The sequence below is a fragment of the Drosophila persimilis genome, unplaced genomic scaffold (genome assembly GCF_003286085.1).
Source record: "Drosophila persimilis strain 14011-0111.01,24,50 unplaced genomic scaffold, DperRS2 tig00000686-arrow-arrow-pilon, whole genome shotgun sequence".
NCBI classification, from domain to species: domain Eukaryota; kingdom Metazoa; phylum Arthropoda; class Insecta; order Diptera; family Drosophilidae; genus Drosophila; species Drosophila persimilis.
This window is the reverse complement of record NW_020825336.1, coordinates 1137638-1273934: the sequence shown is the minus strand read 5'-3', so window position 1 is coordinate 1273934 and position 136297 is coordinate 1137638. Positions and strand designations below refer to the sequence as shown.

The 136297-nt window shown below is 46.1% G+C and overlaps 19 protein-coding genes across 28 annotated transcripts; 9 read left to right on the top strand and 10 right to left on the bottom strand.

Annotated features, from left to right (window-relative positions):
- Positions 1–2003: 2003 nt before the first annotated feature.
- LOC113566396 (amidophosphoribosyltransferase) lies at positions 2004–4625 on the bottom strand. Its single transcript, XM_026991801.1, has 3 exons — positions 4444–4625; positions 4225–4388; positions 2004–3501 (listed from the first exon to the last, which is right to left on the bottom strand). The coding sequence occupies exons 1-3, from the start codon at positions 4487–4489 to the stop codon at positions 2074–2076; spliced, it is 1638 nt and encodes a 545-aa protein (XP_026847602.1). The 5' UTR covers positions 4490–4625; the 3' UTR covers positions 2004–2073.
- Positions 4626–21873: 17248 nt separating this feature from the next.
- Positions 21874–41720, top strand: LOC6601650 (alpha-protein kinase 1). Of its 5 annotated transcripts, none has more exons than XM_026991816.1 (6): positions 36038–36097; positions 37622–38348; positions 39669–39852; positions 39920–39977; positions 40033–40965; positions 41034–41719. In XM_026991816.1, the coding sequence occupies exons 2-6, from the start codon at positions 38270–38272 to the stop codon at positions 41262–41264; spliced, it is 1485 nt and encodes a 494-aa protein (XP_026847617.1). In that variant the 5' UTR covers positions 36038–36097; positions 37622–38269; the 3' UTR covers positions 41265–41719. The 5 variants fall into 5 exon arrangements, with proteins under 5 accessions (XP_026847620.1, XP_026847617.1, XP_026847616.1 ...); XM_026991815.1 differs by having other exon boundaries at positions 36044–36197; XM_026991819.1 differs by lacking the exons at positions 36038–36097; positions 37622–38348 and adding an exon at positions 21874–21970 and having other exon boundaries at positions 41034–41720.
- Positions 24667–26281, top strand: LOC6601649 (zinc carboxypeptidase). Its single transcript, XM_026991820.1, has 5 exons — positions 24667–24837; positions 24891–25406; positions 25543–25636; positions 25699–25995; positions 26055–26281. The coding sequence occupies exons 1-5, from the start codon at positions 24688–24690 to the stop codon at positions 26246–26248; spliced, it is 1251 nt and encodes a 416-aa protein (XP_026847621.1). The 5' UTR covers positions 24667–24687; the 3' UTR covers positions 26249–26281.
- A 2948-nt stretch (positions 41721–44668) lies between the features above and the next one.
- On the bottom strand, positions 44669–50712 carry LOC6604534 (ATP-dependent RNA helicase p62). Of its 2 annotated transcripts, XM_026991812.1 has the most exons (4): positions 50628–50711; positions 49055–50406; positions 46268–46446; positions 44669–46178 (listed from the first exon to the last, which is right to left on the bottom strand). In XM_026991812.1, exons 1-4 carry the CDS (start codon positions 50633–50635, stop codon positions 45318–45320), a joined length of 2400 nt encoding a protein of 799 aa, XP_026847613.1. In that variant the 5' UTR covers positions 50636–50711; the 3' UTR covers positions 44669–45317. The 2 variants fall into 2 exon arrangements, with proteins under 2 accessions (XP_026847613.1, XP_026847614.1); XM_026991813.1 differs by lacking the exons at positions 44669–46178; positions 46268–46446 and adding an exon at positions 47696–47739 and having other exon boundaries at positions 50628–50712.
- Positions 50713–51467: 755 nt separating this feature from the next.
- Positions 51468–52688, top strand: LOC6601652 (cyclic GMP-AMP synthase). The gene is made up of 2 exons (XM_002026711.2): positions 51468–51667; positions 51738–52688. Exons 1-2 carry the CDS (start codon positions 51499–51501, stop codon positions 52622–52624), a joined length of 1056 nt encoding a protein of 351 aa, XP_002026747.1. The 5' UTR covers positions 51468–51498; the 3' UTR covers positions 52625–52688.
- A 1049-nt stretch (positions 52689–53737) lies between these two features.
- LOC6601653 (guanine nucleotide-binding protein G(f) subunit alpha) lies at positions 53738–58804 on the bottom strand. Of its 2 annotated transcripts, none has more exons than XM_026991748.1 (5): positions 56731–56822; positions 55836–56045; positions 55595–55763; positions 54824–54921; positions 53738–54749 (listed from the first exon to the last, which is right to left on the bottom strand). In XM_026991748.1, exons 1-5 carry the CDS (start codon positions 56763–56765, stop codon positions 54050–54052), a joined length of 1212 nt encoding a protein of 403 aa, XP_026847549.1. In that variant the 5' UTR covers positions 56766–56822; the 3' UTR covers positions 53738–54049. The 2 variants fall into 2 exon arrangements, with proteins under 2 accessions (XP_026847549.1, XP_026847550.1); XM_026991749.1 differs by lacking the exon at positions 56731–56822 and adding an exon at positions 58483–58804 and having other exon boundaries at positions 53740–54749.
- A 3991-nt stretch (positions 58805–62795) lies between these two features.
- On the bottom strand, positions 62796–63993 carry LOC6601654 (coatomer subunit zeta-1). The gene is made up of 4 exons (XM_026991747.1): positions 63957–63993; positions 63531–63898; positions 63373–63463; positions 62796–62985 (listed from the first exon to the last, which is right to left on the bottom strand). Exons 1-4 carry the CDS (start codon positions 63972–63974, stop codon positions 62938–62940), a joined length of 525 nt encoding a protein of 174 aa, XP_026847548.1. The 5' UTR covers positions 63975–63993; the 3' UTR covers positions 62796–62937.
- A 676-nt stretch (positions 63994–64669) lies between these two features.
- Positions 64670–66958, top strand: LOC6601656 (coiled-coil domain-containing protein 13). The gene is made up of 3 exons (XM_002026715.2): positions 64670–66134; positions 66207–66583; positions 66646–66958. The coding sequence occupies exons 1-3, from the start codon at positions 64764–64766 to the stop codon at positions 66875–66877; spliced, it is 1980 nt and encodes a 659-aa protein (XP_002026751.2). The 5' UTR covers positions 64670–64763; the 3' UTR covers positions 66878–66958.
- A 1493-nt stretch (positions 66959–68451) lies between these two features.
- On the bottom strand, positions 68452–69104 carry LOC6601657 (POU domain, class 3, transcription factor 2). The gene has a single exon (XM_002026716.2). The coding sequence runs from the start codon at positions 69098–69100 to the stop codon at positions 68702–68704; it is 399 nt and encodes a 132-aa protein (XP_002026752.2). The 5' UTR covers positions 69101–69104; the 3' UTR covers positions 68452–68701.
- On the bottom strand, positions 69094–96510 carry LOC6601658 (LIM and SH3 domain protein Lasp). Of its 3 annotated transcripts, XM_026991725.1 has the most exons (8): positions 95841–96510; positions 81307–81401; positions 72504–72636; positions 72248–72383; positions 70776–71109; positions 69772–70712; positions 69349–69611; positions 69094–69286 (listed from the first exon to the last, which is right to left on the bottom strand). In XM_026991725.1, exons 1-8 carry the CDS (start codon positions 95907–95909, stop codon positions 69107–69109), a joined length of 2151 nt encoding a protein of 716 aa, XP_026847526.1. In that variant the 5' UTR covers positions 95910–96510; the 3' UTR covers positions 69094–69106. The 3 variants fall into 3 exon arrangements, with proteins under 3 accessions (XP_026847526.1, XP_026847524.1, XP_026847525.1); XM_026991723.1 differs by lacking the exon at positions 70776–71109 and having other exon boundaries at positions 69772–70536; positions 95841–96508; XM_026991724.1 differs by lacking the exons at positions 69772–70712; positions 70776–71109 and having other exon boundaries at positions 95841–96504.
- Positions 96511–98477: 1967 nt separating this feature from the next.
- LOC6601659 (protein disabled) lies at positions 98478–108713 on the top strand. Of its 2 annotated transcripts, none has more exons than XM_026991686.1 (8): positions 98478–99160; positions 100178–100824; positions 100876–101503; positions 103200–106146; positions 106227–106324; positions 106398–107210; positions 107277–107406; positions 107480–108704. In XM_026991686.1, the coding sequence occupies exons 1-8, from the start codon at positions 99124–99126 to the stop codon at positions 108702–108704; spliced, it is 6525 nt and encodes a 2174-aa protein (XP_026847487.1). In that variant the 5' UTR covers positions 98478–99123. The 2 variants fall into 2 exon arrangements, with proteins under 2 accessions (XP_026847487.1, XP_026847486.1); XM_026991685.1 differs by lacking the exon at positions 98478–99160 and adding an exon at positions 99952–100072 and having other exon boundaries at positions 107480–108713.
- LOC6601661 lies at positions 108673–109941 on the top strand. Its single transcript, XM_026991687.1, has one exon. It carries the CDS (start codon positions 108741–108743, stop codon positions 109155–109157), a length of 417 nt encoding a protein of 138 aa, XP_026847488.1. The 5' UTR covers positions 108673–108740; the 3' UTR covers positions 109158–109941.
- Positions 109942–110462: 521 nt separating this feature from the next.
- On the top strand, positions 110463–111881 carry LOC113566410. The gene is made up of 3 exons (XM_026991854.1): positions 110463–110512; positions 111407–111582; positions 111619–111881. Exons 1-3 carry the CDS (start codon positions 110463–110465, stop codon positions 111879–111881), a joined length of 489 nt encoding a protein of 162 aa, XP_026847655.1.
- Positions 111882–112143: 262 nt separating this feature from the next.
- Positions 112144–112586, bottom strand: LOC113566409. Its single transcript, XM_026991852.1, has 2 exons — positions 112578–112586; positions 112144–112512 (listed from the first exon to the last, which is right to left on the bottom strand). Exons 1-2 carry the CDS (start codon positions 112584–112586, stop codon positions 112144–112146), a joined length of 378 nt encoding a protein of 125 aa, XP_026847653.1.
- Positions 112587–112977: 391 nt separating this feature from the next.
- Positions 112978–113669, top strand: LOC6601662 (peptidoglycan-recognition protein SB2). Its single transcript, XM_002026721.2, has 2 exons — positions 112978–113399; positions 113471–113669. The coding sequence occupies exons 1-2, from the start codon at positions 113036–113038 to the stop codon at positions 113653–113655; spliced, it is 549 nt and encodes a 182-aa protein (XP_002026757.2). The 5' UTR covers positions 112978–113035; the 3' UTR covers positions 113656–113669.
- A 5-nt stretch (positions 113670–113674) lies between these two features.
- On the bottom strand, positions 113675–114538 carry LOC6601644 (peptidoglycan-recognition protein SB1). The gene is made up of 3 exons (XM_002026722.2): positions 114535–114538; positions 114333–114440; positions 113675–114260 (listed from the first exon to the last, which is right to left on the bottom strand). Exons 1-3 carry the CDS (start codon positions 114536–114538, stop codon positions 113743–113745), a joined length of 630 nt encoding a protein of 209 aa, XP_002026758.2. The 3' UTR covers positions 113675–113742.
- A 403-nt stretch (positions 114539–114941) lies between these two features.
- LOC6601645 (probable ATP-dependent RNA helicase Dbp73D) lies at positions 114942–117328 on the bottom strand. The gene is made up of 3 exons (XM_002026723.2): positions 117125–117328; positions 116236–117071; positions 114942–116176 (listed from the first exon to the last, which is right to left on the bottom strand). Exons 1-3 carry the CDS (start codon positions 117145–117147, stop codon positions 114942–114944), a joined length of 2094 nt encoding a protein of 697 aa, XP_002026759.2. The 5' UTR covers positions 117148–117328.
- A 2738-nt stretch (positions 117329–120066) lies between these two features.
- On the top strand, positions 120067–125625 carry LOC6601646 (myrosinase 1). Its single transcript, XM_002026724.2, has 4 exons — positions 120067–120252; positions 120911–121112; positions 123316–124209; positions 124893–125625. Exons 1-4 carry the CDS (start codon positions 120212–120214, stop codon positions 125385–125387), a joined length of 1632 nt encoding a protein of 543 aa, XP_002026760.1. The 5' UTR covers positions 120067–120211; the 3' UTR covers positions 125388–125625.
- A 1474-nt stretch (positions 125626–127099) lies between these two features.
- LOC113566408 (mucin-2) lies at positions 127100–134593 on the bottom strand. The gene is made up of 3 exons (XM_026991851.1): positions 134590–134593; positions 127772–134130; positions 127100–127693 (listed from the first exon to the last, which is right to left on the bottom strand). The coding sequence occupies exons 1-3, from the start codon at positions 134591–134593 to the stop codon at positions 127100–127102; spliced, it is 6957 nt and encodes a 2318-aa protein (XP_026847652.1).
- Between the last annotated feature and the right edge of the window lie 1704 nt (positions 134594–136297).

Genomic DNA, 136297 nt, shown 5'->3' with positions numbered 1-136297 from the left:
GATACCTCCATCTTCTTTCGTATTTCTTCCTATTTCTACTTCTAGTCTGTCCTCTCTCCCCCTCTCTCCCGCAGAATGCTTTTTATTAAATTGCAGAAGCGGCTCGCAAATTTATTGCAATTTTTTCTACTCTCATTTGGGGGCTGGCGCTGTCGGGCGGTAACCTTCAACACAGCACCAGAACCAGAACCAGAGATAGAACCCACCTCTAGAGCCCGCCATCATGGACCCGCCGCTGTCTGCTTTTGTTTTTGAAGTAGGAAACATTCGGAAAGTGCAAGGCGAAAAACAACAAAAAAAAAATGCCAAGAAGGAATAACATGGGGAACTTAAGTAAACATTAATTTACATAACTTCTGTGCAAATGACGACGGAACAGAGCAGGAGGCAGGAGGCAATAGGCAAGGGCGGGGCCAGGGCACGAAAGCCGGATCCCCGGTCCGGAGTCCGTAGTCCGGGGTCCGGACGTGGGCGTCAGCGCTCTTGTAGCCTGGCGTTATTAAAAAATTTAAAGCATGTTTTGCGGCGCAGCGAAGGAGAGGACAGCAGGGTTTGAGCGAATGGAATGGAGCCCTGGATGGGGGGGTGGGCGAGGAGGGGCGCGCTGCTTAGTTGTCACTGTCTGTGGCAGTGGCAGTGGCAGTGTGCCCAGGCTGTGTGTTTGTGCTCGTGATCGACGGCGCACATAAGCAAACTGTTCCTTATATAAGCATTATTTCTTGTTTTTTTTTGTAGCTGTTGTGTGTGGGTGGGGAGGTGGGTGGACGTGGACCCTTCTTGGTCCTTCTTTCATATCCTTGTGGCAAGAGGCAGGCGGCAGGCGGCAGGCGGCAAGGCGACAGGCGGTGATGGTGTGTTAGAGAAGTGCCAGCGTCTGTTTTCAATGTTGCCAGAAGTCGTTTCTTTTATGTAGCCACTTCGGGATGGGGCATGGAATGGGATCCACGAGGGATTGTTGTCATGGGAGAGATTTCCATGCGGTTGGGGCCGAGGGGACAACGATGATGCGCTGCTGGGTGGAGGGAAAGTAGTGAAAACGAGTGCCGGAAGAAGGTAGAACTATCCCTAAGAAGATCCCACTTTTGTACCGAAGAAAGTTGAGTACTTTAGACGAATACCTGTATATTCTACTTCCCAAATGAATAGCTCCCTTCGATCATTTCTTCGTATAAGCATTTCATGATGAAATGCATACCAAAAGTCTCATATAACCACTCCTCTTCGATGGATACCCTACACGAAGAATTAATCAAGCGAGTTACAATGACGTCGCATATTATTTTCTTCTCTTGTGTCCTCGACGCTGCCCCATGCCACACTTCCGGGCCGTGCCATCCTCTAATGCTGCCACCCCTCATCTCTGGCCCCTTTCCATACTTTCGCCATACTTCCGCGCAGCTTAGCGAAATTGTTTGCGAAAATACAACACAATATTCAAGAATAATGATGACATTGTTGACTCCAGTACCCGGCGAGTCATAAAAAAAAGCACAGAAAGAAAAAGTCTTATATACCAGGGAGGGAGGGAGGGTAGGAGGAGGAGCGGAAGAGGAACTCCCCCGTATAACCGCAAGGACATCTTCCGCAGGATTAAACGCCCTAAACGCCCCGCTTTAGACATTGCAACGCCCCAATGGAGAAGCCAGAGAGACACAAGACTGGGTGGCCGGGGGGGCCGGGGGGCCGGTGCCAGAGCCCCAGTCCGGAAAGAGAGACATGGCGAAAAAAGCAAACACGATTACCATATTGTATGATATGAGGGCTATATCCGTGGAGAGCCTGGCTATGGCCGGAACCGGGAGTCCGGGAGACCGGGAGACGTTCCCCCAATGGCAAACAGAGAGCTTGGAAATATAAATTGAAATGAATTGAAGTTATGGCATTAGACAGTTTTTGGAAATAATCAGACGTTGATGACGGGGTCGCCATTAGCATTTAGAATGTGTGTGTCCTTTGGCGGCGGGTGGCGGGTGGCGGTTGGTGGGTGGAGGGAAGGCCCGAAATTAAAAAAAAATATATATTTATTATATTTAAACTTGAGCTAAGAACTACGATTAAGGCTATGTGTCGCATCTACCAGCTAAGCTCCTCGGGCAGTCCGCCGGGATACTCGCCCGTGAGACAGGCCGTGCAGTAGCCGGCCTTGATGGGGTTCACATGGGTCTTGTTCATCTGCACGGCCCGCACGAGACCCTCGACGCTGAGGTAGGCCAGACTGTCGGCCCCCACATGATCCGCCAGCTGATCGGCGTTCAGTTTGTTGGCAATGAGCTCCTCCCTTGTGGGTATGTTGATGCCCATGTAGCAGGGATACTGCAGCGGGGGACTGGCGATGCGAATGTGCACCTCCGTGGCCCCCGCATCGCGCAGCAGCTTGATGATGGGTCCGATGGTGTTGCCCCTCACAATGGAGTCATCCACGAGTGTTATGCGCTTCCCCTCCACATTCTGGGCGAGGGCTCCGAACTTCTTGGCGACTCCCAGCTGCCGCAACCGATTCGATGGCTGGATGAAGGTGCGTCCCACGTAGCGATTCTTGCAGAGCACCTCGCCAAAGGGCAGACCCGACTCCCGGGCATAGCCATGGGCCGCCGCGGTGCCCGACTCGGGCACAGAGCTGACCAGATCCGCGTCCACCGGTGCCTCGCGCGCCAACTGGCGGCCGCACTGCAGGCGGGCAGAGTAGACCATCTGGCCCTCGAACATGGAGTCGCTGCGGGCAAAGTACACGTACTCGAAGATGCAGAAGGCCATGCGCTTGTAGTCGGGCCGCTCCACGATGTCCACAGTGCGGTAGCCGTTCCGCGAGAGCTCGATGATCTCGCCGGGCTCCACCTCGCGCACATAGCGCGCTCCGATGGAGAGGAAGCCACAGCTCTCGCTCGACACCACCCAGCCCTCCGCCAGCTTGTCCTCGATGTTCGCATGTCCCGCGTCCACGGGCACGATCTTGCCCAGGCAAAGCGGCCGATTGCCGTACGAGTCGCGCACCGCGTAGATCTTGTCCTTGTGCATCACCACCAGGGAGTAGGAGAGCGGGGCCAGGGTCATGAAGTGGCGGATGCGCGCCGGCCAGTTGGGGCCATCGTGCTCGGACACATCCTCGGGGGCACAGCACAGGGACTGGGCGATCAGCTCGCTGTCGCTGTGGGTGGACAGGCCAACGCCCCGCTCAAGTACCTCCCTGCGCAGCGACTCGCAGTTGACGAGCTCCCCGTTGTGGGCAATGGCCAGGGCGCCGTGGGCCGTGTGCACCACAAAGGGCTGACAGTTGACCACCTCCGAGGCGGCACTGGTGGAGTAGCGGGTGTGGCCGATGCCCAGGTTGCCCTTCAGCTTCCGGATCGCCTCGTCGTTGAACAGATTATTGATCATGCCCATGCCCTTGTGCACCGTGAAGTTCTTCGTCAGCTTGCCCTGGCTGGTGACGATGCCCGCCGACTCCTGGCCACGATGCTGCAGGGCCACCAATCCCAAACAAATCATCTGGGCAATGTCCAGCTAAAAATACACCAAGAATACGGAATTGAGAAATTGGCAAACATTTGAGCGATCGATGATCGATGGATGATCGGTGATTATCGGAAGGGAGAATAACCGATAATGTGATCCCGATTCCCGATTTGGAGTGTTCTAGTATTTTCCTGTTATTTTCCATTTGTTTACCATCAACAGAAACAACAACAACAACAGCAATAACGATGACATCGACATCGACAACTGATTAAAACCGCAAAAACGTGTGGATGCGATTTCATTGACGTCACCTACAGACACTAGGCGTTGGCCATAGCCTCGTTAGAAACTCAGATTTCAGGGCAGATCAGAGAATGGATGGGGAGTGAATGGTGGAGGAGAGCAAGAGGAGGTTCACTATTGACCTACTTGCAGGCGATTTGCATACAGACAGACGTCTGGCGATTTCTGTAACATGAGATCTGCATATGACAGCGGAGATAGCGATATTTAGTGATCCATAGATCATGTGTGGAATCGAAAACTAAGGTGGTGATCGTCGATCGTTTGCTTTCATTATCTTGAACTGTCTTGAATGTAATCTCTTTGATAATCTGAACTCTTACGAGTACGAGTATTACGATCATTTTATAACTAACCGGGGGCAGTCAGTGATAGTCTGAAGACTATTCAAGAACAGTTTGATGCAGTAATAGATTATGAAAAACATCTTCGAATGGTCACTATCGAGAATGGTTTTGTCCGCACCTGTGTTGGATAATCCCCGCAGGCGATGGCACCGAACACTCCACACTCGCAGGTCATGCCCGTGGCATCCACGCCCTTCGGCTGCACAGACTTGTAGATCTTGTCGGGGAACGTCTTTGCAGGCATTTTCTTTGCCACTTGACAGCAGCTTTCGTCTAATTCGTCTGGAATTCGCAAAATATTAAACCTTTGGATAAATTAAATAAATCATATGCTTACCTTTCTTCAAATCGGCACAGCAATTTCTATCATCACTTTGCGCCATGTTTGGACTTGATCTTTTGATTATTTATTTGGCTTTTTGTTGGGTGTATTTTTTGTACTGAGAATTGAGACACTTGATCGATCGATGGGGGATCACTCGGGTTTATTCACGACTGCATTGATTGACTGCCAGTGGAATTATGAATGTTCATGTTACAGCCGCGCCTAATTAAACCTCCGATCATCATATTTACAGATACATATACCTATACAGATGCAGATACAGATGTGTGTACCAGTCAGCTGATACACTTATCAGTCGTAACTCGCAACGATGGAAATTGCTGGGAGGGAGAGGGAGAGGGAGACCTGCTGCTGCTGTTGCTGCTGCTGCTGCTGGTAATGCAATCGGGAGATACGCATTCGATACGCTGTGAGAACACTCGAAATTTGCCAAATAAACACAAAATATTCTCACGTTTCTCCGATGATTCAATGACCGCTTGATGACTGTGTCCAGCCTTTGGCGAATCTCAAATTACTTGCGTAGTACGGCTTCTAGCATCTATTCGGGGATTGATCACGAGTCATGTGCCTTAATCGGACCGACTAGCGGCGCTTATCAGGACGGTGTACATGCATTTCAAGATCAAAGTTGAAGTCCCCCCTGGAGACAGAGCTCTGTCTGGATCTTCGACGCCACACTAGATCTTATGTAAGTGTATCTATCTTTCTATGCTTGATTATGTAGAGTGCTGTTATCAGCAATGGCCAAGAAGAAAATGCGTTCATTGACGCATTTTAGAAACGTTTTTCCATATACGAGTACGAATACGAATACGAATACGAGTACGAGTATATTTCACGTAAACAATAACAGATTAATGTATGTTTTTCTTTTGCAATTTAAATGGAACTGCGCTATCGCTACCCCCAATGGAGTGGACCGAGGGTTGATCGATCCAATGGATCGATGGATCGATGGATCTTGGATCACAAGATCGCACGATTCCAGTCACCAACTAGACCCCTGCCTGAACCTCTATCAATGTTCTAATAATAGTCGTTCCACGCTCTATACTCTAGACTATACATTATTTATAAACAACATGCTTAAAGGCCTGGAAAAGTTGAGAACTTAGAACTTTTGTGGGGATCAACTGATTTTCGATTAAGATTTCGATTCCCATCTGATGCAATTTACTCGACCGCAGGCATAAGCGTTTGTTGCGGTCTGGTCCATCTATCTGATAATTTCTCAGTCTATATAGAGCGCCCGAGCAAGTGTTGAGCCGAACTGAGGCATCCAGACAAATCACCGCCGTATTTATGTATGATGGTATTGTATAAGATCAGACCTATGGTTAGGAAAGTTTTCACTGCCCCGACGACTAGACATGCGAATTATTTGCAATTACAGGGCGAAATGTATCCCAGTTTCCCCGTTTCCTAGGGAATTATTTATATTTGGGCTATAATATGGGTTCGCTTTCATTGGGACTGGGTAGATAACCCACATACGTGCATATGTAGGTTTCTATATAGGCTTCATTACCTTTTATTATCAGGAAAACAACAACAAGGGAACTAAGCAAACAAACAACCGAAAAACAGAGATAATCAGATGCGGCATACACTCCTCACATTCGTACTCGCACTCGCACCCGTACTCGTAATGTGGAAATGAGAATGACTGAGGCATGAGGCTAGGAGTAGACTTGGAAGTAGAGTGAGTATTTCGAGGGGGGTTGTCCAAGAAAAATGACCAACCGAAAAGAGAAAATCGCTGCCTTAGGCGGCGGTTGGGTTGGGACATGTGTAACCACTTGAATTTCATTTGGCGAAAAGCTTTATCGAAAATTATGCGAATGTTGGCTGACTTTTGGCAAGCGCCACCAAACAGTCCGGGGGCTCCAGGTCCAGCTCCGCGGGAGAGATACCCCAACTCCAGCGCCGAACTCCTTTTATCCACCTCCCAAAAAAAACCAGCAATCGAGCTTCAGTTGCGACTTGGACTAAAAGATGCCCTTTACTGAGAGAGTATCCAAAGAAATTCCTTATAATTTGAGTGGGAATTGTGGAATTTCTAGGAACAACAGCACTCTACAGCTTTTTTTACTTCATTTGTTCCTTAATCAACATGCGATCAAAATGATTGTGTGAGGATCATCATATATGTTGAAGGCTAAGCTTCCTTTCATATCTCGTAAATTGTATAAGCCACATAATATATCTGCCAGATCTAGGCAAAGAAGATGCTTCATTTGGCCCGTCGCATACGTTGCCACGGGAACAATAAACCCTGTTTTTTCCTACAAATACCAGGGTATAGAAAGTGGAATTCTGTTCTAACTGCTAACTGCTTAGAAGGCTGATAAAAATCCAGCACACACCCATACTGCCCGTACACCCAACTAAACAAACAGATAATAAAGAGGAAAATGATGCTTCTGAGAGGAAGATGTGGAATGGTAGGAGGTTTTTCGCATATGTGAGTGCCACACCCCCCGCTGATGGTGCGGCTGCTGCCTCCTTGTGGAGTGGCGTCCAGTATGCTGCCGGTGCCGCTGCCGCTGCTGCTGCTGCTGCTGCTGCTCCTGGACCATGGACCATGGACGATGGACCATGGACCACGGACCACGGACCGTCTGCCTCATGCATAATTCAGCAGAATTCTGAATGATTATTCTTTATGGGACTGTTTATTTCTTTTGACCATTTATTTCAAGTTGGTTTCGTTTCGTATCGCTCTCTCTCTCTCTTTCTCTATCCCTATCTGTCTTTTTCCCTTTCTCTCTCCCTCTCTCTTTCTGCCTTTTTCCAACATCTCTCCTTCCTTCATTTCATTATTTTTATACAGTTTCCAGTTGCTTGCGCTCGAAATGATTTTGACCAACGGTGACGCAAAAATCATCAAATGGCCCTGGACCCTGGACCCAGGACCTCTGCGAGTGTGTGTGTGTGTGTGTGTGTGCGTTGTCTATTGAACCAAAAACGTTATCCCATCCCCCACCCACTGATGCAGCACCCACCACCACCCTCGAAGCACCACTGTAGTGTCCATCCTTTGGCCAACCACACACATGGCCCGAACCCCGCCCCGTTCTGCTTTTTTTTTTTGGTTCTTTTTTTGGGGAAAAGTAGCTGCGGGCCTCGGCTTTCAACGCATCATTTCATTTTATTTTATGCTTTATCCGCAAAGTGTCCAAAAAATACAGAAAAAATACATTTTATTTGTTTTCCTCGGTTGGCCGCAATTGAATAAAATGCTCTTTTAATGCCAGCTGAAGGATGGGCGCCAATATCCCCCATCTATAGATAGATATGGCAGGCAACTGGTTTGCCGGGCAGGGTTCCCAATAACTTGGGAATTACTTAATCAAACTGAAAAGAAAGTGGTATTTTTATAGAAAAAATACACAAGGACTGCAGACTGCCACAATTTCCCACTGGAAGCTAAAGAACATTAGACCCAAGGAAGCTCTTAGTCCTAACCCTAAATGATCTGCTGCATACAAAATATTATAAAAAGTGTTACCTTCCTTTAGTGATCCTATTGATCAGGCTTTCTCTAACTCCATATAATACTATAAATATCTCTGACTGTACAAGCTGGATCGGCATAGATTTAATATATTTCTTAGAGTATTTTCTTAAGTTTAACATGTTCCATCTTTCCCCGTTTTGTAATAGCTTTGGGCGCTTTAGAAGACAGACGAAAGCGGCACGGTAGACCTCATCGTGAACTTCGTCTCCAATTTTCTGCGATTCTCGGTTCAATCGGGTTTTCTAGGGGCTTGAATATTCACAGGATATGCAGAAGTTCAATGGATTCTGATCCGATAGAGGATAGAGGACAGTTCATCCAGCGGAAGGGAGATGGGTGAGAAAAGCATGAAAATTGAGTCCTGCAAATAGCGGCTGTGGCTGCCAAAAACATAAAATATGTACCATGCTTTTCGCATATAACTTATGATTATGATCTGATCATATTCTGCCCTCCTAAGTGGGATATTTCCACTCTTTCCGTTACTTTGAACCGAGCTTTAGTTAATTGCACAATCCTAGCGTGTACATTTTTTGGTGAATTAAAAATAACGATATTTTTCCATCGCTTAAAAGTTTTCAATATCAAATAGTCGAAATATAGTGCGACAGCTATTGTCTCTAAACTTCCTTTCAAAGAGCATCCTCATATAGACACAGATCTCATAAATACAAATGTATCTTCTCAAAAACTCTTTATAAATTCTGAAAAAATCATGTTTGAAAAGGGTCAATGGGATTGCTTTCTGAATCGCATTTTTCTTAACTTCTTCATCCGCTCAAAACTTCATTCTCCGATCAACTTAATCAAAATTTCCCAATCTGCCTCCATTCAATGGTTGGAAAAACTTTAATTAAAGACAAAAATCAAATTGCTTTTAGTTGAGCAAATCGGAATTTCAATTAAAACTAATTGAAAGCCGCATCAACTTGGTTTAAGTAAACAAAAACCAGAGGACGAGAGGACCACAGCAGCAGCAACAGCCACAGCCGCAATCCGGGAGGAACTACCAAGAGATATCGAAGGGACATCTCCTTGAGCTCCTTCATCCTGCCATCCCCCGTTCCATGCGGCATCGGGGACGGGCATCGGAGGATGGACCACAGTTCGTTTGGGCAACGTTTTTAATTCGTTTACGTTTATTATTTATTCCATTCCGAAAAGAGAGAAGAAGACGGGGAAAAAAACAAAGACGAAGAAATCCGCGACGTTCGCTTAAATTTGTTCTGTTATTTGTCTTTTTCGGGCATTTCTTTATATACAATTTGCATTTTCTATATGCTATATTTACTATATAGCTCAAAATTTTCATTTCTGTCTTTTGTTTTGTCGTCGGTTACTTTTTTTCTCCCTGACACAAATTTGCATAACGAAGCAGCCACAACAAAGTCGCCCCCCTGCCTCCCCCCCTCGAAAAGTGGGCGTGTAGACCTGGCCCGGACCGTACCGGACCCGCTCCGCAGTCAGCCTTCAAGTTTACTTAGTTGCCAATTTGAAGAACGTTGAAATTGTCCACCGATGTGTACCCGCCACCACCACCAGCAGCGGCTCCAGCGGCACCACGCCCCGTCACTGAGTTTGCCTCTAATTAGTTTTCCAATACGTAGGTGAGAGGCGAGGCCCCACAGAGCTACAGATGTCTCTTCGGCTGGATCTTTAAGAACTAGACCAACACAATCTGTTTAAAGTCAACTTGTGCATTCGTAATGAGAGATTTCCAACCATCCAGCCATCCATCCACTGATTGATGTATGTCAAAGTCTCCCTCTCTCTCACTGTCCCTCTGTGAGAACGTGCCCCCCGTGTATGTCCCCCATAAAATCTTAATGACTTTCAATTTGTGGCACTTTAGGCAGATACAAAACAAGACCAGAACATGTGTAAGCCCCACAGAAAACACCCAAAAATAACAGCCAAAAGGAGAAGCCCCAACCCCTCCAGCACGGTGGAGACGAGAACTTTTTGAGTTAATTAACATTTCAGAAACGTAAATTGAATTAGCAACACAAATGGTAGGTAACCGACTCCAAGACTCCAATGGGATACAGATACAGCGAGATACAGATACAGATACAGATACAGCCACCAAATGCTCCAGTTACGCGTGAGAATTTCAGGCCATTTCTAGACATTTCTATCCCATTCTTTGATGGAATGGCTCTTGTGCGCATAAAATTTCAATTTCACAATCGAAACGCAGTCCGGAACCAGGGAATGGGACTGGGACTGGCACTGGGAATGGGACTGGGACTGAGACCCAGCGACACATTCCCAAGGCGAGCAGCTCAATTGCAGGCCAATAATCATAAAATTTAATAAACACATTTTCTGGTCGCCGTCCAACGATGACCGTTACCGCTCTAGTCGTGCGGTGAGACGGGGGCGCGGGAAGGGGAGGGGGGCGGGAGCCCAATGGTCACCCCTAGGGGCTACGACGATGGCCACCACAGTGGGTTAATGTATGCAAAACGCATTCAAATTTTATGTATCGCCCCGCAACGATCTCTCGGACCTTACCCCCCCACACTCGTACAACATAATTCGCTCGCCATTTGGCCCTGCCTCTTCTTACCTGGGACTCGTTTTCGGTCGCCAGTGTCTAGTGGTGTCTCTGGTGTCTCTGGTGTCTGTTGTCTGGCGGCCTCTGTTCCGCTGTTATCTTCCATGGTCTATTGGGTTTCGTGGGTTCTATCGCGGAGGGGCTTCTGTGCATGTAAATTGCATAGTTTTCGGACACTTTGGGTCACCTAATGAGGGCGACTCGTCGTCGTCAGAGTCGTCTCTGGCTCTGGCTGTGGCTGTAGCTGTGTCTGGCATGGGAAATGAGAATAGGTATCTCTTGAAAGAACAGAAATGTATCAGCATTTTGCACTGTTCCATTTCGACTTGGAGAAGGGAGATCTGATCTAGTTTAGGCACATGTACATTGAACTCCTGTTAGTAGATCATCTTTTGGGGCCAGCTTTGAGGTTGGTTAAATAGATGGCATCTCAAGGAAGGGGCAAAGAAATATCTACCCATATGGGTGAGAACATTTGTCTTTCTTTACTTTTGTCAACTTTACAGGCAATTGCACTTTATGAACCGCAAATCGCATCAATTATATGATGAACTCCACTCCACTCCACTCCTCTCCTATCCTATGGCAAAAGTTTTTACAACTTTGCGGACAACTCAACGCTTAAGTTCTGCCAATAAATCAAATTTGCTGCAAGCCATAAAAACGCCAAACATTAGCACAACAAAAAAGACACCATCCCATCCCATCGCATCGCATCGCATCCCATCCCCGAAAAACAGGCCAAAGAAGTCGTAAATCTGGGAATCACTTGTCGCGATTGAGGAGAGAGCAAAACCTTCGGAATGGTGCATTAAATTTTACGCATTATTAGGAGACATCCAGTCAGTCGAACGGCCAGACAGACAGACCGAGAGACAGGACTAAGGACCAAGGATGGCACTAACAAAGGATAACAACGAAAAATTAGGCACATTTGCGGCTAAGAGGGTGAGGGACCCCCATAGACCACGGCGGGGAGGGTTGGACGCGCATCATTCCACTTCATTGGCGACTTTTCGTAACATTTGTTTGTGACGTTAATTTATACAATAATCGTGACAAGGACCAAAAAGAGAAGCGACCACAAATGCGACTGACACCGGGACGGGGAAAGCGAAGCACTGCTTAGGATTTTAAGAGTAAATGCCAAGGACTTTCCACAACACACACACACACACACACACACACACACACACACACACACACACACACACACACACACACACACACACACACACACACACACACACTCGTATCCTGCCTCTCATATGTGAAGAGTGGAGTGTCGCCTTTTTAATGGAATTTTAATGTATTTGGTTTGGTTCTTTTTCCTGGCCTTTTCGCTTCAAACTGGACGCAGTTCTGGAAAATATTTTTATGAAATTTATTCTAAATTATATTCATACAAATGTTGAAAGTTTCACAGCCACATTTACATCTCCCGCCCACACACACAGCGGCACATGAATATTGAAAATGTTCCCAACAGCAGCAGCAGCACAACTTTCATTACAAAACGCATCCTCATATGGAAAAAGTTTTGAGGCGCCTCCCACCATTCAGACACCTCCCACCTTTTCCCCCCGCTCTTTAGATGGGGCATGAGTGTGTTAAAAGCCAGGCCCTGCATATATTAATATTCCAAAGTGTGAATGTGAATGTGAATGGGAATGGCAGGTATGGTATGGAAAATCCTAAGCAGAAACCGTGGCCCGGCAGGCGGAAAAAAAGTACAAAAACACATTAAAATTTTCATGAAAAATGTCATCAACAAAAGTTGGAAATGCAAATAATTTTTGCAAGTTGCTGTTGAGTGCTCGCAGAGACCCTTACAGGACATGCAGGACACATGACACATGGCAGACCATTTGATATGCCTTTCAGACGAGACGAGACGGGACAGGACTCACTCCTTTCCATAGCTCGCTTTTTGGGGACCCGTCCCGCATTAGAATGCATTTAAAAAGGCATTTATCATGCGGGATGCGGCTTGTAGCATGCGACATGCGGCATGCCGCATGCCTGAGGATTTGTGGGCACAATCATCATCAGGCAAATCCCCGCTGATCGATCATGATTGATGGGTGTCGTGCGGGTCGTGCACCGCACACGAGAGATGAAAGGACATCGGGGCAAAAGCATATTTGTATGCAATTAAAATTCAAATTGAAATATATTTGGGGTAATATCAAACACAAATATATATTCAGGGCGTGGCCGGAATGGCAGCTGGACGTGATTTCATTAGCAAACGAAATCAAAGCCCGAATGGTGCTCCACGGCCGGATGTCTGCTCCTTGCGTTATCCTCAGCCCATACATATCCTTATGGCTGTCAGCTCTCAGCTCTCAGGCCCTGGTTTGTCGAGCAGCAGGCAGGACTGCACTCGAGTGTCGCGACGTTCGCCATTAAAACATTTGCCACGCTCACTTGGCAACATGGACAGCAGGACCAGGACCCCAAAAAGGAAAACAGGATAAGGGCCAAGAAGTGCTCAGAAAGCAAAGGACAATTGTTATAAAGATGGCGTCCTAAGTCGCCCCCAACGGCGCATGGAAGTCATTAACTCAAGTCGAGTGCTCTTTTATCTCGCCACTTGAGCGCATCTCAGCTTCTCAGCCTCTCCAATCCGCCGTCCCCCTGCGATTCCTTTGCTGTCGTTTCCAGCGCCATTTTGTTTCAGCTCTTGTTAATTTCTATACGACAATTACACGCTACTGATAAGCGGAAAAGCAAGGAATGGCACTGAGCAAAGCACTCTCCTCTCGGCAGGAGCCAGAGATTAAAAAGCAGAGCTGGAAAAAGTTTTATGGCTCCGCCTCAGTGGAGCCGACATAAAACTGAAATTACTTACTGGAGAGCACAAATTATCAAAGATTTATCCAGCCAGTCCCAAGTCGAAAGGGTATTATGGATGAGTCTTTCATTTTGTGTTTAAAGGAAATGTGAAGGGGTGCGACACCATGTTTTTAGTGCAAGAAATCTAGAGAAATAAACCTAAACGATATACCTGTTTGATGGTAGCATATATGATACATTGAAACTTGCCTGAACTGAATCTCTCTTCTGCAAGTGCATTCATAAGTCGACACTTGTTAGTGCCAATCCGCGGACACAAGACAACTCTCTGTTATCCCATTTATCTGGCAATTAATTGCTGACTTGTCAACAAATTTGGCAAGCATTTTACGAGCGTCCATAAACCACAACCAACCCTCGAAGGAATTTTACAGAGACCCCAGTCAGAAAAATCATAATGGAAAAGAGAAAGGCGAAATCTATTAACTAATTAAGAGGGACAAAACGGGGGACCAATAAAATTAAATCACGCACATACACACGCTCAATGAACGGACAGGGAACAGGGAACAGGGGACAGGGGACATCGAACAGCTATCAATTAAATTGGTGTAAAGGCGTTGTTCGAACAAGCGTATCAATTATTTTAATGAGTCGCATTGACCTGCGTATCGGGGGGAGTGCGAGTATCGATGGTCACTGGCCAGTGGACACACATTAGAATGCACCCCTCGGGCAGTCAGTGGTCAGTGGAGGGAGGGTCAGTCGATCGGGGTGTGCAATGAGGCGTTGAGGTGGTGCTTTAGATATATGATGTGATGAGAGTCGACATGCCGACAGGCCGACCGTCGACAGTCGACAGACGATGCAGTTTTAAACAATTTGAACAATTTGTTGGGCAATTTGCGGTTGATTTTCTGGGGCACACGACAAATGAAAACAATAAATTAACTGCTGTTAACAGCAGTAATGAATGGCCCATATGTGGGTGATTTAAAGAGCAATTAAGATAGGGGATGGAGGATGGCTGATGTCGGGTGGAGGATGGAGGATGCACTTCATTGCTTATTAAAACTGCAAAAGAGAAAAAGTGTTCTTTGCCGGTTTTTTGGGAACGTTTTGCTTAGCATATAAATTGAAAATTTGCAGCCAAAGGAAAGCATTTTGCAACAATGCAAATTTTCATGTACATAGTTTTCCTCGTTTTCCGTCTTTTTTTGGCCAAGAACGAGAATGAAAAACTTTAAGTTCCTGAGTATCCCACGAGAATGAGAGAGGTAGAGCTTAAGACCTGGACAAAGGCAAACCACACAGAAATTAATGCAGTTTTATCTCCGGCTCAAACGATTTGCATAATCGCTGTCAACTCCGCACAACACAAAGCCCGGGGAAACCCAGACGTGATGGAGGAGCAGTGGTTTGAGGGGCAGAGGCAGAGGCAGGGGCAGGGGCAGGGCACATTCATGCAATTGACACACATCATTTCACGCACTGACGCCTTTCAATAAACCAAATTTATCACACAATCTAAGCGGCAGGCAGAGAGCAGGCGACAGGCGACAGGCGACTGCCGACAGTCGACAGTCGACATTCAGGGATCAAGGGAGTCCACAACAATTTAAAATCCTTCAGCATATTGAGCCCAGGACACAAACAGATACAAGTGTAATCAGTCAAGCGTTTTGTCAGCCACCGAATGACATCATCATCGTCGTGATGCTCGCCCCGAATCTGCATATCAAAAAAAAGAAAAAGAACTGGCAAACCAACCCAATTTCAGGGCGCCCTCTTGCACAAAAGGGTTGCTGATTAGAGCCCTGGTTCACGGTTTCGTGAACCATGAATGAATGGCTTCGTTTTGCGGTTGCTGCGGCTGTGCGCTGTGGGCTGTGGGCCATCGTTTATCAAGCCATCAGCGGCAAGGTGTGACACCCACAAGAGAGACAAGAGTTAAGCCCGCACCCAGAACCGAGAACCCATTCCCAGAACCCACTCCCTGCCGCATCCATGGGCATGGAAATCATCCCAACTAATTCCAACAGGAGCCAGAGGAACGCCGGAGGAACGACATTTGTAAATCTCGACGCGTTCTGTTGATGTTTTTAATTAATTTTTGTTTTTCCAGGGGTTGTGGCTTTTGCCTCTGTAAAAGAGGGTTTCACTTTTGAGGGTCTTCCTCCGTTTGCGCCTTTTTTTTGATATGATAAACTTGTTGAGGTGTTGATTTGTGATCCGCATTAATTTGTCAATCACAAGTCGTGCGTTAGCTCTGGAATCTAAGATGGAAATCTAAAAATTTGCAAAAATACTATGAATATATTATGGAGTCCTCCATTTCATCTTGGGGAGGCACTGCACTCCATGGTGTACTTTTAATTAGTAGAAAATATTTTCTCAAACCATAACTGGAGCGCTTTCAGGGGCTTGTAGTAATATCCATTGAGATCTGCTAATAAGGGAAACGCATCGGCAGCTGCACTTGCCGCAGAGTCAAGTCTGGGCCTCAATCAACATTGCATTGATTCATAAGTCTCTCATTACAACACCCAGCAGCACAGCACAGCTCCGATACGATACTCGTAGCAATGTAGATACTCTGCTCCTTCGTTTCCTGGGCCCATGCTCCTTGGAGATGTTTTCATCATGTGGTGGCATTGTTTTTGCCATTCTGCACATACACAAAATTGATTTCATTCACAACATGCCACGTTTGCCTCATTAAATCATCACTCAGTAACTATCAATGTTCGATTGGGTCTGCCACAGATGCTTTGCTGCCTGCTGCCTGCTGCCTGCAGCCCTCCGTCCCGCAGCTCATGTAAAAATCAGTGCTCGAGTGCTCAGAAAAATGCAAGTTGAGGCCAGCAGCATACTCGCCGGACAACCGGGCAGCCGGGCAACCGGGCAACCGGGCAGCCCGGAGAACAGATCAAATTAATTATGAATCAGAAAACAATGTAATTACATGAAATCCGATCGATGAACATGGGGCCACTGGCACAAACCAGAAACCCACTGAAAAACCAATGGAAAAAAATGCGAGAAAATAAACGAAAAAATAAACGAAAAAGGTAGAAAACGCAATTGACATTTTTACAACGTTGTAGCCAAGGAACGTCGCTTCGTTCGGGGCCAAGCGAGAACAGCAGGGAAAGTTCAGTTCAGCCGCAGAAACATGACAAATATCTGTGACAATCGACTGATTGTTGTTGGGTGCTCGCTCCTCTCAGCTGGCATCGGATCGTGATCCTCAGGCTCCTCCGGCTCCTCTGGCATCTCTGATTCGATTCCTGTGGAACCCGTTTGCGCACGCGTGAATGCCGCTGAGCCAGCGGGAATTGTTTGATGGCGCTAAACGGCCTGTTGGGCCTTCGAATGCTGCCGCTGGCCCACAGCCGCCTGACTGCTGTGCTAATAGTCGGAGATATATATCACAGCGGGAAGTGCTAGCCAAACGACAGCCAAACTTGGCTACATGTTCTACGAGGACGAGGACTATGATGCCTTGGGGTGCCCCAAAGAGGAGGAGGCGGAGGAAAGCGGAAGCCCAACCAAATGACAAGCAAAGCGATCCGCCTTTTGCGCATTAAATGGAAAAAAGGTTGACTAAACAAAGAAAGGGTTCGCCGAATTTCACATTGGATGAAACTGCTTTAAATTCGATATTGGAAAAAAGTTGACACGTATTGAAAGCGGTCTGTTCAAAATGCTCTAAAAGAACATTGGTTTTTACAGTTTTTGCAAACAAGATAGTTTATTTCAAAATAAATTTAAAAGATTAAAGGTTACAGTCGTCCGATTTTGTAGAATAAATTATAAAACTAAAATTATTGATGATTTCTTAGTTAGATACAAGGATTTTCCTCTGGCTAGATGGTGAAGGTTTTGCGTTCCTAGAGTTTCCGACTTATTCTTCCTTCTCTTTGCTGCAAATCATTTTAAATGAGAATTTTCGTAACTTTGATATCCTTAAAATGTTATAATTTATTCTTTAAGGAATTTAATTCATAGAATTCAACAATTTTAAGCTAAATTATAAACTATTTTAAAGGCATTTTGCGCATATATTTTGCACCAATTTTTATCTATTTTTTTGCACTTTGAACTGCGCATGGAAAGTTTTTCTCAGCTCCTCCTATTTTCAACGCGCGAATGGCAAAGCGCAACACACACACCCACAATCATACACACACACACACATCTACAGACACACATTCGTAGGCGCCACTCACATACGGAGGCAGCCGCAGTGGGAGCAGCAGCGGAAGAAGCAGCGCAGCAGCAGCTTCGACTATTTTCGTAGCATACTTTTAGGTGGTGGCTGCATCTTCGTATATAGACGAGGATTCGGTCTCCTCTGTATGCTTATGTGTGTGTGTGTGTGTGTGTGCTGGGCTATGTATATTTATTTACTCAACTGTCACTGCAGTACCACGCCCCTACGAACCATCCACAGCCCCAAACCACCGCCCAACTAGCCGCTCGTTCCCACCCACCTGCACCTTACATATATTTTCAATTTGTCTGCAGCTTGAAATTGCTTTTTTGTGCATTTTGTCAAATGAATTTTCCACGTCGCTCACAGGAATTATTTGGAATTTGTTTGCAGCTGCTGGTGCTGCTTTTGCTGCTTTCTCATCCTTAGACTTCCATATATTTCGTTGATTTATACGCATTATACTTATACTTGGGCCATACCAGCATACCAGTCTGCGAGTGTATGTGTGTGTGTCTCTTTATTTGTGAGCACTAAAATTCTTATCTCGTCGTCAACTAATTTTGTGATTGCATGCTGCGTCTGCGAAGCTGCAAGCGAGAAGGGAAAATGCTCTGAATTTAAATTGGATTTTTGCGCACATTAAAATGCATTTTCCGTCGTGTTAGTTATGAATGCATATGAGACGAAGGAGTGAGACCCGAGTGGAGAGGGTCTCCAGAATAGGGAATAGTGAATGGGGATGGGAATCGGGATGGGAATGGGTATGGGGATGTGGATAGGGAAAATCAGGAGCACCTACACTGACTCGACTACACTAAATGTTTACGTTTCCTGAGCGTCAGGCACAACATTTAGCAATGTTTTTCCAGCATTTCGGAAATAATTGCCGACATTCCATTCCGAATGGAGCCATAAAAAACCCCTTGACGTGACGGTTAGCCACAAAACCAACGAAAAGGCAAATAAGAACAAAAAAAGACAAAGGGAAAATGGAAAATGGAAAAAAAAATAAATATAAAATGTAACGAAATACTCGTAACGTGGGCAGAACATAGAACATGGCTAATTCTTGCATGACAATTTCACATTCATAACCCTTTTTGTCGGCGTGCTGTCCGCTGGTCGACAGTCGGGCAACGCTGCCAGTCTTCCGTCTCATAATTATGCTCTACATAGAGCCCTGTGAAAGGGTAGACTAGCTCAATGACGGGGTTGGAAAAGTAGAGCAACCTAAGGACATCCTAGCAGCCTTAGAGGTGATGATCCTCAGAGGCAGGTGTTTTCTAGACTTTCAAGTCCCCAATTTCCATACACTCAATCCTTCGATTTCCATTCATCAGTCTCCACTCACCATTCCTTCTGCAGGCAGAGTATTCCATAGTTCATATTATCAATTTATGCTCCATTTTCCCCCACTGTGACACGCTATTTTTTTTGTTTTTCTACCAGTTCTATATCATGGCATTTCCACGGCTATTTTGTAAGCCGCGATTTGCGATTGTTCATTTCCAGCGGTCTGTTAATTGTTAATTTTTATGGTCTGGCAATTGCCACAACAAGAAGAGCAGAGCCGTGGCAGGCAGATACAACAGACCGAACCGAACCGAACCAAACAGAAAAGAAAATAACAGACAGTGGAAATAAAGAAATTAAAGTGCCGGGCCCCCCCCCGGGGTAGAGAGGAGAGGTCTGCTCTTTTGCTGGTTGTTAGAAGAGCCTATAAAAACAATTTAGTAAGCAATAAAAATTCTGAAAATAGCTTCAAATTGAATTTCAGCAAAGCATGCTACGTTCGTTTTTTATCTATCGATAAGGCCATAGGCTAAGATACTCGAACGCGTAGAGGAATGGTCGGAAGTGTGCATGTGTGTGTGGGTGTGTGTGTGTGTCGATAGAGGGGAGTTGGCCAATTGCCTGGGTGCCTGTGCCTCTGCCTGCCAACACCCACGGCTCTGCTCTGCTCGGTTCGGCTCAGGAAACATCAAAAAGCGAGGCCATTAAAGGATACTTTTTTTCCCACATTCGTGGCAACCCTTTCACGCACTTACGCAGCTTGAACAAACAGTGGGAGAAAGGGTGGTGGGGTTGGGGGTTTCAATTTTAAAGTAAATATTTGCCTCTAGGGTGCTTTTGATATTTATTACTCGTACCTTTTCGGGGGTCACTCGATAGTGAGAGGACATTAGCCTCGAGTGCTGACCAAATGAAAGCAATAAGCACGGCAATAAATTTGGGATTTTCAAGTGGTGTGGCGACTATTGCTCTTTGGAGGACGGGCCTGCCAATAGCGTTATTCGTAGATCTCACCAGTTAATTCAAACAAATTGCAATTATGGCCGGGCTCCCATCCAACCCAGAACCCCACTCCAGCAGCAGCCCCGAACAGACAGCTGACAAATGACTGAAAGGCACAGGCTGGGGAGACATTAAGCGATTAACTCGTTGAGTCCGAGGCAGGAGCTGGAACTGGGACTGGGACTGGGTACTGAGTACTGGGAACTGAAGTTGAAGCTGAAGCTGGGGGCTGACTTAAGGCAACTTAACATATTGTTAACTTGGGCAAACGGCATGTTTTGGACCAATCCCCAATGTCTTAAGGGGATTTCGGTGTCCTTGCCTGATGATGCATTCCACTCGCCCGCCCTGCCCTGCCCTGCCGTGCCCTGCCCTGCCCTGCCGTCCCGTGCCGTCCAATGACATGCAAATGTATGCAGATCTGCGCCTTTTGTCATGTCAACGCAAGGCAAATCGACAACCGAACCGAAAAATGTTTCTAACCAACTCAACTCGTTGTGAAACCTTTTGGTTTCTGTCTCTCTACTGTGATGTGATATTTCCTTAAATCTGCGCGCATGTTTTGTGTGGGGCATAGTATAAAAAATGCAAAATAAATGCGTAAATCTCTAACAGCGAAAGGTGGAGACAGACCATGGATTGGGGATTGCCTGGTAAATGTGTCTGCAAAGTTTTTTTTTTCTCCTTTTTTTGCATTTTTTTGCAGGTGCCATCCATGTGTTTTGTGTGTTCCTCTCTCCACGATGTGTGTCTGCCCGATTTCAGACGAGGACAACGAAGCCAGAGCGACAGTTCATCAACTTGACTTGTGATTTCCGGTTTTCGGTTGTATTTTTTTGGACTTTTTTCACTTTTGTTCACTTACTTTAAAAGCGGATTAGGCGGAGACAAACGCCCACGGTGGCATTTGCGTACATACATACGTACTCCCATAAGAGTATGAGAGTATGCGAGTGGTGAAGGGCTTAGTTAGCATGTCTGAGATCGTTGATGTGGGTTCTATGCTTTCGAGGTAAAGGAATGTCAAGGTGGAATCAAGTCAATGATGTGGGATTGTGGCAGGAGCGGACTTATGTCCGTATGATTAATGCTTTTCTGGGAAACATTCATGAGATTATTGGTACATTTATCTGCGCCTTGCATACTCTTTAATTATAGAAGGAAATTCATGAATTTCCTTTACCAGTCTCCCCACCAGCTTTTCTTATAGGAATTTCCGAAAAAATATTCCAACACATTTTTGTACATTTCTCTAACGCAGTTCCCTTTCTCTTGCTTTCTTGGATGTTCAACAGCTGCCGCAGCTTGTTTGCAATTCACACATCGACGGCAGCGTTTAGAAGGCAACCACACCACACCCCACACCCCTCACGCCCTGCCACCTGATCCACCAAACGATGTGCCAAAAAATCCCAACCACTTGAACCTGAGGCTATACCTGTACTCGTGCCCGTGCTCTCCCCGTACGTATCGCCACCGTTCTACGTTCGTTCTGTGGCAGTGCAAAAACAACTTTTCGAGAGTAGAAAAAATAAAGCGAAAATGTTTTAACGCTCCGACGCATAACGACAACAAACAAATCGCTTCATTTAACAATAAATAGCTGCCAGCGACGACGTTTCAAAAAAGCAAACACACGAAGAGAAAACAATCGATGGAAGAAATGCTCAACTGAAAAAATAATCGCTTACTGAACACGGAATAATGTTTGGCATGTGCCACGCCCAAGGTGCACAAGTGGCACTTGTTGAAGATCGAATGGAGTGGATCGGATCACACGTGCGTGTGCCCGTTCGGCAATTAGATTGAAAGGCCTTCCACCTCTGCTCCGGCACATTAATTATGCCTGCCTGCTCCTGCTCCTTCTCCTGCTGCTTCTCCTGCTGCTGCTGCTGCTCTACGAGTAATTGCCGATCCAGTGGGGCGTGTCGAACGCATGGAAGAGCGAACCACTTTGCTGCAATTGTTCGTGGAATGTTCCACCTGGAAATGAAGTCAAATTAACAATAGACCCGCTCTAGGCAGGGGATACTGCTCGTAGTCGTAATTATGATGATAACAATCAGCGATTCAGCGGTTCAGCAGAGAGGATGGAATGGCCAAAGAACATGCATCATCTTGGGTAAGTTTTAGATTACAATAACCTCTGCAAATACCTCTCTTCTCTGCAGCCTACTCGTATCGCTTCCCATAGGCAGCTCCCTCTCCATTTTGGCTGTCCTGTCCAAAAATGTTGCTGAAAGCAATAGCAAATTGAACTTGAGGCCAAACATGCAACTTCCTTCCTTGACTTGGTGACTTGGTGACTTCCTTGGCTTATCCTGACCCTCTCGACTGGGCAGCGGTGGCGAGGCCATGTGGCATGCCATGTTGCCATTTTCCTCGAGACATTTTGAGGCTAATTAAATCCACGGCGGGGCAAGAAAAAAGCGAATGCTAAACACTTTCCGGCATTGACATTTTTTCCAGCCGCTGAGTTGAGTGGAAAATATTAAGCATACGACATGTGCTCCCGGCCTCAAGAGCCAAGATTTATGTAATGGCAGCGTTATTTTTTGTCACAGGACCTGCTACATATACGACTACACAATTAAAAGTGTCTAACAAAAAGTTGTGAGGCCGGAAATGTTTGCCTGGTGATATTTATGACACTTTAAAGACCGCTGACAGCCATCCTTGGGCTGGGCTGGGCCAGTATGGGCTGCTTTAAGCGATTCCCTCGATTCCGCACGGCTCCAAGGCTTTCAAGGACTTTGGCAATTAAAAATGCGGCGTTGGCTTATCGCACGCGCCAGGACAAGTGTTGGCTCTGGTGGTTTCCTTTCTGGTTCGTTCCTTCTTTGCTGGTTAAAAAGTTTTCACCGCAATTTCCCCGCCCCGAGACCCACGACAAGGTGTTGAAAGTTTCCGCGGAAGTTTTCGCCACAGGCTGTGTAATCCGTGGAGAGAAAATTATGTACTGGGAGTGGGAGAGTGGAAAGGGAGAGCTTTAATCCTGTGCTTGGGTCCTTTATTGCGGCTGATAAGAAATAAGTGTTGAACAAATTTATATGGTGCGGAAGGACGAGCAGGCAATTAGCGGGCTAATCAAATAATCCGCTGAAAATTGCTGGAGCCATTCTACTAAAAATCTTCCCCACGACGTCGTCCTCAGCAGAAGAGTCGCCAGCGCAGCCCAGGCCGGTGCTGCGAGTGGAGGATGAAGCACAGCATGGAGTTCAGCCCGACGGCGGTGAGATGCTGCAGAAGAAAGAGCAGTGCCATATATGTGTAAGCTTCTTTAAAGGACTCCGATTCCAGCAGGCTTGACAATGGCCACATTGTCATCATTCTGTAGCAACTTTTGCCATAGAAATAGGCAGTGTGCAACATGTAGGCCAGAGCGTAGGTCCAGGGGTACTTGTCGAACACTAAGTGCACAGTCGCGGGAAGGTAGCGCAGAACCAATGAACAAATCGCCGTATATTTGCAGGCCTCTTGGAAGGCCTCCCTCACATTGTCAATCTTAATTTCGAAAGTCGGGTAGTCCCACTGGGTGTCCGGATGCACCGAGGGGTACAGCAGTGTGCACCACAATCCAAGCAGGACCAAGAACGTGATCACGATTTCCAAGAAATATTTCAACATTTTTATGCTTTTTGCTCGACAATTTGAAAGTAAACAAATGTTTGCAATGACAGAATTTACTCTGAAGATCTAAGATGTAAGCCACTTTACTTTTCAGTTTCTCCAAAGCCTCCTAGGCTATGTGATTTCTAGTGAACGTACACTAAAAGTAAAGTAAGTCAATTTGCTGAATTATTGACCAATAAAACAGCCAAGAAACCTTCTAAAAACAACCTGTAAAGTAACCAAAGCTCAGTGGCTTGTAAAGTGGTGGTAAATCCCTGATTTAATGCGGCTGTTAAACCTTTTTCCCCAAGAGATGGAATGCTTTTGTATGGAAGTTTTGCATTTTCCACCAATATTTCACCGGAACATTAACATTTTTGCGAAATACCACCACAGTCATGTCATTGCCCGTGTTCATGGCGAGCGAAATCCACTTTGATGCGCCTTTCATGTCCAGAACCCCGAGCACTTACAGAAACCTCACACTCTCCAAAGAATGAAGACGAAGTCCTGGCCATAAGGCACACATTGACGCACCTCATGCGGTGACAACGACCAAGGCGTGTTCCTCTAATACCCGCGCAAAATATGACCAAAGCCCAGGCACAAAGCTCCTTTAAGCGCTCGCCACAGGACACTGTCAGGACTGTCAGAGAGGGGGGCATAAAACAGGCCTAAGCAAAATGTTCACACTAAGCACACCGCACCGCCAAAAGTCAAACAGAAGACACTAGACACAGAAGACACAGAAGACACAGCAGAGAAGCAGAGCACCAGAGCAGCAGACAGCCACAGAAATCTCCTCGAGTTCGAGGGAAATTTATGTGCCTCGGGGCGGTAACTTCATTATGCAATGACCTACAATGAAATGGGCGCTGGCGTTGCACAAAATTTATGTGCAAAGTTGAGAGACAGCCTAAGTACAAGTACGGACGGACTACGCTACCAACTCCAGCTCCACCTCCAGCTCCGGCTCCAGCTATGGCTGTGGTTTACCCTCGGCCCAGACATGTTCAAGCTGTCCGCTTGAAGTCGTCTTCCCGTTCCCCAGACTTTTGAATAGTTTTTACGACTATGGCTGATAAAAGCCAAATAAAAACGGAATCCAGAGGCAAGCAATTCAATGAGCTCCATGGGCAGTCACACCAGAGCGATAAGAAGCGGCTAATCAGCCAGCAATTACTCGGCATTGGGCCCAGTTCACAGTTGACTCTCAGATAGAGAGGTATGTTGGTTAAAAGACTCCTGTTTTTGGCCCTCCTCGGCATCGCTTCGGCTGTAGAGCAAGTGCGCTACGACAACTACAAGGTCTACAATGTGCGGATCGATGATCGGCAGCAGTTCAACTTGCTCAATGCACAGGAGAAAGTCTTGAGGGTAGGGAAAATCATGCATTCTATAAGGAATCTCTCTGACAATCCATCATTTAGCTCAGCAGCTGGCGGGAGGTGAGACATTTGGGAGAATCCTCGGACATTATGGTGGCCCCCCAGTACGAGGAGACCTTTGAGAGTCTCCTGCTGAAGCACAACATTAGCTACAGCCTCAAGATCGACAATGTTCAGCGGCACATCGATGCCCAAAGGTCCTTGCAGCGCACTGGCTACCACGAATGGACACAGTACCACACCCTGGACGAGATCTATGCGTGGCTGGATCTGATCGAGTCGCGTTATCCGGATATAGTCACACCTTTCACAATTGGCGACTCCTACGAGGGAAGACCCATTCGTGGCGTGAAGATCTCGTATCAGGAGGGAAATCCAGCTGTATTTATTGAATCAAATATTCATGCCCGCGAATGGATTACCTCGGCGACGATCACCTACTTCATCGATGAGCTGCTGGTGCCCCGCAACCCTGGGGTCAGGGATTTGGCCTACAATGTGGACTGGTACATCATACCCGTCCTGAATGTGGATGGATTTGTTTACTCACATGAAGTGGTGAGTGGAAGTCGTATCCGGCGATGCGATTAGATCAAATACGTGCCGATTCATTTACGATGCCACTAATCTTATCGCCAACTACTCTAAGTGGCAATCAATTGCGATTAATAACTCTCTGATCGATTGCCGGTAGGAACGACTGTGGCGCAAGTCTCGCATGCCCTCGGATCCAACGGGGGAGTGTATTGGCACCGACCTAAATCGCAACTTTGATTTCCTTTGGATGTGTCAGTACCATCTATACATTTACCGATCCACCAGAAACTAAAGCTTCTATGTTAATCATTAGTGACAGGCGCTAGTGCTGATCCCTGCTCCGAGATCTATGCCGGACCCTCCGCCGAATCCGATCCAGAGATCAGCCAACTGACGGCGTATATCAATAACTCAATACCAGAGGGAACCATCAAGATCTATATATCCCTGCACTCCTACGGACAGTATGTGCTCTCCCCCTGGGGCCACACCGATGCGGAATTCCCCGAGCACTATCCCCAGATGATGCATGTAGCCAAGGGCTTCTCGGATGCACTCTACAGGAGATATGGCACGGTGTTCACCTACGGTTCTAGTGCCACAACTTTATGTGGGTTACCATTTGTTAATCCTTTAGTATTTCCCCATTATATTTATGTTCTTTCTCAGATGAAGTCTCTGGATCTGGCAAGGAATGGGCCTATGCTGTGAAGAACATCACCATTCCCTACACCATAGAACTGAGGGACAAAGGAGAGCTCGGGTTTGTCCTGCCACCCGAGGACATTATTCCAGTTGCCCGAGAGGTGACGGAGGGTTTCGTGGGCATGATAGCAGCCGCTCGGGAGGTGGATGTATTGTAAGAGTGAAATAAAAACAAACCCGCCACCCATTCAGCGGAAAATGCTCCCCCGTTTGACGGCGCCACTGCGTCGAGTCGAGTCGAGAGCTTTTGCTCCGCCCCAAAAACGAAAGGCAAGCGCCGAAGCTTCCAATCAGCAACGACGCATCGTTTTTGGGGGAAAGCGAAGCCGGGAATGCGAATGTGCGAGTGCCGGCCCGAATCGTTTGATAAGGAAGAGGCAGCTAACGGTTGCATCTTTCCTTGCTTTTTTTGTCGTGCCGCTTGGCGCCTCGCTTGCGTCGCTTGCCTCGCTTGCCTCGCTTGCCTCAAGTGCTGCTGGTTGGGCAGAGAGTCTCCGCCTCTTTTCAACGCGCGCGCAGCATCCTGTTGGACAAGGACAAGGCTGCTCCGCCGTTGGACGGCACTTCCATATACATATGTAAGTGTATCCCTGCCACGAGGCAGCAGCAGCAGCAGCTCCTACACGTATGCGCGCGTCAGGGAAAATGTGGGCAAACACTAATCGCAACGAATGGCGAGCGACCAGCGAACGAATCTTCTGCTTTTGGCCACAACATGGCGTCAGTCTCCTTTCGAATACATGGACCATCGTATATACATACGATATATATGTATACATATGTAGTATGTGGTGTCGATGTGCTTATATAGGAGCCCCTCGCACATAGAGGGGAGTGTTGGTATTGTTGTGTACGCTTGCACTTATTTTTTTCAATTTGTCTAATGAAATTGCGTTTTCCACTTGCGTCGCAGCAATCCAACAAAACTGGGAAGGAGAATGAGGAGAAATAAAATGCCACGAAAAATCTTGGGAAATTCGAGAAAATATAACGTTGACACTTTTTCCGTTGGAGCTCCTTGCCCCCTGCAATATGTGTGTGTATGTGTGTGTGTGTCCTGTGTCCTGTGTCTGCCTCTTCACTCACTGTTCTTTCTGCATATAAATTGAAATTTACTATCCTCGCTTCCTCTTTCTCTCTGGCTGTCAGTTGCACCTTTATGACAATATTCCTGCCACTGCCAGTGCCACTTCTTTTTTCCTTCCTTTGCTTCGTTTTTTTTTTTTTAGATATATGTATGCTGCGCATATTGCGGTGATGAATTTTTCCCTTTGAGTTATAGGGCAGAACGGTGCAATGGGTGGCAGGAGAAGTCCCAAAACTGAAGCCCAAACGGTGGCAATAAAAACTTACTTAGCCAAATTGCAATAAGCCCCGACTTTGCGACACAAAGTGTAAATTTCTAATTTGTGTAATATAATTTTTACGAACTTTTTCATGCTGTGAAATCTGCAATGTCTAGATTCTTCTCTGATTATTTTTTGGTTTCTAAAGTAACCCTACAATGGAATCAATTTGACTCATAGTTCTGTAACCTTAAAGAAACTTTTGAAAATCTTCTTTCTTATGATCTCTTAAGCTGCCAGGACTCCCTTTTTTGTCCGTGGCCTTGGCTATTTTTTGTATGAACCGCCACATTCAAATTTTATTGGCCAAAAATCATGCCTAGAACTCTTTCTTCTAATGTCGCGTTTTATTCGAATCGATATCGAATCGTTTTTATCGAATTTCGTTAGGATCGTCAGAAAAAATGGATACTGTTCGGGATTGAAAATAATAATATTGTCATATGACAAACCATGCAATAGAGGCATCTTTGGGGATAAGAGCGACCAAGATACATTCCACCTTGCACGAAGACTGTTGGCCATCAAGAAGAATTTTTGTCGTAAGATACAACATTCATAATTTGGCATTCACTTAAAAAAAAAAACACTCGTTTCAGAGCAGTGGAAAAAGTGATTTGAAGATTGGTCCTTGATGCGAAGACATAGTTATCAAATACAGCCACGATCACTCAGGGTAAGCTTTTAACATCGTAACATGTTATGACTGATCTGACGGTATTCGTGTTTAAGAGCAAATCAAATTACACACAAATTGAGAAACTTTTTCAAATGGTCGTCTGATTTATACCCGATACTCAAAAAGAGTATAGGGGTATATTCGATTAGTGCGAAAAATGGATGTGTGTAACGTCCAGAAGGACCCCAAAAAGTACATGTACCAATAGCCGAGTCGATAGAGCCATGTCTCCCTGTCCGGTTGTCCAAACCAAACCAAAAATGCAGAACCATAGAGAACAACCATATCTTCCAGACTGCAGAGTCTGAATCAGATCGGATCATTATTATAGCCAGACGGAACACATTTTTGAATAGAGAAAAGTAAGAAGATAAATTCTGATTGGTACACAAAATCATTTGGTCGGAAGCTTTTGGCTAATTGAGAAAAACCAAACTCCAAATGCGGATTGTACTTTACTACGACAATCCGAGCTCCCACACATCGCCTCAGTGAACAGATATGGAATCAAGGGGTCCTCTGACTTGCAAACATATCCATACACCTACTGAAATAATTTTATTCCCAGCTTTAAAAAAAAATTGAGTGGTCTACGATTTTCGACGCCTGTTGAAGACTTGTTTTAAAATTACTTCCTTTCGAGTGACAAAATATGCTAAATAGACCAGAAACTTAACTACCAGCCCACGTACATATATAGAGGACTATGTTCTCATAAGATATAATTATTTACATCATTTACAACTGCATTATTTGATCGGAATTGAAAGGTTTATCATCGTTTATAACAAAAAACAACACATTTAAAAATCGAATTTAATTAAAATTCTTTTAAAAAAACTGAAAGTCGCCAGATACTTCGCTGTGATTCATATCCTATCCTATCGCTCCGGATATCAATTATAGTCGTATATATCACTGCCGAGAGTCAGCTTCTAATTTGATAATTCAATTCTGCATGGCAATTCCCCTGACAACCAATCAAGAAATCAAATCAAAATGGATTGATTTTGGTCACATTGGGCCAAGCCCCGAATCGGAGCAAAGAGTAGAGCCCAGAGCCCGAGCCAGAGGCCGAAAAAAATGCTTTAATTGCTGCCAAGGCAATAAACTTCAACGGCAATTGACGCTTGACACTTTGAACGCTTGAGAACGCTCGAGAGAGATCAGTGGCTCAATGCTCCGGAGTCCGGAGTCCGGACAGACAGCTGGCCGGTGGATCGGTGGATCGATGGATCGGTGGTTCGGTATGGAAAGGCATACGTATACGTATACGAGTATGGATTGCATTGGATTGCGCTCTCAAATGAGTGGACTGGCAGCGAAAGTATGACGACGATGCTTGGATATTCCCAGCGCGCGTCATGAAGCTGCGGCGTCTGCGCCTTTTTTGGACGTTTGGCAATGCTGCCACAGATGCGATGAGATGAGAAGAGGATCGTATAGGATGGGATGAGATGGTTGGGCTGATCGCATAGTGCACCGATGCGCTGCGATGCGATGCGTGTGCTGGCGCTCAGATTCAGCATCGTGGGGCAAAAGTATCCATGGTGCTCGTACTCGTACTCGTACGCCTACCAAGAGTTATGACAGGCCACAGAGCTGCTGCGATCCTTAAATGGCAAAACGAAGCATCCGATCCGTTTATGGACTGACGACAAAGACAACGAAGACGAAGACGACGGCGTGTTGACAATGATGTGGATGATTGGTGTTTTGTGCCCGTTTCGTAAGAAAGAAAGCCAAGGGTTCCCGTTTTCCCGTGAATCGCAACCAGAGACCAGAGAAGAACCCGCTCTACCCTCAGTCCATATGGCATCGCATTGCGTGGCGTTGCGTTGCGTCGAATCCAGTGGAGTCTCCACTCGAGTGGAGTCTCTCATTGCGTCGCCGTTGCCTTATACGATGCGTCTAGACAGGCTGGAAAAAATCACAGCAGAATCATTCAGGCAATTCCAAGTTTGGCGAGGAGGCCTTCCTTCAATGATTGCCCCCATGAATGAATGAATCCAGAGAGCCCCAAGTCGAAGGCAAAGTCGAAGTCGAAGTCGAAGTCGAGAGCAATTAGTATGCGCAGATTGTGATCACTCGGAAGTAATGCTAATTTTGTTGTCTACCCGGTTACCCAAATGGAGAGCAAGGGTACGGCAGGGGGCAGCTTGTAGATGCTGTAGATGCTGTAGATGCTGTCCACCTGTGCTTAGGGTATATGTGTTTTTTGGATTGTCTTTGGGGATCGTTTTGTTCTACAAGGATCTGGAAGGCTCTCTAAAGACTCCGGCACCAAGAAGATCGTTTCACAGACATTTCAGGAGTTTCCCACTGCAGCTGCCCACTATTTGAGCTCAAGATAGGGTAGCTATAGGTCTATTGTCGAGTGTTCCTTCTACTGAAGCTTCCTCCTGGTATCCTTTCACTTCAGCTAGCCGTTGAGCTAGTTTTTCTAAGGTCCCCACCAGGCCTTACCCAAAATGGTCTGATGCATTGGCCCAGGAGATGTCATTAACATTAGACAGGGAGGAAGACCCCAGAGCTCCAGAGCAGGTGAATGAATGCAGCTGACAGATGGAGACAGTTCCAGGTGGAGATGCGGATGCGGATGGGGATGGGGATGCGGGTGGGGATGGGTGTGGGAATGGCGATGGCGATGGAGGAGAACTCCATTATGCAGGCAGCTTGCTTGTCTGTGCCATTAAGAGCGTTAACAGGAGGACATTAGTATCCTGTAGGCAACACCTGACGCAGTCGTCAGAGACGACACCGTCGACGAGGTCAACTTCAGACAAAGGCATGCAAATAGGATTTACCAGAGAGCCAGAGGAGGAACAGGGTGGAACAGGGAGGACTCAGGGAGGACCAACTTGGGTCGCCTTGGAAAATAAGAAAACAACTTTTTGCGCTAAGCAGATGAAAAGGCATTTGCATATACTACGCCCAGTCCGGGACAGGGAAGCGAAATCAAAAGCTTTTTAAAGGATATTTTATATAATTTCACGCTTAAAAGGCGCACAGTCCGAAAGCAGGACTGGGACCAGGATTCAGGATTCAGGATCCAGGACATGGTCCCTCACTCTGTTTGCTTAGCGGCCTGAGGAAATTGAAAAAAGACGGTGCTCGTACTCCCCTCTGGTTCCTGGTTCCTGGTGGAAACAGCCGTTGGTTTACCCACGTGCCAAGCGGCTTAAAAAACGAACCAGGAAGGAATCGGGCAAAGGAAAGACAGGCCACGCCACGCCAGGCCTCGTCCTGCGGTGGAGGTGGAGACATTTGCATGCGACTTTTAAATCAATTATTGTTAAATATTTATTTCTTGACAGTCCATTTCGGCGAAGGGGAGTTTGGGGTGTCTGGTTGTGTCTGTCGGCTGTGCCTTTGCTGTTGCTTTTGGTTGGCCATATTATCCTAACATAAATTACATGATTGATTTCATTCGAAGGGGCAACAATACGAGTGCTCGGAGAACAGATCGGCACAGAATGGAACACACTTTGGCGCTGGGAAAACAATGGAGAGAATGGAGAGAAGAAAGCAAACAAAATGCAAATTCGCTCGGGTTTTTTTTTTGGCTTGATTAAAAAGCTTAGAAATTAGCATATCATTTGTGCAGCTATTTGTTGGATACTCGTACATTATAAATATATTGATTGCCTGCAAGGGGGATAGCAGGAGGCTAGGAAGAGCTGCTAGAAAGGAGGCTCTTCATCTGCGGAGCCTTTAACCAACTATGCGCTACCTTGGGATGTGGATGTGGATATGGACAACATCTTTGCTTTTATATATTTTTCATTTTTTCGGTTGGCATTTTTATTTGTATTTTTTACGCTCCAGAGCCAGGAGCCTCAGCCGCAGCTTCGGCCTCTGCATCGTCGTGTGTTTTGCTCAGTGGCGCGTTGACATCGCCATCAAAATGCTTTGACGTGGTTTTTGATTGACAGGAAACTCATAAATAATTCATGTCATTAAATCATGTTACATTTTTTTCTCTTCTCCTCTCATCTGGGGCTCCTCCTCTTCCTTCCTTCTTTCATTCTTTCTTTCATGCAGCAGTGGCAGTGGCAGTGGCAATGGCAACATCTTCAGGTCCAGCTTCATTGAAACAAGTTTCTCCAAGTGGAGTGACGGACATTTGGGCAGCACAGCAGCTCTCCTCCATGGTCCTCCATGGTCCTCCGTGGTCCCCCGCTTCGCCTGTGCTCCTGTGCACTTCTCTAGCAATTAAATGTCAAAAACTGTTTCTCTTCTCGCCTTCTCCTTTCAATGTAACTCAATTCCACTCTCAGATTTCTGAGATTTCTTTTCCCTCTGATTCCTCCTTGGCCATATTCTTTTTTTTTTAATATTTTTCCGCTGTGGAAAACTTGAAGAAAATAAGTTTTCAATGAATATAATTATGCAAAACAGCCGCCCAGTCGCACTCCACTTGGCTGGACCTTAAGAGGCTCTGGAAAAGGGACATTAAAATTATATGAAAGCTGCTTGGCGCAATTTAAATATTTCCACGCCTGCTTTTCGTTCATTTCCACGCTGTCATAATATTTTATTATTGCTTGTTTTAATTCCTTGTTTCATGATTTCACAATCTCTGCAGCTTTGGCTTTCCCTTTGGTTTTCCTTTATTTTCTTTCCTTTCTTTCGTTCTGTCATCTTTTTTCTGTCAATTGTCCTTCAGCGAAAAGTTTTTAATTTTCATCAAAAGATTTCTCTGGCTGCTGTTTTTAATGAAATTTTGTCCGCTTTCCCGTAAAGGATTGCTTCTGGTCGCGGGCCGTGGCAATGGGCGGGGCTCCGCCACAATTTGCATAATTTTTTATCAGCCATTTTTAATTTGCGATTTCGCGCAGTCGAGTGCGTGTCCTTAAGGAACTTTTCTCCGAAACTTCGCTCCTGTGTGGGAGCCTTTTTTTAATTCAAGTAATTTATGATCTTTTTGGGCTTTAAATGATATACGACCATTTGCTGGGGGTCTCAGAGGGGCAGAATCAAAACTCTTCAATTCACATTGTGCCATACAGCCGATATTTTGGCATAAATTCGAAGGAGAGACTTGAATTTGAGTACAGTTGGTTGTAATGTGCATAAGGACTGAGATAAATTTCTTCCTTATCCGGCCACGCCCACTCCTACTGCCCATATTAGGTTCAGCTTTAACTAGTTGTTGAGTTTTGTTGAATAATCCATTAGTATTGACGAGATTCTTTTATTCTTGTAGAAAATAACCATTAAAAATGCATCTCCTTGAGTTTTTCGCTGCCGCATATATAAGACGATTATTTTGTAATTGTTTCATTGTTTTTCTCCGTGCTTGAGCTAAACATATATACATATGCCTTCAGTTCCTTAAATATCAAGCTCGAAACAGTGAGAGCATTTCTATAATTATCAATCCAATATTGAGCAGCGCTTGTAGAAAAATTCATAGATGCATTTCTTGTGATTTAATGCCTGCAGAAAAGCAGTTTAATAGCCTGAGAGTCAGACATTCATTATATGACCGGTCATCGCTTCCATTAGATATAATTAAATGTACCATAGATTAGTCGCTCTCAGCCCTCCGTCACACCGGTATTATCGCTATTCGGCCAGCTCATAGGAGGATATTCTATCTTCTATCTGTCTGGGAATCTGGCAAATCATTTTAATTGCTTTGCCACTCTCGAGCCCTGACTCCTGCCTCCTGCAACACCCAGTCCCTGGCCAACACCCGGGCCTTAGTCTTTGTTGTTGTCGATTGTGTGCGGCGATAATAATTACACGTCACGCTGCCACGCAATCAAAACATTATTTGTGCAAAATCACGGAACTGAACTGAAGCGGAAGTGATGAAGGACTTATTGGCTGCACGCGTCCGTTGGCGTTGGGTTTGGCGACGGCGACGGCGTACTCGTCGTTGTCCTTCGCAAAAAAAAAGTTTAAAAAATATTTTGTAGCACCGTCCTCGGTCCCCGGTCCCCGGTCCCCGGTTCCCCCGGTTCCCGGTCCCGCACCCCATTTGCATTGCACCCAAGACTCATCCTGTACTCGTAGTCGTTTGGTCCTTTGGTCCTTCCGTCCCGTGTTAAATTCAACGCAACGCGTGCGGTCACGTGGCTGGGGGACACGCCCACTTTCATGATAGTCACAATCGGCAGCCGAGATTTAAACAAAACGTTGCCACCGCATCAAACGTCATTCATGGCTGATGGACTCCTTTTGGCAGCGCCAATCACTCAGCGGCAGCGGGAAGGAGAAACATCAGGCAGCAGGAAGGAGCAACGGAAAATCGTTGAAAATTATGTAAATTGTTTTTCGGGCGAAAAGGAAAGGAGTGCGAAAATTTGCCTAAATGCTTTATAGGCCTCCCCCAGCAGCGACAATGGGAAATGGGAACAGGTTCATCGGATGCTGCCCCAAATTGTTGCAGCAGGCGAAAAAAAGCCAAACAATGTGACAGAAACATATGTTGCCATCATCAACAGTTAAACGAGGGGACAATCCTTTGACAGGAGTCTCATAATTCGCAATGGATCACAGATTGTGGGAGCATTTGAGGTGGGTCTGGGAGGTGGCTTGTGCTGTATACTTCGCATATATTTTGGAATAGGTACGTATATTCTCAAGCTACTAGTATGTATATTTCAGCTTCAGAATGGCTTCCCATCCCCCAGCATCCGTTTAGAGACTCTTGCCACCCCATTTTTTGCCACAGTCCAACAGATCAATGGAAAGATATCATTTCGCATTTGTTGTATATTGCTTCCTGTCCACTATTGCCATATACATTTCATATTTTTCCCACCATTTCGTGTGACATCCATCCCCATCCCCATCCCCATCCCCTGTCCACATGCCCTGTGCCAGCCCCTTTGGACGACACACGTCCGTGGCAATAAAAGCGCAAACGTTTCAATTCCGTTGCGGCTGACAAATGCACGGAAAAAATGCCATCGTTTCTGCCCCAAATATATAGTATATATTATAATGATAAAAAGACAAACGGCAGAATACTGGGAACGGACAAAAGTTTATCTAGATGCTGTCGAGTGTTTTGATTTGTAACGTTTCTCACTTCATTATTATGCAATAAATAATGGCATCTACATGTCTCTCGTATAATATAATTCAGAGGGGCGAGAATGCAGAGGGTTGTTCTTGATGAAGGGTCGTGGTCGTGGTCGTGGTCCTGGTCCTCTAGGCAGCGGAAGTAGAGCGGAGCTGAATGGTCAGCATTCAGCATCCGCGTCTGTGGAAATTAATGAGCCCTAACATGACAAAGTGAGTTTGTTTTTCTATCTCTCTGAACAGTGGAGAAAATGACCAATCTAGCAGGGACCCCATTTTTGAAATGCGGAATTTCTTAAATTTTTTGGCGGTATCCATTTAGAATTCCGCCAGGAGTTATCCTGTTATGATGTTTAGTTCGAAAAGCTTCAGCTTGCGCACCAGCTGTAAAGTTCATTGCAATTTTCCAGAGCTTAGCAGAGTTGTGTGGAGTGTAGCACCCCAGTGACATAACCTTTGACCTTTCCGAGAGCTTTGGAATAAGCTTTCGCGAAAGCGTTGCCAACCATTGCAGAAAAGATGAAATAAAAGCACCAAGCTCTCATCCAAGATAATTTCCAAGGGCTGCTTTAGCTTTAGCAAGCTTTATTCATTCATGCATTCATTCATTTACTCATTCAATCATTCATTCATTTGCACCCCCTAAAAGCGTGCTGCAAGCTTACGCATAATGAACCCTTGTGCAAAAGCTTCGCCCAAAAACCCACCCCTGCATTACAGAGCACAGCAGAGCAGAGCAGAGAGCACAAGAGCACAAGCGTCGTCTATGCTTCTGTGCTTCTGTGTGCGTTGGTATGCCGTCAAGCTGCTCTCTCTCGCTCTCTTGTGTGCTGTGTGTGACACAAAGAGGAGTGTCAAGCAGCATAAATTTCAGCATACAAAATTCCACACACAAGCAACGCGTCGAGTAAATTTTCGGCAACTTTTCCGGAGGAAAATCGAGTGTAAATACGCTGAAACAAAATCAAGCTGAAGCTGAAGAAAAATTCAAAGTTCCTAGCTCATAGATCTAAGCAGAAATCGGTGTGAATTAATTCGTTAGCGGTAAATGTTGCAAGTCTCAAACGGTGTGCTGTGTGTTTGTTTTTTTGTTTTTTTTTTTCGGAGTCCAAATGGGCCCAAGTGGCCGATGGGATAAATCAAACAAGTTTCAACGTATAAAAACGCGGCCCCCAGTGAGGCCCGCAGTGCGAATGGAAATCTTTAAGACATCGTGCAATCATAAATAAAACATAAATTATGTTTTGCTGGCAGCAGAAATAAAACCATCAAAAAGGAATGAAAATGCTGAGCAACAAAAGCGTACGAACCCGAGCGGATATATTTTGATTTTTTTTTTATAAATAGAAAAATCAATTTCGCACGCAGCAGCGGCAGCGGCTGTAGCCAGCAAAAAGAGAGAGCACTCTTATGCTCGCTCTCCCAACAACACACACACGCGCGTGCTCCCTCTTTTTTTGTTTGGCGCAAGTGTGGTGCCTGTGTGTGTGTGTGTGTGTGTGTGCAAGGTATATTTGCTGGAGGGTGTCATGCTTTATCATCTATTTGATATCTATTGTGTGTGGTCTGGCCGAGGGCCTTACTTGCGACAGATCTCACCGCAATCTCATGTATTGTCACAACACAAATAAGAGTGGATACACCTCACCCTGCACAAAATACGCCTTGGGCTTGTCTGTGTGTCTATTATAAGTCCAGTGCGAGAGAACCAGTGGCTGCCACTGGCACTGCCTCTGCCCTGTGCCGTTGTGCCATCGAGAGAATAATTGAATCTACTCGTAGTTCAAGTGTTTTTGTTGCACCATTTGTTGTGCTTAATATTGTTATTATTTGTTTAAATTATCGCCAAAAGAAGCCACAAACTACGCAGGAGGCAAAAACGCGCGCGGACCAGCCTCCTCTTTTATCTTAACAAAAAATACTCTAAAGCAGATTCGCATACCCTGCATTAGCTGGTGCCTGGTCCTTGGTCGTTGGTCCTTGGTCCTTGGTCCCTGGTGCCTGGTGCAAAAGTTGATGCCAAACCCTTTCTGATATCCTGTTTACAACAAATTACGAGTTTTGCTGCAAATTGAATTTGTGCCGCACGCAGCAGAAGAAACAAGGAACAAGTGGTTGACAGACAGAGTGCTATCTATAGAGGGGGACGCAGGTCCCAAGTTAATTTCCGTTGCTGTATCACCCACCCCCAACCCCACCACCATCACCATCACCATCAACAAAAAGAATGAAAAAATAAGGAAAATCATTTCTATTTGGTTTGAACTGGATAGAGGTGGTGGAGCAGAGAGGGAGAGGTGCTTGCTGGGGTGGGTGGTTGCCTAAATGGGTGGCTGCTGGGTGTCAGAGTTCCACTAAGAATTCTGGCTGTTGCTGTTCCTGCTGTTCTTATGGAATCTTTCGAAATTGACAACAGCAGCGGCAACAATCTCAACAACAAATCAAATAAATTAAATTTACACACATAGTTAAATTAGTGAAAATTGAATAAAACAGAAGAATAGACGAGACAGAGACAGAGACAGAGACGAGACGAGACAAGAAGAGAAGAGGCACTGAAACGTTTTGATAGAAAACGTAAATAAAAGAGTCTCTGCCTGAGAGAGACAGTGCGGTGCGTGAAAGAGAGCAGCACACCGCCAGAAAACGTGCGAGCAAGTGAGGAGACAGACACAGAACGTGCGGATACGGATACCCCAAGTGGAGGCAACGCTAGAGAGAAGACAGCTCCAGAGAACGTGTGGGAGGAAGTTAGCAGACAGTCCCTCACTGGAAGAGGAAGACCAAAGTGAGAATAAATCGCAAGGAGAGAAGACAGCCCCGTGAGGAGGAGAAACCGCCAGAGAGAGAGCACTGCGGATTGGAGAGACAACCGCCCGCTGGCTCTGCGCCACACACGACCCCACGAGACACGGCACGGCACGGCACGGCGAGGAGAACGTGTCGAGCAACAAATTAATAATAAAATAAAGAAACACACAAATTGAAGAAAACAACAAAAGTCGCAGTAGCAGAGACACACTCACAGGCAGCAGCAGCATCCGAAGCAGCGATAGAAGCAGAAGCAGAAGCAGCCGCGGGAGCAGCAACAACGTTGCCAGAGGCACAGACGGAAGATGGGCTGCGGGCAGAGCAAGATACATTTGTATCCCAGGAAATCGAAGAGTAAAGCTAATGGCAAGAAAGGAGGACATGGTGAGTGTTGGGTGAAAGCGGGTGAAAGAAGGAGGGAGCAACGGGTGGGAGGATATAGAGGTGTCGAGGTCGATCGGGAGGCTACAGAGTTACCTTCCCTTCCCTTCCCTTTAGTTCCAATAACAAAAGCTTACACGCATGACGACATCAATTTGCCTTCAATCTTGCCATACATGTATGTGTGTGTGTGCGTGTGTGTGGCTGTCTCTCTGCGAGTGTGTGCTTGCTTGTATCTGTGTGAGCCACCTGTTTCCACACAATGAGGACATCATTGATTAATATGTCACTAGCAGCAGAACAGAGAAAGAGAAGACCTCTGCTGTTCCCCGAGAGGGGACCCATGCATTCAGCCAAGTAATAAAGGCCTACATTTTTAAAACCCCCATTTAAAAATCCCCATTGTCTATATATATACTATATACACACATCACGTGCATGTGTGTGTGTGCGTGTGTGTGCCTGCTCTTAAGTTTATAAAAATGTACAAATCTAACCTACATGGGCCAAACTTTTGACTATGCCCCACTTCCACTGCACGTTCAACGGTGTTCACCTTCCTTCCCTATCACCACTTCGTCTGCTTCCTCCACTCTATTCTCTTTCTCCTTTGTGCTTTCTCTCTCTCTCTCTCTCTCTCTCTCTCTTTGTGTGAGTGCGTGTGTGTGTGTTTGTGTATAATTAACTGCTAAAAAAGCAACTTGTTGTTGCAATGGGCGCTACGATAAGGTGGGTGTGGTCTGCCCCCAAGGGTCCTACTCTCTCTCTCTCTCTCTTCCTCTTTTTTCATGTGTGTCTGTGGCTGTGTGTGTGCCAAAGGGTTCAAGCCAAAATGTGTAGCATACACAAAGGCGCCATTGTGCCATAAACGACCCAAATTTCTCGTTTCTCGTAGGCGCAAGCTACGCTTACGCTTACGCTTCGTTTCGTACGGGATCCTAGATTAATTATTCATAATAACCTTCGTTTCGTGGCTTTGGATTTCCCTCTTCTCCTTGTTGGATTCGCATTAAAATGCATAACTCCCTTTAATTAAATTTATGGCCATCTTTAAAGAAGAGGCCCAAAGAAATATTAGGTACATAGAAGCAGGTATTGACCGAAAGTTATGAAAGATGAATGTAACTTTCTCGAATTGGTAGGCCACACCATGTCCTGGGAGAGCGCCAAGTGCTGCTATCAATGTGTGTCACCGGGTCTCGGGTTCTCGAACGAACAGCAGTTGCAAGTTCACTTTATTGCTAAAGTTTTGCCACTTTGTGGCACTCTCGGAATTGCCAACTCATCTTCTATAATGTTCTCTGGTCCTTGGTCTCTTCGCAGCCGATTCAGATGCCGAAACGGATGAGGACGAAGGCCACATCGAGGACGCCGAGAAGGCACAGCAACGCGACCGCGAGAAGCACGAGGAGAGCGAGGAGCAAAGCAATAAGGATATCCAGGACTCTGACGAGGATGTGGCCGTGTCACTGCTGCGTGCCAAGAATCTATCGTTGCTGCAAAGCCAGTAAGCAATTCCTATACGAAAGGATCTCCTCTGAATGCCCCACTAACAATGTTCTCCCCATTTCCAGGGAAATATCCTCAAGCCAACAGAACTTTTTCCGCATGCTGGACAGAAAGATCGATGAGGTGAGTACTGAAGATTATTCCGGCAAAACACTCTAGTAACCTATGACCCCTGCAGGGTCCCGACTACGACTCGGCCAGCGAGACGGAAGTCGCCTTGGAGGAGGCACGTCTGAATGCCCTGCGCCAGCATTGGGAGTCCGCGAGCCTCACCGCCTCCATTTGCTCCTCCGCCAGCCGCTCGCTGCAGACTACGCCCATCCGGCAGGTGCAGGTGCCGTTGAAGCAGCCACCGCGAAGCGCAGGGCTCCTACTCCAGCCCTCAGCGGCATGTGGTACGATGGCCGCGACGGAGTATCTACCTCAGCATGTTTTGGCGGGGCGACAACAGCAGCACCAGCAGCAGGCCGCCGTTCTCTACCAGCAACAGCAGCAGCAGCAGCAGCAGCAGCAACAGCAGCTTATCCTCCTGCCCCAGATGGATGCCAACATTGTCCATACGTCCACTGCTGCAGCCGCAGCGCAGCTTGCCCAGCTCCAACAGCAGCAGCAGCTCCAACAGCAGCAACAGATCCATCAGCAGCAGCTCCAACAGCAACAGCAGCAACTGTACCAACAACAGCAGCAGTATATGCTGTCCCTTCCCGCCGGAGTCATGCAGCAGAGCGTCAGTCCCAAGCGACTGATGTATGGAGCGGCGCCCTCGCCGCCGATCAGCTCCTGCCCTGTATCCGCAGCCCCTCCTTCCGTTCAGTATATCACAGCCGGCTCCCAACTCATGCAGCAGCCGGGTGCAGCGGGTTTCCTTAATGGCGCCGGCGCCAGCGGGGTGGGAGTGGGAGTGGGAGTAGGACGAGCGCCTTTGCAGCTGGCCTACTACGGCGCACCGGGCACTCCCCCCCAGGGAGCTGCGACATCGGCTTCCCTGAATGCCCCCGAAACGTACGAAATACAAACCGCTCCACACAGCCAAAGTCAGCAACAGCAAAAGCAGCCGCCACCGCCACCGCCTCCGGGTGGCTACTACGGCGAGATCATGCACGGAGTGCAGGTAGGATCAAAACGAACTTAACTTACAATAGATCCTAATAGATTTTTATGTTCTGTATGTCTTTCCAGCAGGCCGCACCCGCTGCGGAATACAAGTTTCCGGCGGCCATTAGCGTTCAGCGATTGGCGCCGCAAGTGCAGCGGCAGCTGCGCGAGACGCAGGAACTCATAAAAGACTCGTGCCCGCAGCTGTATGCCGCGGGCTATGGCAGCCCAGGACCACCGATACGCAATCCCAGCAGAAATCCAACTAGAACTAGACCCACCCTGGAGACCCAGTTCTCTCAGGAACTATCGTGATATCTATATATGTAACAAACAGCAAGCAAACGCAAACGCAACCGTAGCAAAGGATAAAACCACATTCTGAACAGAATCAGTGTTAGATAAACCGCAGCCAAAGAACAGGAAGAACTAATTAACCAAAACTATAAAATACTACAAGAAAAAAAATCGCGAAAAGCCAAAAAAAAATCGAAGAAAATCAATTAAGAAATTGTAAAACTGCACTCGATGTTTCAGACCCCTCCCGAACCGGGTAGATTGTGCCCCCCCATATACGACAAAACTATACGCGTATTAATTACTAAAACCACGGTTGCCACTATTAGTCCCAAAACACCAAAACTGGTCCTCTTTTTGATCGCTGGCCCACTTTTCCACCAAATGGTCCCTTTTTTTGCTTCTATTCATAGTTTTAATTCGATATTATTACATAAAGATTTTGTACAATGACAAAAGCTATTATATAAACTTCGTTTTATAGGTATAATGTCGGTCAATAGATACCAATATTTCCACCGATCACAATAACGCTCAATACAGCCATAACGACATACAAATGTGAGGTCGACTCTTGCCAAATTTAATGATGATCGTTTTGCGAAATTGATGTCCTATTTTCTGATGCCAAATAGAAGTCAATCGACCCCAAATTCGAGGCTGGTCCCATGGCATTTCTATGAAATCCTTAACAAGCACATTTTCCAAAAGCAACCAACAAAATGAGGCATACTTTTGGGGTTCCTCTTTCACTGTTAAGCATAAGTCCTTAGAGAACTTGAGGTCTCATCCGAACCCAAGAATTCAAGTATACTTTTCCGATCACAAAAAGTAGTGGCACGCTCAGAATGGCGCCAGTAAAGTATGATTGCTACTGATTACAGAAATCATGGCATACCTTTGGGCGGAGCTGTAGTTAAAAAGTAGATGTCCTCCCGGTCACGAAATGACATGCCACGGCCCGATCGGATGCCGTTTGGCAGAGATATAGCGTGCAGAAGAAACCAGTATTTTAATGGTGCGAAAATCAGAATCTTTCGAAGGCTATATCTTAGTCAAATAGGGCCAGATCGGTGAAGGACCAACTTTCCGAGGATCGCGAGGATCCAGCCCGTCGAACGGCATCAAAATCTCGACTAGGAAGACGGGGTCGATTTTTGGCAAATTTAATGATGTAACCATCATGAATTTTTGCGAAAATCGTGAGGACTCGGATGTCCTTTTTTCTGATGCCAATCGCTTGGCAGGACTCTCCCGGTCACGAAATGACATGCCACGGCCCGATCGGATGCCGTTTGGCAGAGATATAGCGTGCAGAAGAAACCAGTATTTTAATGGTGTGAAAATCAGAATCTTTCGAAGGCTATATCTTAGTCAAATAGGGCCAGATCGGTGAAGGACTAACTTTCCCAGGATCGCGAGGATCCAGCCCGTCGAACGGCATCAAAATCTCGACTTCGAAAATGAGGCCGATTTTTGGCAAATTCAATGATGGTTACATCATGAATTTTTGCGAAAATCGTGAGGACTCGGATGTCCTTTTTTCTGATGCCAATCGCTTGGCAGGACTCTCCCGGTCACGAAATGACATGCCACGGCCCGATCGGATGCCGTTTGGCAGAGATATAGCGTGCAGAAGAAACCAGTATTTTAATGGTGTGAAAATCAGAATCTTTCGAAGGCTATATCTTAGTCAAATAGGGCCAGATCGGTGAAGGACTAACTTTCCCAGGATCGCGAGGATCCAGCCCGTCGAACGGCATCAAAATCTCGACTTCGAAAATGAGGCCGATTTTTGGCAAATTCAATGATGGTTACATCATGAATTTTTGCGAAAATCGTGAGGACTCGGATGTCCTTTTTTCTGATGCCAATCGCTTGGCAGGACTCTCCCGGTCACGAAATGACATGCCACGCCCCGATCGGCCCATAAATAGTCAAAATATAGCGTGCAGAAGAAACCAGTATTTTAATGGTGTGAAAATCAGAATCTTTCGAAGGCTATATCTTAGTCAAATAGGGCCAGATCGGTAAAGGACCAACTTTCCCAGGATCGCGAGGATCGAGGAACGGCATCGAAATCTCGACTAGGAAGACGGGGTCGATTTTTGGCAAATTTAATGATGGTTCCTGTACCGTGGAGAATATCCTTTCTTTTATAGAGTCCTTGTAATGGATACATTTTCTTCCCAAGTCAAAGATATGAAATCTTCTCTGCTATTTGTATGCCGCCTTGGGCTGATTTGGCTTCCTGTAATCGTAAGAATGTCTTTGAAGGATTACTTATCAAGGATCAATAATACTTCCCCACATACATATTAAGTTTTCTCTACCATTTCCTGGTTTGGAGATCTGGGCGGTCCATGGCTTCCTGAAATCCCAAAAATATCCTTTTCAATGGGGATTGATACTTTCCCAGGATCGTGAAAGTCCAGACTAATGTTCGGCAACCGAAATCTTGACGAAGAGAAAGGTATCGTGGATTTAAAGCGGCTCAAGAAAGGTCAGTTTTTGGCCTCCAAAACCTATTTCAAGTGGCAACTGTGAAAACAACTACTAAACTTATGCGAAGCAACAAATACAACAAGCATTAAAACTAGACAAAAAATAATATTCACGAGGCAGCCAAAGGATTATTAAAGGAGAGGAGAGGGTAGGAGAAAGCGCAAGGGGTTAATAGATGTAGGAATCGAGTATAGCGTCATAAAGCGATATACAATATATGCAAATGCCACAAATGAAGGGAGAGGAAGCCCCCGAGAACAAAGCAAACACAAATCATACAAAGTACGAGTAAATAATTATATATTGAAATGAAACAGTCTCATGCAAAAATTTTGTTATTCATAATTGTCATGGTGTAATTTTTTAACGATCAAATATTTTTCTGTCCAATTCTCGAAATGGTGTCAGCGATGGACCGTTCGTTGGAGATGATTAACCATTAGCGTATGAAGCTGTCTTGTCTTGTAATATTTGTATAATTTAGTTCTATTGATTATTATGATAATTTTGGATGTATAATAGTTTTTCTTATATGAATATATATATTGTATGTATATGTATATTTAAATGAAAAATAAAAGAAAATCAATTAAGTTTAAACCTTAAAGAGAATGGAAAGCAGACATACCTTTAATTTTTATGAAGTTTGTAGCCAGTGGGATCGATCGGAGAAAGGAGAAAAGAAGAACGCATTCGAATGTCTAATTAATTCCTTTATTCATATCTGTTGTATCAATCAATTCTTGCTCAAAGGCTCACATAAAATGGAATTTCATTCTGTATTATTGGGTGTTAGACTTCATTTTGTGGCTGTTTGTTGTTAGTTGTTTTATTTGATTTTGTTATTTGCTTTGAAGTACGCCGATAGGCAATTAATTAGACTAGTCACATAATATGGTTTAAGATGATATAATACGCGTTTGATTCTAAGAAATTGACATTTTTTGTTGTGTGTCCGTGAGTGTGAAAATTGTTCATGTCTTCGGTTTATACCCAGTTCCTTGTGGGTATAAACCTTTCCGAATTTGTATGTTGATTGTTTTTGGTTGTTTGGAGAGCATTGCAAACATTTGCTTGCAGTGAGTGGTGTGTGCGGTGTCGAATGAATGTTACATACAATATTCGAGAATTGTATATTGAAATCAAATACGCCCAGGGCCGTGGAAATATAAATGCCATCAATATTGCTGATCGGCACTCGAATGCCCTACAAATTTGACTAAACCAAAATCTTATCAACTAATTGGGTTAAGGAAAACGATGAGATTTATCAAATTAAAAGCGTGTTTGATTCCAGTTTAAACCATATTATATAGCTAAGACGTGGGCGGAGATCTACACAGAAGAACGTATCAATGTCGTCGCTCTAGACCAGAATCTCTGGATCGCGGATCTCTGGTCAGTGTGCGTCCTCCAAATAGGTGTGGTTTTCTGTGTGTGGGGGATGTGTGGGGTTTTGGTGTTTTTTGTTTGTTTGTAATGTGTGTGTTTGTAAGCTAAATTAAATACAGCAGAGCCGGGTCTACGTTTTGATAGCTTCTTTAGAAATGGCTTTGTCTGTGTGATTTAGTTTTGTACGGGCAACGGGGGCGGAGGGTAGGCGTAGATGTCGCCGCTGTTGGCCATCATGTAGGGTGCCGCCTGTGTGGGCACAGCATACTGGGGGCGGTAGGAGTTGGGCATGCTTGTCGGTCCGCCGTTGAGGGAAACTGTCGCCATGCTGGAGGACATTGAGGAATACTGTCCATACGCCTGAGGAGGCATACCTCCTGCGGCTCCGGCAGCCACCGCTGCCTGTTGTTGCTGATGTGGTTGCTGAGCCTGCTGCTGCGGATGCTGCTGCTGGTTCACTGGTGGCGGCGGCATATTGGAGAAGTTCATGTTATACGGCGAGAAACGGGAGCGCTTCTGGTCAATGCCGTAGTTGGCAGCAGCTGCCATGGCTGCATGGGCAACTGCGTCGGGCAGCAGCGGCTGTTGCTGCTGTGCATTGAGCTGCTGCTGTTGTGGATTTGCTTGCTGCGGTGCACCTGGGCCGCTCTGTACCTTCGGTTCGAAACAAGCGGCATTGGGGTTGAAGCGCGAGAAGGCAGCTCCGTTCTGCTGCTGCTGCTGATGTTGTTGCTGCTGTCCCTGATATCCCTGGTGGCCCTGGGGACGATAGCCGCCATTGCTGCCCGGATTGGGTGGCGATGTGCGCGGCTTCTGATCGAAGCGTGGGGCGCCACCGCCGCCGTTGAAACCATTGCGATTCATGTTGCCGCCACTGGCGTTGTTGTTGCGGTAGTTATTGCCGCCGTTGTAGCCTCCGCCCATCTGCTGATTGCGACCTTGATAGCCATTGCCGCCGCGGTAACCGCCGCCCATTCCACCTCCGCGCTTGTAGCCTCCGCTCATGGACATGCTCAGCAGCTTTGGATTAATCTCCTGCACAGAGATTGAACGAAAAGTGTGTAAGAAATGGGCAAATGCAACGAGAATGCAACGAGAATGCAACTCCAATGCAGAAGACTCACCTGATTGGCCTCGCGGAGGACTTGGATCAGATCATTGGCCTTGTTGGCATTCGAGTGCGTGAACAAGGTGTATGCTGTGCCCGTGTTATTCGATCTTCCGGTGCGCCCGATGCGGTGCACATAGTCCTCAGAGTTCGAAGGATAATCGTAGTTTATAACGAACTTGACATCGTCAACGTCTGTTTTCATTTCATTTCATTTATATTTTTCATTTCGAATTTGAAAATTGAAGAAGTATGAAAGAAAATGTTAAAAATATCGAATCTTTCCAATATGCGGGGGCGAAAATAGGATTCTTTCTCAATATTTACTCAAAAAACTATTTAACAAAAACGGAAACTTATTCATGTGTGTGTGTGTGTGTGTGTGTTATAGTCTATTTCTGTGTGTGAGTGTTTGTTGTGTCCGTTCGAGTGTACATAGTGTGTGTATGTGTGTGTGTGTGTGTTGGTTAATTGAACTTAAAATACATACTTTATCGAATCGGTCAATGGATTTTGTCGTTCTGTATTTCTGTTTTATCTTTCTTTCTTTTTTGTTTGTTTTTTTTTTTTTAGTTGGTTTTGTACTTTGAACAAAAATTTCGCCATCAATACTATTAGCGTATATTAATAACTATACATCTTTGGCAATTAGATATATGTTTTTTCTATACTGCAGAAATGTGGACCTCGACCTTTGTCTTCTCATCATTCTTAAATATGTTTTTTCTTATGTTCTTTCTTTTCAATACACAAATCGTAATATAAATGTTTTTCTTAAAGCTTAATGCATACAAGAGAGACGGCTTGATTAAAAATTATGATTATAGTTAATATAAGGAACACACATACGGCATACGGCTTGGGTACGGTATGGTTATAAGCTTATGATAGATAGAGGGTGCTCTCTGGATTTGATTAGTTTCACTGGGAATGATTATTCAAGGGGTGCGGGGTGGGGGCTGAATTGGGGTTTTATGGATTCTTGGGGGAGGGGGTGAAGTTTGAAGTTTGAAGGCTGAAGGGTGAAGGGTGACGGTTGAAGGGTGAAGGAAGGGGATCGTATAGCTATGGTTAGGAAGCACTAAATTAGCCTAGTACTTACCCTGACAGCGACCTAGGGTTTAGATTGGGTTAGAGAGATAGATAGGCTTACGCTCAAGTGAGTGTCCCTGTTGATCCTGTCCCTCTGCCTGTGACTCTGCCTGTGCCTGTGCCTGTGGCTATCTCTGTGGCTATCCGTGTCCTGGCTATCTGGACTGGGTCGCCGATCTCCGATCTGCTAGAAACTTAATAACTCAACCCTCAACTTGTATATATGTATAGCTTTTTTCTCATTAACTTTATCTTCTTTGTGTATATGTTTCAACTTTTTCAACTTTAAACTTTTCATTTCTTTCGTTTTGTTTTTAGTTTTTAGTTTTGTTTCTTTTCGTTTTTGTTCATTTTCTTTTTGCCATTTTTAAAAATCGAAGTCCATTTCGTAAAGTGCTGATGATATTTTTGTTCACACACAAATTTCGGTTTTATACATAGAGTAAGGAGCGACGTAATATAAATATAGAATACTTTATGGTACATAAATAAGCTAAGGAAAATTAGCATCAGTCAAAAAACTCGTGGGCCGCAGCAAAATGTTGCAATTACTCAACGTTATTGATTATTTAAATAACTTAAACAACAATAAAAAAAAGTTCAACAAAATAATATAGTATATAGATATTTTTTTTTAAGTTGAGTTTAAAGATTGTTTCCTTGCATTAAGGGATTATTTTGTTCTTTGATTTAAGATTTGAAGGTGCACTGGAATTAGTCACTACAGTTTCGAGTTTCGAGTTTCGAGTTTCGAGTTTTGTTTGGTTTTAGAGTATTTTGCTGGCCGCTGACTCCTTGACTGACAGTAAATTGCATTACGAGTACATGTTAGGGTTACTCAAAACGTGATTCGACGAGACACAACTAAAGACTATGAGCAAGAGAGAGAGAGAGCAACAAACTAACGAACTAAAAGTAGTAATCAAACATCATATAACCAGCAATGCATGGAGAACAAACACATTCCCCTCATTATTTGAGCCCACACCAGTTCTTCACACACCCTTTGACATTCGCAAAGGGTCTTCTAGGTCTTCTAGGGGATTGAAATCGGATGAGGAATCGGATTTTGAGGTGTATCGCGAATCAGGATGCTAAGCGGCGGCTCGCCTCGGAAGGAACCGTGAAATCGTGAAACCGTGGAACCGTACAACCGTTCAACAAAAAACAAAAATCATCGCAATAACAAATGATCTGATTATCTCGGATCGGTTATTAGATTTTGGTTCCGTCTCAGCCGGAGCTGAAGCTGGAGCCGGAGTACAATATAAACTTGGTCTGGACCAGCTCGCATCCCTGCTAAATAATAATAATCTGGGATTATTGGACTTTGGATGCTTCGGATGCCAACAGAAGCTGGAAGAGAGTCGAATAACTTAACATGCAACATATAAACGTAAAATAACTTAACCTATAAATGCAAAAAGGTCAAGCTCCCTCACTTCGGGACAAGTGAGAGACAAGAGATGGAGTAATAGATTCAGATTCAGATTCAGATTGAGAGCGTGAAGGAAGAGCAAGAGGCTGGGTCGGTGTTGGCCGATTCATCGCTGACGGATGCTCTGGGACGAACCAGGAGACGTCGACGACGAATCACAAAATAATGAAAGAAACCCCACGGGATGCTTGATCGATCCACAGGCAACAATTGCTTGGTTATGGAGAGAGAAACAAGAGGTGGCTCTGTGCCGACCAAAATATGTCTACTCACCCAGTCCGCGAGCAGCCACATCTGTGGCGACCAAGATCGAGTGACGTCCATTACGGAAGCTGGACAAGACAAAGTCGCGCTCCTGCTGCGACTTGTCGCCGTGAATGGCACATGCACGCCATCCCTGACGCGAGATATTGCGAGTGATCTCGTCCACTCGCTTCTTGGTCTCCACGAAGATGATGGTCTTGGTCTCGTTTTCGGCCGAGATGTCCGACAGAAGCTTGATCAGCTTCCCCAGCTTTTCGCTCTCGTCGCAGACATCAACGATTTGCAGTATGTTGTGATTGGCGCTCAGCGTGAGCGACCCGATGTTGACCTGTATGTAGTTTGTGAGGAACTCCTCGGCTAGCTGGCGCACTTCCTTGGGCCAGGTGGCTGACCACATCAGCACCTGACGATCCGGACGAATCTGCTGCATGATCTTCCTAATCTGAGGCTCGAAACCCATGTCCAGCATGCGATCGGCCTCATCCAGCACCAGGTAGGTGCATCGCTTCAGCGTAGTGGTTCCACGCTCGAGGAAGTCGATCAGCCGTCCCGGTGTGGCAATCACGATCTCCACGCCACGCTCTAAGTCCCTGGCCTGCTGTCCCTTGGGAGCTCCACCGAAAATGCATGTATTGCGCACATGGGTGTTGCTGCCGAACTCAATGGCCACCTGCTGTATCTGTTGGGCCAGCTCGCGAGTGGGAGCCAGAACCAAGGCAATGGGTCCATCACCACGCTCCAGGCGCGGCTGGTTGTTGATGTGCACTACAGCGGGCAGCACGTAGGCCAGGGTCTTGCCTGACCCAGTCTGGGCCACACCCACCAGGTCGCGTCCACTCAAGGCGATTGGCCAACCTTGGGCCTGGATGGCAGTTGGCTTGGCGAAGCCCTGCTTACGGATCTCGTTCATCACGTAGTCTGGGAAGCCGCCCTCCTCGAAGTCAATACTGGGTGTAGGCACCTGGTCCCCTTTGATAGTGATCTCGTTGTTTGTGAGGAAACTCTCGGTTTCCCCCTGTGTCCTGGCTAGAACCGTATCGCACGGCTTGTAGAAGTTCTTGCGGAACGGAGTCAGATTTACCTCGGACCAGATTATCTTCGGCAGATGTGCGCCGTGTGTGGAGGTGCGGTTATTCTGGTTGCCGCCGAAGCCGTGATCCATGCGTGGACCTTGTCCAGTGCCGTTCATGCGACGTGGCCCGCCATTGCTAGGTCCGGCAAAGCCGGGATAAGGGGCAGAGCGGTTGCGCTGGAACATGCCAACGCCAGCAGCTCCGCCGCCGGGGCCGCCCATGCGATTGGGGGGCATGCCGCCTATTGCACCTGCCCCTCCTCCGTAGGCATTAACCTGTCCGTTATACCTGGAACGACCGTGGTTTATCATGAATACAAATTTAGATCCTTACAATTCAAAGATAAATTTTGAAAAGAAATGTAAAGGTTCTTTTTTTATGTAATTTTTTTCATGATTTACTGCCATTTTGAATTTATTGATTTTCGACTGCTTCGCCGAGTGCCGCCGCTTGTCCGAAAAAACGCGTAAAAAACGCAAAACTAGCTTGGGAAATACTTGTGCACTTACATGTTCATGGTTTTGTGATGTTTAATGTACAATTCTTCGCGAAATTATAAATTTTTATTGTAATTTTTTTTCTGCGTTTTCACTTCACGAAATTTTCCAGCCCCGTAAATGAAGTGTGCCCGCAGATTTGTGAATAAAATATACCACCGGACATTCAGATATATATCGAAATATTCCGTGTCATTTTGAGAATATACCTAAAAATACCGATGGGGAAAACGAACATAGCCCACTTAGCCCCCCTCTTTTTAAACAGGTGAACATCTTCAGTAAAAAAAACGGAAAATGATATGGTATGTAAATTCTCCTTGTATATCCACCCCCTCTCTTTTCTTAAAGCCTAGTACTCAGATCGACGAAATATGCAGTCGACTAAACGTGTGAAAAATTTCATTAGGGGCAGAGTGTGACCAGGTGCACATGCTCTAGGGTTACACTGTTAAAATCGGTTAGAAATTCAAATTTGTATGATATCAAGCAGGAATATATTATGTGCGGGCGCTGTGGAACTGGAGGACTACAATACACATCATGTTCTTATCTCCTTATCAATTAATAAAATTAAAATATAATTGGCTTTCATTCGATTGATTCGATTTTTAGCCGGCTGGCACTTGATCGATTGCTTCCTTCCTGCTGTTCGTCGACGAAAGATCGAATATTTTTATATTTGCTCGTTCCACTAACCATACAGTATACCGTATGGTTAGTGGTGACAGTATACAGCTCGTTCCCAGAAAATACCATCGGTTGCTTTTCCAGTATTAGTCGTTCGGATATCATACGAATATTATTCCTGATTGGTTCGACAAAGCTTAATAGATTGTTCTTGTTCCGATCAGTCGACTGCTGTCTCAGACGTTGATGAATCATGGACTTTGCAAAGGAACTGCAAAATATTTTGGATGAGTTGCGTATTTCCGACAGTGATCGCACCAACTACACTAAGGATGCTATAGAAATCCAAAATCATGTGATTGAGAAATTAAAGTTGGCAGACGATAATTTCCACAAGGCATTTGATGGACTTAGTCTTGGAGGTAGGTTATGGGGCTAGCGGAAACCTTAGTTTTTCGTCAGCCAAATGAGTAATCATTGCTTTTTTTCTAGGAAGCTACTTGGATAGGGTGAAATTGAAAACCCCTGATGAATTTGATTTGCATATGAAGCTGAAGTTTCCATTCCCAATCACCCCGGAGAATGACGAGAAGGGATTCGTGCTCTTGTGTGCAAATTACCACAATCATCCTATCGTAGCCGGCAATTACATAAATCGAAAGAATCTTCAAGATTGGTTACGCGATGCATTCGATAGGGCGTTCAAATCAAAAGTAAGTCTTCGATGCAAGACTGGAGAGGAATATGACGTAATCTACACGGCCAAGGGCTACGGATGTGCCCACACCATTGAAGCTGAGGGGGAGACTCGTTCCATATCGTTCGATATCGTGCCAGCATTCGAGTTCGCTTCGGCCCAGTGGCCGTGCGGCAATCCAGGCATTTATAACAGCCGTAAGAAAAATATGCGTAAATTCCCATGGTTCGCTGTACCGCAACACAAGCCGGGCTCAAGGGACGATCAGCGAACCTTTATGGTATGTGCCCCCCATTGGGAACGCCAGGTAACGCAGGATATGGATAACTTCAAAAATGTGTTGCGCCTGATGAAGGGATTGCGCGACGCTCACGCGACCGATTTTCCTCATCTATCAAGCTACATGATGAAAACTGTCTTGCTCCATCAACTGGGAAAAGTTAGCTGGACAATGAATTTGCCGACTCTCTTTATAAAGATGTGGAAGTGTTTGGTAGATTATCTACTAAGTGGCTATATGAATTTTTTTTTGGCAAATGGCCATAACATTTTTGATCGGATGAGTCGTGGAGAAGTCCACACGTGCTACACTACAGCTTCACGTTTACTTGCGGAGCTTCAGTATGTTGATCTTAATAAAAACTACGACGAAATCGCTAAACTTTTTAAAGTTTTTGATTAAGACAACATTTGTATACATTAAACATTTTGTATTTGTGTTCTATTCTTCCAAATAAATTCATATCTTCGCCGGAAATGCTTGCCTTGCAAAATCTCAGCTTATTTTTCCAGCATCGTTTTTTTTTTTTATCAACACGAAAGAATTCTTCACATTGGGGGTCGAAGCGTTTAATACCCTTCCAGATGGATGTTTCATATGGTGGTCCGATCTGACCGATTCAAGAATGATCTGTCTATTAACTAAATAATAATAAGGAACATTTTATGGAAATAGCTTCAATACTGATAAGACTAGGTAGAGAAGACTAGAACGTAGGTTGTACAGTCGTACGTCTCCATTTCTATGCTCATGCGCTTTCGATCTCCCTATGACGAATTTTTGTTTAATTTAAGTATATTCTGGGATGTCCCGAACTATAAATGCGACGTTAGCAATCGATAAACAGGTACTGCGCACCTTTGTCGAGATAATAAGAAGATAATGAAGAAATAATAAGCCTAAAACGTTACGTTAGCGAAGATTAGGTACAATTTCTGGCAATTTTTTCAGATAATTCAATATGTAAGAGACACATTGTGAAAAATCTTTTCTCAATAATCATCTTTCTTGTAGTATAAATTAATCGAGAAAAATACGAAAAATAAAATACCGAAAAGTGAACTTTTGCTTCTTTGAATGACATGGCGTAATCCGGTGTCATATTCATGCTGATCACAGAAAACATACCATAAATAATTTCTGCTCTGAAACATTAACAGATTCCCTACAGATTCTGCTTGTTGTTCCCACAATACTGCTGACTTAAGCAATCTTCGCTCGGATAAAGCCCAATGGGAGGCAGCATCGATGACTCGACTAAAACGATGATTGAGGGTACGGGACCATTGGCAAGGCTAAACTTTCAAAGAGCTTTGCCGATTCCGATGAATGCCGATGATTGAGGGTACGGGACCATTGGCAAAGGCTAAACTTTCAAAGAGCTTTGCCGATTTCCCCCTTCTTTGAAGGCAGACGGCATCCATGGAACCAATGGAGTGTCGTGAGCATGAAATCCAACATGCCACATAGTACGAGTACCACATTGCATTTGACATTCTAGGTAGGGGGTTTGATTTTATTACTCTTACATATAATTTACATGTTGAGAGGTAATTTAGTTGAAAGAATAATGAGAGCATTTGTTTTTAAATGTGTGTTTTATAGGGTTTACTTAGGAATACTATACTCCTTTAAAATAATCATATTAAAGCTGTCTCTGCTATATGCACACTATACAATTAACGTATAATGACTACAAGTCATACTCGTATGATCTAAGGTTCTAAATTCCTACTTAAGCAAGATCACAGTTGGTACAGGGAGCACCACCCCCTTTCTGAGAGAGAGAGAGAGAGAGAGAGAGAGAGCGGTAGAGAGAGTTCCGCTCTAGAATAGACCCGATCCGGCCATATTCTCGGAGAGGATCATCTTCTGGACATCGCTGAATACCTCGCGGATGCAGCGTGTGTCAGTGGCCACGGTGAAGTGGTAGTAGCACTCCCGCTCGGAGGTGATCAGATCGCTGTTGTTGCGCGAATGACGCTTGAAGGGCTCCTGGGTGATATCCACGAGCTTCTGCTTAATGAACATCTTCGTCCAGTCGCACTCATCAAAGCAATTATCCTGCTGCGGCCGCTTGCAGAACTCCTCGTACTCTGGGAAATAGTCGACGATGTGCTTTCCAGCCCTGATCTTCCGCTCCATGATGTCGTACTTATTGATAAACACAATCAGGCCGGCGGAGGCGAGGAAACGGTTCTGCCAGACGCGCCGGAACAGCTTGAGGGCCTCCTCCAGGCGGTTCTGGTTAGGATCCTCGCGCAGATTCTGATCGAATTCGCTGCACGAGACAAGAAACAGCACTGCCTGTATGCCCTCGAACACCTGGATCCATTTGTTGCGCTGATCTCTCTGTCCCCCCACATCGTACATGCGGAACTCCTGCTCGCCGCCGCCCAAGCTCTTGGGCACGGGCACCCGGAAGGTGATTTGCGAGATGCCAGTGGTGATCTTCCGACTGTGTAAGATGTCCTCAGTGCTGGGTATATACTCGCAATCGCTGATCCTCACAAAGTTGTCGAGAAAGCTGTAGAATGGAGAGAAAATAATCATTTAGTAAGGCATAATCCTTCAAGATTTGTGGCCCTGAAGATAACTTACTATTTGGCACTGTCCAGCAGGGGGAATTCATTCGAGCGATCGTAGCAGGCACGGATACCGACATCGTTCCACAGAGTCATGACGTGGTCACAGTACTCCTAAAATGCAAATAAACAATTTGCTTTAGTATACATATTTGGTATTAGTCATTGAGTAAAGCATAAAACCATGAATGACTGGCATGTGGCCTCCAACAAACGCCCCACCCACCCACTACCCACTACCCTCAAAAAAGTCTTGTCTTAATCTTATCGTATCGTATCGTATAAGCCATATAATGACCAGAGAATAAAAGATAGATAGACGCTGGCTCTCGCTCTCTTTACAGTGGACTACGACGATGATTCAGCCGGCGGGCGACGATCAAAGGCCATTCATCCGGACAATTGCAGCTGTGCGCCACTATTCACGTAAAATCAAAAGTCGTTTCGAGGAAGTCCGATTTTTCGATCGGACAAACACCAGAAACACTTGCTTGGAAAGTTTTTAGACATTCCAGAACGCAACTTAATGGATCGTAATGGTAATGGTAATCAATCACACCGCCAGATACATGGAGAGAGATAACAGAAAAATCGATTCAGCGAGCTGGAGGAGATTTGACGCAAGTCTAATGCTTGTGGCAACGTCAAAGTCGTTTGCTTGATACCAACTGCGACAAAACATTCTGAAGTGCAGCGAGCAGGGATAAGATACAGCACTAGCACTTTGACAGCCCCCATGTCAAAGCCCCCCACTTGAGGCCACCTAAGACAGACGCCGCCTGCTCACCTCATTCATGTACTCCGGAGCACCTCCGGGCAGCGACAGGATATAGTCGGCACTGCGTTCGCTGGTGCAGCTGCCAAAGTCCAGGCCCAGGAGGCCCATCTGCAGCACTAGCTGGTGGATCGAGTCGTGGATGTTCTGATAGATTTCAGGGATACGATCGCGACGCTCACTACAGAGAGAGAGAGAGAGAGAGGAGATCCTTGAGCATTAGGTAGAAGTGAGAATCAAGGGAGAAACTTACTCATCCGTAAAGCCATTGATATGCAGTATTCTCATCTGTTTGAAGATGGTGGTCTTGCCGGACTCGGCAGTACCCAGCAGCAGTATCTTCACGGGGGAGTCGCTGAATCGCTTCTGCATGTCCTTGATCATGTGATTGCGCACCACTTGGAGCTCCTCCTTCTGAGCGGTTGATTGTTTAGCCGACGGCTGGCGCAACCATCGGAGAGGTCTGCAAAAAAAAAACAAAAAACAGAAGGCAAATTTACTTAGCGACTTGTTTTGCGACTTCTAAGGAAAACACGCGACACGGTCAACACGATCAGTGCTAGCTAGCGGGAAAAGAACAGATCTATATATAGGAATGGTAAATGTTTGCATACACCCCGAAAGAGGCACACAGAGACCCAAACGATACGATACCATACCATACCATACCATTCCCCCAACTACGGGCTCTAACGATGCGCTTGGCCCTGATGTATGTTTAATTAAAAGCACACAGAGCCGATACAGAGCAGGCACAGATACTGCTGGGTGGTGCGGAGCGAAGCGGTGCGGTGCGGTGCTACAACCGACGGAGAATACGCAATAGATAAAACCGCAATGGACCCGAATCGTGGTCGTGGGTGCTGCTGCTTAGTGACGGTCTGAAAGCGAATCTGACGCATTGGCGGCGGCTTTTTTTGCCAATACGAGTATTCCCTTCCCCAGAACCGAGAACCAGAACTACAAACTTTAATTAGAAAGAGGGTGCAGATCAGAAGATATAGATACTGAAGCTCGAGTGTTCACGAGCAGCGTTCAGGCATTATTACATATATCGAAAAGGATATTGAACAAAGTCTCTTCTAGAAATCACATGGAATCGATGATGAAATAATACAAGAATCAAGTTAATTCAGCATCTAGCATACCTCGTGATCAATTGGGACGATTGGGGCTTGAACATGAATGAAGATACTCGTATCAATAGTGCGGTGTTCGCATTCCAGACAGCCAGATTGCCCCGAAAAAAACATGGCCCATATCCACTTTTAATTTGGGGCACTAATTGCAGTAATTGGCAGTGGAGTGGAAACGTTCTGCAAGCCCCAAAAACCAGACGCACTTTGGCACCAGAGCATTATTATACGAGTATCTGGTTTATATAGCGCCATTTGAGTCAGGTTGAAATCGTTCATGCCACAATCGAATCGAATCGATTCATTGGGGGAGCGATGTGGCTGGGGAATGGCTGGGCAGGGCGTTTGCAAACTTTATGAGGGGCAATTCTAATTGGGCGATTGCCAAAGCTTACTCAAGACCAATGGCTTTGGCTCTGGCGCTGGATGGATTTCGAGCTTATCAAGGCGCCCGCCACTCCAGAGATACGGGACCCAAGCGTTATCAAGCCATTCGGCATCGAATGCACCATCCCATCCGACCCACCAGCTCCGCGATGCATGATGAAACCTTCCTTCATTTGTATGTTTTAATTTTTAGGGCATTAACCATAACCTATCCACCAAAAAGGTCGATCTTTCTGATGAATCATAAATATCGGCCCCCACCCACTTTCATTGGAAACAGGGAAAAATTGGGAATTTCTAGGTGGGCGTTGGTGTGGCTATCTTTACGGTACTCACTGTAATTTCATACTTGATTTTAACGGGGGCCTTCATAAATGTAGCCAATAGCGAATTTATGGCTGTTTACAGAAAAAAGAAAAGACAAACCAGAAAAAGGAAACCCAATCGGTGGTCCGTTGACCTCATACCCATGCGCTTGCCTGGCAACAGAACACTATATCCATCGCCGTGAAGGGAAACAAATAAACACTGGCCGTCGTGACAGGTGTCAAATGGAAACTTGGAAACGTGGAAACGTGGAAGCGTGAAAACGGGGAAACGTGGGCTGCTAATCAAGGCAAATAACCATAAAATGGTATAATTTATTCAGAGATTACACGCCAGCTGTAAGTAATTAAGTTGGGGGAGGCGAGCAATTATGGAATTATGAACACAACAAAGAAGGAATTGCATCAGCAAAAAGATATGAGACGGCCAGAGAAAGGATCGTGGATGGAAGAGCCTTCGCTAGCGAAAGGACTGGCCCCCAGTGTAGTCTCAATAAGCCCTCACCTTTGGCGGGCCATCAAGTCATAAAGATAATATGCCTTTAATAGAATTAAATTCATATGGACATATATCGGACACCAAATTGATTTTGAAAAGGTCAAACGGTGTTGATGGATGGTCGTCTTCCCTCGCCACTTCGCCCTCCACCCAAAAAGCTAATTTCCGCTATCTAACTGGCAGAAAGTCAGACTGGCAGACTGATTGGGGACTTCCTAAAAGCAGAGTGTGATTAATCCAAATATAGAAATTGGGGGGAATAGGGAATATCCAATATTAACATCGACACGATATCATTAATCACGTACTCCTTTCGCTGATAGCAGTACGAACAGTCAGAAAGCTTTTTTTTTTAATGGAAAGAGCTCATTTAGGGGGTTGACTGGGTTCGGTTCTGTCTGGCTAATCATTCTGATTGGTGGCCCCACCACTGGGCTTTGGGCCTGGGGAAACTACGATTTGCGGCAACTGGCATGGAAAGTCTCCACTGATAGGACAGGATGGGGGAAGAATCGGATTCCCAGAACAGAACAGAACTTAACTAATACTAACCTTAATTTCATGTTTCTGAGTGTTGTATCAATTGTGCGATTGATTATGTTTCCGCTGACAGTGTCTGCGGTAACGACGACGGTAGTACGATATCTGTGCGATTTCTGTGCGATTTGTTGATTCTCTGCAGCACACACGCACGATACGATTAGCGGTACTATTGGTTTTGTTGTTGTTGTGTTTGTTAAATACTTTGAATTCCTTTGGTTCTTGATTGCAGCTCTTCGGATCTGCAATACTGTTTATCGAGCACTTGAGTTCTTGTCACTGCAAAAATAATATCCATTTGTCACTCTGGGGGGATCTGGGATGCGGTTCCCTTTCTGTTTTGTTTTTTAAAGGTGTTCCGAACACGTCTAACACCGTTTTATGGTTCACACAGCACTGAAAGTCGAATCGAATGGAGCGATTTCTTAAATATCAGTTCGTTGCCGAGAGCGGTACGAGCGATAATACTGACAGAGGGAGAGATAAAGAGAGAGAGAGAGGGCGGTGGGAGATGGGAGGTGGGAGCCGATGGCAGTCCGAATCGTTTGTTAATTGCTTGTACGGGTGTTCAAAGTAAGAATGTACAATATCATTGATAAGATAGCGCCATGAGAACCCTGACACGCACACTCCCTGTCGCACACGAAAAAAAACACACGCGACAAAGAGAGCCAGCTAAGAGAAAACTGGAAGCTCTTACTCGTAAAAGCGAAAGAGTAGAATGCACTGTACATCATATGACCATCAAGTGCATAATTCTCACACACCTCCGTGTCACTGTCAAATGGAATTTAACCCTTTGTTGAGGGCCTCTCACCAGGACAGCCCTTGACAACCCAAACACCACTCCATTTGACAAACAAGTCAAGGATCGGCAGAGCTAAGCAGTGCAACGCAGTAAACGGTTTGCATACTGCTGTGGCAACTGTTTTGCAACCAAGCGACCACGCAACCAGTGGGTACCCCCCCACCGTCCAGCACTTCAAACAAAACACTCGAGAGAACATGTAATTAAAATACAATGCCCCATTCGCATTCCCATCCCCATTCCCATTCCCAAGCTCCAGCAACTCATCCAAAAACAGCGCCACTACTTAAGCCCATTCGAACTCTTATCAACCTTCGATGATGTTGATGGCTCATAACCACTGGGGATTTGACCCACTCCCCGTGGCTGGGGCTCGTAAATTGTGTTCCAGCTTAAGGGTTTTGTCGATAGATCGGGCAGCAGGGCACCCGGTGACCAGAAATCTCCAGAGGTTTGTTGCTACGGGAACCCAAAGGCTGCAGCTGTGGCTGCGGCCGGTGCTTGGGATGGGGCCGGTTCAAGGGAGTTCGTGGCCATCTTTGTTCTTGAAACATTGAACCCTACGGTCACTGGGGGGGGTGGGTTTCATAAGTCGCCCCCCCTTCTGCCAGCCCCAAGGTCGTTAACTGTTCGAGCCACCCACTTATCGGACAGTCGCACGAGTATGATTTCTCTGATTTCTCTGATTTCGCTGATTTCTGTGATTATGATTCTGATTTCTACTTCTCCTTCTCTATAGAGACCCACTTTATAGATTTATTTGTTTGTTTGCACAACCGTCTGGCAGGGAGACACCGCAGGAGTCACCGACTGTGATATTTGGGCATGGCCCTGTCTCATGTCAGCGAAATTGCCAGCGAAAATTTTCCTACAAATTGAGAGTCGTAAAGCGGTTTTATGGATCGAGCCCCCCCACACACACACACACACACACACACACACACGATAAACGGATACTCGGATACTCGGGCACTCGGATACACGAACTATACGTAAGCGCCACAGTGAAAGAAGGCATGATACTTTGTACCACAAACATTTCCCAATAACTCGATTAGTTTGCAACATATGTACTTTCAAGCGATACTGAAGAATTACTTAGGTTGACATTTTTCGGAATGGAATGTTAACCATTTTGTTTACGAGAAATATCCACATGAGAAAGAAAGAGAGAGAGATGATTGAATTCAAAGAATTCATGCCAATCGAGACTTGATGTACAGATATACAGACCCGAAAAACAAGTGTGCATTCATTTCCCAGTATCAGTCGCGATTTGATATTGATATTGATATTGGATTCTAGATCAGACGGATGTCGTCGGTGGTGTGTTCTGCTGATTTCCGTCTGGAATTTCGACTTCCCCTCACGGCTCCAACGGAAGACTTCGAGGCAAAAACAACACAAAAATCTATCGTATCGTTCGAGGCGACAACGACAACTGACTGCCGAATAGAGTCCTCCCCCAACACATGGCAATTTCTTGGGCTTATATAAATCTGATTTCGGGGGGGATCATAAATTGTGATTCGATTGGAACGCATGTGGATCGCGCGGAGCGATCGGTGGCGCTAATCATGTGGAACATTTCATTCCTTTCCAAGTAATCTGCTGTTGATAATACAATACTTGGCGCATACTTCAGAACCCGATATCGGGTATAAATTAGTAGGAGAAGGCGACTGTACCAACTGTACTTTTGGATTCTTAATAATAGGCATGACAGGCCCTCCCCATTTTGGGTTTCAGTTCCAGGATGAACTAATTCAAACAACCACGTCAGCACCCGAATCCCCGGCGTCTTGACTGAAACGTGATCTGGGCAATCCATCACGTACGGCTCTGGCCATGATATCACCATAACACATACAGTACGTACGTATATGTATATGAACAGTGTACACCTGATAGATATAGCTCTATAGCTCCTGCTCTTCACATAGCTGTTGTTTGTCTAATTCAACAACAAAATACGAGCAGATAAACCTGAACGAACTCCCAAGTGGGTGCGAGCTTAATATTGGGGTTGGCTGTTATACTCTCAAAGAGTGCGGGTATTATCGGATTAGTAAAAATGTTTGAACAGTCTCTTCCTTCTAGAGATAATCCACACAGAACGACGGAGTTTTAGGTTTCGTACTTCAGATTATAGTTATATTCGATTTTTCATAATCGTTGGTTGATCTCCTCTCAACGATCGCTGTACAAGGGTATCAAAAGTTTCGGCTCGGTCCTCTGAAGGTACCCTGGTTCATTCCTGGTTTTATTTTTTGCACTGCTAAAATGTTGACAAGCATTTGATTAAAGAGTGGCTGGCGATTGGGAGGGTGGTACATGCATGCGGGGTGGGCGGACCAGAGTATAGTTGGAGCACGTCTGTGGTTCATGGGTGGTACGGCGGTATGTACAAGATACTAATGATAGATGAGCAGCGGGTTGAAGTTGAATGATTGCCATGCTCTGGCTGGCTGGCTGGATGGCTGGATGGCAAAACAACAACAGAATCATAGATATCAAAAATATTTTGAGGAGTTGCGAAATTGAGTCCGAAACGAATGATGATGTAATGGCGGATCGTCGTCCTCCTCTTCCGTTGGTGTACGTCCGCAACCTAACAAAATTCTCGATAACTTCGATTTCTGAGACGCAAAAGCAAACGTTTCAAAGGTGACTACTGCTAATCCCTGCTACTGAACCTAAGCCAGCAGTTTCTATAAGTAATGGCATTGCACTCATGATCTCGAGTTGGACAAAAAACAAAATTGTTGAAAAAGTTTTCGAAAAAAAATGTCTTGTATTAAAATGCGGCATTATAAAGATTTCGAGATAATCAATACTTAATCGCTTTATAATCGCCTCACACACACACAAACACGCCATACACATCGTATAGATGGTGGAGAGCACTGTATACCGCTCAGGATTACTTATTGTTATATGGCGGCATCGTCTGGTCACGTGTTTATGACGTACTTCTGGGCTTTGTTTGCAAGATTTACTTTACGAGTGCCGTAAATGCGACTGCCAATGATAGATGGCATTACAACATCCCACACAACACAATTTGCAATTTGCATTCAGAGATACTAGTGCTGATAATGCTGGCTGGGATCACGGGACTGCGACTGGGTCAGTTGTGTCATTGGCTAACTGCATGCGATACCTTCAGATAAAGCCAAGAAAGAATGCGCCCTCTCAAGCGCCCAATGATAAGCATGTAATCAGAGGATATTAGCCTCTTGTCGATCCCAGCCAGAACAGATGCAGATAATCTTTAAGTTATGTTAAACAAATGATGAGTATCAAGAGGGGTTCCCCTTACATGAGAGCATGATTAAAGCCAACGCCTTGTACTACAAGTGATTTATAGCTTTGATAATTCATTGGTTAGTTCTACTTTTAATGGTCTACTATGATACAGCGATTTTTAAGCTAATAACTACGCAGCCCGCAGTCCGCAGCCAGGAGTACTACAACATTTCGATGAGATGAATCCCATTAAAAACATGCACAAGAATCTGTAGTTAAATATATAAATCTGTATTATAGTATCTTTACATCTAGGCGAAAAAAATTTTGGGGGGGGGGAACGTATAGAATGTATTGCGACAGACACGATGCGGAAGTGCCGCCTTCGTCTCCGCCTCCCGCGCGCCCCTTTACTTCAGAATGGACCATTTGAGTTGTTCGCGCGCCGATTGCAGTACCTGAAAGATATCACATACACATATAGAATGGCAGATACACAGAGATACAGAGAATGGTCGATCAATTAGCTAATGAAATCAAAAATTCACTTCACAGAGCCAATGAGCAAAAGTTCAAGACATTAAAAACAATATTTATTTGATCATAAGTACAAACGCAAGGGTGGCAAATATCTAGGGACTTTAAGGAATTGCAACGAACGTTGAAACATAAAGAAACTAAAAATATAGTCGACTTCTACCCATACTACTTATAAATAACGAGCAAATTAGAGTTCTTGGTTGATCGATTACTGCTTGAAGAGCCTACAGACTAATTAATAGAGATACTAAGAGATAGAGGGGGTCTGGGGGCTACCAAAAAAGACCATTTAGTGTGCTAGTTACCTGAGCAACGGTCTGTTCGGCAATGGGAATATCATCGTTGCGCAGATCGACGCGTTTTACAACCGACGAGGGATCCGCATCCAGGATGATTCTAAAATATAGACACATTAGCCATATTTCGCTTGAGAAGAAGCTACTTTTATATGCATTATACTCACCCCCCATCGCAGATCTCGTCAAAGGCCAGCATTATGATCTCCAGGTTCTCCAGCACCAGGCGCTTCTCGACATTCTTCTTCAGTATAAGGCTGATGGAGTCGTACAAGCAATTCAGCACCGACAGCAGAATGAGCTCATTCTCGTAGGCGTTGCCCATCACATAAAAGAACAGATCCACGTTGCTCTTGTAGACACAGGTGAGGCCGTCCAGCATAATGATCTCTGTGTTGGAGCGGTGCGTCTTGTTGAACAGATTCTTCTCAAAGGCCTTCTGCTCCTTCAACGTGGACAAAATGTTTTTGTCGTAGTATTTGGCCAGAATGCGGTTGCCATCGTTGTCCATGATGCACATGCCCTTAATAATGTCCTGCAGCACACCGGCATAGTTAGGAATAGTCAATTATTTACTTTATTTCAACATTTACCATCATAAATCCGTCCATTTTTGCTTGTTTTCGTGTTTTACACGTCACAATTAGAGATGTACAGTTATTTTTATCGATAAAATATACCCTCAGAAATATACCCAAATATACCAAAATATACGGTCTCATTAAAAAATATACCGTAAATATACTGACGAATTCAAGTCATATTTCACATATTCCTCGTTTTTGATATTCCGTCTTAAACCCCCTTTATTTAATTAGTTTAATACCTTAAATTCTTCTTGTAGATCAGTAGTACTGTTCATCTTTACTTAAAAAAAAAAACAACAACAAAAATAAAAAGTACAATCCGTATTGGGAGGCTCATTTTCCTCAATTCTACAAAAGCTGTTTTTATATCGATTTTTAAATTGTGTGGGTTCCAATGCAAACTCACCTTTTTATTAACACTAGGTGATCATGGAACATCTTATTAACGGACGTCATACTAATATCCAAGGATGACTCAATCTTGTCATCTTTGAAGTTTTTTTTGGAAGTTCCATTGAAAATCGAGGTTTCACATCTCTGCTTTGGCTTGTGCTGGAAGCTGTAATCTGCTCAGTGAACTGGTTCCGTGCGAACCATTGGGAACTGCCGGCGAGCGTTGTTTGAATTTGAATTAAAATGTGAAATTAGGTTTGCCATGAAAGTTCCGTAAACTTCATTTTAAGGAGAACGTACTTTGTGAACATAGGAAACGACTTGTCGTCGCGTCGCCAACAAAATTGAGAATATTCGTAACACGCCCGAGACACAGAGACATATTTAAGTTTATATATTTTATATAATAAGTTTTGCGCAATGGACACGCTGCCCGATACGGTGGCCCAGGAGCCACCCGGCAAGCTGCGTCGCCCGCGTGGCCCAACGGACTGCGCCGTGGTGGTCGCCACAACGCCCGTGAAGGCCAAAGTGCCCAAAACGGAAGGATCAAAGAAATTGAAGAAAAAACTAGAGCTGTTCGAGAGTGAGAATCAGTCGCTGAACAAGGCTATCAGTGACAAAAACAAGGAGATTACGGCACTGAAGAGATCCGTGGACTCGCTCAACGATGTCCTCAATTCGGTGCCCATTGACGAGCTACGGTGCAACTCCTCGATAGCCGGCACCAAGATACTGGAACTGAGCAAGAAGAATCGACAGATGCGCGCCGAGTTGGAGCAGATGAAGAATCGGGTGGAGAAGAAGGACCAAATGATCGGAAAGTTGGAGCGGGAGCTCAAGGCCAGCGAGGAGAAGATCCATCACCACCAGGAGTTGCTCAAGAAGTGCAGCTCGGCGGAAGAACTGCAGGCGAAGATGAATGGCATTCAGCAGAAGCTTTTCGAGTCGCGCAACAAGAACACAGAGCTGCAGAACCAACTGAAACTCGCCCAGAAGTGTCTTCAGCACGAGATCGGCGAGAGCTGTAACATCAACATTCTGGCCAATAATCTCAATCAGGCCAATTGGCGCGGACGGGCCCAGCAGATTCTCAATCTGCAGCAGAAGGTGCAGGAGTTGCGGGCCCGCGTGGAGTACTACGAGGAACGGGTGTCCGATCGCTCCGAATATGCGCCCATTCCAGTGGGTTTGGAGCTGGATAGTTCCTCTGGCTTTTCGCGGACCCCACGCACGGTCAATGGCAGCGCTAGCGCCAGCAGTTTCAATGTTGATGCCCTCTGCGGTAGTGCTACCTTTGACCGCTTCACGCCTGGGGTACGCAAGAACGAGATCCGGCACCAGGCCAAGGTGGAGGCATTGGAGAAGAACATCATAGAGTTGCAGTCGCAGCTGGAGGAGCAGCGTAGCCGCACCCTGGCCCTCAAGGTGCGCAACAAGACGTTGAACGAGGAGGTGGTCAAGTACAAGATGCGCTCCTCGGAGCTGGAGGAGCAGACCGACTACAATGGCATCAATATCAGCACCATGGGCGAGAAACTCGACCGCCAGCGTTTCCAGTATGAGACGCGTCTAGACGACATGCGCTCAGATCTGACACGCATGACGGAGGAGAGGGACAATGCCCGTCGACAGCTGGAGGAACTGAGTGGCATGCATCTGGAGCTGGAGACGACACTCAAGCAGAAGGACGTGGCTCTGACGAGTCTTCAGGATATGGTAAAGAAGCTGGAGATGGATTTGCGTGCATTATCCGGGGGATTCCTGTTTTCATGTCGCGAGTTTCGCAAGGTAATCCCAGCTCTCCCGCTCTGTTACTCTCTCTCTGCTAGCTCAATCTAAAATCTGTTTCTTTGATGGTAGGAAGAATTTGTGGGCATTCTGGATGCCCTGGAGGTGGAGAAGAATCAGCTCATGCTCCTCACCAAGAGCCTTAACGAGCGTATCGCAGTGGAGCGTACCAAGAACGAGGGCATCCAGGAGCAGAATGCAAAGCTCAAGGCCCGCATCAGCCGCATGGAGGCGAAGATCCGGGAAATGGAGAAGGAGCTGGACGTCCAGTCCGATAAGAAGAAGCGCACCCAGCGAATGGCCGAGTATGCCAGTTCGCTGAGTCGCTCTTCTCTTAACGGATCCATCGGGTCGTTCTCTTTCGACAACCAATCCCTCTATCAATCGGCTAGCACCTTGAACAGCCTGAACATCTCCACGGAACCCAAGACCGAGGATCTGAAGAATCAGTATGTGTATCAGTGCACCATCTATCCTCTATATTTCCAATCCTTGCTTCATTTTCGTGCAGATTGGAGCTCGCCCAAGAGAAGATCGCCATGTTGACGGAGAAACTTGATTATATCACCGAGGAAAAGATATCAGATGCCAAATTATTTGAGGAAACCATGCAGAACTCCAAGACCATCATTCTGGAGACCATTATGAGTGCCCACGAGGGTACCATCTCTGGTGGAGACGTTGGAGCACCCCAAAAGCTGATGGCTGGCTTGTCTGAGTCCTCCACCAGCGATAGCCTCTAAACGAGGAGACCTCCACATGATTTCTTTAATTTGATTGTTTAAAACTTTAGTTCTGTTTATGGGAAAATGAAAGAAAATGTTGGGAACCAAAAAAAAAAAAAAAAACACCGAGTGTTGCAATTTTCCTTCTTTCTTGTTCGATTATACAGCAGAACCCCTCGGTTGGTTATCGTTAAATGAAGAAGTGGCCGCCTTTTGTACTGTGGGGCATTTGAAAGGGTATGTATCTACCCAGAAGGCATAGTTTTAAATTATTAATGGCACAAAATATTTAATTATTTGTATAGATTTTTATTTGATTTGTAACACATTCACAAACAATAAAAAGGAAGCCTTTGGCGCTGCTTCTGCTTCTGCTTTCCGCTTTCCATTTCCATTTTGCGATTAGATTAATTCATTTAATTGTTAGGCGATACTTCGACTCTCCCTCTCTCTGTCTCTCTCTCGAAGCATATACGAGTAGTATATATGAAATTGTTATTAGTTTTAATGGTTGCGTTGCTGTCTATAGCTACTATTCATGTGTGTTGTGGTGTGTTGTTTGTGAGTTTCGTTAATAATACAAATATCTGTATCTGTATCTGTATATCAGCATCGTATAAATATGTAGCGTGACTCCAATTGCTGCTCTTCTCAAATCACATGGATAAAGTTGTTGTATTTCGTATACAGAATTCTTGTTTCGCTTCGTTATTGAAAATTCGTATTATCGATGCTATGTAGCATATATGTATGTAGATTTATGGTCTGTATAAGCTATGGTATAGTATATATATATATTTAATTGATTTATTAGTAAATTGGTTTGTATCTAAAAAAAACATCTTTTAGCAAATTAAAGGCACTTCTTCAAATATTCTTCTTCTCATGTGAAACGCAACACTTTTCTAATACTAGAATACAACATATACTCGTAGATCGGAATATACATATAAATATATATATATATATAATGTGTAGTATATAGAAACATAAACAATATTTATATACTTAACAAAACATACATTTATCCCATTACTAAAAAAAAAAAAAACACGAAGAAAAACAAGAACAGGTTTATCCGTTGCTTTCCTTTTTCTTTCGGATAAATTGACAAAAATTGTAGGGATAACGATATGCGCAATCTGAACGATCAGGCTATAGCATATAGCAAAAGACGAAGCTTTTAAAAAGCCCCAGGAAAAACCATTTTTATTTGATTATTTTCATTTTTGTTTTTTTGTAAGAGAATTTCTAATTAAATTAGAATTATTAGAAATTTGTAGTTTTTATTTTCTTTCTTTACCGAAGCATTATTTTAGCTATCTATATAGTAGATATATCTGGTGATATCTGTTGCATTTGCTGATTGGGCTGGCCATATACCATATCTAATTATCTGATTAATCAGCTGTATATATATCGATCAATAAATATCTGTTGTATCTAATAGATTTCTGATTCCGTTGAAGGGATTCATTTGCTGTAGATAAATGCAAACTGTTGGCTCGTGGCTTGGTCGCTCGCTAGATTTTAGAAATTACAAAAAAAAAAAAAGCTCCGCATCGTATTGGAATCGGATCAAATGTGTGGAATAGATTTATATCCAGCCTCGCCCGATTCATAGCTGAAACAAAGCTGTGGCTCGCTTTTATTGTTGCATGTCTCTGTCTCTTGTTTTCTCGTGGTTCTGGTCTGATCCGTTTTCCATTTCACTTTTTACACAATCTGCTTTTGGCTATATATATAATCTATATATATTCATATTTTATCGGAATAATTTAATGTGGTACAAATTTTGGATAGGATCAGCGTCCCTCCTACTTCTGTGTCGCATCCTCCTCCTCATCGACGTCGCCGCTTGAATACGTGATTGAAATACGAGTAAATGTCCTGCTCGGGCTGCTGCTGGTTTGGATTGGGCGGTGTCTTCCGTAGCAGCTCCTGCTGCTGCTGCTGCTGTTTGGGATCCATTTGCGGATGATAGTTGTTGTAGTGTGGATAGCCATGCATGTCGTAGGGATTGTGATGTCCTCCCACAGGCGGACCCGCACCCGCACCCACTCCTCCTCCTCCTCCATGCCCTCCGTGTCCACGGTGTCCCGCATTCTTCATCATGAGATGGGTGTGCATATTCCGGTCGGCGAGAAACACATTCACAAAGAACACGAGTACAAGGAGGATGTAGAGCAGGCAGACGAGGATCACCACAAACTGCTGGCGGCAGCAGCAGTAGTAGAACATTCCCTATTATATAACCGCATGCTCCACATAGTTGGCAGGCAGCATGCCGGTCTTTCCCGTCCGCTCCACGCGACCCGTCATCCAACCGGAGTCGATGGACTCCACCTCGTAGATGATGTCGCCCTCGCGGAAGCTCACCTCGTCGACGTCCTGCGCCTCATAGTCATAGATGGCCTTATACAGACGCTGCAAAGGAATACAGTTAAGATACATTTCTTTTCGCTTCCTCTAGAAGAGATTCTACTTACAGAATTTGAAGCCGCGCTCTGGCGCGATTGATTCGCCTGCACCGAGTTATCGTACGAGGGCTGCTGGCGCATCTGCTGCTGCTGTATTTGTTGCTGCTGCAGCTGCAACTGCTGCTCCTGTTGCTGCATCTTCTGCACCTGAGCGTAGTACTGCTGATGCTTCTGGGCATGGGCCTGCTCGGCGCCACTCAGGGAACCATAGATCCCGTTTGCAGGATCAATGTCCGTCACAGAGCCAATCCTCTTCGGATACACACTGTTGCCTACAGATAAAGATACACAAATGTTGTGATTTGAAGGGTGTTCTTTAAGAGGAGTCTGTCTGGGACAAGGACACAAATGACTGAGATGATGGGTTCACACATCAAGCGGACTATTTTACTACCAGCTAGCCTTCCGCCGCCTCTGTCGCCGTTTACTTACCGCCTCGCTGTTGCTGCTGCTGTTGCTGCTGCTGCGTATCGGAGCTGTAGACCAGAGTGGTACTGGATCGCCCGGATCCCTGCACCACCCGTGGGCCATCGGTCAGGGGATCATAGTCGGCGATCTTTCCAATGTTGCCGCTGCCTCCAGGGATCATCTTTTGCTGATGATTGGACACATGTCCATTGACCACATTTAGGGCGTTCTCCGAGGGCGTCACCGATTGATAATTGGGCGAGGCATACAGCTGCTGTATGGCTGATCCCGCTCCCCCTGCTGATCCAGTTGCCGGTCCGCTGTGCTTGCTCCTCATCTGCTGCTGCTGCTGTTGCTGTGGCAGCTGCTGTTGGCCTATGTCGTTGTTGGTATTGGTATTGGCGCTGCCATCGTAGACACTAGTGTTGGCCCCCGGTCGACGCATCTGCGGTGGCAGCATCTGCTGGGATCCGTTGTTGTTGCTATTGAAACTATGATAGGTGGTGACACTGCCATTGCTGGGATTATTATTCAGGTGGCTATGATGTGGCACCACAGCAGCCACTGCTGCCACTGGAGTGGGATTGTGCTGCTGCTGCGGCTGGTGCTGCTGCTGGTGCTGCTGCTGGTGCTGCTGCTGCACCTGAGGATGCATTTGTGCCGCCTGATCTGCAGCATTGCCACTGGGATGATGCGAATTCTGGAGTATGGCCGAGCGCATCTCATTGTAGGGATTCACCTGCTGTGGCTGTTGCTGTTGGGGCTGCTGCTGCTGCTGCTGCGATTGTGCTGTGGGATACAGATGTGACGACTGTTTAATGGCTTGCTGTTGCTGTTGCAACTGTTGCTGGTGTTGCTGTTGGCGCAGTGCCTGTGGTTGCTGGTAGTGTGCATAGGGATCGTGTTGTTGTTGTTGTTGCGCCTGTCCGTGGCCCTGTGCTTGTGCCTGTGCCTGTTGTTGCTGCCTCTGATTGTTGCCCTGTTGTTGTTGGTGTTGTTGCAGTTGTTGTTGGTGTTGTTGGTGTTGCTGTTGTTGTTGTAACTGTTGGTATGTGGGCGTTATGGCCGCTGTGTTGTATTGCTGATGTTGTATGGGTGGCGGTGGCAGTGTCTGTTGCTGCTGCTGTTGTAGAAAGTGTTGTTGTTGCTGCTGTTGGTGTTGCAGCTGCTGCTGCTGCTGTTGTTGTTGTTGGTGTTGCAGCTGCTGTTGTTGCTGGTAGTGATGTTGCTGCTGCTGTTGCAACTGTTGCTGGTGGTGTTGCACTGTTGCTGCTACTGCTGGCGGTATGGGTGATGTGGCTGTGGGTGCATATTGCGAGAATTGTTCAGCTGCCAATTGCTCAGAGAAATATTCCGATTCATCTATGATTTCGATGGGTTTTTTTTTGTTTTTGTTTTTGTTTTCGTTTTTTTTTTTAGTTGTTTTAGTTGGGTTTTTATGTACGTTCCACACAGAGTTCCACAGTTGTTTGTTAGTGTTGTATAATGCAGTGTAGTGTTGTGTAGCGTGTGCGTGTGCGTGTTTTGTCGTTGGGTTAACGGTAGTTCAGAAAAGCACACAAATTATGCGACAGTTGTCGGTGGTTGTTCGATGATTGTTGTTGTTGTTGTAGATATGGATGGATGGATAGGAGGTGGGGGCACAACAAATGATATGCAATAAAGTCCACAACAAAACAAAAAAAAAATATATAAAAAATAAAACATAATTATAATTAATATTTATTACAATGTGTGACAGTTGTGATGGAAATGATAGATACATTGCATTGTTGCAAAATGCACATACACATACAGTAGGGATATGCGTGTATGAACAGTGTTGAACAGTGGTGCAATGATGGGAGAACCACAAATAAGAAAGTGAACAAATGAGAAACGCCAGTACAGTGTTGCCCAGTGGATGTGCAAAAGTAGTGTTGGAAAGTTGGAAAACGAGTAGGTTTAAGGCATAATTTTAGGCATAATAATCAATGCATTTTTATCGAACACCAGGAATAAGTTTCAATAATTTGGATCATTTTGTAACACTGAAAATAACACTAGTGTTGGAAAACTCATGCACCACGGATCTGTAGGATTTCAAGACACTTTTCCATCGATTCTCACCGGAACACTGTTCCTTTTCTTTAACACTTTTGAACCACTGTAACGCTCTATTATATTGCTATTTAACCATTAGTTATGTCTCAGTGCAAACTGGCGATTGCTTGTGCATGCAGATGACGTCAATTGACAATTATAAACACATTAAATCAATTGAATTCCAAACATAAATTAATTCCAAGAGAAAAACTTAAGCTAACAAACAATTATTATTGCACACGAGTGAGCGAGCGAGCAGGCACAAAGAATAAAGCATTTAGTAGATAGATACAGATACAGGAACACTGGGAGTGTGTGAATGAGATATACATATGTATGTATATATAGAGATAGATAGATGATGGATGGAAGGAAGGAAAGGAAGGAAGAGAGAGAAGAACGAAACGGTACTTACTGCTGCTATCGGAGACCTCAGCCGAGCCGCGTTGCCGTTCCATCGCAGCCTTCTTCTCCAGATCCCCGTGATATGCCACATTCGATATGTGCTTCGTGTTCTGTTTGATTCTCAGCGTTTCCGGGTCATCGGCCACCTGTCAGAGGTTCATGGGAATGGGAATGGGAATGGGTATGGGAGATGGGAGATGGGGGGAGACAGGGCAACAATTAGTACAGTTAAAACCTCTCATACTCTGGATGTGGGGGCGAGGTACCTGTGTAAATTTGCCTTTGGCCTTCTCAAAGTCCGCATGGTATTTCACATTCGATTGGATCTTCGTATTCTCCGCAATGCGCTTCAGTTCGGGCGTATCAGCGATTGCCGTTGCCTTGGCCTTGGGTATATGCCTGTCGTCCGAAATGGAGAGGGAGAAAGAAGGAGGAGAATGATAAAGTGGGCTGGGATGTGGGCTGGTACTGTGTACTGTTGTGGCATGCCACACAGATAAAATGTGTTCGGAATACTGCCCCCGGGGGAAATCATCCCAATGCGCTGAACAATTTTCTATGCAGCTGGAGATTCACTCGGATTTCAGAGCCATGGGAGTGGGGACCTGCAGTCCGCTGCTCCGGGGCTTGAGACCATCCATCTGGTCTCCGTTCGCTAGTCTCTGATTTCTGTTTTATTCGTGTGAAAACCTCTGACCTCTCGCTGCGCAGAGTCGCTGCTCCCCCCCTGCAGCAGCAGCAGCAGCAGCAGCTGCCACAGCGGAGATGTTCATTTTTTTTTATCAATTAAAACAGCAACAGCCACAATTTTTGTGTGGCTTGATGCTGAACTTCTTTCACCCGCCGGCGAATAACGGTCCCCATGCCAGAGATTCCCCTGTGGCTAATTGGAATTTATCAAAAAATACAACAACCAAAACCGCAGAATAGTTTTGAGGTTTTGCTGTAAGCTAAGATCTGCAGAGATATTATGCCTCAGAAGAAGCTTATTCGAATAGAGGGAGAGGCGGGAGGAGAGCCAGTAAAAAGGGACAAAAAGAGCAGCTGCAAGAGCGAGAGCAAGCAGAAGAGAGGAAAGCGCTACCTGTGAGCTTTTGCTTTTTGATCAGCATAGAGCGAGAGATGCGATGGAAGCCGGTGCCTGGCAGAAGAGAAGCTTAAAAGCTAATATTATGCCTCAGAAGAAGCTTGTTCGAATAGAGGGAGAGGCAGGAGGAGTGCCCAATCAAAGAGAGCCAGTAAAAAGGGACACAAAGAGAGAGAGAGAAGATAAGCTTAAAGTAAAAGCATTTGTGGCTCTCTTTTGATCAGCATAGAACGAGAGAGAGAGGCGATGGAAGCGGTGCCTGGCAGAAGAGCTGTCTGGCTTAAAAGCTAAAAAGCCAAGAGAGTGAACTCAAGGGCGGCCCAGGGGTTAGGGGAAATCGAGTACGCATTAACTTGCACTTTAATTACAACTAAATTATGGACATTCTAGTGTTCCCAAAAGTATGCTACAAACACAAACAGAGATAGCACCATAATTCATAAACTTTTAGCTCACACTGTGTGTTTACTGTTTACTTGCTTTACTGTTATCTTAATCGAAATTGATGAGAGAGAAAAAAAAACGTACAAGCACAAAAGCTGTGATATTTTATGCGTGCCACACACAAACACACACACACACACGCAGAATACAACAGCATTGGCCCCACAGACTAATACATCAATTTAATTATTGTTATTGTCAGCGGCAGAGTGGCAGAGCGGCAGAGCGGCAGCAAAGGGCACGGGGCAGCATTTCGCATGTGTTATACAAAAGTAATCATAATGGACAAACAAACACGCACACACACACACACACACACACACACACACACGTACGCACCACGCAAGCAGCGACATGCACGAACATGCAGGCAGTGGCCATTCATCCACTCATACGAGACCCGAGCCGAGCCGACCCTTTTTCTTTTTGTTTTTCTTTTTGTTCTTTTCGAGGGCCCCACTGTGCGCGCGAATGCAGAGAGTACTTTAACCCATCGGTGGTCTAATCGATCGATGGATCGATCGATTGCTGCAGAGACAAAAAAAGAAAAGTACACAATCAACGGAACTGATAACTGAACAGAACGATAGCCACACACACACACACACAGCCCCAGCCGAGAGGTTGATAAACCTTTATAGAGTGTTTGTTTCTGTGTGAACGCACACCCCCATGCCCCATGCCCCATGCCCCCCCGCTAGGCCGCACTGTAAACGTAATTGCATGCAAGTCAATTGGCTTTATATAATATTTATGGCTATTTTACCAAAGTTCTCCGTCTCTCTCTCTTCTAATCGCCGCCACAGCTGGCGCCGCTCTAAGCGCCGTCAAGTGCTGCTGATAAGTAGGAGGGGGGAGGGGGGGAGAAGGCAGGGGCGAGACAATAAGCTGAAATTGCATTGGAATGTAGGCATTACATTGAAACACACACACACAGAGACAGAGATACGTGTATGGCACGCATATGGCACCACAAAAGGTGACCAGTGATAGATAGTGGATTGTAGTACAAGGCCGTTTAATGTGACCAAAGCGTGTGAGCAGCAGCAGCAGCAGCAGCAGCAGCAGCAGCAGCAGCAGTGGTAAAGGGAGGGGGCCGGGAGGAGCCAAAGAGAGACCAACCATACAAGATTCGAATAGTCGAAGCTTTGATACCCTGGCACGTACCCACATGGCACAGATACCCCCTGCTCTACCCTCTAATAGTGCCAAGAAGAGCCACAACGAGAGAAGGAGGGAGAAAAAGAGGTGGTAGGGGATTGGTAAGTGGAGTGGAGTGAGGGGAGTGGTGGGGTGGGGGCTTAAACAAGTACAAAGCCAAACGCAGTAGCCACCGCAGAGTGCAGCGTCCGCCGCATTGCCGTTGCACATTTGGTCCGGTCACACACTGTTGTTGTTGTTGTTGTTGCTGCTGCTTGTGGCACACATTTCTGCTGCTGCTTGCTGCTGCTGCTGTTGGTGGCAACTCTGGTAATGATGACATAACAATGCTTAAGCGCCCGCCGGCGACATTGGCGGACAGCAGCAGCAGCAACAGAGCAGCGGATGTCTCAGCACGTTCCCAATAGATCAACCAGCTGCTGCTGCTGTTGCTGCAACAACGCGGGCACATCGTGGTGCAACATGCATGCATGCCACAGACACAGCAGAGGCGTGTCCATGTGTGTGATGCAATTGTTTTTGCTGCTCCCCTTTTTTTTTATTATCAAAAGAAGTTTAATTTATTTGTAAACAATACACAAACAATGGACACAGCAACAAAAAGAACAAGAGAAACGAAAGAGAAGCAACGAGAGCAACAACAACATGTGCAACAGCAACAACAACAGTGTTTGTATATTCTCCATCATCTCCTTCCAGCGGACACGCATTTAAGGACATAAATACGGTGCTCTGTTCTTGGAAGAAAATCCCTGTCTACAATGTCTTCCCATCTCTCAGTCCCCCATGAATACCCTCTCCTCGAAGAAGGACATTATATACTAGGGGGCCACTAGGGGGCACCACACTAGACCCTCCTCTCGAGGGTATTCCGTAGTCCAATCTATTCGCAATCTGTAGCATTTCCATTTGCATCTACCGCCCGGCCTGTTAATGATTTCCCAACGCAAATTGCTGTTGATGTTTGAAGGAGAGACCAGACCTGGATTCCTGCCTCCCCCCAAACCCCCATCATCAAGCAATCGCTGGACAGACTACATCATGTGGTGCGGTTGCAGACCACACCGTGAACAACATCCATCCATCCATCCATCCATCCATCCAAACGGAAACCCAGACCCAACGCCCCGCCCCGTTTACGCCTCTTGTGGGGAATGAAAACTGTTTGGACATTCATTGGATGTCAACATATTTTTTCTGGTTTTCTAGTTTTCAGTTTTCAGTTTTTAGTTTATTTTTTATTTGTTGTTGTTTTTTGTTGCATGTGGAACACAATCCCGATTGGTGTCCAGTTACCACACCAGTTATCATTCCCCTCCCCCGTCCCCGACTCCCCCATCCATCCATCCATGACAGTCTTTTGTTGTCATTGTTCTTGTGCAAGGGATCAACATCTAAACTGCAGCAGGGCGGGAGGGAGGGAGGAGCGGAGGAGGGAGGAGCGGAGGAGGGATAATGATAAGAGATTTCCCACCAAAGAGGGGAACGAAGGGTCTCCTGGATTACTCTACGTTTCTGGCCAAGAAAGTTGAGGGAATGCCGTTATAATTCATTTCAATGAACGAGGGGAGCTGCTGCATGACGCGCGAGAGAACAAAACTCCTTTGCAATGAGTGGAGAATGTTTTTCCACCCCCCCGCCCCTTGCATCCCCCCCCTTGCCTTAATTCCCATTCACGAATCTCATTGCATAACTAAAAGAGAAATCATTTCACACATAATTTACGCGAAAAGCGTTCAAAATTGAAAATTAAATGCATGTCCATTCCCCAATGCGATTATCCAGTGCTCCACGAGCCCCCTCCCCCTCTCCCCCTCTCCACCCGCCCTCGTTTTGTGTTTTTGGCATTGGCCCATCAACAAGGCATCCATAAAACCTCATCATCGTCGGGTTCATTCATTCTGTATTCATAATCCGTTGCAGGAGACTCAATCAAAGTGAATACAAAAGTTGGAGTGTGCGGGGGGGAGTGGGGAGAGGGGGGGGGGCATGTTTAAAGCTTTTAAAGAAAGAGAAAAAAGAGGAGGCACGACCCGTCGGACCGGACCACTCCCACATCTCACATTTCAATATTTCGGAAGCGACGACGACACTCTACAAATTTCGTTTTATTTTTGCATAAAAAAAAAACCAACAAAAAACAAAAAAAAACACAAAAAATTTAACAAAAGACAAAGCCCTGTTTCTGTTTCGGTTTCGGTTTTTTGGGTAATTGAAAAGGGAGAGAGGGAGGGGGCGAGGGGGAGCGCGAGGGGGAGCGCGAGGGAGAGGGAGAGGCTTAAGTAATCAAGCGAATATATAGGTAATACCCTATATAATACACATATCCCCACATACATATATATATATATAGACCCCGTAACACCATTGTTTGGTGGCTCTTTTAAGCCGCATTTCAAAACGAAAGTAACAAAAAAAAAAATGAAATGAATGAACAGCAGAGAAGACAAGGAATGTGGCACAGGGGGAAGGGGGTGGGGGCAACCCTAGCATCATGATGATGGGGGGTGGGGTGGTGGGTGTGGCCTGACCATGGTTCACTGGGTTTTTATGTTAATAAATAAATGCCAATGATATATGTAGGATTCCACCCATCATTCGAAAAAAAGAGTTCATGTTCTTATTCCTGCATTTTTTTTTCCCCCAATGAAAGGCCCGGAAAAAGAGGACATTGTAAACATCTGTGTCTCTTCCGCTCTCATCCTCCCCTCCCTCCCTCCCTCCGTCACTCGTTATTTTCTAGTTCAATTCCACAACTAAAACGTGGAGGTGGCCTCTCAGCCGTGGCCTGCCCTCCCCCCTACGCCCCTTTCGAAGGTAATGTAATGTAATATATTGTACCGAATGAATGCCACATCTGCGAGTGTGTGTGTGCCTCTGTGTGTGTGTCTCTGTGCAGTTCCTGGCATGTCCGGGCATGTCCTTTCCTGCCCCGTCCGTGCCCCCTCTTCAAGTGGCAACACAAACAAAACACTGACAAAAGGCTTAGGCTTGAGAGAGACGAGACTCCGAGACTCCCAGACTCCGGAGCCCCCGAGACTCTGCTACTCTGCGACTCTCGGACTGTGGCTTCAAGATGCAATTGGGGCATAGAGAAAGTTTAGTTTGTTGGAAAACGACAACGAATTTTCGGTTCCATCACATGTTTAATGTTCAAAGTTCAAAGTTGCTTTGCAATTGCCAGAAAATGGGCAAAGCCTTTCTTTGGATTTTTTGAGTTCTTGAAGGATTTTCTATGCCAAGAAAATGATGGTGTTTTTGGCATTTTCTTGAGCATTCATATACTTATGGTTTAGGAATAGGAATTAGGAGGGAATACGATCCAATCTGTAGTCTCAAGAGATTTATGATTTATTTGATGGAATTTTCAATATTCATTGATTGGTAGTACTTTTATATTTTATTCAGAGATCTTTACGAAGATCTTTCTCTAACAAAATTGGAGTTTGAAGGAGAATTGTGGATAGAGGAATACAGAAAGATTCTGAAGTACACTTTTGGAGAAACTTTGAAGGGAAATTGTCTGTCCGTGCGATCTTTCATGGGATCTATCAGATCAAAGAACTGTCTCAGAGATTTTACGGGAAAAACGGAAGATTCTAGAGGAAGGTTCTAAAGGAAGGTTCTAAAGGAAGGCTCTAAAGGGAGACCCCAGAGGAAGGCCTTAGAGGAAGGCTCCAGAGGAAGGCTCCAGAGGAAGGCTCCAGAGGAAGGCTCCAGAGGAAGGCTCCAGGGGAAGGCTCCAGAGGATGGCTCCAGAGGAGATTCAGTTAGAATTTTCCAAGGAAAGTTCATGGCAAAAAGTCGCCACTCATAGGATTTAATCTTTTTCTTCCACGCTCGAAATGTATCAAACAAAAAATATTCACACATTTTCGAGCACTATTCCCGCCTCTATCCATCCAAGAGGAGGCTTTCCTGTTCCCTCGCGCCAGCCACTGGCTTTCCTTTGCATTCTATTATTCCTCGGGCACTTCCCATTCCATTTTCCTGCTGTCCACTGTCCACAGTTCTCTGTCTTCTGTCTTCCATCCATCTTCAATCCAATTACCAATCACAGTAGCCTCTGCTGGCACTTCTGTGGGGGCAGAGGCAGGGGGCAGGGGCAGAGGGCAAGGGGCAAGGTACGAGTGTGTGTGTGGCCCAAAGTTTAATTGCATGTTTCCCTCATTTACTCGTATCCTGCGAATAGAGTTCATAATTTATGGCCATCGTGTTATCCCCAAAGGGAACGGACCAGCCCGGCCCGGTGCCCCTCCCCCCCTGTGAACCCCTTTGACCCCATGAGACGTATGGAAAAGTATGAAAACTTTGCTTGGAAATTGGAATCTCTTAAGAAGCGGGAAGAACCGAAGAAGAAACTTCTCGAGCAATTATAAAATGCAAACCGAAATGCAACTCCAAGTTGGGCTGCAGGTTCGGTTCGGTTCCAGGGAAAATCTAGACCAAAGATACGAGGAAAAGTAGAGGGAAAGAAGAGGGACAGAAGAGGGATAGAAGAGGGCCAGAAGAGGGACAGACGGGGGCCAGAAGAGCGGTTAAAAAGAGGCAAGTCGAAGACAGAAAGACAGGAAGAAAGACGGACAGACGGCGGAGTGGTGTGTGTACGTGGCGTCACGTAATCGGGGAGCAGCGAAGAAGCGGCTCTGTGGGGCAGAGGGAGAGGGAGGGGGCCTCTGTGGGGCATGCACCAGAGACAACATTCGGTTGATAGAAGGTGCAAAGCGGTTCGAGGAAATGCAGTGAAAGTGCCAAACGGAAAATGGGGCGCTACCGCCAAAGCGGCCACAAGCTTTTCCTGCCTGCCAGCCAGCCTGCCTGCCACATTGCAGAATTTATGCAGCAGGCGATGACATCACTGAAATGTTGCACAAACACAGAGTGGGGCGCTGGGGCGGGGGCACACACTGCGGCGCAATGGAGCTAACGGACGCATAACTCAATCCGCATGGAATTTTTATTCCCGCAGCGGTGGCATCCACAATAAATCTGCATTAGAGTAGCAGCAGCAGCAGCACGAGGAGGACTGGCAGCGATCGGTGGCAGGACCTCTCTCCCAGGAGGATACAACCAATTTCTGGTCGTCATTCTCCCCCCTTAGCCCCCCTCGGGCCTTTGGCTCAAGGCCAACAAATGCAGCAGCAACTGCCACGCACTGCAGCAAAAAAAAGCAGAGAGGAAAAGGAGTCCAGAGTCAAAGTTTTGTCCGAATACAAAGCAAAACACTTGCCCCCGTCGCTGTGTCCAGGACAGCACGTGAGTCGGTTGTGTGTGTGTGGCAACAATAAACATGACCGAGGAGCAGGGGGCAAGCCAGAACACTCCCCATGTGGCACACATTCCCAGCGGGGCAGGAATCGCGATTTGAAAAGTGCAGCAGCAGCAGGAGGAAGGGGAGCAGGAGGAGGAGCACCAGGAGGAGCACCAGGAGGAGCACCAGGAGGGGAACCAGGAGGGGCATCAGGAGGAAGCAAGGAAAACACTCCTTCAGGAAAATCCGCCTTCTGTGTGTCACGGGAAAGCCCCTGCTGTTCGCGTGTGAAAACTCAGCGACTGAGGGCGGGGAAGTCCACTCAACAACTAGTTCTCTGTATTTTATGAAAGAGCGGAACTAGTTCATTATGCTCTATAAGAGAGGAATAGCACAGATCTTTAGGATGGATGGTTGACCCCAAGACCGTCCTTAAGCGGTTCCTGCAAGTGGAAGGATGCGATGATTCGATTACATTCCGAAACACATTCCAAAGTACATTTGAATGGAATCGGCAAGGTTTTTGTCGAGGCACACGTTCCAAAATCCAGGCAAGCGGTCTCCCTCTTTCCCTCTTTGTCTCTCTCTAGATTCTAATCTCAACAGCTGCATTTCCGCATTCCAATCACCGTCACTCCCACACACAGTTCTCCCTCTCCGACTGTGGGTGAACATCTGCTGAAGGAGGCGCCTGCCCCCCGTCTGCCCCCCGCCTGCCAAGTGCAGCGAGGAAGGAGAGTTGGACCTCGCAATTTTCCAGCGAATTCAGTCGGTACCTTATCTGTAGCCACCTCTATAGCTCCCCCAACAGCCCTCGCACCTCCTCCGCCTCCTCCTCCTCTCTCTCTTTAGCGATTAGATAAACGACACTAATGAAGATTGGGGGGTAGAAAGGCAGAAAGGCATGAAGGAGGTACAGTAAATCAAGGCCACTCCCCGCAACCCCCCAACCCCCTAACCCCATGCCTTGTGACACATTCCCGGGCGATAAGCAGACCCTCGGGGGCTGGAGGACGTGATTGCCCCAACGGTGTGTTGGTGGGGCGTGGTGTTGATTTGGGGGCAGTGCTGCCAGGGGGGCCCCTGTTTTCACGGGATTTGGGGGTCGTTTCTGTGCTGTACTTACGCCTCGCAGTAGGGCATCTTGTTGTAGCCCTTGTAGGTTTTCATATTGAGCGTCATGCCGCATTCTGTGCATCTGAAACACGTTTTGTGCCATGTCTGAAAGGAAAAGAAAGAAATGAAATGAAATGGAATGAAAGAGAGAAGAAAAGCACAACAGAAGAAGAGAAACTGTTGAGAATGCAATGCAATATTATTATTAGTCTTTCGCTTTGGCTTTGGGCCCTCCGCCCATCTCCCCTGCCGTCTCCCCTGCCGTCTCTGCCGTTTTGCTGCTTGTTAGCCCAAATTGGCGCAAACTTAAAGCCAACTCTGAAGCACAAGAAGCGCCAGAAGCTCGAGAAGAACAAAACTCCACTCGAATTGTATATTTTTCCAAAAATTTAATTGGCAAAAAACGAAACGAAATGAGAGGAGAAGGAAGAAGAATAGAAAAACTACCAAAAGAGTGAGTGAAACCATACAGAAAAGTCTCTAGACTTTCATCTGGGGAAACGTTTTTTCCAGAGATCTAAAATGATCAGGGCCAGCAAACGCCCTCTGCCCCAGGAGACACCCTTGAAGGAGCATCTTCGAGCAGAGTTTGGCCAAAATCAAGTTCAGCTACGATCAGGGCTTCTAGATAAAAGACAGATAAGCCCGTAGTTATGGCTGCAACCTTCAGTAGAGTGGAGATAAACGGAAGCCTTACATAAACAGATGTTTGGATGGTGTATAGACCCTGGATAAGGCATAGATCAAGGTGTGAAACAGCCAGTAAAAGGCTAACCAGCAGCAGATAGTACTTTCCATGGCAGACATCCGAGACGGTAGTACCCCCCACCCATCTACCCATCCACCCAAGTCTCAGACAGTAGTACCGTTCCATTGAGATAACTGTTCAGATAAGCGCAGTCGTATGTTGCATGATTTGTGGTGACTTCTTGGCAGATGAATCTCCAAGGAACTTGCCACAGAGCCCCACAACTGGCACACACACAAAGAGAGAGCGAGAGCGAGAGAGAGAGAGAGAGAGAGGGATAATTCTGATGGAGTTCTTGGCCTGAATGTAGTGTGTGGCATGTGGCATGCGGCAACTGCTGCCTGTGCAACGCGTTATGCAAATTTCTGCCAAAGAAAACACTCTCGAAAACCGCATTGGCTCCTAGATGGGAAGGGGGGGGGATGGGAGGTCAACAAACGATTAACTTGTCTGCGGATTAGAGAGAGGGAGAGGGAGAGAGGCAGTGGCAGCCACAGAGAGAAAGATATATTTCCTAATTGGCTTTCAACGCGCGGCTCTCTGTCTGGAAGCTGTCGCAAAAAAAAAAAAACGGCAGCAAACCAGTTTAAGCCACAATTAAAAGTGTGGACCACAAACAAAAAAAAAATACAAGAAAAAAAAACCCCATGTGATAGTTAATTGTTATTTTGATAGTAAGCAAAAGCTGGCCGCCACATACCACATTCCACATTCCACACCCAGGGGCAAGAGACCCCCCCCCCCCCCCCCTCCAGCCCCCTGCCGACAGACAGAAAGCTGAAAGCGAAACAATCTTTTGACCTCCACTCCGCCAAACGTCGAGGAGCCCCACAAATAAATCATCAGATTTTTCTTTTCTTTTCCAGATTTGGGCTCCAGCTCAGGGGCTCAGCAGCTCAGCAGCTCAGGGGCTCGGCGCATGCGTAACAGGGGTTAAATATGAGGCAACTACCGTTGGGAATTCCACAGAGAGAATGAGCGAGGGAGAGAAAGGCATACCCTGCTGCAGAGAGAGTGCAGTCGTTTCTATTTTTGAGTGTCTTTTGCAGATGGAACCACCCAAGAAATAATCTTCAAATGCAAAGAATTCGAATAAGAAGCATCCTCAAAGCATCTCCGAAACGAAAAGGAAAAGGACTGAAGACACAAACGCCTAAGGAATCAACGAGGACACAATTTCGAAAGAAAGAAATAAAAGGAATCCCCTTAAGAGGGGCATTTTTGAAGGTGAAAAGTCCACCTCCGTTCCAGCACTATTTTGCAACAGAAATCTGAACAATTTCCCTGCATTTTTAATATAAATTGGATAAGCAATCTCCTCAAGGGAATAATATCTTCAAGGCACAATCCACGTAGAAGAAATATATCAAAGAAATCATCGCTGAAGAAAGAAGGAAGGGAATCTGTGAAACAAATCACCTCCAAGTGGAGGAATCTTCTAAGAATATTCACTATCATAGCGAAAGATCGAATTATGATCCTATATGGATCCCGCTAATCATTCATACAGATCGCTAACAGAAACCAGGTAAACCTACCTATATATCCCATAGAAACGATCACTTTCCAAAGGGTATACCCCATGGCATTGTCGCCCCTTTCTCTCTCGTTTTAGTGCTGCTGCTGCTGGGTGCTTGACCACATGAAAATTTCAATTTCATTTTCACTTTCACAACGCAACAAAATGCAGTCACAGTCACAGGCCCCCCTCCCTGCGCCCCTTCCACAGATACAGATACAGATGGATGACATTATCGTTTCCATTTGTAGGGGTGTGCATGTGTGTGTGTGCATGTGTGTGTGTGCATGGGTGCAGTGAGGTAATCGCTTTGGCTGTTGGTCACTCGCTCCCCCCCTTCGGCGCACCCTCTAGTCGTTACAGGGTATTATCTCCATCTCTATCCCTCTCCCTCTCTCCCTCTCTCTCTCTGTCTCCCCGTCTCCCTCCGATGCATTCAATGCTCGCTTTAACCCACTTTTTGTGCCCCAACATTTTTGTGCTTCTCGTCTTGATTTTCAATTTGCGGCTCAATTTTCACACAAGTTAAATGTTTTGTGTTTTTTTTTTACTCTTGGAATACCCCGTTTTCGTTGCACTGGCAGCAGGGTATGATGATTTTGATGCAACGAGGAAGGAGGAATGGAGGAGGAATGGAGGAGGAATGGGGGAGGAATGGAGAAGGAATGCAGAAGGAGTGGAGGAGGAATGGAGGAGGAATGGAAGCATCTGCTGAAAGATAAGTCTCCTACGATAAGTCTTCCTCCTAGATAAGTCTTCCGATGGCATCTACAGGGTTTGGCTGGCACGCTATAAGGAAGAAAGAATTCCCCAAGAGAGGAAGGATGATTCTTAAACCACTTCTGACGGAATATTTCCCGCTAGAAGATTCTTCTAATGGAATAATTTCCACCAAAAAGTATATTCTAAAGGAAAATCTCAGAAGAAAAAGAATCTCCCAAGAAGGGAAGAATCTCCCAAGGAAGAAGGAATCTGCACAGGGGGGAAGAATCTCACAAGGAATCTCCCAAGAAAAGGCGAATCTCACAAGGAAGGAAGAATCTTCCTAGGAGGGAAGAATCTCCCAAGGAAGTAATCTGCAAGAGAAACAGTCTGTCCTCCTGCCTTCCTTCATCGGTTTCCTGTTGTCCCAAAAGGGGGTAACAAATTCTTCGCTACTCGTCCCCTTTTGGGTGTTGTATTTCTGTTGTTGGATTGCTGTTGCAATTGTTATTGTTGCCTCTTTTGGGGCTATTGTTGTTGTGTTTTTCGTTGTATTTTTTGTGTTTTTTTTTTTTTTTGTCAGCCACGACGACGAGGAGGTGTTAAATTTGCATTCGAATTTGCACGCTTTCAACGGCGGACGACGGACGGCGGACGACAATGATAAAAACAATTGGCATGAGCCACGACGGAATGGTCAAAGACAATGGCCCAAAGGGGGGGGGTCCCGGATTGACGACGCTCGGATTACTACCTTTTGGGAGGGAGGGAGGGTTTGCGGTAGGGGAGGGGGGAAAAAGCAAACCGAATGACAAATGAGGGCAATGAGCAGCAACAACAACAACGACAACAAGAGGCACACGAACAAAAGGAACGACAGAAAAAACCACAAAAATTGGTAACAAAGAAAAAAAACCTATTTATAAAAGTCCAAATAAAATAAAAAAAAAACGTAGACTCTTCAAGTGTCAAAGTGATTTCTTTAATTTGCATAGGAAACAGGGAACTGGAGCAAAACCGAAAGAAAAAAACAAAAAAAAAACACCTCCAAATGGGAGCAAAGATTTCATTTGTTGTTGTTGGAAGCCGATGAACTTTTGGTGATAAATGGAAACTACTTTTTGGCATAGAAAAAGGCACTACTACCTTTCGGAAGGGCTTTCCCTGCAGAAGGGGGGGTGGAGGCAGGAAGTATCTGCACCTTTAAGTGGAGATGGAGATTTTCCACTCCGAGGAGAGGGATTTTCCTAAAGGGTTTTCTTGTTTTGTTGTTTTACGATTTCCAAGAACCTTTTCAACACCATTTATAGGCAATAAATCCTTGTGCCTTTTCCCTTTAAACGTTTTGTGGCATTTGAAGTGCAATTGAAGGCTACTCTATTTTTTGTCTTGTCTACTGAATAGTTTTTCCAATCGATTGTTCCAGGGAGCGAGAACAAGAGAAGAATGACAGCTGAAAAATACCCTATAGGTAAAAAAAAAGCAAAGCCCTTTCCAGAAATACATAATCCACTAAATATCATATTTCCGATGATTTTCCTCCTCCACTGATCAGGCTCTGGCTCCTCTCAAATCGAGTATACCCGCGAGTAAAAGGGGTATTCCTAAAGCGAATTGTCCAAACTTTTTAGACAATAAACATTTCAAATGGAAAAATGGCAAACACGACACGAGACACGAGAGCAAACTGCAAGTCCAGGATTCGCATTGTTGGGTACTCTCCCGGCGTACCAGTTGTTGTTCTTTTATTGTTTGGTCAAGAGAGGGAGACAAAAGAAAAGACAAGAATTCTATGGCCATTCAGCGGCACACTAAAGAGGGAGAGGGGGAGAGAGGCAGAGGAGGCAGAGGAATGGGTCCATTGTCCGAATTCCCACTTTTCTTTAAGCACAAATTAAACTTTGACGTTCGATGGCGCTGAGGAGGAGGGGGGAGAACAACATTTAAAATGCTGTTATGTATAGCTGGTACCGTTATGAACCACATCAACCGAATGAAGTGGAAGCAGTAGCCGGCGAAAGGGGTTAGGCAAGCAGTGGAATCTCCTCTCTACAACTTTACATGCGAGATTAATCATGATTTAAAGTCGTTCTCCCTGTTGTTTTCCACCTCTTTCTCTTTTTATGCGTAGCCATGGCATCAATAGAGCGACTAATGAAAACAGCCAGAAGACACAGTTAAAGAGAGAAGAGTAGAGAACGAAGTAGCAGCCATGGTAATGGTCAAAGGGGAGAGGGAGAGCAGTGCCAGTCAAAACAGTGGGCAGAAGCGAAGCTGTATATGGTAAAGCAGTAGGAAGAACAAGCAGTGCACAAAAAGTGGCAATCAAATCAGTAGGAAGACAGAGAGAGAGCGAGAGCAGCAACAGCTACCACGCAAAGAAAGCAGTGGAAAGAGAACAGCAGGAAGAGAGAGCAGTAGGAGCAAAGCACAAACGAAGTTGTCGCCATTTCCATTGACTAAAAACAACAATTCCCACTCCCTCCTTCCACTTTGCACACATACGCACACCAGCAGCATTGCTGTTAAGTGAATCATCCGCTCTGCATCTCGCTCTCTAATCAAGCAGCCACAAAAAAAGCGAATCTTAAGCAAATTGAGACGCTGCTCCACCCGCACACCTCTACCCATCTCTGGGCAACAAACAAAACACAAAATTAATAAACAAACAAATTATTTGGTTATTTTCTCAGATACGATTCGAGTGCGCGTCAGTACGTGCAAATATGTGGTGGGGAGGGGGAGGGGAGAGAGAACAATAATAACCATCAAAAAAGCCATGCGATTCTAATCAATTTTTGCTTTTGTTTGGATCTCATTTACCGCTAGAGTGGTGTGACAGAGCGAGGGGTGGACTGTGGAGTGTAGAGTGTGTGTGGACTGTGGAATGAGGTTGAAGGCGAACATGATACATATGTTTTCATTTCATGGAGATTTTTCTACTTGGGAACCACCACAGCACACAATACGAAGAGACCTTTATCTCGAGGAATGACTTCAGATGCTAGGAATGTTTTTTTCTTTTTTTTTTTTTTCGCCATACCCAACCCATCCTAGCCTTCATCATAAATGATATAATAAATAATTTCGCATTCTCGAATGGCCTTATCTTTTATCTCGCTACTAAATAAACTTTAGAAATTCTTCAGAGAAATAAAAAGTGAGATTTACTTGAGAACTCTTAGTGGGAACGGAACTCTGAGGAACTCTTTCCAAGATCTGAGGAATGTCTGGCAAAAACGATGGATTTCCAATCCATGAGATTGCAACGCCTTGGGGGGACCCGCCATATAAGCAATCCCCCCACTGATTTCTGTTCATTATTTCGAGTGTTTCCCGTGTCTCCAATTGCAGTTAATCTCTCCGCTGCCTGTATGGGATTGCGTCACTTTTTTTTCCCCCCCTTTTTTTTTGATTCAGGCCCAGGCCTTGTATGCATATGACGAGCGACTGTCTGTAGTCTTTCTATGGAGATGTAGATGAATGTTGGGTGTTGTCTGTCCGTGTGTGTGTGAGTGTTGTTATGTGCATAATAATTGCACAAATCCACATGCAAAAGTTCCAGTTTTCATTCCACAAACTCAAACTCAAACTCGAAAGACAAAGGCGGGCCCCAAGTCGAGCCAAAAACTTTGTCTGGCTATAAAATTCAATTTATGACACCCTCCCAAAGAGGCACCCCTCCTCCCTCCCGAAGAAAAACCCCCGAAAATCAACTCAATTGAATGAAATGGACAGATCGGATCGGATCGGATCGAATCGGATCCCCCATCAATGGAAAGATCTACTGCACCTCCCCTCCCTTCCGTTTCCCGCATTTACCAGCCAGCGTGTGAAAATGGGAAAACATGAAGAGCCGCAAGAGCGAGGGAATTGCATAAGCAAACACTCGACTCGCACTCACACACTTATTCGAACAAAATGTTAGATAAACATTCAATTAGAGACTTTGACCAAATTTGGTCTTTAAACGGCAAAACGGGGTCTGGGTCTGCTCATGGAAAGCCAACAATTAAAACCATTTTCAGGCATTTGCTCAACGCTCGTCAAAAGTACAGTTGTTATTGCTATTGTTGTTGATAATGACAATTATGTCATGTGTGTGTGGAGGCCACCATATAAGGCGGTGCAAATGGGACAGAGCGACAGATCAATCAGCTGTGAAAGCGAGACAGAGATAGAGACAGAGACCGATGGAGAGCCAGTCGTCTGGCATTGCAAATGTGCGACAGACAAGAATAAGCGACAGAGAGAGAGAGAGAGTGAGAGATCAACTGCATGAGTCACCAAGTGAACTGCTTACTGAACTCTGCTTTACCGTTTACTGCACATTCATTCCACCGTCCAGTGAAATGACAATTGGCATTTTAAAACATTCCCATTTCCATTTATATTTATATTTATTTTATGTGCATATGTGTGCGTGCGTGTCCCACCTTGACCTTATAGACAGTCAGTAGATATTTGTGTTAAATACAGCAGAGATTCGTGTGGCAAGCAGAGCGTGGAAAGGCGCAGATCCAAAGCCACATTCAGAGCGTGTTAAATTGACCAAAAACTTGAACTTTATGCCAAAAAAACAAAACAAAAGACGAGAAAGAGAGAGAAGAGGAGCAGTGGCGATGGCGGTGTGGGGAAGCTTTGGCATGAAAGCTTAAGCTTAAGAGCGAGAAGAAGCAGTTTAATTCTGCTTGGTCGCTTTCACTTCCGCCTCATCAGCTGTGCTCCCCTATCAAGCGTATGTGTGTGCATGTGTGTGTGTGTGCCCCGCCTACCCTCATCATTTACAACTTCCAAATATCGCAGTCAGCGTCATTAGTAGGCAAAAGTGGGAGTGGGAGTGAAAGAAGAAGCCATTTCAGAGGCAGAAGCAATGGATATGTGGGCAAGGGGTGTACGGGGAAGAAGCAGCCGCAGAAGCAGTTTCATGGGAAGAAGCAGTTTCATGGGACGAAGCAGTGCTGTGTGCAGAGGAAGAAGCGACAGCAGCAGCTGCCAAATGCAAGTGGGTTTTGATTTCACGTGGGGGGAGTGAGACAGACATAGAAAGGAAATCACTCCTCGCCCTCCCCACTCTAATGCACTCTCACAGACTCGATGGCAGCCCCTTCCTCCTGCATTTGCAATCAAATGATGTCTGTTTGCTCTTCTCGCTAGCGCTACTCAAATAGGGAATTACCAACTTGTTTCATCCGCAGCAGAGGCATATTGATATATGGATGGATGGATGCATACTCCATCTGTAAAGGCGGATCAAAAGTCTAACGAATGCCATATGCTGTTCCTCTCACAGTTCCATAGAAGAAGTCGCTCAAAGAGTCTTAGATGAGGGGGGGAAAAGGCGAATTGGAGAGTGATTTGTGTTTCAAAACTATTGTTGGGGGATCGCTCAAGAGAGCGTGAGTGCAGGAGAGCACGGCCACAAGATACGGAAACCTGGTTTGCCCCTCTCGCCCTCCACACACACCATCGCACATTTGCTCTTCGCTTCACTCAATTAGCAAAGTCAATACCAAATGCCGCTGGTGGCTGGTCCGCTGGTCGCTGGCTCTGCTTTTCTGTGCTCCTCTTCTCTCTGTATCTCTGTATATTCTGCTGACGTTTCAACATTCTGTTTTGTTTAATTTATAAACGTCAAAACTTCACACATTTGCATTGCCTCTCGTGGCCTCTATCTCTGTTCAAACTTCGAATTGGATTGTCACATGTTGTCCCTGGAAGCACACACACAGAGAGAGATTGTCCCTTGCCCTCTTTGCCACCTCCTTTCGAAGGAACCTATTTGAATTTTGCCCGAAAGATTAGCAAAGTGGTTAAAAGTTGTCCAATCCAATCAGACAACTTAATATTGGAATAAAGCTTGCCATTTAATTATTAATTAGGACAGAGAAGGAGCGCAGTGAGAGGGGAGGGCGAAGCGGAGGCAGAGCACACAATGAGAACAAGCGAAACTTTTGGATGTGGAGCACAGAGAGCAACCGAATGCGGCTTGAGGTTAAATGTAGAGCAAAACTGAATAATAGAAGAGATTTCGCTGCAAGAGGAAGCGCTATTTAAGTGACAACTAGAGCAAAAGAGAAGAGGGGAGGAAGTACAAAAAAAAGGAGAGATGTATCGAGAGGGGGGGGGACCTCAAGTGCAAGGCAGCAGCACAAGAGTCAAGCAACCACTTGAACTTCTCCGACTCCCTTCCCCCCCTCACGATCCATAGAAAAAGACAGATGCAATAAAAGAGCTAAACATAGCCACACGCATATCCCCACCCATCCATTCCCCCTCCCGCCCTGCCCGGCCCCACTGCAACCCCATGCAGGGATCAATTGGCTGATGACGAAAAGTCATGCCATGCAAATGGTTCCAATAAAAATAACATTGCCGCTGCACCGAAATCATAAACACCCTTCCATCTCCGACTTCCTTCCCTGGCGGCCGGCTGCCACGTTAAATCACAAGACTCTCTACGAGAAGAGAACGAAAAATAGAAGAGAGCGCGAGCGCAAGCGTGAGCGAGTTCAAGTTGTTTCCCCTCTGCGGACATTACACGAGTCGTTGAGTGATCCTCCTCCCCCCTTCCCCCGCGCTCTGAAGAGTTAATAAAGATCAATTGAATTTAAACAAAGCAATTTTTTGAGGAGGCACCGGCACTGGCTCCCCTCTCTTTTGGAGTGCTCTCTGATCTGGAAAGAGGTCAAGAGAGAGTCAAGTAAGTGCGTCGCTGTCGCTTGGATCGTCCGTTCTTCCCACTCTTGTGATCACAAGTGACAAAGGAAGAGGTGGAGACAAAAGACGGGGTGGAAGGAGAGCACAACAAATTACAAGAAAATACGCATTTACATAAATGGAATTGTAATTCCCGACGGCAAACACACACAATTAAAGATGCGACAGGAAGCCATCAGAGAGGGACAGAGAGTGGCAGAGCAAAGGAAGACGTAGAAGAAGAAGAAAAAACAGCAGCTAACCCCAAAAAGAGAGCTCGCTCTTCAATCATTGTGTTCCGTCTCCCTCTTTCGGTCATTAGTCAAAATTTAAGCATCAAAATTAATTATACAATACACAAAAAGAAGAAAAAACCAACAATAGGAAACGTTTAATTGGAGGGAAAGCACAGCCACAGCCACAGGCAGAGCCACAGCCACAGCCACAGCCAGAAGCTCTTTTTAAAGTTTCCCAACAACAACTTACAATCCACTTTCAGAATTGAACAAAAGTTGAGTCTGATTTTATTTTTGGTACAAAAAAAAAGCGAAATCTTGAAGCAGACCAAATTCTGTCTCTCTCTTTCTTTGGCTTTGGCTTCGGCTTCGGCTCTGGCTCTGCCTTTGATTTGCTGTCATCTTCCCAATTGGCAAGCCAAGAAGCTCATGAAAGCCAAACGTCTAATTGGAACATTATGTCAATGAGTGGAAATGGGAGCAGAAAAAAAGAGAGAAAACTAACGGCAGATTAGACTGCAACGAAAGTGAGTGGAGCGGGGAGCGGGCGGAGGGCGGAGGGCAGAGGGAGATTAAAGTAAAATGAAAGTGAGTCAAGGGAGAGGGTAGGAGCGACGGTCGTCCCAGACAATTGCATAATCGTCGAGGCCCGCAGGCCACAAAAGTTCTCACACAAAAAAAGACAATGAAGTGGGTACTCTCTCAGAGTGAGAGAGGAGTACGGAGTACCCTCTCTACCCAGGAAAGCAAAGGAAATGACGATAAGGAGATGCAAAGACAGCGATAAGTCAAAACATGATTCTCTCCCCTTCCCATCTGTCACTCGTTCCACTGTCGCTGCCGCCGCCGCTGCTGCTGCTGCTGTTGCTTCTTGACCACTTTTATTTTCATGCCTCACTTGATGCACCCTCTCTCCTTCCACTCGCATATTCCTCACGTCAGTTCTCCCCCCGTTACCCCGTTCCGACTGCACAAAGCCCATGCCCCCGACAGCAGCAGAGTGAAAAATTGATTGTCATGCAAAAGTGAACTTTAGTTTTGATGTTGTCTCTTCAACAGAGTGAGTGGGGTGAAGAGGCTCAGGCTCGGACTGTCTCCCTCTCCTTGTCCCTCCATTTCTTGCTTGCGCTCAGTCAAGAGTGAAGAGAAAATATACGAGTATGCAAATAAATAAATACACATAAAGTTATTGTCGTTCTTCTATTTCGTCTGCCCTATACTTGTTCTCCTTCCCCCCAGAAGATGCGCCACAGAAAGGTATATTAAGAAGAAAAGGTGGGCCACTCTTGGAGCAAGCAGGGCGGCACTGCTTCACCTGGTACCGCAATATACCTCTAGAGAGGTTTCCCTGCCTCACAGTAGCGCCCTCTCTCACTCTCACTCTCTCTCTTTAAAGTTTGTTGCTGTAGTCATTTGTCACTCGAAAGGATGCAAAAATTAATACCACTAAGAGGGCAATAGCAATAGAGGGCAATGCCTGCCCGCTCTAGCATTAGTGCTGCCCATTTTGGTGGCAAAATGTGTGCCATGACAGGACGGATGGACGGACGGACGGAAGGGGGCCGCGACCCCCCCTTCTCGTTAAGTGGAAAACCAAGTCAAATGGCGGACGGCTTTTATGTTTGATGCTTCGCTGCCTCTCATCTCTCTCTGCATCTCTGCCGCTGCCTGCTGCCTGTCGCCAACGATGACTACGGCGACTCGTGCTCAACGAAATTGGCCAGAAAAAGCTGGCCAAAAAACTGGCACGTTCCTATGTGTCTCTCTCTCTCTCTCTCTCTCTTAACCGATCCCCCTGCCCACCCCACGGCGGATGCCCATGACAACGTGACAACAGCAGCAACAAAAGCAACAAAGAGGTCATTTACTTTCCTTACTGCCCCCCTGCCCTACGCCACTCATCCTCGAAGTGTGGCTGGAAACCCAAACAAAGCCAGCCAGCCAGCCCAAAGCAAAAGTCAAACTGAACTCCACAAATTTCGTGCAAAATAAAACTCAAATGCAACAACAAAGACGAGTGCTATGATTGGTCGAGTATCTATATAGGGATACCCTTTAATTTAGGCAGATCTCGCTTATGAACGAGCCTATAATCTATGTCAAAGGGGACAGTCCTGAACCACAGGCTCTCCCCCCTTACGATTATAGGGTATAGGCCGCAACATCAGCAACAAGAACAACAGACGACAAGGAACAGGAAAAGGAACAGGAACAGGAAGGAACACACAAATAAAACTCAGAGATAAATGAAATTGGCAACAGAAGCGACAGGCCACAGCGACAGCTACAAACGGAACAAGTTGACTTCTCTCTTACTGCTTTTGCTTCTGCTTCTTTTTCTACTTTTCATTTTATTTTTTTTTTTTTTTAATTTTTCGGTATCAAAAATCGATTAACAAAGCGCCGGCAGCGATGCGGCGGCACAGAGCCGCAAAACTTTAACGGGACATTTCAAAAAGCCATTTCTTTCAAATGCATTCGCGTGCCACATCGTCTGTGTGTACGTCTATGTGTGTGTGTGTAGAAAGAAGACAGAGATACCAGAGATACGATAATTGGTATAAAATGCCCGTTTATTGCTGTCAGGCGTATCGATTTCTATATCAGGATGTGTCACGTGCAGATAGCAGTGGAAACAGGAACCAAAGCAAATCCTAATGGAAACAGCACCGCTCTCCCTTCCCCTTTCTATTCTCTAGCATTAGGGGGATTCTACCGTATAACGATAATATAATTTTGTCGTATTTTTTTGTTTAGCGTGATTCATTTGAAAAAAGAATATAATTCGAAATAATAGCCTTAATACTAATATTATTGAATAAAAACCAGCCTTAGATGAGCTAATGATTTCTGACTAATATTCAAAGCTAAAAAAAATATCCCACAGCAAGCAAGTCACATGATAATTAAGCTTTGATTGCCCTTCCCCCGCTAAACAATCGTTTTGTTATTCTTTTCTATTGCTCAACGTTTTCTTTACGTATTATTATGAAATACGAGTAGAGCTCGTGTACATACGTTAATATTTTGCAATCGGGGTGCACATGACACACCCTAACAAGACACGCAACGTCTTGCAAAAGAAGAAGAAAACTAATGCAATTTCATGTAAAGGTAAACACGTCTAGCTATCCCCCTCCCACTTCCACTCCCCCTCCCAAACCCAATCCCACTATCTCTTACACTTACTTCCAATCTTTTTCCCACTATCTCCTCCGTCGGCCTGTCTGCTGTTTTGTGTATTTACAGGTTTCAACATTTCCATTAGCCAAAACACACGCACACACACCCGTAAGTACATACGCACCAGACGGAGACAGAATAGCATAAATATTTTATAACTGACTTCATTTCGTCTTCTCTATTACTCCATTGTCTATAATTAGAAGCTGCTGCGTGTGGGAAGGGGAGGAAGACAAGAATCTGCTGGAGAGGTACCTCTCATACATACATACATATGTATGTATATACATATGTAGGTAGGAGAGAGCGAGCAAGCAGCAGCTGTAAAGATCCAGCCTCTAGCCAGAGAGTAGCGCAAAGACTCAAGGTATGTAAGTAAAAGGTAAGACAGTAGCAAACCTGTAGATCGAGACATCCATACCCTCTACAAGATGTGTCTTTCCCACAATTAGGATGTTAGAGCGGGAGGGGGCTAGTTTCAAGATTGACACGTTCCAGCGGCTGATTGCAACAAGAACTAGGCGGCGGAATGCCAATTGGAATCTGAAGATGGATTCGAAAAAAGGGGGAAGACGGCGCTGCGGTTGTGCTCTGTAAATGTTTGTGTCTGGTTGCGGCGTTATCAGCGGCAGAGTCGAAATTTAAACAAAACATGGAACAGCGACAGCCGACAAGCCAAGGGCGAGAAATGTTGAAGAAGAGTCGGGGCGGTGGGGTGATGGTGGTTCAAGAGAAATACAAACAACAGTTCAATAAAAATAAACTGGAATTAAGCATAAACCAATAAGCGGTACGACGGGAAAGAAAGCAAGCCCCCTCATGTTCGAGTGTGAGTGAGAACGCAGTAGAAGAAAAAACAAAACTGGTCCCAAGACTCGCTCAAAAATATGCGCTCAAGGTCGGTCAACGGATTTGCTTTTGTTGCTCTTTTTCGACCAAGCAGCCGCAGCCGCAGCAGCAGAAGCAGAAAATCAACAGAAAGATCACAAAACAGGGCGCCAGAGAGAGGGAGAGCATAATTCTGCTAGCGGAAGCAGCAAATTTCAATTTCCTGAGTTGGCGAATAAATTTGTTGCTTCACCCACACACACACACAGACAGCAGCACACACGCACACGAATGCTGTGCCGTTATTTCCAAGAAGCGAAAGGCAAACCAACAGCTTTTTTTTTTACGAATTCATAGGATAATAAACCGAAAACAGAGCAAAAGGCACGCATGATCAATGGGGGGTAGAGAGCGAGAGAGAGAGAGAGCACAGAGAGATCAGATCCAGCTCGCCATGTGCTAGATAGCCGTCTCGCTCTAACGCTCGCCGCACCTTAACAAGTGCGAAGAAGCAGCGGCATAAAACAAAAGGAGCAACAGCATCGGAATAGTGGAAAAAACATAGAATGGAAACATATGCATTTTTCCTTTAAAAAACTGAAAATAACTGAACAAAACACAAAACTCACCTTATCCAGACACTTGAGCTCCTCGATGGGGTACACCACCTTCTGGCAACGGGCACAGGTTTTATTCATCTTCAATCCTCGCTCTGCTTCTTCTTCTTCTCCTACTGCCTCTCTTCTCTTTCTTTCGACGATCCAGCAACCGATTTGCGGGGCTGTGTGTATGTATAAGCACTTTTATTTACACCGAACTATGGGGCCACAGGACCGCTGGAAAACTCTGAAATTTTGCACAGCTCTCTTTCACGTTTCTTCCACTCAACTTCCCCTCAATTTTGCATTACGATCTAGGCGGTAGGTGCTCGTAGCAACGACGGCAACGCCGATTACAGGGGATATGAAACAAAAAAAATTACAAAAAATATTCGTGTTGTGGCTTAAGGCTCAAATCTGATTAATCGAAACTGAAATTTTCGTAGCTCTGACACTAGTCACAAATCTCTAATGTCTCCCACAACTGGTTTCCTTTGTAACTAACTTTTTGACACCTAAATCACACGGCTTCTGCGTTTATCAACTTTTTGCTGTTTGTTTCCACGGCTGTTGAGACTGCGCTGCAGGTAAGCGACGCGCGCAGAGACGCACTTGTGTCTTCTGTTTTCTGCTTGTATTCACCGGAAAATTCACGCCTGTCCGCGAGGTCGACCGTTCGGAAAAAAAATTGGGCGGCAATTGGGCGGCAATGGGTGGCAATTGGACTAGTGTACGATAGAGGTGTCAAACCATCGATGGCACTATAGATAGTATCGATGGTTTGGTGCCACTCGCTACTATCGATGGTTTTGCTACTATTCATGATACTATCGAGCTTGTAGCTGTCGTTTGCCCATCTCTACTTTGATTTTGTATATTGTATATATATATATGCTGACATCGTTAACAATGGACAAGTTCCCGCAACATCGACTGAATCATGTTTTCCAAAGCTGGGCAGATCATTTCGGAACGCAGGTCCCCTCTCAAGCCAAAAGTAGTTGACAAACTTTTGTTTGTAAATAACAACTGGTGGATTACCAATGAACCTGATTTTAGCAAATAATAGCTAGCTAATAAGCAAAAACCACGAATTATCTCTATAGACTAAGATTAATGTTTGAAACATTTGTTGCTTACGTTTTAATTTGAACTTACAAATATGAACTCATCTTATAAAATAAACGTCATGAATTTATATTTTCAAACTGATTTATGAAACATTTCTTAGTTTTTGAGTTTTGAAAAGGAATAAAATGAATAAAAACGTTTAATTTTGAACAATTTGTATTTAATTATGCTTGAAAAATAGCCGTTAAAAGACTTTTTCAATATTAATATATGAGCCCGATACTATCGACAGTATTCGATTTTTTAAATCATTTCATTTAAAACTATCGAGTGGCGCCACTATCGATGGTTTGACAGCTCTAGTGTGAGACGGTTCGGAAAAAATGGGGAGCAGTGTGGCCGCCGCTTATGAATAAGACCCTCAGAAATATACCGACATATACCTTCTCGTTTTAAAAATATACCGTAAATATACTGACGAAGTCAAGTTCTGTTATACATATTCCTCGTTGTCTTTGTTCCGTCGACTATTACCAGCTAAATAGAACATTTAGCCATGCCCACATAATTTTATGCCATTGATGAATAAATTTTCTTCAAGATTGGCCCATTGTTAGCCGTTACTTTTATTGTATTTTGGCTGAAACAAGGCATAAACAAAATAGTTCAACAAAAAAACAGCCGCAATGTTGCTGGTACTTGAAGACATGATGCGCGCATACCTTTGTATACCATATTTCGTTAATTTTATATGAAGATAAAACGTAATTTATAAAGACCTTTTCTCAAATTGATATGTTTTAGACATATTAATGAATATGATTGGTATCTAGCATATATACATATGTACATATATCTCAATCCTGATGCCTATTCCTGTCTCTGTAAGAATACAATAAACTCCAAAATATCGTTGTGATATTTAAAACAGAGACTAAGTTGTTCTTGCCTTATTTGGAGGCTAGGATGACAGAAATTTTCTCAATTCTATAGCACTCATTTCCCCCAGGATTGTTGTCAACCGGCTATTACCGATCCGATTCAAATAAATACCGAAATATACGGTCTCATTTTGAAAATATACTCACGAATTATTCATATTCCTCAATTTTGATATTCCGTGGAATATTACAAGAACCATTCATGCATTTGATTGGTTTCCTGTATATACACTGGTCCCATATCTATAAAGAGACAATAAATTTTAATAGCTTTAAGACAGAGCATATTGACGTCTTAGATGACAAACACTTCCTCAATTCTATAATATCCCTTCCCTAGGGTATGCAGAATGTTGCTCGATCCGCCATGTTGAGGGACATTGCTGCTCGATTCTGGGCTCATGTGGCCACCCGATTATTTAATGATAGTTTTATCGATCATTTATGCATTTCAGATTTTGTCAATTGATGAACCGATAACTTACATGTGGCGGCGAGCCTTTGTCAGATGTCGAGTCGATACTGACTCATCGATAACTAGATATCGATATCGGGTTAGAAAGCACCCTAAAACAACCACCCTCCGCCCACCCACCTTTACCCTACGGTGGTATCCTTACAGTCGAATTTTGTTTTTGGTGTGTGTTGTGTGTTCCTTTGCTCCTGCTTCCAGGGCGTAGGAGTGAATAAATTTTCTTTTAAGCGAATTCTTTAAAGCAAATGATTAGTTAGTAAGCCGGGAGTGTGTGCTTAAGGTTCCTAGTGGAAATATCTCAAAAAGTGTGGTTTTCACCAGCAAAAACGAAAGTGTTTCAGTGTGTCTTTGTTCTCTGGCGAATTTTTGTGGTTAGACAGGGACATTTTCCAATTAGTGGGGAGAACTCAAATTTAAAAATCATGCTACCATTATGTATGCTTTACAGGACTTTAGCGACGCCTTAAAGTAGGCAAAGTGAAAATGAAAACACCCACACAATTGAAAAATCAATAATCACATTCGGTGTTTGTGTGGGTGGCTAGGTGGGAGGGAGGCTTGTACGTGTTCGTGTGTGTGTACTACGATTAAATGCCGGCGCGTAGTATCGGCCGAGTGGCACAATAACAACAAAACGTGCGAGAGCAAAGGATACGATTAATACAAGTGTAAACAAAGAGAACGAGAGCTTTACAGTTGCGTTCGATAGGAAAGTAACGAACGGAAGAAGAAGATTCAAATTCCTCACCCCTCCTATTAGCAAGGAGCAGGCACAATCATCAGCATTAGACGTCTTCCGAATGCCAATCTGCTTTTTGTGAGCACCATGCAGACGCTGCGCAAGAAAACGAGTCCTTGTAAATGTGAGTAGTCCCGAGTGTATAACTTTTAAAAACTCAACGGGAGAATGGTGCTTGTGATCATGAATGATCGATCGGCTTGAACGTGCCTAGTCCCCCTGGCAGCTGCTGCGCCGTCAATGTTCTCGGTAGGTGCAAGGTGTGTTCTACCTAGGGTGCGTCATTGCCAGAGTGGGCTCTCAAAATAGCCGGCCATTGGAGTGCCAAGCCAAATTAGGCACCCCAGGAGACCGTGACTGAGCCTCACCTTTTTTGACTGCACCTTGGCAGGTGGTAGCCGATGCTCAAGACAACAACAAAGAGAGCGTCCGAGTGACACTGAGAGACTGTCGTGTTTTTTTATCATTCTGAATGAGAATCACAAAATAATAGAGTGAAATTTGTGTTTGTTTATTTGTTAAACAAATTGCGGCAAAAGTCCAAAAGCAACAACAGCGGCTGGGCAGCGCTCTCTCAATCGCTTTCATTCATTCCATGATCACGGATCGTTTTCGGTAGCGGCGGGTGCTTCTCGTTTGCCTCTGTGTGTGTGTGTCGTCATTATTTGTTGTCTCTTGTTTTTTTTTTATATTGTTGTTTTTTTTGAATTTAATTAATTGTATGGCAACAACATACATAAAGTCGCGAAAAATCATTGTGTGCACCCGTCCGTCCCGTCCAATTCCATTCTTCCCGCTCTTGATTTCGTGTGTGTGTGGGCCATGGAATATCACACGAACGTGCAGATTCTGGCTAAGACTGTGAGGCTGTGTTAGTGTGCGATCAGCGATTCCTTCAGGATTCGATCCGAGAAGATGGTCAAATCTCTGGTTTCCAAGCTGTCGACAGCCTCCTCGAATCTCTCTCTGGCCAGCACCTTCGGCGTCGGCAGCAGCCACAGCAGCAGCGCGGCAGAGGAAACAAATTACGCAAAACGTTAGCGCAAAAAAAAAGCAAACAAAAATCTGAATCGCATACACACACACACACACACACACGTGACTTATATATGTATACGCTTGTGCGCATTCTATTTTCCAGATCGCAATGATCCGGGACGATTTTTCGGCGATGGCGTTCAATTCAAGGCCAAACTCATTGGAATATTGGAAGTGGGCGAGGCCCGGGGCGATCGTATGTGCCAGGAGGCGTTGCAGGACCTCAAGATGGCCATCCGTGCGGCGGGGGAGCACAAGCAGCGGATAACCATCCATGTGACGATCGACGGGCTGAGGCTGCGGGACGAGAAAACAGGCGACTCGCTGTATCACCATCCGGTGCACAAGATATCCTTCATCGCCCAGGACATGACCGATTCGCGGGCCTTCGGCTACATCTTTGGCTCGCCGGACAGCGGGCATCGGTTCTTTGGCATCAAGACGGACAAGGCGGCCAGCCAGGTGGTGCTGGCCATGCGCGACCTCTTTCAGGTTGTCTTCGAGCTGAAGAAGAAGGAGATCGAGATGGCCCGCCAGCAGATCCAGGGCAAGTCCCTGCATGAGCACGCCAGCCAGCTGGCCTCCTTATCCGCACTGAGAGCTGGAGCAGCGGGTCATGCAGATCTCGCCAGTGGCGGCCACTCCCTCACCCTGAGCTCCCTCTGCGGTCAGGATGCCTACTCGAATGGAACCGCGCGGCTGGGCGTCAATCTGGACGTGGCCAAGACCTCGGGAGCAGCAGCCAAAGAAGTAACCACTCCATATGTCCATGATCTCTACTAATCCGCCTCGCTCTTGTAGATCTCTCCCGAATCTGTGGCGGATCTGGTGGATCTGGAGCAGGAGTTGACCTCCCTGCAGCGCGGCATCACCCAAATGGAGAGGATTACGCCCAGCGAGCCGGGCATGCACCATCCCTCCAGCGGCGGAGGTGGCGTCGTCGGCGGCGGGCATCCCGGCAGCCTGGCCAAATCCGCCAGCGAGGACGATCCCTTCGGGGACTCCTTCATCTGTGTGCCATCGTACAGCATCTTGCCGCCGCCGCCCGAATCGGGCCGCAACCGACACAAGCCCCAGAAGACACCCGAGTCTGCTGCCGCTCTGGATGCCATCCTCTCGCCTCCTCCTGCCGGGGTGCGTTCCTCCCCAGCCCCGGGCGTTGCCAGTCAGGCCTCTGGCGTGGACAATGACGACGACAGCTGGCTGCACGAGTTGGACCAGCAGAACGATGTCTTTGACACCACCAATGTGGTGGCCGCTGTCCTGTCGATGGCTCCTCTGGCGGCCAGCGAATCCACGGCCACGCCCACGCAACAGTTGACGGAAATGTCCGCTACGGCAGCTGCATCTCTGGCGGATCTCGACATGGGCGGACTGGCGGGCCTTACGGCCACAGCAACAGCAGAGGAGCCAGCAATCATGTCGCTGGGTGAGTCCCAAAAGAGAGAAGAGAGAGAGAGAGAGCGAGAGGAGAGGAGAGTGTCTCTCCTCTGCTTTGTTGTAGGATTTGTATGTCGTCATCCCCATTGAAAGTGATGAAAGAGCTGTCTGTGAGGCACGATGGGAGTGGCTGTAATGGGCAGAAGCTGTACTCGCAAGCGATGGCATGCCGCCACAAAAGGGAACGCCACAATCGGAAAGAATTCAAGGGTCAAATCAATTGAACTGAAACTTAATCTATGGGCTGCAGTGCGTCTGGCAGCTTTTCTCTTCCCCATAGATCGGATTTAACTTTAGGTTTTTCGTAGAGTAGGTTAAAGGTTAGATCTGTCGCCTTTTCTCTGTCTCTCTGTCAAAAAGATGCATTTCATAGATCAGAGATGTACGATTCTCGAACCACAAAGAATTGATCGAAATCTTTAGTTTAGGTTCTTCCCAGGCCTTTGTTTCGTTCACAGATGTATTCAAAAATGATTGAAATCCTTGGTTTAAGTTCTTCTTTCCTCCTTTTAGCCTGTACACATACATATATGATACCTTTTATCTCCACTATCGTCGCACAGGCAGCTCTTTCCGTGGCTCCATACGAGTATCCTTGTATCCCGCCAAAACTAACCTAAAACCGTACAGTAGAAGAGGCAGGATAGAGTTTCCTTCTCTGTGATTTCTTTTCATAGATCTTTTGTGTTCCCAAACCACTTTTTTGATTTTGTTTTCCGACACCGTAGATCTTCCCCTCTCAAAGATTATGATTTGTCTGCCTTCTTCCATTCGGGGAGGAGGAGGAGGAGGCGTCTCGTGCCTCCCAGTGCATTCGAGATGCACTCTCTCTGCCTCTGTCTGTATTCCATCCGTTTTCTCTGTGTTATTCCATTATGCTACTGCTGCAGATGCATTCACGGATCTGGATCCGCTGGGCACCGGTCGCACCCGGCCGTATGTCGATAAGAAATACTTCTTCCAAGAGCTTAAGAATCCACCCAAGAAGCTGCTCAAGGAGCTCAGTGGTGCGGGTGCCGTCGGTTTGGGTTTGGACACCGGCAGTCTCTTTTCCACGGAAGAGGAGACGGGTTCGGGTGCGGGTGCGGGTGGTGCCAGCAGCACCACTACCATCGCTACCATGACCACCACCACAGCAGCTACTAACATCACAGCAGGTACTAACCAACACCACCACCATCAAACACTAGCATCCAACACTACCACCACCACCACCACCACCACCACCACCACCGATCCACCGCACCAGCAACAGTCACAGGCACAGCCACAGTCACAGCCACAGTCACAGCCACAGCCACAGTCACAGTCACAGAATAACTCTAATCAATGCACTTGCACCGCCGCAGGGAATTCCGATCCGCTACTAACCACCGCTGCAGCCACCAGCGTCCGCTTGGGCGGCAGCCACCAGCAGCACCACCATCACCACCTGCTACTAACCAGCTCCAGCGCCGCTTCCGCTCCCGTTCCCGCACCCACAGCCACACCCGCAACCAATCCCACCTCCATTCCTGCTCCCATTCCCACGTCCGCTCTATCTTTTCCCATTTTATCCGCCAGCGCCGAAGACTTTTCGTCCGCAAAGCTGAAACTTTTGCTTAGAAGATCGCCCCTCACTAATCCACCACCACCGCCAATACCCACTTATCCCCCCACCTGTGGGTCCACCTATTATACCACAGAACCGCTGCCGTCCTCCATCAACGCGACGACGACGCTGGAGGATCGTCAGGAGACGGCGAATCCGGTGCTGCTGCCCCGCGACACCGATCCCTTCTCGCCGACGCGCAAGAAGAGCGACCCGGATCCCTTCCAGGAGGGTGATCTCTTCGCCAAGCTGGATGCCTTCGAGTTCGATGCACCTGCCCCCGTGGCAGTGGCAGTGGCCGCCGCAGTCCCAGTTGCACCCGATGGGGCCAGGAGCAACGCTTTTAATGGACCGCTTCAAGTGCAGCTTCCCCCGGAGAAAGGGGAGCAGCAGATGAGCACCGTGAGGAATCGGCCCACTGTCTCCGCCTCCTCGCTGCCCAATCCTCTGGGCGGAGGCGGAGGAGGGGGACCCCTGGATGTCATCTCCAGCATCAGCAACAAGAAGATGCCGCATCTGTTTGGCCAGGCGAGGGGCTTCTCCAAGCGCGGCGACTCCTCCTCCTCGGAGATCGGCTCCAGCGTCAATATGCGGCGCCTGCAGGAGAGCGATTCCCTCAGCGAAACGGAGGCTGCCCCGGAGCCACCGCCTCGTCCGGACTCGGCCCCCTGTTCTGGGCCACCGCCTCTGCCGCCCAAGAAACAGTTCAGCGACCTCGTGATCCGGCCGAGTCCCGCTCCGCCGACTGCCGGTCGGTATGAGTATCTGAACAGCAGTTCCTCTTCGACGCGACGCACCCTCGCGCACTCTCTGCCGGACGCGCCGCCGATTCCATTGCCCTCGCGTCGCGTGGGACGCACGGATGCCTGCTTTCCGGGTCCCGGCCGCCCAAGAAAGCCCCATCAGACGGAGGATGACTATATGATGCCGCTCGGACCGCCGCCACCCCTGCTGCCGCCTCCGAATCAGGCATCATCGGCAGCGGCATCGTCCACGGCCAGGGCGCGTCCCCAGCGGCAGCAATCGCTGGGAAGGCCGCAGGACATTTACGAGAACAAGGCGGAGATCCTGGCGCAGGCAGTAGCCCACGAGGGCCCGGCAGGCCCCGCTCTGGCTCCTGACATCACGCTGACGCAGTTGCTCACTTTGGGCATGGATGATCTGGCCGTGAAGCTGAATGTTCCCGCCACAAAGCTGAGCACAATGACCCTTGTGCAGCTGACGTCCTACCTGTCGGAGTACTTGTCGTCCAGCGAGAAGACCAGCCAATCCCTGGCCGCCCCCGCGGCTCCGGCTCCTGTCGCCCCACCAGCAGCCACAGTCGCCGCCGCCGCCAGTGCCACAGCCTCCTCCTCTGCGGCGGTCTTCAAGGTGAGCTTCGATCAGCAAACATCCTTTGTGGCCTCCTTTGACGACACCTTCGGCGAGGACGAGGCAACGGCGCGAGTGGCCTCGCCGCCCAAGGAGGCGCCCATTTTTGAGGCGAACTTTGCGAATTTCAACGAGGCTCCGATACCGGCGGCGGCTGCAGCGGTGGCTGTGCCCTCGGCGGATCGCTATGCGGTCTTTCGCGAGATCATCGACCAGGAGCTGCAACAGCAGCAGCAGGAAACGGATCTCATGGGGGATCTCACGCCGCCGCCCGTCGACGAGCAGGAGGCGGCGCCAGAGGCGTCCTCCCTGGGCCTGGGCTTGGAGGCGCACACGGAGATTCCGCTGATCGATTCCATTGGCACGAGAACCGCGCCACCGTCTGCCCCGCCGCCGCCGCTGCCAAAGATCGACACAAAAATCACCGAAGTGGTGGCCCAGGCCAAGGATCGCTACGCGGCCCTCAGGGACATCATTCTGGTGGAGAATCTCTTCGACAAGCCGCAGCCGCCGGCGCAGGCGCAGGCCCCCAAGGCACCGCCGGAGAAGGATCTGCTGCAGGACTTTCCCGAATTCAGTGACGAATTCAACGAGGACCAGGACCTGCGGCAGATCATGGACCTGCCACTCGCCGAGCAGCAGCATCCGCAGGATCGGCACGGCCTTGTGGACAGTCGCGGCTTCCCCGCAGAGCCCTCGTCCTCTGCCCTGACCGTGGACGACGATGACGAGGACGAGGATGCAGATGCGGGGGGAGAGAGCAGCATGGACAGCAACGAAAAGGACGGGGAGGAGCCGGTGAGCGGACAGGATCAGTACGAGAAGCTGTCCACCTCCACACAGCAGCTGGATGCAGTGGTTCCCGCTTCTCTTTTGGAGGAGGAATCCTCCTCCGTGCCGCTGCCTCTCCGCTGTCCCAAGCAGGATCACAAGTTCCTGTCTGTGCTGACGGCCCCCCCGGGAGGCGGCAGTGGCAGTGGCAGTGCGAAAGATGACATTGAAATCGATGAGCTGATGCATCGCGCCATCTCCAATCTGTCGCTGGACTCGCGGGAGCGCCTCTCTCCGGCCACCTCCTCGGCGGCACCCTCCAGAGGAGCGCAGAGTCTGGGCGTGCACACGCCCTCGCAGCAGCAGTTCAACGATGTCAGCACTTCGCCCATTCCGCTACAGAAATCACAATCGCCAGCTGCACTGCAGCCCTCGCCAGTGCCATCGCATCTGTCGGCCGTCTCTCAGCTGATAGACACCGCCACCAAGCAGATGATGAGCGAACGAGAACGCGAGCGCGATCGCGATCGCGAAAGAGAGAAACAATCGTGGGCCACCTTTGACTCCCCCAAGGCCACGGGCAAAGGCAAGGCACGCCTCACGCTGCCACCGCCGCCGCCGCCTGCCTCCAATACCTCGCAGCAGGACACCGCAGAGTCGCCGTGCAGCTCGGATCCCCGCGATGACGGCTGGTCGAAGCAGCAGCGCCGTTGGGCCAAGAAGGAGCGCCACCAGACTTCGTCCTCGTCGAGGGATCTGAGTCCTTGGGACGACGAGACGCCAGAGTATCTGAAGAGACGGCAGCAAATGCCACATCCGCAGGTACAGCCGCAGACGGATCGTCATGGTTACTATATGAGGCATGCCAGAAGAATGAACTCCTGCGATGAGGATTACGAGTGAGTGCGGGGCAATCGATGCCTTTTCCTTGCGGATTACTGATTAAATCTCCTACTCCTTTTCCTTTTCTTTGGCACAGCTACGATGCAGAGCTGATGGCCCGCAGGGAAAGAGAGCAGCTGCAGCAAAGGAAGTTCAAGCATGGCCTCTCCCGCAGCAGGGATAACTTTGATCTGGGTGAGTCTCCGTCTGTGAGGGTTCTTCCTGTATCCTCCTTAACCTTTTCCGCTCCTCTCCCCTCCCCTTATAGATTCCCCCAGTTGGTATCACCATCCCACACATCACACCTGGTCGCCGCAGGAAATCGAACAAGGAGTGCGATCGAGTGGCCGATCGTTTGAGCGCAGCGCCTACGAGCGCTCCAGCTATGGGCCGCCCATGTACGCGGACAAGCGGGGCGGACAGCAGCAGCAGCAGCAGCTGCGGAGCAAGTATCGGGGGGAGCGAGAGCGAGACCGCGATCGAGAGCGCGAGAGGGAGCGCGAGTACAGGGACTATGCGCGTCCCAGCTACGACTTTGACTACGAGAACGTGTACGAGGAGCAGCGCGGTGGACGCTCGCCCATGGCCTACAAGTCGAGTGGCCGCGGCGGAGGAGGAGGCGACTATCTGTACGAGAGGGAGAGGGAGCGGGACAGGGACAGGGATCGCAAGTCCTTCGATCGCGAGAGCCTGGAGTCCTTCGAGAGCGCCACGCGGCGCAGACGTAGCTTTGGCAGCGGCAACGATGTCTATGGAAGCCTCGACAGCCGCGACGAGTATCGCGGCGGCGTGGACCGAGAGCGCGACAGGGGCGAACGGGATCGCGAGCAAATGAAGACGCGTTCCCTGAGGAAGCCCACCACCACCTCGGGGAAGCTACGCATCAGCGGGGACATTGACTACGAACAGGATTCGGAGCAGGATTTCCAGCAGCGCGAGCGGGCATCGGTGAGGAGTCTGCAGCGTCCCAGTCAGCTGGGAGCCGACGTGGTGCTGCCCATCGGCGGAGGAGGAGGCGGCGGCGTTGGCGGTTCCCAGCGACTGCGCAAGAGCAGTGGCTCCAGTCCCTGGGATGGCGAGGGTACGTCCCTTCCCCAAAGCTTTCGTTCATCGGGTCTCATAAAATCGTTTAATTTTCATTTTGCAGAACCTGCTTTGCCTGGCCAAAAGTCCTGGAAGCGTCCGGCAAGTGCTGCCGAGACAGAGCGACGTCTGGCGGAGAGTCGTCGGGCCGTGGCCTTGGGACAGACGCCCTCCGATGGGGAAAAAGAGAGAAGGTAACAAGACAGAGACAGACAGAGAGAGAGAGAGAGAGAAGGCCTAAAAACATCTTATTCTATCCCCCTTTAGATTCCGCAAGAAAACTCGTGCACGCAGTGCCAAAGACTTGGCCTCTGTTGGCGGCCCTGGCCCTGGCTCTGGCTCCTCCTCGATTGTGAATCCCCCACCCCCTCGCTATGTGGGCGGCAGTGGGCGTGGCATTCGGGATAACTACGATTATATGAGCAGCCATCAGCAGCAGCTGCAGAAGCAGATGCAGCAGCGCAAAGATGTGGATGTGGACGACGACGATGTGGCCGACGACGACGATGATGACGATGAGGATTATGCGGATGATGAGCCGCCCACGGATGAGGATAAGTTCGAGCGATTGAATCGCAGGCGCCACGAGATGCACCAGCGAATGCTGGAGAGCGAGCGCCGTCAAATGGAGCGACATCCCACGCTGTCGAAGCTGCAGTCAACGCAGAATCGTTCTCGCGGCGGCGGAGGAGCCGTAGCCCCCCCGGGGGTCAACAGTGACTATGGCTTTGTGGATAGCTACGAGCAGACGCCCACACCGACGCCCCGATCGAATGCCAGCAGCACGCCCGCCGGATTGATGAGCAGCGGCATGCTGGGCAGCGGCGGGGAGTCCTCTGCAGGCGTTGGCGGTGGCAAGTTTAACTTTGACGATGGCTTCGAATCGGACTTCAACCAGAGCTCCCCACCGCCAGCGCCCGCTGGCACGGCCTCCAGCTGTAATTCAACGCCCGCGGGCCCCATCTCGGGTGGCAGCGTGGCCAGTGGCGGCTCCAAGTCTCTGTTTCGCTTCTCCAATGACTTTTCGGAGAAGGGCGGCGAGAAGAGGGAGCACTTTGAGATGGATCCACCGGCGACCTCAACGCCACCCATAACCCAAAAGCTGCGATTCGATGATAATGTCAAGATCTCGCAGTTCGATGATGCTGCCTTCGAGGATGATTTTGCCAAGGCCTCGTTTGACTTTGAAAAGGAGCAGACGAGTGCAGGAGGAGGTGGCGCCACAGCAGCCGCTGGAGGATCTGTTGCTTTGACCAGAAAACAAAATATGCGCACCACAAAGCTGCAACAGCGGCAGGAGCTCATCAAGAAATCGGAATCTGTTAATATATTTGCCAAAAAGCAAGAGGATCCCTTCGAGGATGATGAGTTCTTCAAGTCACCCGACCAGGACCAGCAGAAGGACAATGATGGAGAGGCCGCAGCCACTGCGAACAATAAATTCCAATGGAACGAGAATGAGAACTTTGCGAAATTCGATGAAAATATGTGATTTGATCAACTCTTTGCCCAGGCCACGGCCCCGAAGATGGGACCAGGCTTGGGTCTGGGACTTGGCGTGGAGCAGGAGCAGGAGCAGGAGCGGGAGCGGGAGCGAGAGCCAGAGCGGGACAGCATCGATGGTCACAATTATGCAGAGATCGATGTGGTCAATGACTCGGACTTTTGCTACCTAACGAATCTCAACAATTACTACCAGGAGCAGCGCCTCAATGCCCTACGCCGAGGTATGCCTTCCCTGCCGGAGATGAAGACGACAGCCACTTCGACGAGTCCCTGGCATGAGCATGAGCCCAAGGAGGATCCGCCCAAAAGCAAGCCCACGCCATTGCAAGTGCTGAGGAATCCCAAAAAGTGGAGGGTAACCCGTGCCGTGGATGATATTGTAAAGGTGATGATTATTGCCTCCTCGGAGCATGTCCTCGACTACGATGTGCTGTGGTAGGAGGAGGAGGAGGAGTAGAGGGAGGAGTAGGAGCATCGCCAGTAACGATATATCTATCCGCGCACACACACACACACACACACACACATGCTATATATCTAGTCAAAAAACTCCCAATTGCCATACAGAAATATTGTAATCTCGCTAGAGTCTTTCCCTTCCCTCTAGGGATTATGCTTTGAGGCTCACTCCCCATGCCCCGGGCCCCCATGCCCCGCCAGAGATTGTATATAAGAAACGAAAACGTTTGTTAATGTTACTCCTCCCAAAAACAACCGCCCCTACGCCCCTCCCCCTCCAACAAAAAGCGAACAAATTGCAGAATACTCAGAGGAGGCACTTTAATCATCAATAAATCGATGGATTTACTAACGAAAAGCAACTAAACAAATGCCTATGCTAAATGTCTAGCCGTTAAACCTTTAATCCCCCTTAGCCCCCTCCCCTTCGTATAAAGTTTATCCAAAGTGCATATAGGATATAGAAATAATACGATCCTATACATCATACTCGTACATATATGTATAAATCGTATGATTCGATTGAGTGTCTAGTTAAATAACTAACAAACGACTAAAATTAGTTTGATGTCCACTCGATTTGTCACATCAGAAGGGTTTTTTTTAATATATGATATCCTACATACATATATACACACACATATTTATACGTAACTGAACGAACAAACTGACAACAAACTGAACGATCAAGCAAGTCCTTCCCCCCAGGAACCACTAAGCAGCTATATCGTACATATTATACTAAACCATAATTAATATTAATATTAATATTAATACATACTTATATGTAATGCAATTATACGAATACAATAGTTATTATTATTATCAACCTCTCTACTGCGTCTAAATGTATCTATTGAATTGGTGAGAAGCCAACACTTGCTACTGCGTATCCCGACCGAGGGGCACTGTGGCATGTCACGCGACAATGATTCGGATAAGCGCTATCAGGATTGTAGAATCGTTAGACATTTACATTGATGGATGATTTCTATTAAACTTATGGAAGATCATACGAGTAGAAGCCACTTACGATAATTCCCTTAGAAGAAACGAAAGAGTATCAAATATTCTCGTAGTATCTTTCTAATAGTTCCTTGTACTTTTCAAGTTCCTTTGCGTTTTTCGTTTCTGTAGAAATAGCTAGAAGATCTCAAGATACAAATCATTGAATTCCCTCAGGGATCCACATAGTTCCAGCGAGGCTCAAAGCATCGTATCTCATACAGAAGAATCTCCTGTCCTGGTGTTTGTGGTTGAACGAATAAAGCAAGAAACATGCGAAATGGTAGAGCAGAAAGAACATGCGAACGAATCCAACAAGATACCAAAAATGTGCGTGTGAGCATGTCGCAATTGGGTGAATCTCAATCATAAAAGGCACGAGGTGAACGAAAGCAACAAAGACAATTGCGAACGGAGGATTGGATAACGCCAACAAATACATCGAGTATTTAAACCCACTTCTTTTCTTCGTCTCCCATTCGAGTTCGAACCAGATATTGAATATTCCGCTCATTCAAAATTAATGATTAGTGCTGTGGACCAGGAATATTAACATTGTCGTGCGCTTAAATTCAAACTAAGTCACAACGTGGTATAAAGTACATCGGGAAAAAGTACAGCTAGCTATAATTGAGACACCCCCGGAACCGTTGAATGGCTTGCTCATTGGCACAGATCCAGATTCAAATCTGCTCCTGAAATCATGCGCTCATTAAATTCATGAATCCGAATAGTTCACGGCAATAGTGCTGTGGCAAATGCTTTTCCCGCTCAGCTAGTTATTTAGAATTTACATAATATTCTGATTGATTCAGGAATGAATGAAAAGTCTCTTGCACATCTTTCTGATAATTCTCACACTTTTCACACCATATCTTTGTTCACCCACAAACCCCAATATCTGTGCAAATCCACATCCGAATGTCGTAACACAACGCGTATAGCCATATCAGATCGTATGCAAATTTTGTTACCTCTTTGCCAGGGCATGTATGTAATTTTGGGCCCATTTTCGTAGCCAAATGTGTGACAATTTGGAGCGGCAATTAGCCAGCTCTCTGGTCTCCTCCGCGGTCTGAAGCTCTGGCCAACTATAAAACCGAGCCATCGATTGAGTCCCAGACATAATTCAGTTCGTGCTCACAGACGCAGAAGAAGTAAATCAAAATGCAGCAAATGGTGAGTTGGATTTTGTCATCGGAATCCACCGGCTAGAACTTAAAGGCCTCCTTTTCTGCCTCAACAGTTGGTGATTCTGTCGCTGGGTTTGATGGTGGCCTGTGCCGGAGCAATGCCAGCCGTGGGTCCTGCAGTGTTTCCCGCAGCGTCTGGCTCTCCGTTTGGCGTGTTTCCTGGATCTGCTGCTGCTCCCTTTGCTGCCTACACGAATGGACCGTTTGGTGGCGCCGCTTCCTTTGTTGGTGTCCCCTTTGGAGCCGCTGCTTTTCCTGGGGCTCCATTTGGTGGTGCTGCTCCTTTGGTTAATGCTCCTCTGGGTGCTGCTCCTTTGGCTGTCTCTAGCAGTCAGCGTTTGGATTACTTCAATCAGTTCAATGCCGCCTTCGGTCCGCCTGCTGCCGGACGTCTCCTGGCCGCTGGTCCTGCGGGAGTTGCTGCTCTGAATGCTCCACCATTTCCAGCTTCTCGATTCTCGATCCAGCCCGCACGATTGATTGCTCCAGGCCCATTCTTCTTTTAACCTGGTAAAACTCATTTCCATTTCATAGATTTCCCCCGTAAGAAATAAAAGTACAAAATGGTTAACCACATTCCACAATGGTGTCAAGAGCAGGCCCACGTTTGCCTTTGGTTTGGTCGCGGCTTTCTGGCCCTTGGCCAACAGTACAGTCATCACTCGTATGGGGTGTAATAGATGGGTTATACTCGTATATTTGTATTATAATACGTTGATTTGGTGTTGAATATTATCACAATATTATCAATGAATGCTTCCTCGATGATCACCAGATACTCTTGTAGCCATGGCCATAATTATAGTTGGGGCCATAATAGCCATAGCCATAGGGATATGCCGCAGGATAGACCGAGGGATAGGCCGACGGATAGACAGAAGGATATGCTGGATACGCTGGATAGCCACCACTGTACTTGTAGTACGTTGTGGCTGGTGGGTGATAGGTGGCCACACCAGTGGTTGTTGGCACATAGAAACGATTCCAATTGCGTGCCACAAACTGATAGCTGGTGGGAGGTGGCACCAGTGCGGGAGCCACTGCAGCGGGAACCCCCAGAGTAGTGGCAGGAACAAAGCTGGCCCCGGAGAGGGCAGCACATCCCACCAGGAGATACCCCAAAATGGATACCAATTGCTGAAACAGAATAGATAAGGAGGTAGATCGGGGCGAGATCTTTTCGATATATCATTCCAACTTACGATCTTCATGGTGTGTTTTGTGAGATGGAGGAACTGCCTGGGCCACTCGATCGCTGGTCACTGTCCACTCGTGCCTCAACCAAGCGGCTTTTATACCACCCACTGCACAGTGCATCGCTCGATGGATTTGAATTTCAAATGCAGTTGCCCTTTTAGGGGGATCGGCTGCCATGTTTGGGCCACTACCCACCGATCGGCCGCCCAAGGGCAGCTTTGTAATGCAAAAACCTTTCGATTATAGATGGGCTCTGAAAGGGATGACGATGACGCAAGCGGAATCCACACGAAGACAAAAGCTTCGGGGTCTGCATTTTGTTGAAACCACTGAAGGCAGCTGCCAAGCAATTGAAAGCAGCAGCTGAATCAACAAAAGGGAATCGAATCTTTTGGGGAGCGTACTACTACGCGTATAAATAGAGCAACGATTCCCGTTTCCATCAATCAATGAAGAAGCAACCATGAAGCTCCCACTCCTTCTTCTGCTCTCCTTCGCTGGCTGTGCCTTTGCTCAGATTGTCCCCCGGCAAGCCTGGTGCCGGCAGCCCTTGTCCCCTCGCATGCCACGTCTTGCGGTGCCCGTGCGCCTGATCATCATCCATCATACGGCCAGTGCGCCCTGCTACACGCCCCAGCAATGCCAGGCGGCCCTCCAGCAGATCCGAACGGGGCATCTGCTGAGAAAGTTCCGGGATATCGGCTACAATTTCCTGATTGGCGGCGATGGACGCATCTACGAGGGCCTGGGCTTTGGCATTCGCGGAGAGCATTCACCGCACTACAACAGCCAGTCGATAGGCGTGGCATTCATTGGGAATTTCCAGCGTACGTGGGGATCGGTTCTTCCCATTGAGACTCTCGCTAATCTCTGATACTCCTTCTTCTCCTTCCTGTAGGCACCCTGCCCTCACCACAGATGTTACAGGCAGCCCGGACACTCATCACAATTGCAGTCCAGCGGCGTCAGGTCCTGCCCAATTATTCCCTCGTCGGCCACTGCCAGACGAAGGCCACTGCCTGCCCAGGGCGGCAGCTCCTGGACGAACTACGCAAGTGGCCGCGTTGGCAGCCAAAGCCATAGAATAGAGAGATCCGAGTGCTTCTCTTTGTACAAAATGTATTCTAGCAGAAAACTTAAAACTAATAAAGAACTAATGAGAGTCCCCTCTTAAATGCTCCTCCAGTTGGGCCATGTCTTGATCTCATTGAAGAGCGCCGTGCCCGGGCAGGCGGTGGCTTTGGTCTGGCGATGTCCCAGCAGCGTGTAGGTGTTCTTTAGGTATCCCCCCTGCTTGGCCTTGTCAATCAGATCCTTGGCATTCTGCAGCATCTGCGAGGATGGCTTGGTGCTCTCAAAGTTTCCAATAAACACAATGCCAATGCTGTTGCGATTATAGTTGGGGGCATGGGAGCCCTGCAGGCCAAAGCCTCGTCCCTCGTACACCTTCCCATCGCCGGCGACAATGAAGTTGTAGCCAATGTCGCTGAAGCTTCGCCTGCCCTTGTGGTCCGTCTGTATGGCCTTGATCATTCGCTGGCACTGATCTGAAGTGCTGCAGCCATTGGGATTGTCCGAATGATGTATGATCACATAATCAACGGCGCCACTTATCCTGGCAGGCGAACGGGCAGCCACTGCACCCCAACTGCTGCGCGGCTCAATGTTCAGGGCCTCAGCGGAGAGAGCTGCAAAGGAGGGAGAGATTACGATTAGGTTATCTCCAAGCACACTTATGGCAGAGATTGATTGATGATTACCTATGGCACAGAGTGCCATTAGAGCTGCCAGAAACTTGTTTGTCGTCATCGTATGTTGCTGCTCTTTCGATCTTTCGCTAAACTGTGAGATCTTCTGGCACTCGGAAGCTGCTTAAATAGTAGATTCGTGGACTGATGGCTAGTCGAAACTGGAGATACACTCACTGCAGGAGAAGGTATAAAGGATTTGTCCATAAATAACGCATTTTTAAGAGGTCTACAAGGTCGGGACCTTGGATTAGTGTGGTTTTATAGGGATATCTTGATGTCGAGGCATGGTTGAATCGATGGAAAACATTTCAATCTATGGCCTTAATCCTTCAACTCTCACTTTTAGTAATGGAAGTCTGGTATCCTCTAAATTCCCATCTTAATTACAATTCAAAGCCTTTCGCAATTCGTTTGTGCCCTCAAGTGAGAGTAAACCAACAAACAACACGGTGAAGAACCCTCGGGGGAATCACTAGCGCCCCCAAAGAGATAAGACACTGCTCCCGCCTAAAGCACACAACAAACAAATTGAAAAAACCCACATACAGAAGCACATACTGGTACATATATAACGTATAATATAGAGACCTATATACACAATCATTTCTAAGGTTAAGTTCACTCCTCGATGGCCTTTCGCTGCTTGGCCAAACGTTGCTTCTTGGTCTCCTTGGGCTTTGATTTTCCTTTCCCCTTTTGCGCTGTAGGTTTCGATTTGTTCTCCTTCTGGTGGGGTTCATCCGCAACATGTCGTGCTCCTCCTGCCTTCAGCTGTAGCTTTTGCATCAAAGTCAGAGGGCGACTGGGATTGACGGCAGCTTCCTCTTGCTTTTTGTGGAGCACTGTTTGCTGGGCCACGCGGCGCTTCTGGACAATCTTTATGGTCTTTTCCTTCTCCTGTCGCTTGCGCAGATCCTCCATTGCCAGCTTGTAGATATCCGCATGACGGACCTCAGTGTCTGCGGAAACGCTGATCTCCTCGCCCAGCGCCTTGCCCACTTCGTTGAGCATCTTCTTGAACTGCGCTTGCTCCTGTTCCGTGAGCAATGTGACGGCTGTGCCTTTTCTTCCGGCACGAGCCGTACGACCCACACGATGGATGTAGGTCTTGATGTGACGCGGCGTCTCGTAGGAGAGCACCACATCCACATCGGCCACATCGATACCACGGGCCAAAGCATCGGAGCAGATCAGGCCGTTGATGCGGCCTCTGGCAAAGTCCGTCAGGGTCTTGGTTCGCACTAGGGCAGACAGTTTGCCGGATAGCTCGGCCACTTTGGTGGGGCCCGTGGAGAAGAGTTTGCCCATCACAAAAGCCAATCGATTGGCCGTCTCCGTGCTGTTGGTGAAGCAGAGGAATCGCTTCCACTGGTACTTCTCCACGAGAGCAAACAGTGTCAGCGGCTTGATGCGCAGCTCCGTCACACAGAATTGCTCTGTCAGCTCCGCCGGAGTGGTGTATTTGCCCGCAAAGTGTCCAGTGTTTGGGGTGGTCTCTTCGTCTCCATCCGCCTGCTCCTCACTCCTGGGAACGGGCAGGGCAAACACCGTGGTAAAGAGCTTGGGCTGAAAGAGTCTCAGATTCTGCAGCTTCTCGGGATCCTGCGACATCGTTGCAGAGAATAATAGCTTATGGGGCACCTTCCCATAAGTGGCATATAGCTCTTTAAGGCAAAGTGGAGGCTGTGTGCCAGCCAGCAGCTGATTTGCGGTCTCCCGCACATGGTTGTCCAAATGGTAGAGCCAGTTCTGGAAGAAGGCATCCATGATGCGATCCGCCTCGTCAATGACCAGAAACTTCAAGCTCTTCAGGCAGAAACCCTTGGTGGCATGCAGATGATCCACCAGACGACCTGCAAAGCGAGAGATGAACAATAAAAGATGCTCTTAAGATTGACTCCGAATCCCCCACCTGGTGTTGTGACCACAATGTCAGCCTTGCTGTAGATCTGTCCTTTGTAGACCTCCACCAGCTTCTCCTGCTCGTCCTCCAGGCGGTGCTGCTTAGAAAGGAGGCAGACCTCTAGCTCCGTTTTGCTGCACAACGCACGAATCACCTTGAAGACCTGCAGCGCCAGCTCGGCCACTGGCAGCACCACCAGAGCGCGCACCTTGCAACGTACTCGGTTGTTCAGCAGCTGGACAATGGGTATGGCAAAGGCCAGGGTCTTGCCGCTGCCCGTGGGAGCCGACACACAAATATCCCGTGGGCGCAGGGGCGCCGGCTGGCCCTGTGCCTCCAGGATCCATGGTATGACGGTCCGCTGCACGGGGAACAGGCGCTTGATCTTCATCTGCTTGAGGGCCTGTCGTGTGTGATCCTTCAGGTAGCTTAGATTCTCGATGGAAGCTTCGTCTTTGCCAGCCTCCAAGTCGTCGTCTGGCAGGAGGCTGCCCCCTTCGATGATCGTGGGATATGCCAGCCAGGGGGGCAGCACCTCTGTCACTTTCTTGCGCATGGCAGAGTCAGTGTCGCCAAGTATTTTGAAGTCTTGTGAATTAGTTGGATCCTCCACTGCTGTGGCTTCTTCTTTTCGAGTCTCTTTTGCCGCCGGCTCTTCTTCGTCTACTTTTGTGTCCTCCACTTGTGGTTTCTCCTCGGGAGGCGCTTCCTCCTGCTTTCTGGTCTCAGCTTTCTCATGTTTCCTCTTCCGTTTGGCTGCCTTTTGGAGCAGTTTTTGCAGAATTTCATCTTCATTTGATGTCTTTTGTTCCTTGTCTTTGCGAGTCCTTAGATCCTCTGTATATCTGCGGTTTTTTGGGTTAATATCACAGTTTGTTGTGTGTGCCATATAACTCACCGATTAACTGTGAATAATTCCATTGTTTTAGCTGTTTTTTATTCAATAAATCGTCGAAAAAGGAGGCGCACGTGTTGCCCCCTACACCCAAATATTTGTTGATGTTCTTCTTCTTCTTGAATCACATATGATTGCGATTTTCCTATTCGGCTTAGAATTTCCAGCTACCTAGAACCCTCACCACTGATCGTATAATTTTATTCGTTAAATGTATAAAATTATAAATTAAAGGTTTAATCAAAAACAAATAAAATTACAAGAACTACCGACCCACAGAAATATACCGAAATATACTGCCTCCTTGTAGAAATATACCATAAATGTACTGACGAATTCCTGTTCCATCGTACATATTCCTCGTTTTTGATATTCCGTCGAATCTTACTAGCCATATAGAACATTTAGCCATGCCCACATAATTTTACCCAATAAATAAACCTATTTTCTAATTGACTGGTTTCATTTAAATACTTGCTTTTATTGCATTTTGCGTAAAAAAAGGATTTACCGAAAAAGGTCAAACAAATAACACGTTGAGCTGAAAAAGGACATTATGGCGAGGAAAAGTCCCTCCACGAAGAGAGGATATCCCAACTGAACTGGCAAAAAGTTTACAAAAACGAATATGTAAAAAATTCGTTCTGCGTAAAATGTAAAATATACAAAGTACTTTCATACATTTCAGCTTTTGTCAGAAATTTGTAAAGTGCATTTGGAAAATTTACCAAGTGCAGCGTAGCGCCACTGTGCCATTAATTTTGCAGCGTGGCAACTACATTGAGATTTAAAACTAAATTTAAATTTTAAAAAAAGTTACAAACTTAACCTTTTTTTTTATAGAAGCAAAAGATCAGGAAAACATAAAAATACCTAAACAGTATTTGCTATATCTGAACCAACTAAAAAAAGGGCGCCAAATTCAAATGAATACCAGAAAAGGTGCAATTCTCCATATGGCAGCCTATGGAATAATTACAAATATTCCTCCGACCGCAAAAGCAAATAAATCAAGAACGGAAATAGTCATAATGTTTTAAAGACCAGTTTCCTTGCGGGGGTTTTTCTTTTCCCTGGGTTTTTGGTCGGGTTTCGGTTTCCAGACCGATGCGATGCGTTGATGCGTATTCAAAGTGCCCCCACAACATCTTGGGGATTTTTACACTTGAAGCCTGCCAGTGATTCACACAATTGACCCACTCCAGTCCACGTGAGCGAGAAATGCAAAAATCAAACCACACAAAAATAATTAATGATTATGAGCCAAAACCGGTTCAATGCGTTTCATCGTGCTGCTAGAAAACACCGAAACTTGGTTCTGCTCGAAAAATGAATCATGTAAATGAAGTGAAAGATAATATGAGAACGTCTATGTGTCTATCTTGGAGAGTTTTAATTATTTTCCAAAGCATTTCCGTCTGTAAATTTGTATTTTTAATCGTAAAATGTGTAAATTGCTGTGGTAATTTTATGTATTGCTTTCAGCGCGGTCCAGTTCTGATCGTCTTAGGAGCAGCAGTACCACCTGAACACCTGGTATGGTGACACTCCCTCGTAACGCTGGAACGTATTGCGTATATAGTATATACGACTTTCAGTTCCATTCGCATCGGATCATTTCAGCCCGCGTTCTTTCGTTTAGCACATATTTGGCTTAAAATATCATAAACGTTGAACTGGATCCGGGGTTTCGGGTCGTATAAAACGATTGCGGATATGAAAAATGGTTATTGTAAGGCAAAACAGTCATTGTTCTATTTTTTTTGAGGGCATTCCCCAAGATCCGAACGAGTTTTTGGTTTTGGTGGCTTTCGATTCTGATGGCAGATCCAATCAAAGTTTTTTCGTGTAACTGACGTTTATAACTGGAAAGTTTGCTATCTGTTATTTTCGATCTAATTATACTATATGATTTCTATCGCTTCTTTGCTTCCTTCCCCTTGTAGGAACTCTCTCCTTATCATTGTTCTGGGAAAGACAGTCGCCTTGCGTATCTTGTTGTTTGTACTTCCACTTGTATTTAAACAGACATCGATTGTAGAAATTTAATTGAATAGACTCTTGAAAGAAAGTATGTGCTCGTAACAGTGGAATAGTACCGCCCTTATACTTATAAATAAAAGCGATTTTCGACTTGTTTACGGCCTAATCGTGCCCTTTGTGGCCATATTTTAGGGTTCATTGGGTACAATTGGTATTGGGATTGGAATTTATAATTATCCAGCGGTTGATTGCTACAAATTTGAATAATTTTTGCCAAGGCATGATTCCCAATGCGTGATATACTCGTATGTACTCGTATATAGGTGCGCGTCATAAGAAGGGGAATTCTTCTCGCGGCAAAAAGTTCCATCTGTCATAAGTTCATACTTAACCGGTAAAAGCCAAAAAAACAAAACAGAGATCTTAACAACACCAAGGTGAATAACAGATAAGGTAAGGCTTCGACAACGAGTGCTCTAAACGATAAAATATCAGCTGCATCCTCACGCATATCGGTCTCATAATTGGTTATCAATGAAGATCAAATACAAATAAAGAAGTAGGTGGGGTATTTATCATTACTTAGTAATTGAAAATCATTACAGATTTAATGTAGATGTTCTATGGGTACTATTTATGACGATCCCAAGGAATATGAAGGTCTGAAATTGTGTGCATTTGCATTCCTCACCCCACCCGAAATGCACCCTGATGCCAACACCTGCTAAGCCTCTCCAAGAGATAGGAATAGAAAGAGGGAAAGATGGAGAGTGGGAGAGTAAGAACACGTCTATGACTGGTACGCACGCTGACGTTAACGCCGCGACTCGGACAGCCAGCCGCTGCCGCCGCCGCCGCTGCTGCTGCTGCTGAGGCCTCGAAACCGCTCCGCAGCCGTACGCTTTATAACGCTAGGACTTAAAGCGACCAGCGTTCATTTGCCAACGTTAACGTTTTGTGATCGGGCTCAAAACGCTCGCGAAAAAACTCGCACAAGTCGCGCGAAAAGTTTGAAACGGAACGAAAAAGTTTAAGGCCGCCTAAAACGCCCAAAGTTTTCGTTCAATAAAAAAAAAACCTAGTTTCGTGTCTAAGGATATAAGAAAAATGTTTAAAATTTTGTTGCCTGCAGTTGTGTTAATTGCCTCGTAAGTGTGCATTAAAATGGTGGAAAACTATGAACAAAATCAAAGAAAAACGAAAAGAAAACAAGCGATAAAAGTCGCAAAGGAAACACTTAAAAAATTAGCCAAAGACTAGCGACAAAAGCAACTCAAGAAACGCGCAACATTTTAAGAAACAATAAAAACAGTAGTTAAATTTAAAAGACTTCATAACCAAAATCATTCTAAAAATACTTTGACATTAATTTAAATAAATACGAAACAACCCAACGACACAAAGCGCACGTAAAACCAGAGAAAACTAACGACAAAAACAGCTATAGAAACGCGTGAAATAACAGACATGAAATAAGAAACAAGCGACAAAAACAGCTACCAGACAAAAACAGCATTTGGAGTGCCTTGAGCTGCCAAAACTCCCCAAAAACTTGGCCCAAAGAAAGCCCCGAAATTGGATTAATTTGGGGAAGACCTTGGCCAGATCGATCGATCAGTAATTGTTGTAGATATCACTAGATCATACGTATAAATTCAAACAAACTCCAAAAAGTTGACAAAAATTGTCGTAATATTTGTCAACGTTTTGAATGTCATTTGATTAGCGGGAGATTCGCGAGGGGCAGAAGATAATCAAACAATATAAAATTGATTAACACTTTGGCATATCGTTTTTTTTCTGCAGATGTCTGGGGAGTCCAGTGAGCAACAATCGACGCTTCCCCAATGACTTTCTCTGGGGCGTTGGCTCCTCCTCGTATCAGATCGAAGGAGGATGGAATGCGGACGATAAGGGTGAATCCATCTGGGACTTTCTCACCCACACACATCCCGAGAAGATAGTCGATGGTTCGAATGCTGATATCACTGCGGATAGCTATCATCAGGTAAGCAGACAGCAGACAGCAGACCCAATCCCCAATCGAGTGGAATCACCATTTGAGTGGAAGTTATGCAAAGAGTTCAAGATCTTTTGAGTAAACAAGCAGCCAGGCAGACAGACGGTGCAAACCGCTGAGGTAATCGCGTGGAAAATATATGACCACATTGCAGTCGATGCACTTTGATGTCGGTTCCGATGTTAGGATTTATGGATAATTACTTGCGAGTTTCTCAATCTCCCCGGGAATCTATGAACAGAAAGATTTAAAAGAGAGTCTTCTCTCATTTAAGGGTACGGAATAGTCCTAACCTTGAAGTGAAAGGATCTCGTCAAAGCCAAGTCCTAAAGTGACTTCATTAAAAGATCAGTAATCAGAGATCTATGATAGCTTTATTTCAAACAGAAATATGATCACTAACAGATCCAGAAGCTTAAAACTTGATTACTTCTTAGGATTGGAGAACGAACACATCAATCTATTAGATATTTATCTCTTCAATAGATCCTTCTCTGACTGAAGTTTAAGAACGCTACCAGAGGTCTTCTTCGATCTCTAGCCTCTGCCCCCAATAACTTTTAAAGCCAAGATCATTTGGCAATTATGTTTAATGGCATGACTTGAAGCAATTACAGTATAAATATTAAGCATATTAAGTAGCCATACAATATATTGATACGCGAATGCGAATACGATTAAGAGTACGAGCAGGGGTACTGGGGTAATGCGTACAAGTGTGGACATGCGATGCCACCACTGGCACGGCACTCATAGTAGCCTCCAATTACAAAACTAATTTGCATAGTCCAGGCCACAAATCTTCAAGCAGAGACTTCTATAAATCATGAATGATCATAGTTGGTGCCAGCAGCACCACCTGTTTGATAACCACTTCTACGGGTAGTAGATGCCATGCCTCCACAGGTGACATGATCAACTTGTCTACCATCTGTCGCTTTCAGCGCCTAGGCTTTAACGCCATGATTAATCGCTCTTCATTTATTTATAATTTATTAATTAATTAATGATCTGGCACTGCCAAAGGGCAGACTTTAAGGGTGTGCCGGTGACTAAATGCTAAACGGAACTCGGGTACTGCCGTAGATTCCATTCAGATTCAGATTAGTTGAATATCTTTTTATTTGTATTAGTATTTACTGTGGATACTTTGCATATAAATCTGGAATAACCTGCTGTGAGTAGATCTGTTCTTCGGTAGTATGACCTTTGAGAGCTGTTTGTTATCTATGCAAAAAAGGCTTCAATGGCTGCACAGCTGACCCATTTTCAAGATAAAGATTTTTATAATGTCGATTAAGATACGTCTCAAGATAAGGTTTTGTGTCTATAGAGTCAGATCTTTCTTTCTCCTATTTGTTGATATTTAAGATGTTAAAAAGTCTGTAGCCCCCTTTAAGCTTGAAGGAACGTTAAATGCTTAGAGAATAGATCTTCTAGGTGCTTTCCTTTTATGGAAAACATTGTTCTCAATCGATGTTTAAGTTATCTTTATCAAAGTTTAAGCTGGCAAATGTTTAGTTTATCTTCTAGTAGAAGAAGTGCTTATATATCGATATCTCATAGTTAAATTTATCTAAATCTACATCTAATTTAGTTGCTATCCTTCTGTAGTTGCTTCTCTTTTCTCTCCCTCCCCCAAGAACTTATTTTAAAGGAATTTGCATTGAAATATTTGCCATAATTTAGATATAATTTATCGATTAGCATGTGTTGGAGTATTTGTACGTATACTCGTACATTAATTGTGTCATAATTCGCCACCTAATGCCAATCAATAGAGAGACTTGGAGACAGCCTCAACTACGAACTACAGGTGTTAGGCAGCCCCTGAATGTGGCAGCATGTGGCAGTGTCAGTGGCAGGTGGTTGTCCATCTAGTTATTCATACGAATACGAGTACGAGTACAAGTATTGTTGTCAGACGGCTTGATAAATGAATCAAATGTTGGAACAACCATACAACGCCAATCGCCCCTTCCTTCCCAACGATCGCATTACAGTCTATAACTAGAAGTATCTGCCCCCGAATCGTTCTCAATGTCCAAAGTCATACGACAATTAGCCCGAAGCCATGTCCAAAGTCATAGCCCCCCGAGAACCGGAGGCCGCCGCAACGATGGAATGTCTCACTGCTTTCCAACTGGTTTCCAAATTTCTGACCAATTTTCGTTGCTCTCTTGTTTTGCAGTGGCGCCGCGATGTCCAAATGGCCAAAGAACTCCATGTGGGGACGTACCGTTTCTCGTTGTCATGGCCACGAATAATGCCTGGCGGATATATGAATCACGTGAGCACCGCCGGCATCAAGTACTACTCCAATTTGATAGATGAGCTCCTGCGGTACAACATCACTCCCATGGTGACGATCTATCACTGGGAGCTGCCGCAGCGGCTGCAGGAGCTGGGTGGATGGACCAATCCGGAGATCATTCCCCTGTTCAAGGACTACGCCCGACTGGTGATGGAGATGTATGGGGATCGAGTGAAGATGTGGACCACCATCAATGAGCCCTGGCACGTATGTGAGCACGGCTATGGTGCGGATTACATGGCACCATCGTTCAATTATCCGGGGATTCCCGCCTACCTGTGTGGTCACAATCTGCTCAAGGCCCACGCGGAGGTAGTGCACATGTACCGGGATCTCTTCCAGCAGCGGCAGAAGGGACGCATTGGCATCACCCTGGACACTTCGTGGCCAGAGCCAAAGAATGCCGATTCCGCCGAGGATCGCGAGGCCTCCGAGCGTGCCATGCAGTTCTATGTGGGTTGGTTCGGTCACCCCATCTTCTCGAAGCATGGAAACTATCCGAAAGTGATGATCGAACGCATCCGCAATCTCAGCAAAGAGCAGGGCTTCGGTGTCCGCTCCCGCCTGCCAGAATTCACGCAAGAGGAAATCCGCCGGATCCGCGGTACATCCGACTTCTTCGGCATTAACTCCTACACGAGTAATCTCGTCACGAGTAATGGTCACAATAACACAGGAAAGTTCCCAGTGCCTTCGTTCAATCATGACATGGGCGTGGTGGAGAGTCAGGAGGGTGTCGATTGGCCCGGTTCGGGTTCTGTTTGGCTAAAGGTAAGTTTTAGTTCATTACTAAAGGCATTCCTTACCGAATCTATGTACATAGATAAATATGTTCATGTGTTCGTTTAGGCCTCTAATCTGATAGAAGGATTTCTACCTAAATTGGAACTTTCATTCGAATTGAAGCCAGAATAACTGCCCGTGTCTTTCACATTTTCAAAGATAAAGCTCTTAAACTTCATAGATCAATTTATTTATAGTAATTCTTTCCAAATTACAATTTGTACAATATTATAAACTAAATTCTAGCTTTACTTACGACTGGATACTTATGAAGATACACTACAATTAGAAGATTAATTTATCATACTTATTTCCACCTAAACTCCAAGTTTCATTAGGATAATATACTTCTTAGAACCGTAAAACCCAAGCCTTAGTAAGTATCTATCAGTCGTTAAACTTCTCTAAACTTAGAAAAGTAATTTTTTGTGGATTAGTTGAGCAAATTGATTGTTCTCTCTGGAGATGAGAACCCCCTTGTGGCAGCTGGGTCTGGGGATGAGGTAATTAACTGGGGGAGAAGTGAGGTTTGCGGCTTGAGGCTCGAGGGTGACTTATCCCATTTGCAGTTTGAATTATGGTCTAAGGAATCAAATGGGGGGTTGGCTCTGACACAGGTGGTTCAACGAACTCTACTAACATGTGGCTTCCATTTCTATTTATCTTTCTAGGCGTATCCCAAGGGCATGTACAACCTGCTCAAGTGGATTCACCGCGAGTACAATGCACCCGAAATAATTGTCACTGAGAATGGCGTGAGCGATCGTGGGGGCTTGGATGATTATGCCCGTGTAGACTACTACAATTCGTATCTAGATGCCATTCTAAATGCCATCGAGGATGGTGTTAACATTAGTGGCTACATTGCCTGGAGCCTGATGGACAGCTACGAGTGGAAGGCTGGCTTTACGGAGAAGTTCGGGCTCTATCATGTAGATTTTACATCGCCGAAGCGCACGCGTACGCCCAAGATTTCAGCGCGAGTATTTGCCCAGATCTGCAAGACGAATGAGATCGACTGGAGCTTCCGGCCGACGCTCGATGATCAGCAATTGGTGGCCTTGGCGCAGTTACCCGCTGAAGAAATAGATCCTCGATCGAGTGGAGCCTCTAATATTGTAGGCTGGAGTCTGCTTTCCATCGTTCTGTTGACTTTTCTCAGATGAGAGAAGTAGAGAGAGAAAAAGAGGGTGTAGAGTGTAGTGGAGGCTTGCCATGTATTTTTTTTTGCTACTCGTAGCCCCTAAGTCTTTTCTAAACGTTTTTTTTTGTTGCTACTCGTAGTCCCTAAGTTTTGTCTAAAAGTCTAATATAATCTACTTATATGTATAAAAACTCTAATTTGTACTTAAACTTAAAGACTCAAAACCTGAATAAAACCTTTTGTGATATTAAAAAAGAGAACCTTGTTGAGGGTTTTTGTATTGATGGAAGAACTAAACTTCCATTCACTTCCAAAGTCATTCAAATGTTAAGCAGATCAACAGATCTCTATAGATCGTTGTGACATTTACATCTAGTAGGAACCCAAACCGAGCCAAGCCGAACCGAACCAATTCCTTGAGCTGTCTGTGATGTTGATATTTCCGCAAGTAAATCCACACAATGGAACCAATGATCCGAGATCCAATGATCTTTTTAGAGCACAATGAGCCCCGATGCCTGAGAGATCTCCCTCTGTTTATTATATCACCATTATCATGGGATGTGGTAGAGGTTCATTTAGAGGCAGCAGTAGCAGCTGGTGGATAATTGTAGGGGTCTAGTCTAGTGGTTCCAGCATGAATCTGAATATTAAAATCCCTAGTAATCACCCTGATTATCTCATTTGCTTATGCATATAACATGATCACAGAATAGCAATAGTAATAGTATCTTTCTCACAATATCCGCTTCTCGAACCTCTAAACAGAAACGGAATTGAAAGTTGGCTTAACTTATGTCTAGAATATACAAGTATATATATCGTGTTCAGAACCAGTTACCTTTCATTTTGGGTAATGCTTTTTTCCTTAATTATACTTATTTTTTATGCATTTACTTGGATTTATTGTTTCGGTTCAGCAGTGCCTTCCAGTCGTCACACGAAATGTCTTGAATAAATTAAACATTTGTGTAGTGCTTTTGTAGGAAACATTTCACGACCATGTCGGTTCAGGGGAGGAGGCTCATACACACTCCACTCCAGTCTAGTCTCCAGTCTATAGAGTTGCCTCTGCACCTGTTTGAGTCACGAGCCCCAGTGCCAGGGCATTCATAATTTATCAGCCATCGTCTGGGGAGAGCTGAACACTGAAGCTTAGGGCTCGTATCTCTAGAAATTTAAAGTTCTTTAAACTTTCGAGAGACTCTCCAAAGTCATAAACCATTCTAACACCAAATAGCGTCATAAATTTGATTAACTATGATTGATGATTGCCTAATGAGCGAACAAAAGTCAATCAAATCTATGAGAATATAAAATAATAATAATAATAAACAGATCCGTTTCAGCATTGGAAACCCCTCTGACACTGCCGACACTGCCACTGTCCACTGTTTTTAGTGCAATTCCCTTAAAAAAAACTCTACAAATAATGTTATAACTTTGCGAAAACAACAAACAAACAAACACAAGGGGGTGTTGACTTCTGGAGTTGAAAGTTCCGATGTTTTTTTCCTGAGGTTTCTGTTTATTTGCTGATGTAATTTCTACAGGGCATTGCATCAGCCAAAGTTTTGAGTTGAGTTTCCCCCAGCACGAACTTTGCGAAATTGCAATGCGGGAAATGATGAATGTGTTGTGTTTGTTCTTGGAAAAAGGTCAGAGCGTGATTCGAACAGAGAAATCCAGAATAAACATATTCACATCCATAGGTAGATTACAGATATCTTTCGCTTAGTTTTCATTTGGCTTCGATCTCCAAAAAAAGCTTGGAAATCCACCAAAGGGATTCGGCAATTGTGGCAAAGAAGGAAAAGAGGGTAATGAAACTTCTGGCAATGAAACCTCTGGTAATGAAACCTCTGGTAATGAATCCTGTGGCAATTCAACTTTGGTTAAGTTTACCTTTGGCAATAGCGGCAATGGAAGCGGAAGAGGAAATGGTAGAGGCAGAGGCAGCGCAAATGGTGGAACAGGAAGCGCTGGGAGAGGAGGAAGTTCTGGCAGAGGAGGAAGCGCTGGCAGCGGAAGGAGCGGCCAGCCAGGATCATTCGAATCATGATAATGAACGTGATGGTGCTTATGGATGTCATGTTGGCCCCTAGGAGTAGTAGAAGTTGATGGTCTCGTGGTTGGTCGTAACGTTGTCGAATCTGTGGGGCGCCCAGATGTTGTCGTCGGCATTGTTTTTTCGGTTGTTGTTTTCGGTGTTGTCTCTATTGTTGTAGTCTTCACTGTAGTTGTTTTCTGAGTTGTCGGCTTAGGAGTTGTCTTTACTGTTGTGGTCTTCACTGTAGTTGATTTCGGAGTTGTCGGCTTGGGAGTTGTCTTTACTGTTGTAGTCTTCACTGTAGTTGTTTTCGGAGTTGTCGGCTTGGGAGTTGTCTTTACTGGTGTAGTCTTCACTGTAGTTGATTTCGGAGTTGTTGGCTTAGGAGTTGTCTTTACTGTTGTAGTCTTCACAGTAGTTGTTTTCGGAGTTGTCGGCTTAGGAGTTGTCTTTACTGTTGTGGTCTTCACTGTAGTTGTTTTCGTAGTTGTCGGCTTGGGAGTTGTCTTTACTGTTGTAGTCTTCACTGTAGTTGTTTTCGGAGTTGTCGGCTTGGGAGTTGTCTTTACTGTTGTAGTCTTCACTGTAGTTGATTTCGGAGTTGTCGGCTTAGGAGTTGTCTTTACTGTTGTGGTCTTCACTGTAGTTGTTTTTGGAGTTGTTGGCTTGGGAGTTGTCTTTACTGTTGTAGTCTTCACTGTAGTTGTTTTCGGAGTTGTCGGCTTAGGAGTTGTCTTTACTGTTGTAGTCTTCACTGTAGTTGTTTTCGGAGTTGTTGGCTTAGGAGTTGTCTTTACTGTTGTAGTCTTCACTGTAGTTGTTTTCGGAGTTGTTGGCTTAGGAGTTGTCTTTACTGTTGTAGTCTTCACTGTAGTTGTTTTCGGAGTTGTCTTTACTGTTGTAGTCTTCACTGTAGTTGTTTTTGGAGTTGTCGGCTTAGGAGTTGTCTTTACTGTTGTGGTCTTCACTGTAGTTGTTTTCGGAGTTGTTGGCTTAGGAGTTGTCTTTACTGTTGTAGTCTTCACTGTAGTTGTTTTCGGAGTTGTCGGCATGGGAGTTGTCTTTACTGTTGTAGTCTTCACTGTAGTTGTTTTTGGAGTTGTCGGCTTAGGAGTTGTCTTTACTGTTGTAGTCTTCACAGTAGTTGTTTTCGGAGTTGTCGGCTTAGGAGTTGTCTTTACTGTTGTGGTCTTCACTGTAGTTGTTTTTGGAGTTGTCGGCTTGGGAGTTGTCTTTACTGTTGTAGTCTTCACTGTAGTTGTTTTCGGAGTTGTTGGCTTAGGAGTTGTCTTTACTGTTGTAGTCTTCACAGTGGTTGTTTTCGGAGTTGTCGGCATGGGAGTTGTCTTTACTGTTGTAGTCTTCACTGTAGTTGTTTTCGGAGTTGTCGGCTTGGGAGTTGTCTTTACTGTTGTAGTCTTCACTGTAGTTGTTTTCGGAGTTGTCGGCTTAGGAGTTGTCTTTACTGTTGTAGTCTTCACTGTAGTTGTTTTCGGAGTTGTTGGCTTAGGAGTTGTCTTTACCGTTGTAGTCTTCACTGTAGTTGTTTTCGGAGTTGTCGGCATGGGAGTTGTCTTTACTGTTGTAGTCTTCACTGTAGTTGTTTTTGGAGTTGTCGGCTTAGGAGTTGTCTTTACTGTTGTAGTCTTCACAGTAGTTGTTTTCGGAGTTGTCGGCTTAGGAGTTGTCTTTACTGTTGTGGTCTTCACTGTAGTTGTTTTTGGAGTTGTCGGCTTGGGAGTTGTCTTTACTGTTGTAGTCTTCACTGTAGTTGTTTTCGGAGTTGTCGGCTTGGGAGTTGTCTTTACTGTTGTAGTCTTCACTGTAGTTGTTTTCGGAGTTGTTGGCTTAGGAGTTATCTTTACTGTTGTAGTCTTCACTGTAGTTGTTTTTGGAGTTGTCGGCTTGGGAGTTGTCTTTGCTGTTGTAGTCTTCACTGTACTTGTTTTCGGAGTTGTCGGCTCTGGAGTCGTCTTTACTGTTGTTGTCTTAACGGTTGTCGTTTTCGGAGTTGTCGGTTTAGGAGTCGTCTTTACTGTCGTAGTCTTCACTGTAGTTGTTTTCGGAGTTGTCGGCTCTGGAGTCATCTTTACTGTTGTAGTCTTAACGGTGGTTGTCTTGGGAGTTGTCGGCTCTGCAGTCGTCTTTACTGTCGTCGTCTTCACCGTAGTTGTTTTCGGAGTTGTAGGCTCTGGAGTCGTCTTTACTGTTGTAGTCTTAACAGTTGTCGTTTTCGGAGTTGTCGGTTCAGGAGTCGTCTTTACTGTCGTAGTCTTCACCGTAGTTGTTTTCGGAGTTGTAGGCTCTGGAGTCGTCTTTACTGTTGTAGTCTTAACGGTTGTTGTTTTCGGAGTTGTCGGTTCAGGAGTCGTCTTTACTGTCGTAGTCTTCACTGTAGTTGTTTTCGGAGTTGTAGGCTCTGGAGTCGTCTTTACTGTTGTAGTCTTAACGGTTGTCGTTTTCGGAGTTGTCGGTTCAGGAGTCGTCTTTACCGTTGTACTCTCCACGGTTGTTGTTTTAGGTGTTGTCGGCTCTGGAGTCGTCTTCACTGTGGTAGTCTTTACTGAAGTTGTTTTCGGAGTTGTCGGCTCAGGAGTCGTATTCACTGTTGTAGTCTCCACGGTTGTTGTTTTCGGAGTTGTAGGCTCTGGAGTCGTCTTTACTGTTGTAGTCTTAACGGTTGTCGTTTTCGGAGTTGTCGGTTCAGGAGTCGTCTTTACTGTCGTAGTCTTCACCGTTGTTGTTTTCGGAGTTGTAGGCTCTGGAGTCGTCTTCACTGTGGTAGTCTTTACTGTAGTTGTTTTCGGAGTTGTAGGCTCAGGAGTCGTCTTTACTGTTGTAGTCTCCACGGTTGTTGTTTTCGGAGTTGTAGGCTCTGGAGTCGTCTTTACTGTTGTAGTCTTAACGGTTGTCGTTTTCGGAGTTGTCGGTTCAGGAGTCGTCTTTACCGTTGTACTCTCCACGGTTGTTGTTTTAGGTGTTGTCGGCTCTGGAGTCGTCTTCACTGTGGTAGTCTTTACTGTAGTTGTTTTCGGAGTTGTCGGCTCAGGAGTCGTATTCACTGTTGTAGTCTCCACGGTTGTTGTTTTCGGAGTTGTAGGCTCTGGAGTCGTCTTTACTGTTGTAGTCTTAACGGTTGTCGTTTTCGGAGTTGTCGGTTCAGGAGTCGTCTTTACTGTTGTAGTCTTCACCGTTGTTGTTTTCGGAGTTGTAGGCTCTGGAGTCGTCTTCACTGTGGTAGTCTTTACTGTAGTTGTTTTCGGAGTTGTAGGCTCAGGAGTTGATTTTACTGTTGTAGTCTCCACGGTTGTTGTTTTCGGCGTTGTCGGTTCAGGAGTCGTCTTTACCGTTGTACTCTCGACGGTTGTTGTTTTCGGAGTTGTCGGCTCAGGAGTCGTATTTACTGTTGTAGTCTCCACGGTCGTTGTTTTCGGAGTTGTCGGCTCAGGAGTCGTATTCACTGTTGTAGTCTCCACGGTCGTTGTTTTCGGAGTTGTCGGTTCAGGAGTCGTCTGTACTGTCGTAGTCTTCACTGTAGTTGTTTTCGGAGTTGTCGGTTCAGATGTCGTCTTTACCGTTGTAGTCTCCACGGTTGTTGTTTTCGGAGTTGTCGGCTCTGGAGTCGTCTTCACTGTGGTAGTCTTCACTGTAGTTGTTTTCGGAGTTGTCGGTTCAGATGTCGTCTTTACCGTTGTAGTCTCCACGGTTGTTGTTTTCGGAGTTGTCGGCTCTGGAGTCGTCTTTACTGTTGTAGTCTCCACGGTTGTTGTTTTCGGCGTTGTCGGTTCAGGAGTCGTCTGTACTGTCGTAGTCTTCACTGTAGTTGTTTTCGGAGTTGTCGGTTCAGATGTCGTCTTTACCGTTGTAGTCTCCACGGTTGTTGTTTTCGGAGTTGTCGGCTCTGGAGTCGTCTTCACTGTGGTAGTCTTCACTGTAGTTGTTTTCGGAGTTGTCGGTTCAGATGTCGTCTTTACCGTTGTAGTCTCCACGGTTGTTGTTTTCGGAGTTGTCGGCTCTGGAGTCGTCTTCACTGTGGTAGTCTTCACTGTAGTTGTTTTCGGAGTTGTCGGTTCAGATGTCGTCTTTACCGTTGTAGTCTCCACGGTTGTTGTTTTCGGAGTTGTCGGCTCTGGAGTCGTCTTCACTGTGGTAGTCTTTACTGTAGTTGTTTTCGGAGTTATAGGCTTAGGAGTCGTCTTTACCGTTGTACTCTCCACGGTTGTTGTTTTCGGAGTTGTCGGCTCTGGAGTCGTCTTCACTGTGGTAGTCTTTACTGTAGTTGTTTTCGGAGTTGTAGGCTCAGGAGTCGTATTCACTGTTGTAGTCTCCACGGTCGTTGTTTTCGGAGTTGTCGGCTCAGGAGTCGTATTCACTGTTGTAGTCTCCACGGTCGTTGTTTTCGGAGTTGTCGGCTCAGGAGTCGTCTTTACCGTTGTACTTTCCACGGTTGTTGTTTTAGGTGTTGTCGGCTCTGGAGTCGTCTTCACTGTGGTAGTCCTTACTGTAGTTGTTTTCGGAGTTGTAGGCTCAGGAGTCGTCTTTACCGTTGTACTCTCCACGGTTGTTGTTTTCGGAGTTGTCGGCTCTGGAGTCGTCTTCACTGTGGTAGTCTTTACTGTAGTTGTTTTCGGAGTTGTAGGCTCAGGAGTCGTATTCACTGTTGTAGTCTCCACGGTCGTTGTTTTCGGAGTTGTCGGCTCAGGAGTCGTATTCACTGTTGTAGTCTCCACGGTCGTTGTTTTCGGAGTTGTCGGTTCAGGAGTCGTCTTTACTGTTGTAGTCTTAACGGTTGTCGTTTTCGGAGTTGTCGGTTCAGGAGTCGTCTTTACCGTTGTACTTTCCACGGTTGTTGTTTTAGGTGTTGTCGGCTCTGGAGTCGTCTTCACTGTGGTAGTCTTCACTGTAGTTGTTGTCGGAGTTGTTGGCTCTGGAGTCGTCTTCACTGTGGTAGTCTTTACTGTAGTTGTTTTCGGAGTTGTAGGCTCAGGAGTCGTCTTTACTGTTGTAGTCTCCACGGTTGTTGTTTTCGGCGTTGTCGGTTCAGGAGTCGTCTTTACCGTTGTACTTTCCACGGTTGTTGTTTTAGGTGTTGTCGGCTCTGGAGTCGTCTTCACTGTTGTAGTCTTAACAGTTGTCGTTTTCGGAGTTGTCGGTTCAGGAGTCGTCTTTACTGTCGTAGTCTTCACCGTAGTTGTTTTCGGAGTTGTAGGCTCTGGAGTCGTCTTTACTGTTGTAGTCTTAACGGTTGTTGTTTTCGGAGTTGTCGGTTCAGGAGTCGTCTTTACTGTCGTAGTCTTCACTGTAGTTGTTTTCGGAGTTGTAGGCTCTGGAGTCGTCTTTACTGTTGTAGTCTTAACGGTTGTCGTTTTCGGAGTTGTCGGTTCAGGAGTCGTCTTTACCGTTGTACTCTCCACGGTTGTTGTTTTAGGTGTTGTCGGCTCTGGAGTCGTCTTCACTGTGGTAGTCTTTACTGAAGTTGTTTTCGGAGTTGTCGGCTCAGGAGTCGTATTCACTGTTGTAGTCTCCACGGTTGTTGTTTTCGGAGTTGTAGGCTCTGGAGTCGTCTTTACTGTTGTAGTCTTAACGGTTGTCGTTTTCGGAGTTGTCGGTTCAGGAGTCGTCTTTACTGTCGTAGTCTTCACCGTTGTTGTTTTCGGAGTTGTAGGCTCTGGAGTCGTCTTCACTGTGGTAGTCTTTACTGTAGTTGTTTTCGGAGTTGTAGGCTCAGGAGTCGTCTTTACTGTTGTAGTCTCCACGGTTGTTGTTTTCGGAGTTGTAGGCTCTGGAGTCGTCTTTACTGTTGTAGTCTTAACGGTTGTCGTTTTCGGAGTTGTCGGCTCAGGAGTCGTATTCACTGTTGTAGTCTCCACGGTCGTTGTTTTCGGAGTTGTCGGCTCAGGAGTCGTATTCACTGTTGTAGTCTCCACGGTCGTTGTTTTCGGAGTTGTCGGTTCAGGAGTCGTCTGTACTGTCGTAGTCTTCACTGTAGTTGTTTTCGGAGTTGTCGGTTCAGATGTCGTCTTTACCGTTGTAGTCTCCACGGTTGTTGTTTTCGGAGTTGTCGGCTCTGGAGTCGTCTTCACTGTGGTAGTCTTTACTGTAGTTGTTTTCGGAGTTATAGGCTTAGGAGTCGTATTCACTGTTGTAGTCTCCACGGTCGTTGTTTTCGGAGTTGTCGGCTCTGGAGTCGTCTTCACTGTTGTAGTCTCCACGGTTGTTGTTTTCGGAGTTGTCGGCTCAGGAGTCGTATTCACTGTTGTAGTCTCCACGGTCGTTGTTTTCGGAGTTGTCGGCTCTGGAGTCGTCTTCACTGTGGTAGTCTTTACTGTAGTTGTTTTCGGAGTTGTTGGCTCAGGAGTCGTCTTTACTGTTGTAGTCTCCACGGTTGTTGTTTTCGGCGTTGTCGGTTCAGGAGTCGTCTTTACCGTTGTACTCTCCACGGTTGTTGTTTTAGGTGTTGTCGGCTCTGGAGTCGTCTTCACTGTGGTAGTCTTTACTGTAGTTGTTTTCGGAGTTGTCGGCATGGGAGTCGTCTTTACTGTCGTAGTCTCCACGGTTGTTGTTTTCGGTGTTGTCGGTTCAGGAGTTGTCTTTGCTGTTGTAGGAGCCAGTGGGCATCCCGGCAGGAAAGGATCGAAGGCACAATAGAATGGATATGTTACGCCAGCCGTGTCCGTCTCGTCAACGATTTGCCTAGCGCCACTTCCTTCCCGATCTGCATGGGCAGCATAGTGCAGGGCAAGAAAAAGCAAACTTCTCAGGATATTCTATATTTTCGAAAGGAAAGGAGGGGATATATAGTGTCGTTGTGCGAGCGGATCCTGACTTACCATTGGGACGGTTTCAGCGAAACGATTGATTTCTTGAGCTCAAGCCGAGTGCTTATATAGGAAGTACCATGGGAGTTGGTATGTTATTTCTCTGATAAGCTCTGTCTATGGTTCAAGTTTAAGGTTCAACAAAGGTTGAATGGAGCCATACATGCCCTTAAGATTAGTTTTTAAGACGTCTGTGCAATTAAAATTCCATAAAGGAAAGGTATTTTCGTAAGTGAAGAAAGCTCAGCTTTCCCAGGGCATTGTTTTCTTATCAATAAGGCACGAAAACGTTTTTTCCAGCTATCGATTTTACGAGTATGTACTTTGGAAGCGCAATGATTTCCTGTAATACTCACTCATTCCCTCAGAATAAAGAAATAAATTAAAGAAGAGACTAATTAATCATTCAAAATCAAACGATCTTTCGGTCATCACAGGATTGCTAATGGCCACACTTTCTAAGTAAAACACAAGAAACAGTAGAAAATGAACTATCGAGGAGTTGCCTGGAGGACGAAGAGACACCGTACTACTGAGAGATCATTTGGGAGCACATTCTGAATTTTGTTGAAATTGTAATTTGAAGATCAGGAGAGATCAGAGATTATTCATTCATTCAATAATTATATAATGATCAACTCCGCGGTGGCGGTCTTGGCTAAGGCTGAATTTCAATAAAAAAAAATTATGTTGCCTACTTTTGCTACGGAAAATAAATGGCGCCACTTATGGCGGCAATAAATAGAACCTAAAATATTCGATATCAGTCTTTTATTCAAGTATGTAATGGTATCGATCCCAGGTCATCTCTGAGGCGCGGAGTTCAAATGTCAACTCTTTTAGCTTTCTGTACTGATTTTACTGCCTGTGATTGGAAGAAAATCCCTAATTTCATAGTGTGTTTATCAAGGATCAAGGATTAAGGATATTTTTTCCATTATATGAAACTTGTTTTCTCTGCTATTTGTGGGCAGAGTTGGGTGTGCTGTGATCTCATGATCAGATACTCTCCCAGGATCGTGAGGCATCCAGACTAATGATCGGAAGCCAAAATCTCAATTACGGTAAAGGTACGAGTATATTCCATTAATAGTTAATAGATCTACCATTACACTTTTCCCTCGAACTCGTAGATTAACAAATTTGTGGCTCAATATGCCTTGTCACGTTGTAGTTTCGTGGCAAACACGTGCTTGATGAGATCTTCAGCCTTTTTTCTCCCGATTCCACACTCCCATACGCATCAATGAGCCCAGGATTAACCCGCTGTGCCATTTATCAAACAATTCGTAGAGCTCATTGCACTTATTGAAAATTAATACGGTTTTAAATCCCACAACAGTGCAGAAATCAGCACACATGCTCCCGGCTTCCCACTCCCATATATCCACCCCTCTCTCTCACTCTATCTCTGTTCCTTCTCTAACGATAATCCCGCGAACAAGGCATTTAGAGCAGACAGAGGGGGATATAAACTCAGCAGACATCTGTCTGTGGATGAAAAAAAGGATTAAATAACAATATGCGATTGCTAAATTTGATCAGAAATCAGCCAAAGACTTATGGCTGTGCAATGTAGGTACCTTTCACCTAAAGCTCCACTCCCCCCTTAGAATCAATATATTTCTGGTATTTCCCATCATTAGATTTCATATATTTTCCTTTTAATTGAGAAAAATTACATTTCAATAGCAACAAATCAAGCAAATGGAAATCAAATGAATAATGTGTACACAGATTTCGGTGGCCCTGTGGTTAATTCGATTAAGATTTCTACAACAACACTAAAACACAATTTCAGGGAATGCGGGTAAACGAATCGGAATACTTTTCGAATGCTGGAGAGGCCATTTAGATGATACATATATGTATATCCTGAATACTCGGAGAGGTCCTCAAAGGGAGGCTCCTTCGACTGTTTTCTTGATTGGATTAATTATAGCCCCTCCTTCCCGTATTTCACACTGCAATTACAAGCAGCCAACAAATGATTTAACCCTTTCTGAAATCAATATTAAATTACATCATATTCCAATAGAAATTTCATAAAAATGCTGCGCACTG

What these genes read in the sequence shown, in the direction of transcription:
- LOC113566396 (XM_026991801.1), bottom strand. Translation starts at nt 4,489, where the DNA reads ATGGCGCAAAGTGATGATAGAAATTGCTGTGCCGATTTGAAGAAAG. An exon ending in CTGTGCCGATTTGAAGAAAG is followed by an intron (nt 4,389 to 4,443) that starts GTAAGCATATGA and finishes TGCGAATTCCAG; the next exon opens with ACGAATTAGACGAAAGCTGC. An exon ending in GCGGGGATTATCCAACACAG is followed by an intron (nt 3,502 to 4,224) that starts GTGCGGACAAAA and finishes GTGTATTTTTAG; the next exon opens with CTGGACATTGCCCAGATGAT.
- LOC6601649 (XM_026991820.1), top strand. Translation starts at nt 24,688, where the DNA reads ATGTTGGTTAAAAGACTCCTGTTTTTGGCCCTCCTCGGCATCGCTTCG. An exon ending in TTGTTTACTCACATGAAGTG is followed by an intron (nt 25,407 to 25,542) that starts GTGAGTGGAAGT and finishes GATTGCCGGTAG; the next exon opens with GAACGACTGTGGCGCAAGTC. An exon ending in TTCTAGTGCCACAACTTTAT is followed by an intron (nt 25,996 to 26,054) that starts GTGGGTTACCAT and finishes GTTCTTTCTCAG; the next exon opens with ATGAAGTCTCTGGATCTGGC.
- LOC6601650 (XM_026991816.1), top strand. Translation starts at nt 38,270, where the DNA reads ATGGGCTGCGGGCAGAGCAAGATACATTTGTATCCCAGGAAATCGAAG. An exon ending in TGGCAAGAAAGGAGGACATG is followed by an intron (nt 38,349 to 39,668) that starts GTGAGTGTTGGG and finishes GTCTCTTCGCAG; the next exon opens with CCGATTCAGATGCCGAAACG. An exon ending in TGGACAGAAAGATCGATGAG is followed by an intron (nt 39,978 to 40,032) that starts GTGAGTACTGAA and finishes TGACCCCTGCAG; the next exon opens with GGTCCCGACTACGACTCGGC.
- LOC6604534 (XM_026991812.1), bottom strand. An exon ending in TGTGGCTGCTCGCGGACTGG is followed by an intron (nt 46,447 to 49,054) that starts GTGAGTAGACAT and finishes AAATGAAAACAG; the next exon opens with ACGTTGACGATGTCAAGTTC. An exon ending in TCCTCCGCGAGGCCAATCAG is followed by an intron (nt 46,179 to 46,267) that starts GTGAGTCTTCTG and finishes ATCTCTGTGCAG; the next exon opens with GAGATTAATCCAAAGCTGCT.
- LOC6601652 (XM_002026711.2), top strand. Translation starts at nt 51,499, where the DNA reads ATGGACTTTGCAAAGGAACTGCAAAATATTTTGGATGAGTTGCGTATT. An exon ending in TGATGGACTTAGTCTTGGAG is followed by an intron (nt 51,668 to 51,737) that starts GTAGGTTATGGG and finishes CTTTTTTTCTAG; the next exon opens with GAAGCTACTTGGATAGGGTG.
- LOC6601653 (XM_026991748.1), bottom strand. Translation starts at nt 56,765, where the DNA reads ATGTTCAAGCCCCAATCGTCCCAATTGATCACGAG. An exon ending in TCGTCCCAATTGATCACGAG is followed by an intron (nt 56,046 to 56,730) that starts GTATGCTAGATG and finishes TTTTTTTTGCAG; the next exon opens with ACCTCTCCGATGGTTGCGCC. An exon ending in CTGCTGGACAGTGCCAAATA is followed by an intron (nt 54,750 to 54,823) that starts GTAAGTTATCTT and finishes TCCATTCTACAG; the next exon opens with CTTTCTCGACAACTTTGTGA.
- LOC6601654 (XM_026991747.1), bottom strand. An exon ending in GACGAGATCTGCGATGGGGG is followed by an intron (nt 63,464 to 63,530) that starts GTGAGTATAATG and finishes TCTATATTTTAG; the next exon opens with AATCATCCTGGATGCGGATC. An exon ending in CCGAACAGACCGTTGCTCAG is followed by an intron (nt 62,986 to 63,372) that starts GTAACTAGCACA and finishes GATATCTTTCAG; the next exon opens with GTACTGCAATCGGCGCGCGA.
- LOC6601656 (XM_002026715.2), top strand. Translation starts at nt 64,764, where the DNA reads ATGGACACGCTGCCCGATACGGTGGCCCAGGAGCCACCCGGCAAGCTG. An exon ending in CATGTCGCGAGTTTCGCAAG is followed by an intron (nt 66,135 to 66,206) that starts GTAATCCCAGCT and finishes CTTTGATGGTAG; the next exon opens with GAAGAATTTGTGGGCATTCT. An exon ending in ACCGAGGATCTGAAGAATCA is followed by an intron (nt 66,584 to 66,645) that starts GTATGTGTATCA and finishes ATTTTCGTGCAG; the next exon opens with ATTGGAGCTCGCCCAAGAGA.
- LOC6601657 (XM_002026716.2), bottom strand. Translation starts at nt 69,100, where the DNA reads ATGTTCTACTACTGCTGCTGCCGCCAGCAGTTTGTGGTGATCCTCGTC.
- LOC6601658 (XM_026991725.1), bottom strand. Translation starts at nt 95,909, where the DNA reads ATGAATAAAACCTGTGCCCGTTGCCAGAAGGTGGTGTACCCCATCGAG. An exon ending in AAGATGCCCTACTGCGAGGC is followed by an intron (nt 72,637 to 81,306) that starts GTAAGTACAGCA and finishes TTCGGACGACAG; the next exon opens with GCATATACCCAAGGCCAAGG. An exon ending in CCAAAGGCAAATTTACACAG is followed by an intron (nt 72,384 to 72,503) that starts GTACCTCGCCCC and finishes AACCTCTGACAG; the next exon opens with GTGGCCGATGACCCGGAAAC.
- LOC6601659 (XM_026991685.1), top strand. Translation starts at nt 99,952, where the DNA reads ATGGTCAAATCTCTGGTTTCCAAGCTGTCGACAGCCTCCTCGAATCTC. An exon ending in GGAAACAAATTACGCAAAAC is followed by an intron (nt 100,073 to 100,177) that starts GTTAGCGCAAAA and finishes TCTATTTTCCAG; the next exon opens with ATCGCAATGATCCGGGACGA. An exon ending in GCCAGCAATCATGTCGCTGG is followed by an intron (nt 101,504 to 103,199) that starts GTGAGTCCCAAA and finishes ATTATACCACAG; the next exon opens with AACCGCTGCCGTCCTCCATC.
- LOC6601661 (XM_026991687.1), top strand. Translation starts at nt 108,741, where the DNA reads ATGGGACCAGGCTTGGGTCTGGGACTTGGCGTGGAGCAGGAGCAGGAG.
- LOC113566410 (XM_026991854.1), top strand. Translation starts at nt 110,463, where the DNA reads ATGGTAGAGCAGAAAGAACATGCGAACGAATCCAACAAGATACCAAAA. An exon ending in TCCAACAAGATACCAAAAAT is followed by an intron (nt 110,513 to 111,406) that starts GTGCGTGTGAGC and finishes TAGAACTTAAAG; the next exon opens with GCCTCCTTTTCTGCCTCAAC. An exon ending in CTACACGAATGGACCGTTTG is followed by an intron (nt 111,583 to 111,618) that starts GTGGCGCCGCTT and finishes TCCCCTTTGGAG; the next exon opens with CCGCTGCTTTTCCTGGGGCT.
- LOC6601662 (XM_002026721.2), top strand. Translation starts at nt 113,036, where the DNA reads ATGAAGCTCCCACTCCTTCTTCTGCTCTCCTTCGCTGGCTGTGCCTTT. An exon ending in ATTCATTGGGAATTTCCAGC is followed by an intron (nt 113,400 to 113,470) that starts GTACGTGGGGAT and finishes TCCTTCCTGTAG; the next exon opens with GCACCCTGCCCTCACCACAG.
- LOC6601644 (XM_002026722.2), bottom strand. An exon ending in AATGGCACTCTGTGCCATAG is followed by an intron (nt 114,261 to 114,332) that starts GTAATCATCAAT and finishes CCTCCTTTGCAG; the next exon opens with CTCTCTCCGCTGAGGCCCTG.
- LOC6601645 (XM_002026723.2), bottom strand. Translation starts at nt 117,147, where the DNA reads ATGGAATTATTCACAGTTAATCG. An exon ending in GAATTATTCACAGTTAATCG is followed by an intron (nt 117,072 to 117,124) that starts GTGAGTTATATG and finishes AAAAAACCGCAG; the next exon opens with ATATACAGAGGATCTAAGGA. An exon ending in CATTGTGGTCACAACACCAG is followed by an intron (nt 116,177 to 116,235) that starts GTGGGGGATTCG and finishes CTCGCTTTGCAG; the next exon opens with GTCGTCTGGTGGATCATCTG.
- LOC6601646 (XM_002026724.2), top strand. Translation starts at nt 120,212, where the DNA reads ATGTTTAAAATTTTGTTGCCTGCAGTTGTGTTAATTGCCTC. An exon ending in GCAGTTGTGTTAATTGCCTC is followed by an intron (nt 120,253 to 120,910) that starts GTAAGTGTGCAT and finishes TTTTTTCTGCAG; the next exon opens with ATGTCTGGGGAGTCCAGTGA. An exon ending in CGGGTTCTGTTTGGCTAAAG is followed by an intron (nt 124,210 to 124,892) that starts GTAAGTTTTAGT and finishes TTATCTTTCTAG; the next exon opens with GCGTATCCCAAGGGCATGTA.
- LOC113566408 (XM_026991851.1), bottom strand. An exon ending in CAACTCCGAAATCAACTACA is followed by an intron (nt 127,694 to 127,771) that starts GTGAAGACTACA and finishes ACAACAGTAAAG; the next exon opens with ACAACTCCCAAGCCGACAAC.